The sequence below is a fragment of a genome, unplaced genomic scaffold (genome assembly GCF_019419815.1).
Source record: "Pyrus x bretschneideri cultivar Hongxiangsu unplaced genomic scaffold, Pyrus_bretschneideri_v1 Contig24, whole genome shotgun sequence".
Classification (NCBI taxonomy): domain Eukaryota; kingdom Viridiplantae; phylum Streptophyta; class Magnoliopsida; order Rosales; family Rosaceae; genus Pyrus; species Pyrus x bretschneideri.
Window position 1 is genome coordinate 3,906,897 of NW_025999546.1, and position 141,832 is coordinate 4,048,728.

General features: G+C 37.6%; 13 protein-coding genes, 3 long non-coding RNA genes and 4 pseudogenes across 23 annotated transcripts; 5 read left to right on the forward strand and 15 right to left on the reverse strand.

The window, feature by feature from the left end:
• Positions 1 to 1,733: 1,733 nt before the first annotated feature.
• On the forward strand, positions 1,734 to 10,676 carry LOC103952124 (annotated as a pseudogene).
• A 2,084-nt stretch (positions 10,677 to 12,760) lies between these two features.
• On the forward strand, positions 12,761 to 14,957 carry LOC103952125 (protein PATRONUS 1). Of its 2 annotated transcripts, none has more exons than XM_009363650.3 (5): positions 12,761 to 12,900; positions 13,614 to 13,713; positions 13,806 to 14,231; positions 14,324 to 14,379; positions 14,476 to 14,957. In XM_009363650.3, the coding sequence occupies exons 2-5, from the start codon at positions 13,656 to 13,658 to the stop codon at positions 14,650 to 14,652; spliced, it is 717 nt and encodes a 238-aa protein (XP_009361925.2). In that variant the 5' UTR covers positions 12,761 to 12,900; positions 13,614 to 13,655; the 3' UTR covers positions 14,653 to 14,957. The 2 variants fall into 2 exon arrangements, with proteins under 2 accessions (XP_009361925.2, XP_048442319.1); XM_048586362.1 differs by having other exon boundaries at positions 12,838 to 12,900; positions 13,806 to 14,198.
• A 5,489-nt stretch (positions 14,958 to 20,446) lies between these two features.
• LOC103952126 lies at positions 20,447 to 23,376 on the forward strand. Of its 2 annotated transcripts, none has more exons than XM_048586509.1 (3): positions 20,447 to 20,740; positions 21,996 to 22,369; positions 22,456 to 23,376. In XM_048586509.1, the coding sequence occupies exons 2-3, from the start codon at positions 22,004 to 22,006 to the stop codon at positions 23,023 to 23,025; spliced, it is 936 nt and encodes a 311-aa protein (XP_048442466.1). In that variant the 5' UTR covers positions 20,447 to 20,740; positions 21,996 to 22,003; the 3' UTR covers positions 23,026 to 23,376. The 2 variants fall into 2 exon arrangements, with proteins under 2 accessions (XP_048442466.1, XP_009361927.2); XM_009363652.3 differs by having other exon boundaries at positions 20,449 to 20,710.
• Positions 23,377 to 24,141: 765 nt separating this feature from the next.
• LOC103952127 (cytochrome c oxidase assembly protein COX11, mitochondrial) lies at positions 24,142 to 27,216 on the reverse strand. 2 transcript variants are annotated; one of them, XM_009363653.3, is made up of 7 exons: positions 27,074 to 27,216; positions 26,468 to 26,804; positions 26,320 to 26,372; positions 25,903 to 25,975; positions 25,667 to 25,771; positions 24,556 to 24,636; positions 24,142 to 24,479 (listed from the first exon to the last, which is right to left on the reverse strand). In XM_009363653.3, the coding sequence occupies exons 1-7, from the start codon at positions 27,154 to 27,156 to the stop codon at positions 24,378 to 24,380; spliced, it is 834 nt and encodes a 277-aa protein (XP_009361928.2). In that variant the 5' UTR covers positions 27,157 to 27,216; the 3' UTR covers positions 24,142 to 24,377. The 2 variants fall into 2 exon arrangements, with proteins under 2 accessions (XP_009361928.2, XP_048441959.1); XM_048586002.1 differs by having other exon boundaries at positions 25,667 to 25,766; positions 25,886 to 25,975.
• LOC103952129 lies at positions 27,155 to 31,357 on the forward strand (annotated as a pseudogene).
• LOC103952128 (pentatricopeptide repeat-containing protein At1g11290, chloroplastic) lies at positions 31,320 to 34,163 on the reverse strand. The gene has a single exon (XM_009363654.3). The coding sequence runs from the start codon at positions 34,024 to 34,026 to the stop codon at positions 31,528 to 31,530; it is 2,499 nt and encodes an 832-aa protein (XP_009361929.2). The 5' UTR covers positions 34,027 to 34,163; the 3' UTR covers positions 31,320 to 31,527.
• A 2,498-nt stretch (positions 34,164 to 36,661) lies between these two features.
• LOC103952130 (elongation factor 1-beta 2) lies at positions 36,662 to 37,730 on the reverse strand. Its single transcript, XM_048586453.1, has 2 exons — positions 37,568 to 37,730; positions 36,662 to 37,468 (listed from the first exon to the last, which is right to left on the reverse strand). The coding sequence occupies exons 1-2, from the start codon at positions 37,651 to 37,653 to the stop codon at positions 36,883 to 36,885; spliced, it is 672 nt and encodes a 223-aa protein (XP_048442410.1). The 5' UTR covers positions 37,654 to 37,730; the 3' UTR covers positions 36,662 to 36,882.
• A 3,633-nt stretch (positions 37,731 to 41,363) lies between these two features.
• On the forward strand, positions 41,364 to 45,177 carry LOC103952131 (probable anion transporter 5). The gene is made up of 2 exons (XM_009363656.3): positions 41,364 to 41,619; positions 43,213 to 45,177. Exon 2 carries the CDS (start codon positions 43,454 to 43,456, stop codon positions 44,780 to 44,782), a length of 1,329 nt encoding a protein of 442 aa, XP_009361931.1. The 5' UTR covers positions 41,364 to 41,619; positions 43,213 to 43,453; the 3' UTR covers positions 44,783 to 45,177.
• Positions 45,178 to 46,093: 916 nt separating this feature from the next.
• On the reverse strand, positions 46,094 to 53,710 carry LOC108867585 (annotated as a pseudogene).
• Positions 53,711 to 53,772: 62 nt separating this feature from the next.
• LOC125478250 (putative disease resistance RPP13-like protein 1) lies at positions 53,773 to 54,616 on the reverse strand. Its single transcript, XM_048586283.1, has one exon. The coding sequence runs from the start codon at positions 54,238 to 54,240 to the stop codon at positions 53,773 to 53,775; it is 468 nt and encodes a 155-aa protein (XP_048442240.1). The 5' UTR covers positions 54,241 to 54,616.
• Positions 54,617 to 56,559: 1,943 nt separating this feature from the next.
• Positions 56,560 to 62,333, reverse strand: LOC103952132 (protein LONG AFTER FAR-RED 3). Its single transcript, XM_048586278.1, is given in 16 exon segments — positions 56,560 to 56,848; positions 56,851 to 56,909; positions 57,128 to 57,243; positions 57,369 to 57,500; positions 57,780 to 57,854; positions 57,969 to 58,067; positions 58,157 to 58,252; positions 58,552 to 58,659; positions 59,130 to 59,215; positions 59,545 to 59,739; positions 60,054 to 60,177; positions 60,256 to 60,362; positions 60,485 to 60,557; positions 61,342 to 61,449; positions 61,867 to 62,018; positions 62,101 to 62,333. Coding segments are annotated over 16 exon segments (1,716 nt in total). The 5' UTR covers positions 62,174 to 62,333; the 3' UTR covers positions 56,560 to 56,735.
• Positions 62,334 to 62,940: 607 nt separating this feature from the next.
• LOC108867587 lies at positions 62,941 to 63,931 on the reverse strand. Of its 2 annotated transcripts, none has more exons than XR_007259095.1 (3): positions 63,500 to 63,931; positions 63,257 to 63,429; positions 62,941 to 63,140 (listed from the first exon to the last, which is right to left on the reverse strand). It is a non-coding gene; the product is annotated as an uncharacterized LOC108867587 (long non-coding RNA). The 2 variants fall into 2 exon arrangements; XR_001953550.2 differs by having other exon boundaries at positions 63,676 to 63,924.
• A 29-nt stretch (positions 63,932 to 63,960) lies between these two features.
• LOC125478251 lies at positions 63,961 to 65,212 on the reverse strand. Its single transcript, XR_007259094.1, has 4 exons — positions 65,091 to 65,212; positions 64,727 to 64,805; positions 64,396 to 64,545; positions 63,961 to 64,028 (listed from the first exon to the last, which is right to left on the reverse strand). It is a non-coding gene; the product is annotated as an uncharacterized LOC125478251 (long non-coding RNA).
• A 7,912-nt stretch (positions 65,213 to 73,124) lies between these two features.
• LOC108867586 (putative disease resistance protein At3g14460) lies at positions 73,125 to 80,696 on the reverse strand. The gene is made up of 15 exons (XM_048586515.1): positions 77,794 to 80,696; positions 77,399 to 77,751; positions 77,083 to 77,208; positions 76,832 to 76,975; positions 76,301 to 76,437; positions 76,027 to 76,164; positions 75,698 to 75,861; positions 75,304 to 75,596; positions 75,015 to 75,130; positions 74,704 to 74,910; positions 74,557 to 74,622; positions 74,274 to 74,443; positions 73,973 to 74,080; positions 73,788 to 73,884; positions 73,125 to 73,663 (listed from the first exon to the last, which is right to left on the reverse strand). The coding sequence occupies exons 1-2, from the start codon at positions 80,694 to 80,696 to the stop codon at positions 77,418 to 77,420; spliced, it is 3,237 nt and encodes a 1,078-aa protein (XP_048442472.1). The 3' UTR covers positions 73,125 to 73,663; positions 73,788 to 73,884; positions 73,973 to 74,080; positions 74,274 to 74,443; positions 74,557 to 74,622; positions 74,704 to 74,910; positions 75,015 to 75,130; positions 75,304 to 75,596; positions 75,698 to 75,861; positions 76,027 to 76,164; positions 76,301 to 76,437; positions 76,832 to 76,975; positions 77,083 to 77,208; positions 77,399 to 77,417.
• A 62-nt stretch (positions 80,697 to 80,758) lies between these two features.
• On the reverse strand, positions 80,759 to 81,317 carry LOC125478364 (putative disease resistance RPP13-like protein 1). Its single transcript, XM_048586516.1, has 2 exons — positions 80,948 to 81,317; positions 80,759 to 80,781 (listed from the first exon to the last, which is right to left on the reverse strand). Exons 1-2 carry the CDS (start codon positions 81,315 to 81,317, stop codon positions 80,759 to 80,761), a joined length of 393 nt encoding a protein of 130 aa, XP_048442473.1.
• Positions 81,318 to 82,542: 1,225 nt separating this feature from the next.
• On the reverse strand, positions 82,543 to 85,692 carry LOC125478249 (protein LONG AFTER FAR-RED 3-like). Of its 4 annotated transcripts, none has more exons than XM_048586279.1 (9): positions 85,595 to 85,692; positions 85,175 to 85,348; positions 84,515 to 85,058; positions 84,120 to 84,215; positions 83,896 to 84,030; positions 83,743 to 83,817; positions 83,331 to 83,462; positions 83,090 to 83,205; positions 82,543 to 82,893 (listed from the first exon to the last, which is right to left on the reverse strand). In XM_048586279.1, exons 5-9 carry the CDS (start codon positions 83,980 to 83,982, stop codon positions 82,719 to 82,721), a joined length of 585 nt encoding a protein of 194 aa, XP_048442236.1. In that variant the 5' UTR covers positions 83,983 to 84,030; positions 84,120 to 84,215; positions 84,515 to 85,058; positions 85,175 to 85,348; positions 85,595 to 85,692; the 3' UTR covers positions 82,543 to 82,718. The 4 variants fall into 4 exon arrangements, with proteins under 4 accessions (XP_048442236.1, XP_048442239.1, XP_048442238.1 ...); XM_048586282.1 differs by having other exon boundaries at positions 83,932 to 84,030; positions 85,595 to 85,686; XM_048586281.1 differs by lacking the exon at positions 84,515 to 85,058 and having other exon boundaries at positions 85,595 to 85,686.
• Positions 85,693 to 86,043: 351 nt separating this feature from the next.
• LOC103952137 lies at positions 86,044 to 89,785 on the reverse strand. Its single transcript, XR_007259093.1, has 7 exons — positions 89,436 to 89,785; positions 88,418 to 88,659; positions 88,098 to 88,337; positions 87,170 to 87,296; positions 86,806 to 86,884; positions 86,475 to 86,624; positions 86,044 to 86,114 (listed from the first exon to the last, which is right to left on the reverse strand). It is a non-coding gene; the product is annotated as an uncharacterized LOC103952137 (long non-coding RNA).
• Positions 89,786 to 90,546: 761 nt separating this feature from the next.
• LOC103952138 (DNA-directed RNA polymerase V subunit 1) lies at positions 90,547 to 107,262 on the reverse strand. The gene is given in 20 exon segments (XM_009363683.3): positions 90,547 to 91,143; positions 91,908 to 92,022; positions 92,974 to 94,709; positions 94,821 to 94,961; positions 95,072 to 95,245; positions 96,327 to 96,601; positions 97,443 to 97,594; positions 98,260 to 98,402; positions 98,501 to 98,576; positions 99,440 to 99,615; positions 99,769 to 101,658; positions 101,746 to 101,904; positions 102,793 to 102,960; positions 104,477 to 104,530; positions 105,203 to 105,318; positions 105,464 to 105,590; positions 106,138 to 106,241; positions 106,602 to 106,657; positions 106,906 to 106,980; positions 107,108 to 107,262. Coding segments are annotated over 17 exon segments (5,883 nt in total). The 5' UTR covers positions 106,219 to 106,241; positions 106,602 to 106,657; positions 106,906 to 106,980; positions 107,108 to 107,262; the 3' UTR covers positions 90,547 to 90,843.
• Positions 107,263 to 109,041: 1,779 nt separating this feature from the next.
• Positions 109,042 to 113,743, reverse strand: LOC103952140 (protein NRT1/ PTR FAMILY 5.4). The gene is given in 6 exon segments (XM_009363685.3): positions 109,042 to 110,060; positions 111,324 to 111,604; positions 111,878 to 112,129; positions 113,202 to 113,353; positions 113,356 to 113,418; positions 113,553 to 113,743. Coding segments are annotated over 6 exon segments (1,728 nt in total). The 5' UTR covers positions 113,659 to 113,743; the 3' UTR covers positions 109,042 to 109,186.
• Positions 113,744 to 129,664: 15,921 nt separating this feature from the next.
• LOC103952183 lies at positions 129,665 to 133,278 on the reverse strand (annotated as a pseudogene).
• Between the last annotated feature and the right edge of the window lie 8,554 nt (positions 133,279 to 141,832).

Sequence of the window (141,832 nt, forward strand, 5' to 3'; positions counted from 1 at the left end):
GTGGGTCTCTTGGGCCACCTTTGTATATTCTAAGTCATTTTATAACTTAAATCAAGCCCAATGAGTGCCCTTTGTATTAGGCTAAGCTGAAAACTATTTAAGGACCCAATATAAACGTATAAACGTCAATTTAATTAACTGATTCTTTTCAATTAATTTCTACCTCCATTCAAATTTAAACCACAATATTACCAGATCATTATGAGATTTAGCTCACTTTCTTACATCTTAATGTAAATAATATTGTTTGTCAAAAAAAAAATTTAATCTAATTAATTAATTACTCCATCATTTGGTGTTCATCCCAATCTATGGGTGTGCGGTCTATTAGAGCATGTCTAATGGTAAGGGCAAGAGTCATGGACTAAAGACGAAATCTAGCCCCCAAAGTGACGCTATTTAAGCAATCTTGCATTTAAATTTTTTGTTGTTCTAATGGTAAAAGTGGATAGAGGTTAAGAAGTGTTAGGTAACAGTTTTTATTGAGTACCAGTTCTATCATAAATTGGTCCCTTGAGGAGTCCTGGGTGCAAGCGGAGGCTAAACTGGCCTCTTGAAATGCCTTAAGCTATATTAACTTAGGCAAGATATGTCTTTGTCATTTAAATCACTCAATTCCTTGTCGATTAGAATAAAACATCAGAATGTCTCTTTAAGTTGGTAGTGCAATACCGATATCATTTGATAGCCTCACAATTATTATGTAACATTGGATAAAAAAAAAAAAAAAACTTCAATAATTATGATATAACATTATTAAAATAAAAGGTACTATACAAATTTTTTTTAAAAGAATAATGTAGAATCTCTCTACTTGTTGAATATCATGTACACAAAGGGAAGAGAGAAGATTTGAATAGGAGACGCAGTGGGTTGAAGATGAGTACTCTAATCACCAGGGTTGTAAAATTTCTCCACTTGGTGAATATCAAAGTCTATTTTTAAATATGAGTATTAGTTGAAAGAAACATTTGAGTATTGATAAGTAATACGAAGGATAACAAAAATGAGCCCCTAAAATTTAAAAATCAGAAATATTTAAAATGATAATGACTTATATATTGGTTAGGTCATTTGGCTAAGACAATGTGTTGGATTCTGCTCGAGTTTGAAACCTCTTTTCTTTAATAAGAATAGTTTAGAATATTGCGTTAAACAAATTTGACCAAGTGGTTGTAACGCTCCTAGTAGATGCCTAATAAAATCTAACATTACAATTGCGTAACATTCTTAAGAGATGCGCAATGTACCCAATTTCAAAAATATGTATATCTACACCATAGATGTTCTTACCATTACGACCCATTTAAAAATCATCTATATGAACACATGACAGATTAGGTTAACGTTCTTTGGATATGTGCAATGAAAATCGATAAAACAGACACATAACGTTTGTACAAAATGTAAAATATGTGATAAAAACCACGTGTAACGTTCTTAGAAAACACAAAACAACATCTCACAAAAAAAGATGTGAAACGTTGTTTGAACATGTGCAATGTACTAAAAAAATAACAAAATAGTAACAAAATCCAATGTGCGACCCAACTTGCCAACTTGAACGGTATCCACGCTTTGGCGGGGATTTTATATCTAATGACTTTGACCTGTGGCAAGTCCACACGAATACAAATTCCTTGCTTGTCAAGCATACCTACCTACGCACGGTTACACTGTATAATATATACACACTCTCATGCACTAAACTACACGCGGCGGGAAAGGAAAGAGTCTTTTGAGCACGCAGTCGATCAGTCGCCCTTTCCTCAGCCGCGAGTCCTCCGCAAAACCCTTTTTCTGATTGTGTCAATCTCCGATTTCTCAACCGATACTCTCGCCGGCGCTTTTTGTGAAGACACAAAATAGGTATAAAATCCTTCTGTAGATTTTTAATTCTGGTTTTTATTTTTTGATCTTTTTATTTGGGTGCCTGCGTTTTCTGGGGTTTACTGGGTGATGATTTTGTGAATTGGTTATGTGTATGTTAAATTTATGTATTGGATTGGTTAAATTTGGTGTTTTTTTTTTTTTTTTTTGGGATTTTTACTGCACTTGTTTTTGAGATTTTATTGGAGATGCTCTGTTTCTGTTCGAGTTAATGCCGCTACTGGTTTAGTTAAATTCATTTGTTTTGGGGTGGAGGCTGTTTTTGTTGAAGGTTTTTCTTGCAATGTCGTCCCGGAATTGGGAGAAATCTCTGAAGTTAATATACTTTTAGGCAAAATGCTTAGATGACAAAGAAGGGAAAAAAAAATAGTGAAACTCAAAACAGGGTGAAATGCATTTTGGAATTGTAAGCTACCTTTTTGGAGGTTTAGTGGTGGTTCTCCATCTATGCTTTGCAAAAAGGTTGTTTCCACAAACTTTTCCATTGCGCCAAGGCTCGCTCTTAGAAAGTTACCCGCTAACCATAAAATAATCTAATGCAATCCTAAAACGATGTAGTCTTGAACAAAAGTAACATCACATAAAACATAAACATAGGATAGGATCATGTAAGCCATATCTCAATATTTTTTATAAATGATTTTAAGTTTTGGTCTCCCATTGTACAGGGAGATCGACTTGGCACTTGTCTTTAATAAGCATGGTTTTTTTATAGTATCATTTAATTAAGTGCGGTGCAAGTGATTTTATATAAATCTAGTCATTGGAGATGCCTTGTATGGATATGCTTTGTATGTGGCTTTATTTACCTGAAACTGATAGAAGTGTTTAACAGAGAAAAATGCATGTATATATTGTACGATAAATAACAAGTAGGTTGTCATTTGGGAGGGTGTTTTATGAAAGCTTATATAGCTCTCCTCAATGTTTGCATTTCTGTACATGCCATTTTTTCTTTTGAATGTAATTGCTTGTGAAGTACTTTACATAGCTTTAAACCTTCCAAAATCTCTGTTGTTTATGGATTCTCAATATTAAAGGCGCGCTCAAGCTGACCACAATATGGATCCGGTCAATTGGAGAACTAAATTTCCTGCAGAGTCTCGAGAAAAAGTTGTGAACAAGATGTAAGTTGAATTGCATTATTCATATCAAAGCATCATTTGAATTCCCCTGTAAGGGTTTTTCAATTTAGAGGTGATAAGCTTTATGATGGCTGAACTTGGGTGAGCTTCAGGATGACCAATTGACAAGCCTGGAAGGGAAATATTTAATATATCTTCTGAACTAGATATGAAATTTTTAAGCCAAGTTATGAGAATCTGATAGACTAAATATGTATTATGATACTGTTATTTTACTAAGCAGGTTCTGATTAGTTTACGAATAAAATTAATTTTGTAATTTTATTGGTTGGCATGGCCAATACATTCTGACTCCAGAACAATTTCTCATGCAGTATAAGTAGCTTAATGAAGCGTTTTCCATTTTCTGAGCATGAGAAACATATGTCTGATTACAAGAGGATAGCTGTAAATTTCGAGGAAAAGGTTTATATGGTTGCCAGAGACCAGGTAACTTAAGTTATGATATGCCTTTCTTCTCAAGCTTACATTTTCTGTTATTTTCAGAATTTCCCCTCTCGAACCTAACAACCTATGTTTAATTTGGAAATAAACCTAGAAGATAAATCTTTGTGGTTCACTGACGCTTTTTTTTATATATGCTGATTAGAAAGAATAGTTGAGTAAATATTTTTTTATCAGCCTAAAATAAACATTTCTTGTTTAATTTAGCAAGACTATATAATGCGGATCAAATCGAGGTTGGAGTCAAAAAACTTGAATCCAGGTATGCCATTATTTTGAAAACTAAATTATTGAGTTTAGCAATATCAGATTGTTTGATGTTTTGCTTCTAAAATAGACTGTTTATGTGCATTATGTATGCTTGCCTTCATTTTAAAGAAGAAAACAAAAGTGGGTTATATTTTTTTTTTCCCTTAAATCTGGAACGGTGTTAACATGTAATGTAATGTTAGCTATATCTTTGTTGGGTGCACATGATATCATCTTCCCTGGCTACATAATCAATATTTTTTTAAATCATAAAACGGAAGATCATTTGTGGTTTTTATAGGGAAAATCTGAGAACTGTTTTTTATATCTTTGGTGGCTACAAGAAGCTAAGCTTGAGATATCAAATCTCTCTCTCTCTCTCTCTCTCTCTCTCTCTCTCTCTGGTGTGTGTGTGTGTCTTCACGTCATTTGCTTTCCCAAGTGATACTATTTTTTCAGTAGTGACGGAAGAATATTTACATTTTGAATAGTGATGAATTTGTTGGTCACTATATTCTCAGAAGCTTTTGCTCCGACAAGGGACAAGGATTATTTTATATTCTAATACTTGTGTCGCATGTGTACTTCAACCAACCATTATAATGTCTAACATCAGGAGTTGAACTTACAATGGGAAGTTGTAATTACTAGGATTCCAGTACAGGATCTCCTACATATATTTCTTGTATTCTTCAAAATTTGAATTAATTAATCTTTTGTTTTATCATTATTTTATAATTACATCGTATGATATTCATCTCCAAGGTGGTAAGCAAGGCCAATCGATTTCTGTTCAAGCCACAACTCTGTCCCAAGCACATGAACAACATTCATTGCCTAATGTTCAAGATAACACTGCATCTGGTGGAGTCGTTACTAATTTAGCATCTGCACGGTCCACTGTCAGTATTTCGCCTCACGTTGCTTTGCCAAACAATGCTAGTGAAAATTCCAATTCGCAGAGTGTGTTTGTTAATTCACAAAGGTCTGTAGGAAATTTATCAGGGAGTGGCCAACCTTTTAATATTTCTGTCAATAATTTGAGACAGAAGCAAGGGAGACAAAATTCACCCCAGATCGTTTCCCAGCAGAACCATGAGCAGCTAAATCCTCATCTTTGTAAGCAGGAAAATATCTCACCATCGTGTATAACCCAGAAGCAACTACAGCCTCAGCACCACTACCAACCGAAACTCTTAAACCCTACTCAGCAACAGACCTCTCAACAATCTATGTTGCAAACTCCTGTCATGTGCCCTTCGGAGACGCGTGTTGCTCCACTTTCTGGTATTTGGCAGGATCAGATGTCTTATTTCGATAAGACAACACAGTCAGGGAATAAGACTCAGTCACAGATAGCCTTTAGGCAAACAAACCAATCACAAGTGGCTCTGGATATCATCAAAATGTGTCATCAAGTTCACAGAACCCATTAATGCAATCACAAAAGCAAGCACATTTGTTAGGGAGAAAGTTGACTGCTACTAATATGCAACAGAGCCACTTAGATGGGCAACCAAATGGCTGCCCTAACTTGCACCAGCAACAGCCCAGGTTACCATGCCAACAGAATACTGTACAACAGCAGTTTCAGGTACAGAAAATAAATCATTCAAGTGCACATCATGAGCAATTGAGTGAAAGAAACAATATGTATGTACTGCCACAAAGCTCACAGCTGCTTGAAACACAGTGTGCCAGCTCAGGCATGCGCCTATTCGAGGTAAATATGCAGGGGCAAACCCAACAGAAAGCTTCAGTTCTGCTGCCAAATCAAGATCAAGAATCACAGGCAGATTCTCTTGAGAGACGACTGAACTCACAAACACAGCCACAGAAGATGGAACAACTGCCAAATCCATCAGCAGAAGATCAGCAGCAAACATATCAAACATCAGGTAAAACTGTGAAACCGAATTATGTATCAGCAGAAAAAGTTGATTTATTAAATAAGAAAATAAGTAGAAATACCTTCCTAGATTCATTGTTGATAAATTATTGAGTTGCTAATTTCTATGATCTTATTCCAGAAGTGTGGAAAACTTCTAACTGGGCAGGCTAGTTCTGATCAACCTAATAATCAAAATTAGCTCATGAAGTTATGTAGTTTGTTGTTAAAATTAGTTCTCACTTCGTAGTAACATTTGGGTATCTGTCCTGAAAATATATGTTCTGACTACCTATTTTCTTATCATTTTGTTGGTTTTGTTATCTACTGATTGACATGGCCTTCTGTTCAGTATGAGCCCTGGTTGCTTAATTTCTCTTGCAGTTTTTCTGGATTCTCACATCTTTTAGTGGTGCAATAATATATTTTCATGTGATTATGTATTTGTATGTGCAATATTATTACGAAACTTTTGAATGCTCTATTAACAAACTACAGAATCTGCCCAACTACATTAGCTGGCTTCTAGGAAATGTAAATATCTGCAGTAACGATGTTATAAGCTCGCTCTTTTAATTTAAACTCATTGTCATTTTCTGCAATCCTGTGGATTTGGAAATTTTCCCTCAATTGTTAATTTTGTACAAAGAAAGGCTCACTTCTTGGGGTATCTTTTTATTTTGATTCTGTACGGATGTTCCTCTGAAAACCCTTTGCAGAATTACATGCAATCATCATCTTATTTCCGCTTTCAACCTGTCAGATCGACTCTCAATTGACTTGCACTCTATCATTTTATACTCGTTTGACAGGCACACTAACTTCTACATCTGCAAGAAGGGTTTCACGCACAGAGAACTGGCAAGAGGATGCCTACCAGATGGTAATCTCTCTCTCTCTCTCTCTCTCTCTCTCTCTCTCTCTTTCTCTCTTCCTGCTTTTGTCAGTAAAACTAAAATTACTATGAGCCCATTGTTGTGTAGGGCGGTTAATTAAAGAATAAAGCTGTGACCGAATAATTTTTTAAAATGTTACTTCGCAGCTTCAAAGTCTAAAAATCAAGTATTTAACACCTCTGACTGATATGTATAGTACAATAACGTGTAGGCTCCAGCAGGTAAGTTATCCTTCACTTCAAATTTTCTGCCTTAGGTATCCAACATCAGATCAATGGCTCTCTTGCATTAAAATTTTAGGACGAAAAGTTTCTATGATTATTTGTTGAAGTTCTCTTAATTTTCTCCAGCTCAACTCTATCTCTCAACAGACAGAAACAGGCAGCATTGAGAAACTTAATTCATTGAGGAATAGGGTGAATACAATCATTTCTAATCTAAGTTTTCCCAAAAGCAATATTCCACCTTCTTACAAGGAGAGTCTGGGTGTATTTGAGAAGTACATTATTTCTATTCTTAGTGTACGTGGAAGGGGAAATTCTGGTCCCTCACAGCATCATGGACAACGATCTTCTGATGTGCACTCTACGCGTCAATTCGTACAACTTTGTTCTCAAACTTCTCCAGTTCAGACACAGCAAGACGAAAAGAAGCCAACATTTCAGCCAGTGAACTCACAGGATTCTGCAACAACAATGCAGCGGAGCAATGCAACGAACTTGGAAAACAATTCTATGTCTGTATATGAGCATCCAACCCTGCAGTCGACTGAGAAGTATTCAGGAAAGATAGGCTCATTTAACATAGTGCAGCAGGTTTCCTCAGGAAACTTAAATATTCCTAGAAGCAATCTCCAACAACCAAACGTTAAGACCTTGTTGTCACATAGCCCCGTGCATAGACCACAGTCAAACGTGACTGCTTTTGAGTCAAGCTGTAATACACTTCAAGAGATGTGCCTGAAACAACCTAAAGAAGAGCGGGATGTGCAGACTCAGACACAGAAGCAAGAACTTCAAGATAGGCATGAGATGCTGCACCAATCAGTACAACAAAAACAAATTGTGCAACAGCATAGCAGGCTGGTAAGGTTGCAATCTGGAGCTTCACTTCCTACTGCTTTGCCCAAAACTTATGGTTCTTCCTGCTCACAAGTTCCTCAGTGTTCTACTATTGACAAGAAAAATCTTCCGATGCCTCTAACAGAAGCTAGAACCACTTTCCATCCCATAAACTCACGCTCTATTAAAACTTCTTGTTTGGTTCCCTTGCCTTCATCATCTGTCCGGGGAGATTTTGAGAGACCTATTTCTGATACTTCATCCCTATCAAATGCTGGAAGTATTGGAGATGAACAAGTAAATATTGCAGCAAAATCCCCATCACCCATTGCCATCAGTACTCCTGGGATATCTGTTTCACCCTTACTTGAAGAGTCCAGTAACGTCATTCATTGTGATACATCTACAACAATGTCTGATGAGTTGAGTGCTTCTGAGCAGCCTATTCAGCGCTTAATTAAAGTGGTCAGTCTGAACTGTTGCAAGTTTCTCTTTGATTGTTTCAGAAAGTGTTGGATTTATTGCATAACATCAAAATTAAGATATATAAGATGCAATGTAATTTTCTTTTTCTATTTCAGGTGAACTTGATGTCATCTAAGGCACTAAGCGCTTCTGTTTTGGACATTGGCTCTGTTGTTTGTACAACTGATAGGATATCAGGATCAGCAACACTTACAGGATCTGGAGGTTCAATAGGTGAGGATTTAGCGGGCATGACCAATTCTCGTTTGCAGAAGAGTTATTTAACATGGCAAGGTATGACCTTTGGAACAAAAAATACGAAACGCTGCAAAAGTACAGTGCCAATTGATGTCATTGCATCAGCAACTGGAAGTATCCGTGATAGTTCAAAGTTAAGTGATATGGAGATATTTGACTTGGAGTCAACTGCAGTATCTTATATCAAAAGGCCAAGGATTGAGGTATGATGCTGCTCTGAGAGGTTCTTTTTAATTGTTTAAAGCTTATATATGATTTATCCAAATAATAGTACCATGTCATGGAGATACTGTTTACGACAGAAAATCAATTTAGCTGAAAAATTATAATCAGTGTGATCCTTCTGGTTGTTATGGTTCGGTCATTTTATTTCCTTCACCATCTGATTCAAAAACAAGGTCATCTCCCGGTCTCTTCTACTCGAGGACCCAAATACTCTTGACTTCTATTTTCTTTCTTTCACTTTCTACAACTGTCTGACTTCTGTGACAGGAAATCTGTTGTCATATCTCTCATTTCTTTTAGGGTTGTTTTATTATAGTACTAACCTAGACAATGCCGTGAAAAAGATTAAAATTCATGTATTACGTGTTCTGTAATAGTTCTTGAACTCTAAATTCTACCAAGCGTTTTCTCATCATTATTGGCATGATATATTATCTCCATATTTAAGCCAGGAAAGTTGAATTCCGTGATGGATTTTTCAGCATATTAATTGGTATAACTTTTTAGAAATTGATTCATAATTTTTAGGCAGAGAAAGTCAATTGTTTTTCACTATTCCAGTTGGGAATTGTTATTAACACTTCAAAAATCTCATTCTACACTCTTCACAAGTATATTTTTTTTTTTTCTAATAATAGAAAGTTTGGAGTACCAAATGAGATTTTTGGAGTAATAATAACAATTCCCTTCTAGTTATTTGATATTGTCGTTGAGTTGTTTTGTGGTATCCTATTCTGGTAATATTTTGAACATCTCTTAAAGTAAGACTCCTGGTAGGGTTCTCCGGGTAAGTCTTAGCTTTGAATTTGTTTAGTCGGTACATAAATCAGAAGAGAAGCAGCATGGAAAAGAATATGAATCTTACCTCCCATCTCAAAACTTTGGGTTTGAGTATGTCTCCTTAGAGCATCTCCAAATGTCCACATAAGCTATAACAGTAAAAACAAAGACCACACTAATGTTCTTCAACCGAAATGTCAAATCCTATGTGGCGATGACATGGATTGGCAGCAAGAGAGCTGTTGTCAGATTTGACAGCAGCTTCAAAATTAATTATGAATGCTTTTTATTAATTTTTTATTGGTTTAATCATCATTGCAATTAATGTTGTTATTGACCCGTTTTCCTTTTGTTCAATAGAGGTAAGTGAACGGTTCCCTCTTGTTAAAAAGAAATGGTGAACGGTTCGGATTTCATAATTATTAAGTGCCTTTTATTCAGTTTTTATTAATTTAATCATTTATTTTATAATATAATAAAATAATAATTTAATTTGACATATCGGATAGACAATAAAACTTTAAAAAAAAATGTTAAAATGCCACATTGGCTGTCAAATTTAAATTTTATGTTCAAAATTTGATATCTCCTTTGAAGATGCTCTTCTGGTTATAATTATATACTACATGTTGCAGGTGAATCAAACCCTGTTAGAAGAAATTACAGCGATCAACCACCAACTAATAGACACTGTACTAGATATCAGTGATGAAGATACCCCTCCGACAGTAGTCTCAGCTCAATTTAGAGGTGGTCAAGGAACCATTGTCACGGTGTGTCTTACACAGTAGTCTAAATGTGATTCATAAACTATTCATGTGACGATTCTATCCCAGTATGACTGCTTTTTCATGTCTGTGCAGTTTCCCATCCAGCCTTTACGATTGCTTGTTCCTGCAAATTATCCATTGTGCTCTCCCATATTTCTACACAAGCTGAGAGTGGAAGTCAGGTGAGACATTGCTCTCGCATACATTTTGTGTGCGCCTAGGCATTTCTTAAGTTGTATTCCGGATGTTGAAAATGTACTAGAAGCTTTTGGTCGAATTGTTTTGTGTATCCTGGATGAATGAATTTAGCACGCCTAGTTTCCGTTTATCCTTTTGGTCTAATCCGTTGTTGGTCTGGCAGTGATGAGCTAGAAGATCTTTCAGCAAAGGTAAAATCAAAGCTGAATATGTCTCTCCGGAGGCTGACGGAACCCTTGTCACTTGGGGAGATAGCAAGGACGTGGGACGTTTGTGCGCGAGCCGTTATCTCCGAGTACGCACAGCAGAATGGGGGAGGAAACTTGAGTTCCAAGTATGGAGAGTGGGAAGACTGTCTCAGTGCTTCTTGATTAATCAATTTGTATGTCCAAAACACAGTGCTTGTTCAGATTATGGGCTATAGGGGTGGGCACGGTGCGGTTTGGTGCGGTTCCACCCCTAAACTGGAACCGGAACCGAAATATATTAACGGTTCGATTCGGTGCGGTTCCACTTAAATTTATTACTAGAACCTTACGGTTCGGTCTACACCGGTTCCGATTCGGTTCTCGCCGGTTTACGGTTCCTAATAATAAATTATTTGAACACCAAATCCTCTGTGCTAATTTCATCAGATGCTTGCGCTGTAATGGGCTCCTAGCGGCATTCTTAGACTTGATCAACAATAAGGTGTCAACCCAAACAATAGTAACCACATCAAGCAAGAGTTTCCGCCCACCAACCTGTCTATTGAAGATAGTATATAAGATACTGAAATATCATAAACTAAGCAAAATAAATGACAACCTTTCTAGAAAAATAGATTTCTACATAGATTTGTAGCATCCATAGAAGTTTAAAACAATCTCCATAACTTAACAATATACAGTTTTGTTTTTATATTAAAAAACATGAAAATTGAAGTATGTGTATAAGAAGTTAAAAGGATATTTTACGCCTCAAAGTGGAAATGAATGAACATATTTAATCTTAAAACCAAGTAGGTCGAACAGTTTTTAATATATAATATCCTTACTAGTTACTACTTTATCATTATATCAAGCATAGTTTTAGATTGTGAGCTTGAATGAAATTCATCACCCAGGTTATCTCCTAGATAGTTTCTAAACCTGACAACTGGACTGAATGAAATTAATAAAACGGTTCGGTTCGGTTCGATCGGTTCTTGATCATTCGAAACCGAAACCGGAACCGGTTTGAACGGTTCGGTTCGGTTTTTCACTCAAAGTTGACTTTTCCGGTCAACACGGTTTTTTTCGGTTTTTTTTCTTACGGTTCGATGCGGTTTTGCGGTTTTTATGCCCACCCCTAATGGGCTAGTTGTACAGATTCTGGATATTTGTAATTTTATTTATTTGTGTTCCGGATGTTGTAAATTAAGTGTTGCGGATTATATCACCTTTGTCACATCCCGGCCCGGGGGGGGACCACTCCCCCGGCCCGCTCCACCACCATAGCACGATATTGTCCGTTTTGAGCTTACCATTCCCTCACGGTTTTGTTTTTGGAAACTCACGAGCAACTTCCCAGTGGGTCACCCATCCTGGGATTGCTCTAGCCCCCTTCTCGCTTAACTTCGGAGTTCCTACGGAACCCGAAGCCAGTGAGCTCCCAAAAGGCCTCGTGCTAGGTAGGATGGGATATACATTTAAGGATCAGTCCCCTGGGCGATGTGGGATGTTACAACCTTATAAATCTTTGACCATCTAATAGTGTTTACAAATTGTAGAAACTTGTTTTTGAATATTTTATATTGAAATTTACAGGTTCATTTGGAAGTATTTTTAAAATTACTGATAACGTTTTTGGTGAAAATATTTTTAGAACAAATTCTTAGTAAAACGCAAGTAAACCCTAAAAAATCACTTCAAGTGCTTCACTAACTATACTTAGGGCTGGTTTGGTATTGATGTGCTTTGAAAAAAAACTGTTTCTGCTGTGCTGTGACAATAAGCAGTTATGAAATAAAGAAGCAGAGTGTTTGGTAAACATTTTTGTAAAAGTGCTTTTGAAAAAAAAAACAGTATTATAGTGTTTGGTAAACTTTTATGTAAAACAGATGTGAAAAAAAACCAGTTTTTTAAAGCTAGGTTTTGCAGCTTCTTGTTTTTGGCTTTTCTTCACCCAAAATTGTGAAAAAAAGTTGAAACTGAATTTTTACCAAACACAAAAACAGTTTCCAGCTTTTTTTTATACCAACTTTTTTCAGAATCATCTCATAATCAAACCAGACCTTATTGTCGTGGTACGTAATTCTCTTAGAATTGTGAAAATATGAATTTACTTGCTATCAAAGGTAAATCTAGATCGAACGGATAATATGAGAAGAAAATTTTGAGAAAGGGACGGCGGTGATTCAAATTGTCTAAATCGAACGGATAAGCACGGGTGTCAGTCTCGTAATTACATTTCCCATGAGGGTTATAAGTGTAATGATAACATAAAGTTACCGTTGCAACTCACTCTCACCCGTCTATAATCAAACGGCTACCCACACTCCGTTCTCAAATTTCAAAAACTTCTTGTCATCTCCTCTGTCGTGAATCGTGATATTTCTCAATAATCTGCGTTCTTCGTCGTTTATTTCGTATAAGCCGTTTTCCCTCAAAGGTATTATTTCTCGTTTTTAATCTCTAATTTCTTCGTTTTTAATTGTATTTCAATCAATTTTTAATTTGGGATTATAATCGATTTAGGGTTCATATGAAGGGTAGGGTTTTTGTGATCATGCTTAATCTTGCAAATTATTTGGCTTCGGCTTTGAAACCCACTATCAACATTTCTGTTGGGGTAAACAGTTTGTAGAAAGAAAGGCCCTTTAATGCCTAATTAATTTCATTTCAGTGTTTGTTAAATAAGAAATTGATATTATTAATTATAATTACAATGTAATCTATCTTTATCTATCAGTGTTTAATTTTTAAAGACGCCGAATTTCGGAGATGAACGTCTAATCTTGAGTATTTATTGAGCGTAAGGATCAAGACTACCCAAGAAAGTATTATTTCTTGTGAGGTGTGAATTCCTAGTTCTTTGGTGTCTAATTTCTTTAGTGTTTTAAAAGAATCTTGTCAACTATTTGTGTGCGGATAATGTTTAATATCAACACATGCAAAAAATGAGCATAGCGGTGATGAGAATGCTTTGTTGGATGTACGGCCACATGAGATTACAATCAGTGATCTGGCATCTTCAGGCTCAATTATCTGTGCGAAGGAATATGCTGAAAGAGTTTTTTTGCATTGTATCTTGTTTTCGGCAGTGTGTTTGGAACTATATCACATGCTTAGTTTCCGTTGTTTCCGTATGGATTGTTTCTACAGTTAGTAGAGGATCAAAATTGAATTGGCTATAGAAGGGAACCAATGGCATCACAACTTGGTAGTTTCTTTCGAGATCAGGATCTCAGCGTTCACTCTAATGGTACTTGAAAGTCTAGTTATGCTCTTATTTCAGTATCTAAAACTCCTGTATGGCTACAGTTAGATGGTTAACCCTTATATTATCTGCAACAGGAGCATCTCTTGTGGGGAAGGGCGGTGGCTTGAAAACACAAAGGAAAGTGGGGCTTGGTGGCAGGAAACCGCTTGGTGATCTATCGAATTCAGGGAAGCCTGCTGCTCTGATCCAGGCATTACAAAAGCAGCCTTCCAAGGAAATCATTCGTGATGATTCAAGCAATAAGAAAGGCTTGTCTAAAGTCTCGGATACAGTTCAAACTCGTAGCAGGACGGCGCTAATTGACATTTCAAACAGACAGAATGAACAGGGGCAGAAGAAGAAGCACAACACAAAGCAGGTGAGTGATGTGGCAGAGGGGCATCTTTGTCTTAATGATGTTTCAGGGGAAGGATTTCTGCACAATCATGAAGAGTGCATTAAAGAACAGACCAAGAGTATGGACATGGGTCAGTTTCTGATGACACTTGGACTAGATATTGGTATGATTATATGTTTAGAATAGTTTGCGTTTCTTGAAATTCATGATTTTCTGGGGACACTTAAATTTATTATTTGATCCTTTTTTGTTCAGGTTCTTCCAAGAAGCTTTCATTTCAAAGTGCACCTCCACTGCCAAGGAAACAGGATGTAAGTTTCGGATTTCATTCTTCTTTTGCTCCAGGAGTATTTTGTATTTTGGATGTTGGGTAACCAATTGCTTTTGTTTGTTTTTTCGGTTTTCAGCCCGAGAGTCCCCTGAGGGAGTGGGATTTGGAAGAGATGCCTGAGCATGATTTCCCCTGGCTGTCTGACAAGCTTGACTCTCCACCTCCTTGCAAGTCTCCAAAGTCACTAAATTGCAATGCTGATTCCCTTCTGATTTGGGACGACTGTGACTTCAAGCTGATGGAAACACCATAGTTTTCAATTTTTATTCTCTGAAGTGTGTACATCATGGGACGGAGCATCAGTTCTCAACTGCAAATTGATGTAGTCACAGTACTTCCGGATGGTTTGCTTTTCGTTGATTGAGCAGAATTCGGTTTATGTTTTCATTGTTTGCTGTGTTAGCTGAGCATCATGTAGTTATGGTGATGAATGCTTGATTGTTTTGTTTTGACTGCACATTGTGTAGATATGGTGATCTGATGAGATATTGATGTATCTGGTTCTTTGAGGTATCTGAACGTTCGTAGTTTCAATTCAAACCCTCTCTACTTCTTGTATGTCCTGACTTCATCACGCCTTGTTTCTTCAGTATTGATCTACATGTGCTCAACTATTATTATTTTCTTTTCATTACGAGATGTTGGATAATTAACAAAACAGTAAACTGTAGCATCGTCATATCAACATACGCAAGTGCTAATCTTAGCTAGACTGAATCGATTAGACCCAGAAATTAAAGTCTGGTCGTACGGTTTTGTATCAGCAAAATGCAGAACAAGCCCTATATAAACAGGAAGCTAGTGTGGCCTTTTCTTTCTGCAAGTCAAGTTTCCGGCTAGGATTATGATTTTGATTGGTATAGGCAAGTGTTGAATCCCTTCAAACTACACATCTCAATCTTTGACATGTTTGTAAATTGTACTGGATTCGTGAAACATCTTGCGCTCTTTGTTATTTACTTTCTGCAAACTGCAAGGACCACTATAATGTTAAAGATGATCAGTAGAATCTGGAAAATCCTATAGTCTTGTTTGAACAGGGCCATCACTGCTTCCACAAGTTGATATGGCTTTTCTTGTTTAGCCTTGGAGTGTACATCAAAGAAAAACTCCGAGGTGGAAGATATGTCGGGGTTGCTTCCAACTCTATCCCCATGGAACCGTCGAACCATGGAAAACACCGAGAAAGATGACTTAGAAAAATAAGTGTTAGATCATGTTTAGTGAACTAAATTGATGAAAATAAAATAAAACTCAAACAAGCTAATTAAGGACAGTTAATGATAGATTAATGAATTGTCGCTTAGAACTACGGTCTAATAGTATTCATTTTCACTTATAAGTGAGAAGTCTTAAGTTCAAATCAAGCCAAAGGCGAATTTGAATCACATTATGCTAGCCCATTGTAAGGCTAAGCCCACCTCCTTCCCCTTTAGTGTAGATGTAACGACCCGTCCCCAAATATTACGGTTTTATAATTTAGAACGTGAAGTTATGAAAACGTTCCTTCGAAGCAAAAACATTGATTTTTGTTGACCGCCTTGTCATGTCACATAAGATTTGTTTCCTTGACGCATTGTGATAGTACTCGTTGTTACGAATACGTGGGCGCAAACGGAATGTAATTTAGAGTTATAACGAAGAAGTTATAAATGAACAAAGACAAGGCAAAATGGTCATTTGATTATTAATTTGGAAGGCTCCAAATTTGCTGGAGCATTGATCTGGTTGCTAGAGCATTGATCTAGAGCCACGTGTGTGGCTAGGATGGAGAGATAAGGAGAGAAATGAGGGAAATGAGAGAGATGGACGGAGGAGAGAAAGGGGAAATGAGAGAAAGGAGGGGAGGCGGACCAATCAGAAAAGAAAGCAAGGAGGGGAAAGGAGGGAGAGAAAAACCACCCAATCCAGATCATCCCTTCGACCCATGGACCCGACCCGGTTTAGCCGGACTCCTGTGAGTTTTTTGATAGTTTTCCATCAATTTTTCAACGAGTTTCTTCAAGCTACAACCTGGAAAAGGGCTTGTCACCTCTCTTCTCTAATTTCTATAAAAAAAAAATACTCGAGCCAATTTGGCCCTAATTCAAAAAGATCGAAGCCGACAGCTTTGAGGACACCACGGCGGCGATCCACCACTCCTGCAACATTCACCATCGATGACCACCACCAAATGACTCAACTTGAGGTCAGGAACAAAGCCCAAACAAGTTTGAAGGCAGCGGAATTGCGAATTTGACGAATCGAAGAACACCCATTTTTAGAGTTTTCGACGGATCGAGGTGGTTTTTAGGTGTGTTCCGGCCGAATTGGACTTCGACTCAGGTATGAAAGTTCTTGCCCTTGATAAGTTCTACATTCCTGTAAAATTTGGTAATTTTTGGGGTGGGTCGAAAAATTGGGTTTCCATTCTCCAGAAACCGCCACGTGCGGCGGCATGTGGGGGGAACCCAAGGTCCCTCTTTAGGTTTTTCAACGTACCGAATCCGAATCCAATGTCTGTTTTCCCAAATTCTATCGTTTAGTTAGAGTTTTACTAAATGGTCACAAATTGTGGTTAGGTGCATCCGTGGGAAGTGACTTCATCCTCGATCACTCGAGTTGCTCCTGGGCAACAAAATATCTGCGAGTGGACCCTTGCTTAAATTGCATGTTTTTATAAAATATTAGGCTTGCATGCATGTCATATTTCATGACTTGATTATGTTTTATGATATGATTTACAAATTTTTGGATTTATGCTTTATGAATGATTTATGATTTATTAAAATTGCTTTTATGCATATTTATGATTTATTGAATTTACGTTTTTACTAAAGGTTATGAATTATGGGGTTTTCATATATGGAATTCTATGGATTTACGAATGTGAATTATCATGGATTTATGTGATGAGACTTTGAGCTTTTGAGCTCCAAATTGATATGAGATTTTGAGATATGTTTCGGTGCTTATCTAGTAGGTTATCATACATCACATACACACAACCGGATATGTAGAAACCTATGGCCATAGGACACAATTGATGATATTTATGACATACCCCCCTAACTTCACTAGCCCGGGGCTAGTGTCGGTGTGATATGTTATATGTATATGTTTCTTCTCTGGCATAACTCAGAGTCGTACAACTTCACCTTCGGGTGATGGACCCCCCCTTTCTTCTCTGGTGTAACCCAAAGTCATACAACTTCACCTTCAGGCATATACATATATATAGATATATCTCTTCTCTGGCGTAACCCGAAGTCGTACAGCTTCACCTTCTGGTGATGGACCATGATTTCTTCATTGGCGTAACCCAGTGTCGTACAGGTTCACCTTTGGTGATGGTTATGCCTTCAGGCCACTATGATACCCCTAGTGAGTACATCATGGATGAGATTTACGGATTTGCCTTCGGGCGGCGATATTTCCATTACTAAGCAATGTTTTATACGTACTAGTTTTACGAACATTTTTCATGGCATGCTAGAATTTTCAAAAAAAACCTATTATGTAGTACTATATATATATATATATGTGTGTGTGTGTGTGTGTGTGCGCGCGCGCGCACGTGTGTGTGTTTTCAAAATAAAGGGTTAGTATGTTCATAAGAAATGGTTTTCTTATTATTAGTATTATTATTATAAACTTTGGTCCACTCACTCTTTTAGGTTTGCACTCCTTTCAAGAGTTAGAATCGAGACATATAATCCCGGCATCAGAACACTTCTGCATAGGTATCTTCGAGTTTCCTCAGTGTATGACTCATTCTTTTGTTTGTACCATTTATTATAATTCCTTCACAAGATTCTTGAGTAGTTGTATGCTCTGAACACGGTTCTGCATTGGTGTATCTATTTCTAATTACATATTTTATTTATATGCATGTTTAAAATGGCTTCGTCACCCTCGAGTGTCAGCTAACACGTGTCTACCCTAATATTTGGGGATATCGGGGTTGGGTGTCAGTAGATAATATCGTTTGTTAAAAAAAATGATACATTAATGAATTGAAATCAAACTTGATATCAAAATTCGGACTAACTCAACAGAACTGAGTAAAAAAAGGGTTTAAGGACCAACTCAACAGAAACCAAATAGAGCACAGCGTCGGACCAACTCAACGAAACTGAGTAGGAAGAGAGATTCTGTACCAACTTAACTAAATCAAAGTAGAGGAGAGTTTTGAACCAATTCAACAGAACCGGATAAGGAGAGGGATTCCAAACCAATTCAACGGAATCAAAGTAGAAAAGGGTTTTAGACCAACTCGCCGAAATCGAATAGGAAATGGGATTTCGAACCAACTCAGTGGAATCCAGATGAAAGAACGCTCCAGATCAACTCAATAGAACCCAAATGAAACACAGTTTTGGACCAACTCAATGGAAGCAAATAAAATTCTAGGAACCTAGTTTAGAATAACTTAATGAAACCAGACATGATACAAGTTTGATATCACAACTCCCCATAATAATGGCTTAACGGTTCTCATCTAGCCCTCTCGTTTCACAAAGATTTCAAATATGCAAGGCAACACACATTTCATGACTCTCACCTATAAGCTCAAGCAGCATATGAATCCTGGTAAGGTACCACTTGCATGCAAACTGAAGTGCACATCCCCAAGATGTCATAGTGACCAAGGTAGGCCTACTAGACTTTATCAGAGTCTTTAGTAACGTTAATTTCCATATTTACAAACGATTCGGAACATGTTGACCAAAAGTCAATCATCGATAAGTTCCTAAGATACTCATATAATATATGCAAAAAAAATACAAAATTTCATTACGAACCAGCGATCGAATCTTCACCTACCATAAAGACTAATTGGTGGCTCTTTACTAAATTAAATGCAAACAATAAAATCACATCAAATAGATATCAAATACAGATTTAGAGAATCGTACTTGGCTTAGAAAGTTCACGTCGGGTCAGTGGTTAAGCTCCACTGAAGGCGGCGGCTGTAGACCTCGCTTGATGAAAATTTCAATAATCGCCAAAATGGCTCAAAATTTACCAAGAGCTACATTACAAATAAGGGAGAAATTTTCATACCTTCAGCGGAGTCTAGAATTGGCCTGAGGACGGCGAAAACCACTGTCAAATTCATGGACCACCGAAGAAATGGTTGCCTCACCGTGCTGTCATCACTACACCAACGAGCAATCAAGACCCAAGGAGATCCTCCTGGGTTCCTGGGCTGTTGTCGATTGGTGGTCGTGGATGGCATCAAGATGGTTGGAAACAACAAGTTTGCCGTCGAGGAGCTCAGAAGCTTAGGACGTTGACTCATCGAAAATGGCAATCAATTGGAGTGAATTTTGGGTGGAAAAGAAAGCTAAGGTGATGCTGAGTTGATCGGGGGTGGTGGATAAGCTCATCGTTGTCGAAAACTGCTACAAACGACGCCTGAAAACTCACCTGGAAGCAGAGTTATAGTCGCAGATGAATTAGGTCAAATAGGTTGACCACAGTTTTTATAACGGAAGGGGTTGACTCCAACTTTGTTGGAGATTTCCATATATAGAATTCTAATTGAGGAAAATGCTCATGCCTTTGCGTGTTTATTTCTCTTTCCTTATAATTTCGATTCTCGAACAGTTTTTTCCCATGTATTCATGCGATTGAGTTTTATCCAAAATTACCAAGAGTGATCCCGAGAGGTCTACAAATTTTTAATGAATACTTATAAAAAATCCAACCTTAACTGAGAAACCAAAAATTTAAAATTAACTAAATTAAAATAAACCCAGGAGAATTGTATAATGAAATCCAAAGGCAGAATTTCACAATTGAAGCAGTCCATGATTAGTAATATAACTCAAAATCAACCAACCATATAGAAGTTTTTTTTGTACTTAATCCAATAATATTCTTTTTTAACTTAAAATTTAAGTTTAGATCTCGTAATTACTAATTCGATACCAATTACGAAGTCACAGCAGCATTCCTCTCTTGGTACATCTGTCTTCAAGTATACGTGGCACTTCATGATAAGTCCGTCCTGCAAATCCACAGACTATTGCGTACGGGAGCGGAAGACCAAATGCGCTTTTCTTTGGCGTTTGGCTTTCGAGAAAGTGTCACCACTCGAGAAAAATTTTCCAACTTTTCTCGAGAAAAAAAAAGAAAAGAAAAGAAAAATTACAAAAACGAAAAACCCTAATTTCCCAAATGAAGTGTGGCAGCGGTCCTCATTCCTCATCCTAACGCCGTCTCTGCATCTCCCGGCGATCAGATGCAGTGGGAATAGGCAATTTGACCGGCGAGAGAGCTCCACCACTTGAAAAGATCGCTACTTCCTCTCTCCATTGACCAGGGTATCTCTCCCTCTCTCGCGCTGTATAAATGTATGTTTGCATGTATGCATACACTATATCACTGTGCGAGTGTATATATAGAATGTTATTCTAATTGCTTGAGCTTGTTAGGTGGTATGGAATTCTTTATATAAACATATGTAATGAAGTTTTGCCTGTGAAAAGATTGAAGTCATCCCCAATCCATATGAATGTGCACTTACTTTTGTTTTCGAGGAATGGAATGAAATTACACTCTTACTTGCTTTAACAATGTAGTTTCTGTAGTTTGAACAATTGTTAGTTTACACTGCACGTAGACGAAACACTGGGGACTTCGTAAAGCAAGAGTGTTTATTTTTTGGGAGGCTTGAAAAATCTGTACTTTACAATTCTTTTGTCTCCTGACCTCCGTTTTCTCTGCGATCTTGAGAAGCATAATACATATGGGATTGGGATTGCTTTTTGACAAAATAGAAAGAATAGAAATCTCTATAAGGGTTGTTTATCCTCGTTTTTCATTTACTTTGTCTATGAATGTATATACTCGTTTTCGGTGCTATGAGATGTTAGCTGAAGTTTACTGTTGCGTATGAGTCCCTGTGACGCTTCCACATTTTTTAATTGGCCCTATCCTTTTTTTCCTGTGACGTCGAGTGAAAGTATCATTACCTCTGAGATAAATCTAATACGAGTATGGATAGGACCTGTAAGTAGTAGTTATCATCATTATATGCTGAGCGTAATTTTATTGTTAGTGTATGATTTCATGTGTCATTAATAAACACACTTTCAGCAGTGGGAGATCATTGGATTAGGAAGCATAGATTTTAAGTAGTTAGAGTTATCCATTCATGGAATTGGTAATCCATACATGGATTTTAAGTAGTTAGAGTTATCAAAGTGTAGAGTCGATTTGTTGAACCTATAACCCTTTGAGTGACCATCATGACCTCTGGCAGATGTATGATTGAATATTGTACATGTTTTGATCTTTTTCTTGTGCATTAAATACATATTAATAGGTTTATATCTTACACTACATTGAAATTCCATTTTCATGTATGCACGTCACGATGGCCAGCTCAGGAGATTATAAAAAGCTGGGTGAAAAACTGCAAGTAGTAGTTGATCTTGAAAACCATTATGCATTGTTTTTCTTTCTTTTCCTATGTTGATACTTGAGTTCCTCAGGATTTCCATCATAATTACTCCCCACCTGCAAGTTTATGTGCACCATATTCTTTCATATAGCACCAAACTAGTTATTGGGTTATTTATTTATTTGTTATCATTTGATTTTCAGAGTTCGAGATGGATCACTATGACCTGCATAGACAGAGAAGGGATTTGAAGCAAAAAGGAAGAAATGCTGGAAGAAATGTTGTATGGTCACATGCAATGGATAAGTGTTTAATTGATTCCCTTGCTATTCAAGCTAGGCATGGAAACAAAATTGACAAGAGCTTTAATGAACATGCTTACACTGCTGCTTGTATTGCTGTGAACTCTCGTTTCAACTTGAATTTAAACAATCAAAAGGTCATTAATCGTCTTAAGACCATAAAGAAGAGGTATAAGGCAATGAAGGATATCCTGAGTCAAGATGGTTTCAGGTGGAATCCCACTACAAAGATGATCGAGTGTGACAATCAAGAACTTTGGAAGAGATACATTGCAGTGAGTCAATTTCTTCTTTATTCTTCCAATTTTCATGCTTCTATTTATAGTTTGCATATTGGTGATATTGTTAATTCCATAAATAGGCACATCCTGATGCAAAAGGGTTTCGAGGCAAGCCAATAGAGATGTATGATGAACTCAAAATTGTTTGTGGAAACTATCAAGTCCCTAGTCGCTGGGCTAAGATGAAGGATGGAGGCCATCCAAGTGAGATGAAGAATTGTGAAGATGATTCTGCCTCATTTCTTTCTCCAAGCTCAGATGACCTAAGTGAGACAGATGGAACTGAGTCATATAGTGAACCAGAAGAAGGGTATAACAAGGTGCCAGATGGTATTCAAGACCCCCCTCTGATCCAGCCACTTAGACAACTTCCGAAACGCCCTCGTGGCTCAGAAGCCCTTCAGGATGCAATGATGGCTGTGGCGTCAAGCATTCGTCGCTTGGCTGATGCAATGGAGCAAAGCAAATACTCAATTGACGCCTCTCAACTACTAGAGGCTGTGATGGAGATTGATGGTTTGGAAGAGGCTAAACAGATGTATGCATTTGAGTATTTGAATGCTGACCCTGTCAAAGCGCGAGCCTTCATGGCATACGATGCTCGGATGAGGAAAATATACTTGTTTAGACAGTTCTGGTGGTGGAAGTAACTCCCAGTTTTAGGGTCCTCTGGGTGTATAGTTCTCAAGCTTACAAGAAGACTTGTGTTTGTCGGGTTACAAATACTAAATCGCCTTTGGTCTGTGTTTCCGGAGGTGTATGTACAGATACTAGATATCCGCAGGTTCAATATCGTATTTGGTTAGCAAGCCAGGATGTAGTCATTTTCACCTTGTTTGCTGCATCTTTTGAAAGTTAAAGATTGCAGTCGCCGTTTATCCGGTGTTTCTTGTAAACCTGAAATCGCCGGTGTTGTTCTTTCAAGTCTTTTTTCCTCATTCAGCTCTGCCGTGAATTTAATGTGTCCTTTGCCCCGATCAAATATGTTTATTTTAATTGCATTTTGTTGATGATTTTATTTGTTTGTTGACGCTAATTTTAGCATTCACGGTGCAAAACATAATTAAGTTGCTGTGGGTGGTGAAGTGAGAGAGAGAAAGAGAGTTGTATCTGTTGTTTAATTTGGTCATTTCTGTGTTTACGTATGTAGCTTTGCTCACCCGTACTTTTTTTTTCATGAGTGAACCGTTGAGATTTCTAAATCTCAATTAGTTGAATCTCGAAGTTCAACTAGCAACTCGAACTAGCAAGTCATTACAGCAAGGAGATGCTTTTATGAGGAAGACGATTCATCTTATGAGGATATAAAAGTAAAAAACCTCCGTATTGTCAATTGGTTTTATGATGAAACCTTAATTTCTTCATATCTCTTCATCAACATTTAAACGATGACAACCCTATATAAGACTTTTTGCTACTTAGAGCTCGTTTGGATATGTTTTTAAAATGATTAAAAGCGCTTTTGGTGAAAATATTATTGGACCCGATTCTTAATAAAAATGCAAGTAAATTTTGAAAAAGCACTTAATGTGCTTCTAGGAATAAGTTCATAACTGGTGCTTCTTATAGAAAGCACTTTTTGGAACCAAAAAACATTTTCTTTAAAAGCGTTTTTAGTCATTTTGAAAACCCATCCAAACGAGCTCTTAATTTTTCACATACAAGCAGTACTTGGGGAGGCGGTAATCGGACTAGAGACCTTGATTGCAGGCGTATGCTGCTGGGCAGATGTATCGACAAACTCATAGGTATACTGAAGAAACAAATGAATGAACAAATAATTCAGTGTATAAACAGTATAACCGATGTAGTTTTATTGTCAAAACCAAGACCTCTTCCTTCACATTTCTTTCATCCATAAATTGAAACCTACTGCAGAAACATGATCTGCAATAAATATGGAAAAGAAAACACCAAATATTCTTCCTCGACGCTTCGAGTCTGGTCATTTCTATAGCTTTATGCAAATCACGTTCGGAATTATTGAAATGGCAGACCGTCTTTATTCCTCTGAGACCTTGAAAAATGTATAGGACAAAATTATGTTATTGATACCGTCCATTCTTGGATCTGTTTCAAACTCGGGGTCGATATAAAAGAACACCTGCAAAAAAGTAACATGTCTTTCAGTACAGCAATTTTGCTTCTAAGCAATTAGTAATTTAAAGCACACTACTTACAGGCATGTCAATCTGCTCCCCCGGCAGAAGCCGCTGCTCCTCGAAGCAAAAGCACTGTATTTTATTGAAGTAAACTGCAGCCTGGGAAAGAAACATTACGTTATCACTAACCAGAGCATAGTTAAGCAATACTTGACAGGAAAAATGAAATGAACAATTATCAGAACCCAAAAATTCTGATGTGAAGTGCATGAAACTCCTAGAAACATGCTTTTAAGCTGTTAGATTAGAAAGGTTGTTTAAAAATGTAGTACTGAAACAATAGGCATGATTTTGGAATCGAGATAAAGTGAACATATGTTTACACTAGACGACTCCTAAATCACATTGTACCAGCATCTTTGCCACAATCTTATACAAACTTATAACCAAGATGATGGGCTGCTAAGATGGGGTTTCTCGGGAATCAAACAAATATGGGTCATATTATTGCAAGCATTAACGACCCCGAAAAGAAATCCTGGAAAAGAGTCAAGAATCACCCTTGACCACATCCCACATTCTTGGAAAACTGTCATAGGAAAACCATCTGGACCAGGGATTTCTCACTAGCCCCTACCAGAATCAAGCGCAACCCAACTAATTTCTTCCTCATGATTTCATAAGCTGTGTCAACGATGGAAACTGGCACAAACCAATGATCCCTTGCCTCGTCATAAGTGCTCTTGATTTCACGAGATGTTTTTCATGACTAGAAATTCTCCACACACAAATATGCTTTCAATTCTATGGCCATATCGACGCATATTAGTTCAAGGCATCTTTCAAATGTTTCATTCGGCTGGCATTGATTTCATACAATGATTCTATTTGTTCCTTCACTGTCCTCATACCACTCCCTATGTCAAGAAATTACATCGATATAATAAACTGTATTTCAAAAGCCATGAAAATGGAAACTTTCACGGCACTGTATAGAGCTATCTCAGGCTCATCCTACAGTGCATTTTGTGTTATCACCTGTCTTGGGTTACAAATTGTTCCATGAGATCTAGATAATCAAGGTTTATTAAAACCCAACGAAATACATTGAGGCACTGTTCATACTAGAGTCAAGAAATGGAATTTAAAGACACGTGAATAAACACAAAGAAACATTATCGGGCAGTACCTTCATAGGGGTAACATTATATGTTGAGACACCAACTATTGGAGTTGAACTTCGGTTTTCAGCGGTATAGAAAGCAAGTGCACTTTCTCCAGGCTTTACCCTTACCTTCCAGAAATAAGGCAAGAATGTTACGGTAAAGCACCAAAATTGTAGAGAGACCCTTTGCTTTGAAAAATATGTGGTTACTAATAATAATGGATGTAGCAAACAAATAAATACATTGTGAAAGGAAAAACCTCTCTTTGTGTAGGAATAAACTTCCATTGCATTCCATCAGCCACATCAGCATTGAACTGCACCACTATCTCCCTACAAGAGGATGTCATATGAGAATATAAACGTTGGTGACTTCATTCAATATAAGTAAAAAATTACACATCTTGGAGAATAACATCATTCAGATTCCGCTGAATCTACTAATTAAACTCTGATTTACAACTCAAGAATAAGAGACAAAGGTTTCCATAATGTTTTCTGAAATCGTGTGAAACTCTTGTGTAATTGGGATAGGGGTAGGGGTAGGACATAGAAAGCATTCATTTATGAATACCATAGGCATGGAAAACATAAAAGTAAAATGAAAATTAAGGATTTGATAATTTCACAACCATAAGAAGAGACAAGCTCTGTCACTTTAGAAGCAGAATGCGGACCTATTTGTGACTGTGCCATCCTTAACATGCCGAGCAATCTTCTGTTCAACACTCTAAAGAAAGCAAAGGTGCAAATCATTGTTAAATCAAACAAATTCGGAATGAAAGAAACCAATATTGCAGCCCGAAAAATCGAACAGAATCAGACCTCACGGCGTTGGATAGTGCCTCCATACCCTGTAGCTTGGCAGAATCTTCTATAAAGAGGAACAGCTGCATAACTGGCTGCCACCATTGCAAAAACCAAACCCGTCAAGTAGTAAAGCATCTTGCGTGATTTTCGTTGCGTGGCAGCCAGAGAAGAATAGGGTCTCTGGATTCTTCTCAACAGAGATTGAGAAGCAAATGGTGAGAGCTGACTACCACGCTTGTTGAACGAGCTTAACTCAAATCGCCGCCACATATTCTTACTATCATGGCTGAAATGCCTCTGATATGCAATAATACTACTACCACCTCCATTGAAATTACAATTGGGTATGCATCTGGATCATCATATCATTTCAACACAAAAAATTAAAACATGATACAAAGCACACATGGCATTCACAAAGTTATATTCTGTAACAGCAATTTTAAGCCGGGAAGTGATTTCCGCACACTTTTTTTCCGGCTTCTGTAAACCCCTGTTTAATCCTTGTCATTTGATTGAATAAGCCAATCGAGGATCAAGAGATAGAAATAAACAGGGGCGTGTAGAAGGAGAAAAATGGCGTTCGGAAATCATGTCCTTTGAAGCAATGGAAATATTTACCTGGACTGGAGAGTGAAAAGGTGTGAGCTTTTGAGGTAAGTTGAGAGGGGAAGAGCTCTCTTACAAACCCCAGACCATGACATGGTTGAAGATAGCGGATTTTACTTGATCTTCAACACTGGGAGCATCTCTGCAACCAACACAGAGAGAGTAAGAAGATGCCTCTGCAAAACCCTAAATGTTGAAATTGGGGTTTTGCTTCAGCTCGCAGCAAAAATGGGAACCACAGGTGAAAAGTTAATTAAAAAGGAAATATTATTTACACGTGTCGGTAAACAAGTGGCTGTTAGAAAGAAAGACAATGGACCATTTAACATCTGATCACTATTACATTCACTTCCGACGCCGCACAACTCTTCCTTGTCCAACTTTCTCTCTGTTTCTCTGTGTCTCTTGTTGCGCCGCCGCCGCCGCCGCCATCCCAGAGCACAGGTCGGCGCAAACTCCACCAACCTCCTCCTCCTCCTCCTCCGTGATATATTTCGTAAGAACTCAAGCCTAATTTAACTTCTCTGTGTCTGTGTGTTAGAGACGAATATGAGCAATCCAGCTCATGATTTTCATGAAGAAGAAGATGACCAGGGGGAGATATTTCTTGATGAAGATGACATAATCCGAGAATCCACTGTTGATGACGAAGGTCCTCACCCTCTCTCTCTCTCTCTCTCTCTCTCTCTCTCTCTCTATATATATATATATATATATTTGTGTAAAGAGTAATATTTGAAATTTTTGTTAATTTCTTGTGGATTGCAGATCTTCCTGATGCAGATGATCAAAGTGTTGGTATGCTTACTTCACTAGAACTGATATCATCTCGGACATTAATAATTCAATGTGTATGAAATGGGTTTTGTTTTGTTTCTCCTCTTTAGTTAATTACATTGATTTGGTATGGTATGTATGTTTTATGGTGGTTTCAGATGAGCCTGATGACGATGATTCCATGCACACGTTCACTGGCCATAACGGTAAGTGTTTCAGTTGCAGTGTTTCTTTTTGCATTTCACCTGCTACAGACATTATGTGTTATTAACAATCAATTAAGTTGAAATAATCAATGGTGACTTGACTACCAAGTACTTGCAAGAGTTATACATTTTTCCAATGATGAAGTGAGTGAAACTCAACCGCGAAAGGTGCAAATAGTTAGCATTAGGCAGAAATGTTTTATGTTTTTGCGTCATTATTAACTTACTATGCTGGAGGAATTTCAGAATCTTATACTGAAGGGGTTTTCTTAAGGTTGTTATAGGCATCACTGAGATAAGATGCAAGGGTTAATGTTTATTTCACTCTCTAGCTGCATTGATTTTGAAACTGTCGATTATTCTGCCCCTCGACGGAGTTCTTGACTGTTGCTTTGTGTGTTAGGGTTAGGAAATGAAATCTATATGACCTGTTATTGTTTATTTTATCTGCACATGGGTTGGTTAGGAAATAAAATCTGTATTAGCTTTGGCTTTAGCTTGATGCTTTGCTGCTTAGTTCGCGCAATTCTATTTCTTGGATTACTTGAAAGTTTAGGGTATCAACTATTTACCTTTCCTTTCTGGGACAGGTGAGCTTTACACAGTTGTCTGCAGCCCAACAGATCCTACTTTGGTTGCAACCGGTGGTGGAGATGACAGAGGGTTTCTTTGGAGAATTGGAGTAGGAGATTATGCTTTTGAGCTCCAAGGTAGGTGTACGAGAGAATATCAGTATATTTTACATGCTCGTGTGCATTTGTCTGAACCCAATTTTATATTAGAAACCTAGCTTAAAAGTACCAAACTATGTACTCACTGGATTTTATTTCCGCTTTGCTAGTTTAACTTCACCTACACTACTCTGCAGGTCATAAGGATTCTGTTTCTAATTTATCATTTAGTACTGATGGGCTGTTGCTTGCATCCGGAAGCTTGGATGGAATTATTCAAATTTGGGATGTAGCAAACGGAGTTCTGAAAAGAACTCTTGAAGGTCCTGGAGGGGGCATTGAGGTAAAACTTTTAGGCTCTATTTCTTACTGTGATTGTACTTACTTTATTAGAAATTTAATATGGACTATGTGATTTCTCAGTGGGTCAGGTGGCATCCTAGGGGGCATCTGGTCCTGGCTGGTTCAGAGGACTGCACAGTCTGGATGTGGAATGCTGACAATGGTTCCTATCTTAATATGTTTTCAGGCCATGGTAGTAACGTGAGTTGTGGTGATTTTACCCCTGATGGTAACTATTCTTCATCTTTGTGCTTCAATCTGTCTGCTTCTCTCACTCCGTAAACTGTTATATCATGAATTTCATCTATTTAAACTGATTCAAAAAGCATTTTGATGTTTTTTTAACTGTCACCATTGGTATATGTTTTCATGTCTTTTGCTGCTTGCTTAAGGTAAAACAATATGCACTGGTTCTGCTGATGCAACTTTGAGAATATGGAATCCAAAAAGTGGTGAAAACATTCATGTCATACAAGGTATCTTTTCAAGTTATTATATAACTTTCCTATGTTGTTCCTCTTACGAGTTAGTTGAAGTTTTGGAGCAAAAATCAGTATAGAAATAGGTAGTATGAAACCTTGAATCCAAATGATCGTGATTATTTAGTTTTCCCCACAATTTTTTGGAGCTACCGGTTGATGTTGCAATGTTCGAAGTTCAATAAGAAGCTACCGGTTTGAAACCGTAATATGACAGAGCAGAGAATCCCCTAAACCAAACAATGATAAGGATGACACTGATGTTTTGTTGCAATACATCCGAGAAGACTGACATTCGATACAAGGTCCAAAATTTTGGCCAATATACACAATATATGGGCAGAAATTTGAGATTTTATGAGGTGTCAATACAGAAACTTGGGCTGAAGCTCTATCTTTTCATCCTTTCACCAAATTTGATTACCCATGATGAATTTCTTTTAATTCTATATTTCCATTTTCATTTAGTTCGTTCAGTTAACTTACCTAAAGTACCTTTTCTATCATGGTGCTGGCATCTATCATTCCTTATGTATCACAAGTTAATTCCTTGCATTTGGGCATGCTAATCCTGAGTTTTGAGCTTCAATGCATACACTGTGCAGACCAAATCTGTCATGCTATATTAATGAGTTGTGCCATTTTATATTGCTAAAAGTTGGTGACATTAACAGGAAGTGAAAGACTGAACTGATGTTGTTTCTGATATCCAGCAGTTTTGTCTATTTGAATTTATCACAGAAACGGTATTTGCTTGCCCTCATATTGGAAATTTTGACTTTTTCTGTCTTTTAGGTCACCCGTACCATACTGCTGGATTAACGTGTTTGGCAATAAGCTCTGATTCAACTCTAGCTTATACTGGTTCTGAAGATGGCTCTATCCATATCGTCAACATAACTACCGGAAAGGTGTGATGTAGTTTTGTTACATTGCGATTGCTTATTGGTTAGTTCCTTGGTTTCGCTCTACTAGTTATCAGGCTTTTAATAGAATTCCTTTTTCACAACAACAGGTTGTTAGTTCCCTATCTTCACATTCCGATTCTGTTGAATGCGTCGGGCTTGCACCAAGGTACATTCAAGCCTTTCAGACATTCAAATTGAACTGTTTTCATTATGAATTTATGAAATCCTGTACAAGGAAACTATATGTATCGTATATATCTTTGCAATTGCAATCAATGTGTTTCTAAATCATGTAGTATACTTTCACTATACTCAAATTTAATTGGGTATGGCAGCTCTCCATGGGCTGCAACTGGAAGTATGGATAAGAAGCTTGTTATCTGGGATTTGCCTTCTTCGTCGGCCCGTGCTACATGTGAACATGAGGTCTGTTGGAGTTTCTTCTTGTACAATATATATACCTACCTATCCAGTTCCAATATTCCGAGTTGTTACCAGTGTGTTTACTTCCAGCCAGTGTTAGTGTCAATTTCAAATTGCTGTCTAATGAAAAAAATCTTACTTGTGGGCAGGATGGAGTGACATGCTTGACATGGCTTGGTCAATCAAATTACCTAGCAACAGGTTGCGGGGATGGAAAGGTTCGAGTCTGGGATAGTCGATCTGGTGATTGTGTTAGAACCTTCAGTGGCCATACCGAAACCATTCAGTCTCTTTCCGTTTCTGCCAACCAAGAGTTTATTGTTTCAGTATCTACCGACGGAACTGCCCGAGTTTTTGAGATTGCAGAATATAAGTGAGCAATATAGCCTACATAGTTTTGTAACAAGTATGGCCTTACAGTTACGCAGTACTTCGTGTTCAAAGAATCTGAGTTGAGATGAATGCCGATACATAGTGTTTTGTGATAACATTTTTAACATTACTGTTTTCCTTATCTATTAATTTTGTTCCCTGAAAGTTCCCCAGGGCTGCAACAGGAGAACTCTTCGGTCCAGACAGGGATGGCAATTTAGCCCGTTAAAACAACAGGACAGTGGCGAGTGCACGACTGCCAAAAATATAAATCGAACAAAGATATAATCACCAATAATCGCCACACGAACATGTTCCATTCTTGAAGTGATGGAAACGGTGCATATCACGCACGATGATCTCCCGTCTAGTTACAAGCGAAATGTACTTGGTTGCGTTATGGCAATCACCGCAAACTCGTAAATTCTTCCGAATGTGTATGGTTGCACCAGGAGTAGTGTTCAAGAGCCCAAACGCAATAGCCAGCTTCTCACTGTGGCTATTGAGCAACTGCTCCTTAACATCAGCTTCCACATCGTGAATTGAATTGGTGTCCGGCACATAACCAGCCGCCTTGATCTCATCTCCCAGAGTGTCCAGAAAAGTATAGATTCTTTTGGATTGAGGATGGCTCGTGCTCCCGGAATAGAAAGTGTGAACCTCGTTCTTCAAATCCACTAAACTGCAGCCTGGGGTTTTCTGGAGCCGCTTCTTCTCCATCATCGTTCGCACTTTGGCCACTTTGTCCCACAACGAAGCTGTTTGATATATGTTAGCAAGCAAAACATGATACCCGCCATCCGCAGGATTTAACTCAAATATCTTATCTGCTGCCTTTTCCCCCAACTCTATATTTTTATGAATTCTGCAAGCCCCCAACATGGCTCCGAAGACAGTAATACCAGGCTCCATAGGCATATTTTGAATAAAATCCCAAGCCTCATTTAGCCGGCCAGCTCGACCAAGGAGATCAACCATGGCCCCGTAGTGATCCATTGCAGGCTCCAAGCCATAATCTTCTTTCATGCTTGCAAAGTATTGTAGACCCTCTTCCACTAAACCCGAATGACTGCAAGCAGAGATCACACATAGGAACGTTATATCATTCGGCTTTATTGTTCCTTTTTTCATTTCATTGAACAGATCCACAGCAGATTTTCCGAGTCCATTTGTTCCATATCCATCAATCATAGCGTTCCATGTTGTCACATGCCGCTCATCCATCATGTCAAAAAGTTTTCTAGCAGTGTGCACAGCTCCACATTTTGCATACATGTCAACAAGAGCAGTCATCACAAAAACGTTTTTGTCAAAACATTTTCTTATTACAAGTCCATGAATCCACTTAGCCTGTCGTGTAACTGATAGCTCTGCGAGAGCAGGGATGACGCTCACCATTGTAAATGAATCTGGTTTTATATTTTGAGAATGCATCTCACAAAAGTGACTTAAAGCCTCGCTGACGCGCCCATTCTGTGCATAACCTAATATCATGGCATTCCATGAGACTGGGGTCTTACCCTGCAACTTGTTAAATATTTTTGCAGCGATGTCAACTCTCTTACACTTCGAATACATGGATATCAAAGAGTTCATGACCGAAACATCAGATCCGAGTTTCATCTGATCCAATAGTTTATGTACGAACATTCCTCGCTCAAGATCTCCCAAATCAGCACAAGCATGCAAAGCTTCCATTATAGTAACATTTGTTGGCTCAAAGCCTTGATCCAACATCTTCTGGAAAACCTCCATTGCCTCCTTGGGGTCCTCATTTTGTACGTACCCGTCTATCATGGAATTCCAAGAAATAACAGTCTTGTGCTTCATCCTATTGAAAATCAACCGAGCAGTCCCCACCGATCCACATTTTGAATACATGTCTACAAGAGCGGTAGAAAGGTTTACATGCCATTCGAAACCAGCTCTTACAACATACGCATGTATTGATTTTCCAATTATCAAAGACCCAAAATCTGCAACAGCAGGCAAAAGGGTGACCAACGTGATCGGATCAGGCTTCTGACCTTCCTCCTGCATCCGTATAACCAACTCCATAGCTATCTTTGCCAACCCATTTTGCGCATAACCAGCAACAATGGTATTCCAAGAAACCAAGTCTCTCTCAGGCATTTTATCAAACATCTTATATGCCTCATCAACCTGCCTACATTTCGCATACAGATTCACAACCGCGGTCATCGCAAACAAATTTGAGGCAAACCCACTACTAATTAGATCACCATGAATCTCTTTTCCCCTCCTAAGATCAGCATTGTCACCACAAACTTTCAACAAATATGTAAAATTATACACAACAGGTTTAACACCATCATACTTCATTCGACAAAAGAACAAAAAGGCGTCACCTAAAGACGAGTTCTTGGCATAGCCTTTGAGCAAAGTGTGGTAAAAGACCTCGAGTTTGTCCTCAACGGTGTTGAAAACCCGAGCGGCCTCATTGGGGCAGCCATAGTTGCAGAACAAGCTGACAAGCTTGGTCTGGAACAAGTGCTCGTTGTAGAGACCGTTCTTGATGATGAGGGGGATGATTTGGTTGAGTTCTTGCACGGAAGTGCAGAGCTCGAGGAGGATGGCTGCAGGGTGCTTGTAGACATGAGAAGGAATGTGGGTTCGTTGGGAAAGGGTGTGAAAGGTTTGTGATTTTGGGGTTGAGACTGGAGGGCGGAGACGAGATGGAGTTGGTGGCGGTGGTGGTGGAAGTGGCGGCGTTATGGTGCTGGTTATGGGGTGTAGAGGTGTGAAAGATAAGAGCTGTGAGCTCATCGTTTTCTGCCTCTCTACGTTTCATGAGACTGTAACGAGTTTATATGTTTTGGATAAGATTAGTGGAAGGTGATAGAGGAAGGCTTGACTCTTATGATTGTTCATCTTCAAAATTCTTTGTGACAAATTGACGAATCTCCGTGTTTACGATCATCGTATTATAAATGGATAAAATAATTAAATTAAAACTAAGATTGTTTGTTTTTAAAGTATTATTAAAATGGGAGAGGGTTCTAAAGTATTACAATAGGAAGAAGAAGTTTCCTGAAACATATGGGTGCAATCAAAGACCTTATAAACTAAAATATTGGACCACAAACTTAAGATAAGGTCATTTAGAAAAACAACTGTAGCAAATAAATAGATGATTGATAATATTTTCATGGGGTTTTTTGAAATGGGTCCAAAGTAATTAAAAATTGGATCTATTTCAAAAGTCAAAAGTAACTAAAAATTGGACCTATTTCAAAAGGTAATCTATAAAATTGGACCTATTTCAAATTTTCCCTATTCTTTTCATTGTATCTGACGATTTTTTTAGGAAACGGATCCATCATGGGATCCTTTGATCATGACTGTTAATCGTACATCGTGCAGTCAGTTTTCATTAAATACTATTTATATTTAATTTTAAATTTTAAATTTTAAATTTAATATTATTTTTGATTGCACGATGTACGATGAACGGTCATGATCACAGGATCCTATGAAAATGATCCGACGAGTATCCTTTTCTTTTTTTTTTTTGTTTATATAATTCGATAACTAAGCATCCCTTATTTTATTGATTTTTTTAAAAGATAATCTTTAAAGTGATTTATAATATAAAAATTCAAATTAGCATGAAATTTCATAAATCGATAAAAAGCATATGAAAGAGTTGAGTTAATTTCTAATTAATATTACAAAGGAAGTTTATGTTTACACCCAAATAATCTCTCTTCGCACCCAGCAGATTAATGAAATTGTCTTCAAATTATACCCTTACATGGGACGACAATGTGCACTAATCTCTTTAAACCCTTAAACACAACTTCGTCATCTTTCCTTGCACACATTTGGGAAGGTTCGGTAGTACGCATCCGAACAGAAGTTCTGAAACTGTTTTTGGAAGATGTTCGGTATCTCCCTAACCGAACCATAACAGCTATGGTTTTAATTCGAAATTTTTCAATCTTTTCATCCCAAAAAAGCATGGATTTAAGGGCGTGTTTACGTATCCGTAATCGGAATGAGAATGTAGAATTAAATTCCGATTACGGAATACTTCGGTATTTACTAAACATGAAAGAATCAAAAAAGCAGTGAGGCCCATACAAATTTTGGAATTCAATTCCTTATATTGGTGGAATTGGATTCCCTAGATATAAGTGGTAATACAATTCCTGATTGTTTGGGCAATCAGAATGACACTTTTGTTCTTTTTATGCCCTCAATTACTTTTTTTATTTCCAAGACTATCCTTTATAAACCCATTAAAGTATATAAAATATTTGATTTGGGACACGAACATTTTAGTAATCATACTAGTTTATATTCCTATTTTGTTGAATTAGTAAACAACTTTATGAAATTCTATTCCGATTCCAGAACATTTAAGTAAACAACTTCAACAGGAATCCGATTCCAACTTCTCCTCATTCCAACTCCTCCTCAATTCAATTCCTCCTATTTTCATTACCATTACGTAAACGCGCCATGAATACTTTATTTCATGAATACTTTTGCATTACGAATGATTGTTGTTTCTGTTCGAAGCACTTCAACTGAAATACAACGTGCATTAATCATTAGTTTACAAGCGTCGTTCGTTTCATTTCTTCAACATCCCTCTTTCACACATAGATCATGTTGAGGACTCAACTTCTCGTACAGGACTTGGATTCAAACTGAAGTAAAAAAAAACATTACACACAATTGGACAATTCACAAAAGAAAACAGTACTTCTAAGATGCAAATGTTCGATAAATGATAAACTCGCTACGACAGAAAATGCAAGTTCATTGCATTCTGACACCATAACAACAACACCAACAAAGCCTTTTCCCACTAAGTACGGTCGGCTTTTCCCACTAAGTAGGATCGGCTATATGAATCCTAGAATGCTATTGCGCTCGGTTCTGTGTCACATCTTCCGTTAGATTCAAATACTCTACATCATCCTAATATTACATGAACGAAAACTAAAGTACGGCAGCAGCACGATGTTAAGAAAAAGCACGTGAGAGAGAGAGGATAGAAAGAATGATACTTAGTTTTGAGTCTTTTGACTACGCAGAGAAGAGATATCCGTTGCTAACCAACTTACATGATGACCGAATATTGCATAGGAACTAAAAACATAATCCACAAAACCTAGTTAATCTTTACTTATGACCCAATTTAACAAACACCAAAGAGTAACAGCAAGTACTTCCACCACTAACAATCATGACTTGCAAAGCGATTGAAGATACATTTTCCGCAACGATCAAACTTGATGCATATATCATCCCATAACTTTCCAAGGCAATTCACAAATACGATTTAATTAGACCACGGATTCTCTCATCCCAACTTCCTCTTGATTGGATAAACAATTCAATTGAAAAGTAAAAACAACTAGAGCAATTATTCGCCGAAGAAAAAAAAATCTAGATAGCAATTAAGCATCATGTTATAATCACCACATTAACTGTATAACTTAAGGATTACAAAACTCAAAATAGCACAAGCCAACAACTAGAAGCACAAATTAAAACCATATATCATCATGTAAAGATCAAAAGTAGATTGACTCGCGAAAATTGCTACCACAAATCCAAATCGAACAAGTAAATATGATAACGAAGAGCAGTGCAACGCAGGTAGTAGGATTAAATTTTGTTGAAGGCAACAATGTCACAGCTCTGGATGTACTCATTGCGGGGCTCAACAGTAAGCTGCTCTTCGATGAGGTCATCGACGGAAACAAGGTCATCGACAATGGTGAGCATGATCTGCAACTTCTTGATCCCGTAACCAACAGAAACCAATTTCGATGCGCCCCAGAAGAGACCCTCCATCTCGACACTCCGAACAGCCTCCTCGAGCTTCTTCATGTCAGTCTCATCGTCCCAAGGCTTGACATCCAAAAGAACAGAGGATTTTCCACTCTCCTTCTTCTTGGTAGACGCCTTTTTGGCTGCCGCCAACTCCGCCTCGGCCTTCTTGTCCTCCTCAGTCTCGTCGCCAAAGAGGTCCAAATCGTCATCGTCATCGCCTCCAGCGGCGGCAGCGGGAGCGGGTGCAGCAGCCTCAGCCTTGCCGCTGCTGACTCTCACTCCGGCAGCCTTGCCGGGGAAGGTGGAAGCGAGTTGGGACGAAACGGCGTTGTACCACTTGCTGACATTGGCAAAAGAACCGGCGGGCTTCTCCAACACGGCGGCGTAGACCTTGATATCATCCAAAGTCAGCTTGTCTCTGAGATTGGGATGAGCAGTGAATTATTAACCAAAAATAAAGTGCAATCCATTGAAATATACAGAAAAATAAAGAAGAAGAAGAATAAGAAATTGTTACCCAGAGATGTAAGATTTGCTGGCGAGGAACTCATCGAGGGCTTTGAGACCGGCATCGGTGTAGAGATCTGAGAAGGTGATGGCCATGGCGATTTGAGAGAGAGAGAGTTAAGAGAGGCGGCCGAGGAGTGAGAGTAGTAGGGCGAGAGAGAGATTTGTTAGGCTGCATCACAGCTGCCTATTTATATTATATTTGGGCTGGGAAAAACCCTAGCTGAGTTAGGAGTATCTGTTGGATAATATTCCTTTTTCTTTTGTATCTCTACATCCAACCCATGGCCCGCTCCTTTTTCCCGAGCATCTCTAATCGGATCATACTTTTCTTTTTCTTTTCAAAAGAGTTAATCGTAGGTATAGTCGTTGAACTTTAAGTTAATTGTAATTTTGATCCCTTAATTAAAATTTTATTAAATATAATCCTTTAACTTAATAAAATATAGAGCATAAGTCCTCTGTTCTAAACACTGTCAAATTCTCCGTTTGAGGTGCTTACATGGTTGACATATAGGGTCCACAAGTACAGTAACAAACGATAGCATTTGAAAACCCTTAGACTAAAAAAAAAATATTTGAATTTAAACTTTCATTATTTCAATTTAAAATTTTATTTTTAAATTGAAATAGAAATAAAAAATATCTTAATTTCGAAATTTACTTGGATTTTAGTTGAGTAATGTATTCTATGAATAATAAATATGCATGAAGAATACTCTTTCAATTCTTAAAAACATAGTTATATGTACAACAGCAAGACTGGTCCAATTACCACCAATTGATTCCATCTCTCTCAATTTTGTTTTGCCCAGCTCCTCCAAAACCCTTTGAAAATAAACCCCATTAGTTTGCCCCACCGCATATGTTTCTCAAAACCCAGAACAAACCCAAATTGGCGGTGAATGGAGCAGGGGCGGCCCTGAGGGGGTGCAAAGTGTGCGACCGCACATGGCCCCCCAAATTCTAAAAACCTTTATGTATATAAATAAAAAGCGTGAACATTATCACAATGCTTTCTTGGCAAAGTTGTCAACCGACGGTACTATCATTTACCTGTTAACAGGTTCGACTACACACTTGCTCATGTTTACTAATTTTGATTTTTTTTTTCCAGCTATACTAGGTTTTCTTTCCTATTGGGCATTGTCCGGGTAACCATTTTGGACCTTTTTTTTTACGCTAGACTATTTGTTTCTTTTTTTTTAATATTTGTATTTTAATTTCTTTCATTGTTTGTTAAAAAAAAACATTTCTTTCATTATATAACATAACTTTTGCGAATAATCTGTAATTAGTAATATCATAATAAATTAAATTCTTAAAATTTTTAAAATATAATCTTTAAAAGCCCCTTCCTTATATGACATCATTTAATAGAATACATGTAATAATAAGAATCGTTTATTCTTTAATTTGATCACTATTTAAAATTATCAAATTAAAAGTTTTATCCATTTGAAGACTTTAGTCATCTATATATCAAAAGAAAATTATACTACAACTTTGCTCATACCTACAATTAGAGACACGAATCTCGAATTTTCAACTAATCTAACGGCAACCAACCGAGAGGGGAAGGGGGGGGGGTGGGGGTGGTGAGAATAATCCTTGCTTTAGGGCGTGAGTAAAAATGCAATAAAAATAACATTTCATTGTAAGATGCTATCAATATCATAACTAGTGATTTATTTAACACAAAAAAATTCATGAGATGAACTCTAGATGCTAATAAAGAGCATTAATGGTTATGATTATGGTATTTGTACGGCGATATGATAACTACATAGCCATCACTCCATACTTTTTGTATTTAAAAATTAAGGAGTTTCGAACAAAAAAAAACATAGGATTTCAGACAGGTGCATTCCACCACATTATGCTTCATGTTGTTTTTTTTATTTATATCAATTTAATCCATAATAAAAAAAAATACAAAATATAAAAGAAAATGTAGCAATCAAAATTTTAAACCATATAAGACCCATGTTGAAGTCTCGCACAGAACCTCCAAAATCTCAAGACCAGCCCTGAAATGGAGTAGCAGTATCCGTAATCCCGAGGTCCCCATCTACCCGAATAATGAAGATCGAAGGTGGTTTAGTGGGGGTAGGTCTGCAGTGTGTGATGGCAATCATGTTTTATTTCTGTGGAGATATGGAGATGAAAGATGGGAGGGGGCAATCATGTTTTATTTTTATTTTTTGTTTCTTTTGTAGAATATTTATAATAAAAATCTAACTTATATACCTAATTTGTTATTCCTTTCGGCCCCCATTTAACATAATGTGGGTCTCATTGTGCTGCCACACAAGCACATTTACAGTGAACATAACGGAAGGATCACTGCTCTATAGTTTGACAAGTTGAAGGACTATATCTAATTAGTGCAGGGGCATGCCTATAATACTTTTCCAAATATGGGGGGGATACATGGATTCCAGAGGATGTTTTTGAAATGAAGCCACAGTGGTACCTTCTCTGGCCAAAGAATATAATGGTTCTTCTGTTTGTAGTTGGAAATAATACTCAGTATAAGTGAGTGATCCGTCGTCGTTTTGTAGTAGCATAGACGCCTTTGGGCAACACAGTGGTTTCTCCACAGGAACTGTAATCTTGCTTTTCTTGGTTTGCAGTATACCTTAATTCCATGCAATTATGCAAATGCAGTTTGGTTCAAATATACTTAGATGTAGTTTCAAGAAAAATTCTTGGAATTAACTGATGATGTGGTGCGACTTTGGCCGGCTAAACTTATTCCATTTGGTTCCTCATGCTATAAGTTAACAGAGACCTTAAAAAGCAAACAAATGGATGTATGTAATTGGTAGAAAAAATCAATGTTTGAGATTGAAATTGATACGAAAAAAACTTCGGATATTAAAAAATTGCAAATTGGAATACTTCATGCCAATGAAAAAAGTAAAATGAATCGGTTTGAAAATAACTGAATTGCTAGTTGTAGAATATTACTCTCATCAACCCATGCCACTTGTCGCGTTTATGTTGCATCAGATCCCTAAGCTTCCACAACCACAAGCTACAATCAATTCAAGAAAGCCAATGGCAATGCAAATGTGATGCAACATAAACTACTATAAAATTACTATTTTAACTCTATAATTAAAATTAAATAAAAAATTACGGGCAATTCAATGATTACATGAATACGAATTTTACTGTTTTTTACGTGAACCTCAACAATAAAAGCCCTTTTTTTTTTTTTTTTTTTTAAATCGAATTTAAATTAAAAAAATTGGCAACTGAAGTGATTGGGCTGGGGATTTGGTGGGTATTTGGGGGCGATGAGAAGTGGGGATGAACGAATGGGGAAGGGAGCGTAGGGTGGAGGGGGTGTATAGGGGAGGGGAGGGAAAGGTGGGGGAGGTGGCTTGGGCTTCCATGTTGTTTTTCTTTGAAGTTTACAGTTAAAATTATTTTTAAATTCAGACATCCGTTGGAACCATGGCGCCACCGGTGGCGGTTCGGTGGCTCGCGACTGTTTGGTACAATGTGAACGTGGAAAGATGCAGAAGAGAGAGAAGCAATGGTCATTGTGCACCTGCTCTCCTTTTCTTTTCTCATTTTTCATTTTTTTATTGTCATCCCTACTCATGAGTTAAAATTTTCTCCGACACATATTTTTTAAGTATCGACGTACATTGTCTATAAGTTCTATAAAAAACAACAGATATTGGGATTAATATTCGACATATTGGTTGATATTTCTACAAATTTTATATCGATTTCACTAGTATCAATATTTTAAATCTTAATAATACTTCATGGTTTTATAACCATTAGATGCAAATTTTTGTTTTTCAAACAAATATTTAACGGTAATAATACAACTATGAAGAATAATCCAAATTATAAAAAAATTACGCCATCACACATAATCTTCATACCCAAAAACAAAACCAAAGAATAAAAAAATACTCATAAGAGTCCAAATTTCCAATTTATCTGCCCAGCAGCGACAGTGCAGTGCTTCCGCCGCTCCACGGATCCAGGCGCCGCGTTTCCACCCTCCTCTCCTCTCCTTTCCTGTGCTCTCTAACTGTAAGTCCTCCTCCTCCTCCTCCTTCTTCTACTTCTTCAGATTTCAATACTCCACCGAACCGCTGACCTCACCACCCCCTACTTCTCTTCTTCTCGCCATCTAATTTCAATTTTATTTTTTTGAATCTTAATTTTGGGATTTAAGAATTAGGGATTCAGTTAATTTTCTAAATTAATCGGATTAATGGATTCAATTATTGTCTTATTTCTGTGCTGTGGCTTTGTGATTATCATCAAGTGGACCTTTTGTTTTCAATTGATCTTTGTATGATTTATTATTTTGAATGGACATTGTGTTGTTGTACTTGATTGTATAGCTGAAGATGTAGAAATACACAGAGAGGTTTTGAATCTGGGTTGGGGCACTGTGAAATGCTTGGAAAATGCTGGATTTCTTCTGGATTTATGCGTTTCAGTTGACCTGGTTTCGTTTTAACCTGCACAGCTCGGTTCAATCTAATGGATCCTATTAGCCCCTTATCTCTTCCCCTTATTAAAACCCGCTCGTCATAGAATTTTTGTTCTTTTTAGTGGCCAATGGGTTTTCTCACCAGTAGAAAATGTAGACCCAAATGGGAGAACGAAAGAACCCGGAAGAAAATTCTTTGGATTTTCAATTTAGAGCTTTTTGGGAGTTTTTAGGCCAAACTAGGATTTGTCTTCAACTTCAGATTCGGGAAAGTTTCGCTTTGGAATATGATCTGTCCTTCCAAATTCTTTTTTGTCAACGTCCTTCTGATCTTCTTCGGGTTCTTAAGATTCTGCATATCTGTTTTTTATTTTTTTGTTTTTGTTTTTTAGGGGTTTGAGGATTTTGATTTTGGAACCTAAAGTTGGTTTTCTTGACATTTTTCTTGTTTTTTTTCATTGATTAAGCACATTAAGTTTGTGTAGATATCTGACTCTGTATTTTTTCACTCTTAACAATTTTTTAGATATGTTTTAGAATCTGCAACTAAATTGTATTGGGTCCAGAGTTGCTTCAACTGTGAGGCAGTTTAGCCTTCAGTTTCCACGTTTGATTACCCTATCTCTTATTTAAGGAAATTCACGTTTTTATAGTAGAACTTGCTTGTAGATAAGAAAACAAAGAGTCTTAACCAAATAAATAAAAAAACAAAGAGTCCAATCACTAATTAAACATAGCATTACAATATGTTAGAGTTGGGAATTAACATAGAATAAATGGCGGCAATACATAAGTAAACCAAAGCACTAAAGTATATGTATTGCCCATTTTGCTGGGGTTTGTTTCCTTGGCTGTAAACAAATACATTTCTCAGTGCAAAGGCTGTTGATTCATTGATGTTTTCTTTTTATACAAAAATCGGTCACTGAATAATAAAAGAATCCCTTGGGTGTGAATCCGTGCATATATTATGGAACTAGTAGAAGTGGCAGTTTCTATAAATTTGGAAAATGCCATAAAAAATGAAGTTGAAATTTCGACTAACAAGTAGTCGATCGCCTAGCTTCACTTTCTTGGAACATGGAAGCCCTTGTACAGTAAACGCTTTTGGTTTTTTATGTATGCTATGTTGTTTGTTTCTGAGCTGCTGCTTTCTTCTTATAACCCACTTTTTCCTCCTGCAGATTACATCAACATATCTAAGCATTGATTTGTGATACTATTGAAGTTGCTGCTTTCCTCTTCTGAACCACTTTTATAAGAAATGTGAGCTGTTAAAAGTCCAGCTCACTTAAAGATAGCAGCAGACATAATAGCTACAGTTGATAACATTGACAAAGTTGACTCTTTTAATGAAAATATGAAAAGCTTCTGAAGGCAATTTTGGCAATGTAAAGTACTTGTTAATGTCACAAAAGGTGAGGTATGGGGACGATGAAATTTCCAAAGCGTTATTTAGTCGTCATATTGACCTTCATCTGCACATCTGTTTGCTATATAGAACGTGTTGGGTTTTCAATTGCATACACTTTTGCTGCTGATGCTGTTGGGGTGAATCAAGCAAGTAAAGGCACAATTCTTTCTACATTCTATTATGGATATGCTTGTTCACAAGTGCCTGGAGGCTGGGCAGCCCAGAAAATTGGAGGAAGGAAGGTCCTTCTCCTTTCCTTTGTATTATGGTCAGCGACTTGTGCATTGGTTCCTTTGGACCCCAATCGAGTCTTTGTCATGGTGGTTGCTCGGTTGCTTGTTGGTGTTGCACAAGGTTTTATATTCCCCTCAATTCACACAGTTTTAGCACAGTGGGTTCCACCGCATGAAAGATCCAGATCGGTTTCTCTTACAACTTCTGGTATGTACCTAGGTGCAGCTGCAGGAATGCTTTTTCTTCCAAGCCTTGTAAAGTATAGAGGTCCGCAGGCTGTCTTTCTTGTCGAGGCAGCACTAGGTGCCATGTGGTCTTTGCTTTGGTTCAAGTATGCCAGTGACCCACCTCGCTCAGAACATCCAAAAGCCACAGCTGCTGGTTTTGGGGAATCAGCGTTGCCAATCAACGGAAGTGAAAAGCTGAAACTAGAGAATGGAGGAAGTTCCATCAGAAGTGCGAAAATCCCATGGAAGAAAATTTTACTCAGTTTGCCAGTTTGGGCAATCGTGGTTAATAATTTCACATTCCACTACGCCTTATATGTGTTAATGAACTGGCTGCCGACATACTTTGAATTGGGGCTCCAGCTTAGCCTTCAGGAAATGGGTTCTTCTAAGATGTTGCCGTATCTCAACATGTTTGTTTTCTCAAATATAGGTGGGGTGGTTGCTGATCACTTGGTCACAAAGAGAATCTTGTCTGTGACCAGAACGCGGAAGCTCTTGAACACCATAGGGTTCATAGTTGCTTCTCTTGCACTGATGGCAATTCCCATTTTCAGAACATCTGGTGGAGCTGTCCTCTGCTCTTCTGTGGCTCTGGGTTTCTTGGCGCTTGGGAGAGCTGGTTTCGCAGTGAATCACATGGATATTGCCCCGAGATATGCAGGCATTGTGATGGGAGTTTCTAACACTGCTGGTACGTTAGCTGGCATTATTGGAGTTGATCTGACCGGCAAACTTCTTGAAGCCGCTAGAAGTGTTGATTCGAGTCTTTCAAGTCCAGAGAGCTGGAGATTGGTGTTCTTCATCCCGGGTTTGCTCTGCATTTTTAGTTCTTTAGTATTTTTGCTGTTCTCAACTGGGGAGAGAATTTTTGACTGACGAGGTAGGGTTTTTTCCATGCAAACCTCCTGCTCGTAGCTCATCGATAGATGTACACGCGGATTCTAGATATATAATTGTTCGTAGTTCAGTGATCATTCCTGACAAGGTACTGTAGCATATGATTGTTGCCTTGGGACAGCGTATGAACTTAAGAAAAAAGATCGGTAGCAAAGCGATAGCTGATCATATGTGGAGATAGATTACAATGAGTTCAACTGTTAAGCTCACTGATTGCTTCCACCATATAATTTATTTCGTGTGTATGAAGGTTAGGTGAAATTAATAAGCCCATATACAATATGAAGTGGTCAGTCTACTCTAGGGTAGAGTGCATGTCTTCAAATTATTACATTCTCTCTGTTTTTTCAATGTATTTGCTGAATTTGATTTCATCTCCATACCACCACGACGTTTCATTCGGTCAATGGAAATGTTGCTTCTTTGTGGAATGTCCATGTTTCATTTTGGTGCTACTATTGGCACTTCAAATATGTCATCATGCACATTTTTTATAAATTTGAAGTGCAGGATGACTTTTTGAAGTGCTGGGTGGCGTTTTAATTCCAAAATTAATTAGCAATAAGGTGAGAGGCTCATCGTCATAAGTTCAAGTATATTATGTTCTCCAACTAAAGTGAAATGTTCTTTTGCATCTTATACCTAGACGCCCACCGTTAGGTACGTGAAATATAGTCTTTAGTTGCATCTTAATGAAATCTACGCAGCATTCAATGCTGCGTGTGTTTTAGTTGTTAGATTTGATTTTCACAACTGTTAGATCTTTCATATTAATCTCACATTCATTTTTGGTATTACTTAGTGCTACGTACCGTTGAAGATCAGTGGTATCAGAAATTGCTAAGGAAGCTACTATGTATGTTTATTGGTTTGAATAAATTTTGAGGATGATCGTATTCGCGGAATCAAAATTCAATGTACAACCACACCACAATACAAACAATATTTGACCCGAATCATAAACCAAAAATAAAGATATATAGTGCTCTAAAATTTGTAAGGTTTGGCAAAATCCTACCTATATATCTGTACCATCTCTCACAATTTCCCAACAACTCACTCTTTCCCAAGACCAAGAGACTTTTTTCATCCTCTTAAGAATGGAACCAACTTAAATATTTTGGTGCTTCAAGAAGCAACCGATGGTGTCACTCTAGTGCAAAATCTGAATATCGGACTTAACACAGTCAAAAAGTGCTTAGTTGTTAGAAAACACTTTTAGAATAAAAGCAGTTTTAAAAAAACACTTATGAACAAAAAAAACGACTCCTACAAAAGCAATCTCAAACGAACACAAAAAGACCAAACCCAAGGGCACTTAGCAATAGTTTGAAAGTTAAACTGGGAGCATATATCAACAGATGAAGATACATGAAAATTTCATAAGCTGTTAAGAATTAACTATGACAAAGCTCATCCCAATATATCAGGACCACTCTTCTCAATTCTTTCTGCTCGGAGGCAGCTGTGCCAGTTTCTCAAGACGGCCGCCCCTTCAGATTCGTAGAGAGCGAAATCTAAACTGGGAAACAGCTTTCCCATGTAGGAATGCATACAGAAACCTGGGCAGCCGACTCGTATAGTTGTATGTATACATATTTTCTCGCACATGTATACCCCTTCCTATGTATTTACGAAAAAGAACAGGAATTTAATGTCTTCTGGGCTAAAAAAGTTTAATTCACCTCAGGACCTGAGCTCCATGTTCTCTCGATTGCATTCAGGAGCTTGGGAAACCTGCCCCTTTTTGCCATTGCTATCAGGAGTCTGGGAAACCTGCGCATTTTCGCTATTGCTTTCCAAAGAAGTTTGGGAAAGCTGCAAGTTTTTGGAATGCCTACGCTCCCTCTTGGCCTGTTTTTCCCTGCAAGCCAAGCAAACAGTTGATGCATCAACAACCAGTTCATAAAAAATGGGATTGGCAGGGAGGGGAACTGTCGATATCAGAACATTATTATTAACAATGTAAAACAAGTATGTCTGCGTACTTTAGAGCCGGAGAAGAGCAGTATTTGTCTATTGGCTCTTTAGCACTGCAGATGGACCGTTGTTCACCAAATGGAGTTCCATCCCAGGTTCCCAAATCTGTAAAATACTCGGAAAAAAATTATTACATAGAAATAACTCAAAAACTGGAAATCAACTCATTGTGTTTAGAACAGTTGAAACTAACCTTGAAGCAATATATCTTCACCAAAATCACCTTTCAGTTTCCAAAAGCAATGTCCATCAGCATCGACAAGATAAGGCTGTATTCTAACAGCCTCACATATTCCATCGCCTATAAAATAAGTCAAAACAATTTTGGCACAAGCATGTTTAACCAAATTTTCATGAAGAACCAAAACATGGAAAGCATTTCAACCAAATGGAAAAACATCTCAAGTGTTAAGTATTAAAAATGGTTTTAACATCAATTACAGAAAGCGAAAAAGGTAATTGAAAGGGTAAAGATGTTAGAAATGGGAACTTACTTTCCGGTATCATGGCCATAGCATCGACCACCTCCGTCGGAGCTTGAGCAGCCTTACGTCAGAGTAATGAAACAATGGAGTCCAACTCTGAAATTGGGACAGCACTGCCATTATCTGCAGTGGTTTTCTTAGCCTTGGAAGATCTCTCTCCTGCACATATATGATCGATTTAGTTAAAAACAGAACTCCATGTTGGCTCCGAAAGATGCTTGCCTCAAAGATTTCCTTCTTGTCATATGACCTTATTCTTTGCTAGAGCAAACCTTTTACGTTGGACAACTCTTTTATTTTGCTCCTCAATCCATCCCCTCAGCGTCCTGGACAAGGGACTGAAAAGAACTCATCACTCGTAACAGAGCAAGCAGACAACTACAAAGTTATAATCTGCCTACTATGTATCTTCTACTTACTTTGCATTAAGAGCCCCATCACAGAGGAAATTCAAAAGCCTAAGATTTTGGGAGAAGCTTAAGGCATCATATCCATCCCCACCTCCACTAAAACACTCAGAAGGCAACTCCTTCATAACGGGGTCAACCACAGAGACCCTGGATGCGGAGATCAGGTTCTCCAAATCTTGGAACCATGAGCAGTTGGTGCTTGCTTGCTATAGAGATCTAAGAGAAAATAAAGTTGGCGTAAACCATATGAATTATTTTCACCATTACAGCTTACTAAAGTACTTTATGCATAACTATAATACACTAGGCAGATTTCTTACTCCTGTATGAAGAAGAGCATATATCTATGAAATCGAACAATGGAGTACTGTCCAGGCCATCCACTTGGTCCACTTCCTCGACGAGATAGTTCTCGAAGAACGGATTCAGCCTGGGACTTTTCAATTTAAAAACACTAGAGTTAAAAGAAACAAGAAAAGAAAAAGAGATTTCAAGTGAATTGGAAGTTCAGGAATCAGTAAAGTGGTGCACAAAATCAATTAAAACAAAATTAGAGAAACATTTAATCAAATATATAATAGAACAAAAGTAAGAATTACCTCACTAAATGTTTCACAGAACTTCAAAAACTGGAGAGCATTTTCCATATCCTCAGCAGCTAATGGTGCCCTGAGGTAGGGGAAGCTCAAGATCTATCTCTCTGCTCTCAACGTGGCATTCCTTGACCCTGTGACACCCTCTTACAGCCTTGCCCTTGGCATCATTCTCATTCACAGCAGCACCACCATCTCTGCTGCATTACAAGTTTCCATCAACTCGTCCTGCTTTGCTACATCCGAGTACTTCACATCTTCTGATCAAGCACGTTCTCCTTCTCTCATTTGCTACGTGAACCAACACACATTGCCTGCAAAAACTCAAGACCATAAGCCCTCTTAAACAGAACTAAAACCAACCAACAACAATATCAATATGAATTCACAAAGAAAAATCTATAATCAACAGCACCACCATCTCTGCTGCCAAAATCAACCTCTTTAGTCTCAATCCTCGACTTTAAGATGCTTTCTGACTTCCTTGGCATCGACATTCTTATTTCTCATAGCAGCAGCACCATCTCTGCTGCCATTACAAATTTCCATCAACTCTTCCTGCTTTGTTTTCTTAGTTTCCTGCTCATCAGATTATGGAGATGCATCAAGTTCATATCATTGCTTCCATCAAGTGATTTCTTCTTCCCTCGTTTTCTTGGTGAACCAACACTGGTTCACACTGGTTTCCTAAAAAAAATGGAGGGCATCTTAAATGTCACTAAAACCTTGTTTGAAGCCATACGTTTTTGTGGCGAACCATCCTTGCTTTCAACATCCATCTCCCTTGTTTCTTCGGCTCATAACATCCCCAATGGCAGAGAAAAATGCTGTAATCTCTCAGTTCCTTTGGATCACTTCCAGAGAATAAGATGCTCATAGGCTGTGACAATAGGCACAATTTCAGATAAAAATAAAAGTGCAGGATCTTTTTTCTTTAAGGAGAGTATGAGGACATTGCAACAAAAATCCATGGAAGGTTTGTGGACAATTAATGTAGTGAAAGAAGACAGAGCTTTACCTTCAGATCAATGTGTTCTCCCACTTCATTTCCACATTAAGTTGTGAAAATCCTGTTTCTTCTCATATCCGTTTTGATAGGACGCCAACACAAGTGCTTTCCTTTTTCATACCCCAGCTCAACATATCTGAATGCTCCTAAATTCAATTATGGTGAAATTATAAACGATTGATTGATCTTTAGTAACCAAGCAAATGGATCTTAAAATGAAACCTAATTCGTTCAGCTTCTTAAATAATTCCAACCAATAAATAGATTGAGTTAGCATCAACATATACATGAGCTATTCACTTTATTAGGCACACGGTTAACAAGTGGACATTTTCTTTATATTAATGAATATAATCAACATCTCTCTGCCTATCTCCGTCTCTCTTTATCACACTTAGAAAGGGAAAAAAGTATGTTTATGAACTTTTCAGAAACAATTTTGAAGAAACAAAAGTGAAATGGATCTCAATTTTTGTTATCTGCAGTGTTCATCATATGAAATATCGTTCCTGTGAAATGTGTAGTGTAGCAACTACCCACCTGCTCTAGTAACGTAATGTACTGACTTCCAACAAGCGCAAGCATGCAGGCAGTGCTCCAAAGAAACCTGGCCTTCATTTTTGTTTTGTGGTCATCGTCACCCGTTCTCACTGCAACAGCTCTGTATGTACAAAAAGAACATATCTGCACCCACTCGAAGATGGCAGCAACATGAAGAGAAGATGAGAAGGCATATGCTGGTTGTATTGAAAATAAAGCAGTATATGAGTAAAACATCATTCCAGGGGTTACCTATCCAATTGAAGGAGAATCATATTCATGCCACACTGCAGGAGAACCATTCATGGACAATTAATTGATGGACGTTAAAATCATTGGCCTTAGATAATCCAATCTTTACAATTCCAAGTTTTCTATCTGCATTAGCAAAGCCGACCAACACGGCAGTGACATAATTTTGCCCTGAAAGCATAGTTGAATATCACTCTTAACATTTGACTAATACATAAGCCTAAACGATTAAAGATAGATTCTACAGATAGATGTAACATATTTACAAAAGCCTTTGGAATAATGCCTTCACATTTTACTTGAGATGAAACTATTACAGAATCTGAATCTTGGCTATGGAATGAAAATGGTGCCATGTACGTACCTCACTTTGACTTGAGATCTCAAATGATGACACTGTTGTTCAGTCCTGTCCCGTCGTCTATCTCGATGCAAGGAATGTGAGCTATCTTGCTCCACTCTTGTCCCGTCTTCTGCTGACACCTCTTCGTCAGAGAAGGGCAATCCCGGATGCTCAGGAAAGAGAGCAATGCCGGAAGACCCTCTTTTGGCAGGAATTCGAGACTATCACACCAGCTCAAGTGGAGCTCTTGAAGACAAGTGAGGTGTTGAAGTCCCTCCAAAGATTTCAGACTTTTCATCCCACTGATATGGAGTTCGGGAAGAGTGGTAGGGAGCAGCTGTTCCTTGAGCAACGTCTCCAACACATCCTCGCTTCTCCAGATCTTAAATGTTCGAAGGGAGACAAGTCGTTGCAAACCCCAGTACTCCACTGAAGGCTTCAGTTTCTCACAACCACCGATTTGAATTGATTGTAGGTTGGGAGGCAAACCCCCTTCTGCAAATGACTCAACATTTGGAAGTTCGTCTATATGCAAAAATCGAAGGGCTGTGAGGGTCTGTATTCGGTCGGGCAATAACTTCAAATTCTCGCATCCATCGACTATAAAAAGAGTCAGTTTGGGAGTGGGCAATACCCCGTGGGGAAAAGAGACCAGATTTGGACAACTATAGATATGGAGATGGTTGAGATGCGTGAGATTTTCATCTTCAGCTCCTTCACCAATGGAAAGGGATTCTAGATTTTTAATTCCCCTGATAAAAAGAGTTGAAAGTTTGGGGAAAACGCCCAGCGGGAAGGACCTCAGTGAATCACAGCTATGGTATAATGTCAAATCTCGAAGGGATGTCAATTTGGCCATCATCTCATGAGATAGGAATTCTAATCTCCTGCAATTGTGTATTCTAACACGTGTCAACGAAGTGGGTAGACCATTTCTCGGGAACGACAAGAGTGATGCGCAGTTATACAGAGTCAAAACTTGAAGACAATTGCTCAAGTGCGGCCGCAAGCACTCTCTGCGACTAAAAAATTGAATCTTAAGTTTGGCAAGCGAGGAAAGCGACTCCGTCTCCAGTAACGACGAGAGACCAGGGCATCCAACTATCTTCACTTCTTCAAGAGATTGTCGCAAGGACTCCGTGTTAACGATGAGAGACCACGGTATCCATCTCGTTCTGGTAGCCCTTTCATGTAGAACCCCGCAGTCGGACACATAAAGTTTTCTCAAGCAAGGAAGATGATCGGGCAAGTTTCCCCTCAGCTTCGGACAATTCTCTAAAGTCAGCTCCTCGAGACGAGGAAAGTCTAGAGATTGACCTCTGCCTGGACAAGGTAGCCATTCCTCCCACTCCGGCATCTCTTTCAACTCTAGCTTCTTGAGAGATTGAAATGGCTGAATTAAAGAAGCTCCATTACCCCTGTAGAACTCAACACCAATACTCGTGACAGATTTCATCCCTTCTATATAGAGCTCTTTGAGAGCGGGTAACCGCCCAACTGGTGGCAACCACAAACAAGTACTACAATCAGTGAGACACATGACTTGTATGTTGGAGAAGGAAGAGTCTCCCAACCAATCCGGAAAGCTGGTTCCACCATAAAATCTGATGGTCAGCTTCACCAGATTTATAGAAGGTTGTAGGCTTTCAAGTACGTGTCTCTCTTTTATGGAATCATCTACTTCCTCACGACCCCCATGCCAACTCTACTTCGTTGAGATCTCTCTTATCCTTCAAATTGGCCCCCAAGGCATCCATAGGATTGACAACATTTTGCAGATTCCAGATAGATAGTTTTCCTCGAAGGTGCGACAATTGCCCCAGTTCTCCAATGCCACCTGACCCAGTAGAATTCCCCAACACAAAAGCAGTCAATGTTCTCAAACTTTTTAGTCTACCCATTTGCACCGGCATCTCTTTTACACAAGTTTCACCAATATCAAGATGACGCAAATTTATCAATTTTCTCATGTCTGCAGGCAATTCAACAAGTGAGGAACAACCGAACAACAATAGAGTTTGCAAATTGTAGAGAGTACACACCGTATCTGGTAACCTTTCAATTGCAGTGTAAGAGAAATCAATGTAGCGCAAGTGCAAGTGTTTACCAATGCTATCAGGTATTTGAGTGATATTTTTATATCCTGGCAGTGACAACACCCTTAAACATTTTAGTACTGGTAACAAGTCCTCTAGAACCTTAACGCTTACATAGTTCTTATGATCCCACTTATTGTATGGTCTTAAAGACATGGGAAATAGGGTGCGCAAACACTTAATTTCGTCCAATGGCTTAAACTTTGCAGCAGTATCAAATCTTCCTCTCATATATGACAAATGCCGAACTCGTTTAGGATCATGTGGCTCTCCCTCATCCAACCTAAAACAAAATTTTCCAGACACGGACATTGCCAAGTCGTTAATGAGATCATGCATTGTGAAACTTGATTTCTCAGTTAAAGATCTTTGAAGTAGTGATCGTGACAATAGTTCATCAAAGTATGTCTTGCTGACCTCTTCCAATCCTTCACCACTCTTAGCTTCTGGAATTAAACCCAGTGCCATCCAAAGTTGAATTATATTTTCCTTTTCAAATTCACAGTCCTTTGGGAAAATTGAGAAATAAGCAAAGCATTGTTTCAAATAAGTAGGGAGATAATGGTAACTCAATCTTAATGATGGAAGAACACCCTCATCATGCAGTTTCTCCCAAAGTTTGTTGTTCAATATGTGACTCCATTCCTCGTAATCCACATTACAACCTAAGAGACCCCCAAGCGCTTTTGCAGCTAAAGGAAGACCATTGCACTTGCGTGCAATTTGCTTACCAATTTCTTCCAAGTCTGATGCGCACCAGGATTTTCATTTCTAAATGCATGTTTTGCGAGTAACAACCAACAATCTTCATCCGACAAATGTTTCAAGTAGTGAATAGGCACGGTGCGCACCAGGGATGCAACACTTTCGTTTCTCGTTGTTACAATGACCTTACTTCCCCTCGCCCCATAAGTAAAAGGAACCCGTACAAGACCCCAATCACTCTTCTTGTCATTCCAAAGGTCGTCCAACACAAATAGGAACTTTTTCCCCCTCACTTGTTCCCTTAGTTCAACTTGAAGCAAGCTATCTGGAAGACTGCAAGGTTTTGAGCTAATTGATTCAATTAGGGTTTTAGTTACCCTCATAGCATCAAAATCTTCGGAAACACATGCCCAAGCGGTAACATCAAAATGCTCTTTTATTGTGTCGTCGTTGTAAAGGACCTGAGCAAGGGTTGTCTTACCAACCCCGCCCATTCCCACTATGGGGATTACTGATACGTGGCTGCTACTCGCATAATCAGATAGCAACGTTGTTTTCAACTTGTCTTTATCTCCATCCCTACCAAGAATGTTGTGGGAGCTCTTCGAGAAATTTTCCCCTTAACACCTCCTATAAGACCAAGGAGCTTAATTTGTTTTGCGAGGTGTTCTAACCTTTTGAATAACTCTTGTATCCTACCATTCATGCCTTGATAAAACGGATTAAGAGAGGTAGATAGGAAGTTCCACACCTGGGTTTTCTTAGTTTGATATTCAGCTTCCACCTTGGAGCGCAAAGCTTCAGCATCGATCTCATCAAGTAGATCCTCCGCATCAAAGACAGCATGTTTGAGCTCGTCGAGCCAGCTTCCCACATCAGGGTTGACAATCTGCTTCTCCTCTGCATCATTGAGCACTGCATGAAGGGTCAACAACGTCAGCTTCAGCTTCTCCACGAGCGAAAGATCAAGCTTTTTCCCCCGAAACAGATCCAAGAACTCGCCGGAACCAATCTTATCGCACATCTTCCTGGATGGAAGCAGAGAGAAAAGCCTCTCCAATCAAAGCTCCTGCCATTTTCTTCTTTTTTTTCTGGAAACTAGTAATCTGAGAGAAGAGTTTTGTGACGGAAACTGAAGCTTAAACTCTTATGAACTTCACTTTTGTGAGCGGGACGACTAGATATTGTCTTGGTCAATAACTCAGTGGACCAAACACGTTAAGGTAGTGGGTTAATAATTGTGGACCAAACACGTCAATAATTGTTTTGTGAGTGGAAAAGTAGAGGGTAAAAAATTGTGTCGGTGGGATGAGGAAACGTTTTCTCTTTCTACTTTGGATAAAGTAATTGTACCGCCGGTGCAATGGACGATTGTCCTGTTTTCAAGCAATACAGTATACGACTAATTGATATTTGTCACGTGGTATCATCGATTTATAAGTTATAAGGGAATTTCTCTCGTTCTGAAGTGAGTGCATTATATTGTTTAACTAAAAATTGAAATCCAAATAGTTACTAAGCGATCCTAAGTTTCTCTCCTTACCAACTAATTAGGATCTAACATAAAATCTATTATTACTGAACCACAAATAAAAACATTTTGTTACTCACTCAAAATAGAAATAGCATGTTATATACATGAATTTACATTCACAAAAGAGTACATGTTAAAGTATTACAAGCAGATAATAGATGCCTTACAAACTTCGTTGTCGTATATTTTGTCAGTTTGTCCTATTTTAGTCCCAAGATTAAGAAAATGAGTCTATTTTTTATCTATTTCTCTTTATTCTATTCTACTGCTGTCACCAATAACGTACATGAAGCACTATCATGGCTTAGAGTTGTTACCAAGAATATTTCTAACATATGACGTACTGCTCCAACCATCCTCCATCAAAATTAGGTTAAGGCGTATTATCAATTTTTCCACAACATCTTCCAACAACAAAAATAACTCTCTACTCAATATGCAACCTCTACTTAGCCTCTTTAACGAAAATATTCTCAAGTTAATATCTTGTCGACGCAATATTGATTGTCGCACATCACCTGGATGGAAGCAGAGAGAAAAGCCTCTCCAATCAAAGCTCCTGCCATTTTTTTCTTAACTTTCTGGAAACTAGTAATCTTAGAGAAGAGTTTTGTGATGGAAACTGAAGCTTAAACTCTTATGAACTTCACTTTTGTGAGCTGGACGACTAGATATTGTCTTGGTCAATAATTCAGTGGACCACACACGCTCAATCATTATGAGAAAATTGATGGTCGTGCTTTGTTTTGTGAGTGGAAAAGTAGAGGCTAAATTATTGTGTCGGTGGGAGGAGGAAACAATTTTTCTTTCTACTTTGGATAAAAGTGAATCGTACCGCCGGTGCAATAGACAATTGTCCTGTTTTCAAAGAATACAGTATACGTCTAATTGATATTTGTCACGTGATGTTACCGATTTATAAGTCATAAGAGAATATTTCTCATTTGGGAGTGAATGCATGATACCGTTTAACTAAAAACTGAAATCCAAATAGTTACTAATCGGCCCTAAGTTTCTCTCCTAACCGACTGGTGAGGATACATAAAATCTATTATTACAAAACCACAAATAAAGTAACATTTTGTTACTCAATCAAAATAGAAATAGCATGTTATATACATGAATTTACATCTACAAAAGAGTACATGTTAACGTATTACAAGCAGATAATAGATGCCTTACGAACTCCGTTGTCGTACATTTTGCCGATTTGTCATATTTTAGTCCCAAAATTAAGAAAATAGGTTATTTTTATCTATTTCTTTTTATTTTATTCTACTGTTGTCACCAATAATGTACATGAAGCATTACCATGGCTCATAGCTGTTGCCAAGAATATTTCTAACATATGACGGATTGCTCCGACCATCCTCCATCAAAATTAGGTTAAGGCGTATCATCAGTTTTTCCACAACATCTTCCAACAACAAAAATAACTCTCCACTCAATATGCAACCTCTACTTGGCCTCTTCGACGAAAATATTCTCAAGTTAATATCTTATCGACACAATATTGATTAAAGTATTGACACAATATTAAAGGCATTTTCGTTAAAGATGACTAATAGAAATTGCATTTTGAGAGCAGAGATAATTGGTGTATTTGTGAAAAGTCTAGTAAGCCCAATTTTCCTTTAATGAATTCAGGATGGCAATAGAATCACCTTTTTCCGCAATAGAGATGTGGTAGATGTGGGTTAGGCCAATTGGCCAAGTAATGTGTCTGCCTTTTTACAATCCAGTTCGCATCCCTCTCACCATAGACTACAGTAGTTTAAAACATCACATGTCGAAAATGGGAGTGGAGAGTGTTGAACTTGGTATCTTTCAATATATTAGAAAGATAAATGTCACTAAATTAATGACTACTTGGTAAACAAATGCATATCTTTAATCGCACCATACTTTATACAAAGTATACAAACACCTGTTGTCCTTCACAAACTATATCTTCTGCACACTTACGACCTAAAATGTTGGCGCTTTTAAGGATAGGCCTGTACGCCACCAACATATGTTGCTTCAACTGATGCAGATTCTTCAGCTACGACATCATCCCACGAATCCGTGGACAGTATGACAAAGTCTGCCAGTTTTCCGGCGATAGAGATCCCAAATCACTGTCAAGAAAGCATGCACGAGCTGCTGAAAGAGTGTACCTGTCATGATTGTTAATGTATCAGGTGGAACTATAATACAGCGGCAAGTATGAGAGATGGTACAAAACAACGTTGATCAGTTGGATGACACATTCTTAGTGACTCTGGTCTGGGACACCGATCAAGAAGAAACACGAATAACCTAAATAGCAGTCTTAAGGAAATTTGTGTCAACAAATAATGAAATCTAAAGGATCAAATGATTCAGTGTCGCATACCCCTTCAATGCCTCATTCAGAGAAAGTCTTTCAGTGGGAATCCATGCAGTATCCCAACCAGGGGGAATCCTTTTCATTGCTGTCTTAATACCACCTAAAGGATTAATATCCGAGACCTGCAAGAACAGCAACAATCTAAAACTACACAAAGTTTCACACACTAAACATAAAGTGCATCAGAGAGCCTCCCGTATAATTACGTACATGTGAAAAATATATCTGCAAGAGTCATTACACTTACCGGAAAATCAGAACCAAGTGCCAATTGTCCATTGCCAGCCAAGAGTGACTTGAATAAGTAGGATCCCTTGTGAGCCCTGTCTATCCCAAGTTTCTTTGTCGCAGATTCAGCGTCATCTAATAGGTGCTCTGGCTGTGGAGAATTGAAGTTTGAGTTTTAGAATGAAACTTATTCACAGCAACAACGGAGTAACGATAATCACTCAAAGGTTTGAAAACTATTAAGACCAAAGGGGCAAAAAATAGCAATAAAATGAAAGAAGAAAATGGAACTCATCCACTCAAGACCTTTTTTCAAAAAACTATTTTATTAAGTAGATTACTCTTTAAACCAGAAAGTGATGCAAATGTCAATGTGAAATTACAGTAACATGTGATCCCACAGCATACAAAGATAATAGTGTGATCAAACCTGTACTGAAGCAACAATCCCGAGTTCACCAAATCGGGCTGGTGTCTCAGGTGCTAGATGTTGGGCATGCTCAATCTGAAAGCAATTTTTTCTCCAGTCATGCAAGACATAATAAAATTTTGAAAAGGAAAAAGTTTGCGAAGCATATGCTACATTTGAACAATCAACGTTCAGAGAAAATATTTTTACCCTGAATCTTCGATCCCTTACTCCATTTGTTGAAAACACTGACTCATACATGTTAAGGATCAAATCATTTGCTTTATCACCTATAGCATGAATAGCAACCTGAACACAACTTAAAACAAATTTTAGAAGTACGATTTCATTTACATCTTGTAGAGAGTTGAGACATTTCGAAAGAGATGAGACCACACCTGAAGGCCAACTTTATCTGAAGCCAAGGTCAGGTTGAAGAGACTTTCATTGTCCGTCACTTGTAAGCCATAATTATGAGGCTCATCAGCATATGGCTACAGAATTTAAAACAAAACTATCAAGAAGATAATATATTGAATGTGGAAATAAAAAAAGTTGCTTGATATGATGATGCAAGGGTCTGAGGTGAATTAGATAAGCTCACTACAACGAATTCCTATCTTCCTAACAACATTTCCCCTGCCTTAACAGCAATAGCATGAGAAAGAAGAATAAATATGAGACGAAGAAAATATATAAAAAGTAAATGGAAGTGGCCAAAGTCAACGGATTTCAAATTTATATGCTAAATTTACTAAAAGAAGTGCAGATGCAAAAGTACCGAGGTCTTCACCTCATAAAACAGTGCACTATTTGAACCCAGTGAGCCATCAGCAAAAGCTTTAACACCGCCCAAGTAAATCCATTGGTTCAGAGTACGTCCAACTTTGTTAACAAGGTGCTGAAAAGGAAAACAAAACTCTAAGATAGCCAATAAACGACACAAAAATTAAAACATTCAGTGAAGTTAATAACTAGGTTGGTTGGATATAAAAAACAAATATTCTAGAAAGTAAGTTGTCCAATGCAAAATTCCCCATAGTGACATCTCCTAGTGGTCAAACAAATGTCAAGAGACTTCATTTCAAGAAAAAGAATAAAAAGAGTAGACATTATTAACTCATATACATTTCGGATAAGAAACAATATGCAGAAACATAAATCTAACCAACAGTGCAATTGCAAAAAATGTTCAAAATAATTACACTATAAATTTGAAAAGGAGCATCGTTCTATAAGGAAAAGGCAGAATATTCATATGACAACATAAAGGAAAAACAGATGAACAATCATTCTTTAACCCCTGTCAGGTTGAGAATAAATTATTACGTAAGATTAGACCCCAAAGAAGTAACCGATAAGAAGTCATACATGTAACCGTGACCAAGTCTCCAAGGGAAAAAATAAGCAGACCCTGATCACCATCTTCCCTGAAGAATCAGCCCATTGGTAAACATCTGCAAAAAGTAACCAAATGAGAAAACAAGTAAACAAGCATCTGAAGCAGCATGACTAATTAAAATCTTAATATATATGGCCAAAAAAAAAAAAAAATAGCATGTTGATGTTCCATGGATGTAATAGAGTTGTAAACAGTCGTTTGACTGAACACTAATCATTTTTACAATATCACTTTAAGAACTGCATTAAACTTTTGTTGTCAGTATGTTAATGTTGATAGTGATTCCTTTACATGACCAAAAAGTCATGTGAACCGACTTACTAGAATAATAATGTTTCGACTCAAAGGACATCCAAATAAACCCTTAAGAAACTTAACAGAAACCTGAAAAATCTTCCCAGGATTGCTTTACTGATGCCCCAGGAAAGTATCTACCAAAATCAACAACTGTTGTTACACCCCTCATCAAGGCATGATTGCTGGCTCTAAGCATAGCTTCCCTCCGCTCCTCTACTGATACCTCTGGAATGGACGGAAGGAGAAGCTTCATTGCTGAATCAATCAGCAGTCCAGTAGGTTCTGCAGAACAATGAGCTGGAACATAAGTAACTTATCACTCTAGATGTTACTTATCTAAAGATCTAAGGATACTGAAAATAGATGAAAATGATTTGATTGTGTTAAAAATTTTGAACTTTTGTCGAATAAGTCAAGGATACTATTGGTACAGCAGTATCACAAGTGTCATGTCAACAAATACCCAACGCCCTAAACATTGAAAGAATTGTATGCCGTTTCCCTTGCCTATTGGTATATCCAAGGAATTGCAAAGATTCAGGATGACCCAACTGAAAGCATCTAAAACATAAAAAAAAAATGAAGTTAAATAATACCTCCGCCGGTTGTTTTCATAATAGTTCCACCAACTGGATCTTCTGATGAATTTGTAATGCCAGCCAACTTAAGTGCCACTGAATTAGCCAAGCCCATATGGCCATCCATCCTTGATAACCAAACCTGTCAACGAGGTATGCAAATGACATTAAAACTCCTACTGTGATATCAAAGCACCAAACTTTCATTTATAAGACTTACAGGATTGGAAGGTGTAGTATCGTCAATCCAAGAAGCCGCTGGCAATTCCCCTCCCCAAAAATCATTGTTCCATCCACCACCCAAAATCCAAGAACCTTGTTTTGCGTCTGATTTTTTCATTTTTTATTCTATCAACGATGAGGTTTTGCAAGATTCTAGGCAATTTGAAAAACATAATAATATTTTAAAAAGACAAAAAACAACACAGCATAAAAGGCAGGGAACTGACTTCTCACTGCTTCTTTGACCCTCTTCAGAAATTCCTCCTTTTGACTTATGCCTCGTAGTTCCACGCGCCCCATCTGTTGTCCATTGGCAACATTTCAAATGAAAATACAGAAACTTGAATAAGAAGGAAAATAGACAAATAAGAAATCATTTGGTTATTGTACAAAGTTTATATTACAAAAATTATGGGAAAAGCATAGTTGGAAAACACAGTTTGAAGACTCGTGAAGGATAGAAGTTGTTGAAAGAAAGTTCCAGACAATATAGTTTATAGATATGTTTAAACTTTCACATAAATGAACGCACACGCACGCTAACACAGTGGAATATCCAATAAATCAATTCACAAACCTGAGAGAAGTAAAAAGTTCCAATAACAAACACTACAACATGTTTTGAATGGAAGATGCATAATGAAAGGAATTCTAGCCTCCTGAACGCTCAGTTTTGCATATTTAGATTGCGTAAGTAGCAACTAAAAACACAAACAATATACGCATTGGACCCAAGCACACAAAACTTTACATTTCCCATTAGGAAGGGAAAATACAAGCGTAAGACAAGTAGAGTCACAAAATCACTTGTTTCTTTAGCTAGATGTACTTTTTTTAATTAATGTCCTTTTCTCTACTATTTATGGCGGATTACTTGTCCACTTTACTGTATAGTTTCTTATTTTAAGTTGTATGTGGATGTCACATCCACATCTTTGTACATAACTTTTGGTTGTAATAAAGCATGTTTCTTCTCAAAAACAAAAAACACAAAGGTTTCCTTACAGAGAGTATTTCTCAAGGAAAAAAGGAGCACATAACACTCAGACCAAACTCAATTTTAAATTTGACACTTCTGCCGTACCTGGAGTCCACCAAATATGAGATGGACGTGAGAATCAATAAATCCAGGGACGACAATCTTTCCCATAAGATCGAGCTCCTTAGTCCGATATCCAACCATATCCTGCATCTGAGAAGGTTATATTCAAAACTCACTGAACTTGGTACTTTTCTTTACCAACTAAGCTCATACAATGTAAAGAAAAGGTTATGGCATTTGCAATATAAGTAGATAATAAAAGGCCAGAAAAAATACAATACCTAAATGCTACTTAGACATACAAAAACGACCACATTGCCGTAGAGTAGTGGTCCCCTCCTGTACTAAATTTAGACCGGTGCTCAACAATGTGGTCGGTTTTATGTCTAAGTAGCATTGTTGTTATGAAATGGAACAAAAAGAATGAAGTGGTAAAAAATAACAACAATAATATCAATCAAGCTGTTCGCCCTATTGCACCAAAGTTCGAATCCTCTCACTATAAATTAGACTATTTTATATTATTTGTTTTGCAAAATTTGTAAAAAATTGTGAAACATGGTGAACCTGGACGGAGGAGTAGTTGCCAACACGAAGAACCCTTCCATTGCGAACAGCCATGGAATCGGCGAAAGGGAGAGACTCGTCGCTCGTGTATATCTTGGCATTTCTCACCACCAGGTCCGCCACCGGAGACCTCCACAAACTCCACCGCCACTCTGCAATAAAATTCAAGTATTAAAACTGAAAATTAAAGAAAAAAAATGGTGAAAATTGAAAGAGTGGGAGCAGGAGTGTTACGGTGGTCGGGATTGAGAACGAGAACGGCGACGACGAGAGCGACGGAAGCAGAGACGAGTACGAGGAATTTCATTTTCTGTTCTGAACTTGGCAGAGCTGGAGGAAGAGACAAAACTGAGTCTCTTCAGTCTTCACTTCAGAGTCTAGTCCAGTTCGGTTTAAAGAGGCAAAGTTGCCAACAAACGGCGGAAAAAAAAACACAAAAACGACATAGCCACAGCCACACTTGACGCCGAATTGGGGAAATGAGGAAACCAAGCAATTTTTACTTAGAGAGCTGTTTTGTTACCATAAAGAGTAACTAGCATTTTCTTACATATTTTGTGTGTATGAACATATTTTTTTAGAAAATAAGAAGAGAGGGAGAGAGAGAATGTGGGCGAGAGTGGGAGGTTTTTGTTTTTGGTTTATTTTTTTAATATTGGAGATATTTTAACATCACATGTAGATGAGGTTTCAATAAAAAACAATAAAATTTGAACCTGTGAAATTACATTATTGCCCATCAATTCTTTTTTTTTGTGATAGAAGACTAAATTGTCTTTTCACCCTCTTTTGGTTGACAAAGAAGATTTCATTAATTAATAGAGATTATTTATGTGCAACTTTATAAGTTTTGCATTGTTATGTCAATTATTATTCGCAAATATATATTTTTATTTTTTTATTTTATTTTATTCTTCACGCCGTATTATTGCTTTAGATTTCTGTAAAAAATTTCAATCACTCACGTTGCGCCACCAATGGCAAAGCAGGAATTTTATGTGTGTAAGGCCTCTCACATACATTATACATAGGCAATTTGAACTCAAAACATAAGAGATTGGAGTAATTTGCATAAAAATTGAAGGACCGTAAATTCAATAGAGAAAACCAAAAACATTGTACAAATCCAGAAACTTGAATATGAGGTAAAAGGTAAGTATGATTTTTTTTTTTTTCTGAAATATAAGATAACCCAAGGAAAAGTTGATAGAATAAGGAGGGGAAGTGAAAACTGCACTGCAAAAAGATGGATGGAGAAAAAAATGAGGCTTGGCCTGCAAAGTAAAAGAGTTTAAATTAAGAACACACTTGAATTTTAAGGATACTATATTGATATGCAACAACATCTGTAATAGTAACAAGAAAGAAAAAGGCAAGATGGGACACGTACTGGTCCTTTAGTGGCTTCGCCATTGTGTGCCACGTATAACTAGAATCCGTGCAGGTTTACAAAAAGATTTTCACCCCTTCATATTACGTCATGTGTCCTTATCCGATCTCTTTTTTTTTTTTTTTTTTTTTTTTTGATTCCTCCTCATCCGATCTTTTAATTTCCATCTCTCCCTATAAAAATAAGAAATCAAAATAAGTTATCCAGCAAAAAAGTGCAGCACACAAAAATACTACACATTACATTAAAATATTCCCAGTGCCCAGGTACGTCCAGCATCTGACAGATACTTTTGGAAATCATCGACGACCCAATGAATACTAATAAGAAAAAAAGTGCATATAACTTAAAATGGTTGCTTTTACCTTAAGAACAAGACAGGAAGAAACAAAAAGAAATAACAAATCAAGAGCCCTTACTTGCTCAGCAGACCAAGGCCTCAGCTTCTATTGTGTAGTTGGAAAGAATACTATCTTTAGAAGTTTCTCTGGAGTTATGTATTTTCACATCAACCTGGTAAAAAAATGAAAAAACAAAAAAAATTAAATAATAATTTTTTTTTTCTTTTCGATGTAGTGAAATAGCATGAAGAAGAGAACATAATCACGTCATATTGTACATTGATAAACGGGTATATTCCAAAAGCCTGACAGAAAGTTAATCATTTAAAACAAAGACATCCTTCCTCCATTAATAGATACTTGCCTGTATGTCTGCATAAGAAAAGTCCTCGGCCAGAGTTGATTTGAAAAAAATAGTCTGCAAGGAATACCTGCACATCAAGTTAAACTTAGGATTTAATGGCATGCAATGCCCAAGTAAAGTTAGGAGCAAATAGCAGTTTATGTTATTCAAAATGATGAGGAAATAGTTAAGATCATTTTATATGTCTAACCAACGTAAAATATGTATTAGCGAATTAATGAACTAGATCATGACTTCAATTTTTTACAAAAACACATCCGCACACTGACATGCTGACTTGCGAAGAGATGGAAAGATCTTATTGTATATTTAAATCATCAATGCATACATGATACATGTCCCCAGTCTCCCGCTATATAATAGCTCCAAGAAAAGACCATCGCACAGTCTAATGGTATTTAAAAGAAAAAACAAATGCAAGAAGATAATAAAACCTTCAAGGTAACCACCAATGATCTTGATCTTCAAGGTAAGAGCCATCACTCCATCTGAAAACTTGAACAGCTAATACATTTTTCTTGTCCGTACTGGATGGGTAAATGTAGTCGGTGATTTCAAATTCAGCAGGAAGTCTGCCGTCCTGACTAACCTAGCACGAAATGAAGCTTGTTAATGTATCTGACAGAAATTCCTATCAAACCATGCATCCTTTATAAACGCAAAATGATCTTCACTTTCACATTGCTGTATGAACTGAGTGCTACAATCTACAAGATCAACAAGTGCGGTTATTGCTAACTAATTAAAAAGCCATTAAATAATTACCCATATCCTATCGGAATGCCATTCACCCACGCGCAGAAAGCAGAATCAACAGCTTCGAAGTGCAAAAAAATCCTGCGACCTGTCAAATGCTAGTCACATGTCATATAAAACAGAAAGCACAAGGGATGTCGTGCAGGTGAATCCTCAGTGTGTGTAATGATGCATGCATACATTCCGGAATATAATTACATTTCAAAATGGTTACTTTAAAGTTGAAAATAAGATTATTTCGAAGCATACAAATTATAAGGAGGTACAGGTTTAGAGATCAGGAAACGAAAAACAGAAGGAAAAAAGGACAAAACTAAAAGAATTCAAAAGCGTCACTAAATAGGAAGCATTCAAATTGTGAAACATGGTGAACCTGGACGGAGGAGTAGTTGCCAAGACGAAGAACCCTTCCGTTGCGAACAGCCATGGAATCGGCGAAAGGGAGAGACTCGTCGCTCGTGTATATCTTGGCATTTCTCACCACCAGGTCCGCCACCGGAGACCTCCACAAACTCCACCGCCACTCTGCAATAAAATTCAAGTATTAAAACTGAAAATTAAAGAAAAAAACTGGTGAAAATTGAAAGAGTGGGAGCAGGAGTTTTACGGTGGTCGGGATTGAGAACGAGAACGGCGACGACGAGAGCGACGGAAGCAGAGACGAGTACGAGGAATTTCATTTTCTTTTCTGAACTTGGCAGAACTGGAGGAAGAGACAAAACTGAGTCTCCTCAGTCTTCACTTCAGAGTCGAGTTCAGTCCCGTTAAGGAGGACAAGTTGCCAACAAACGACGGAAAAAAACAAAAACGACATAGCCACGGCCACACGTGACGCCGCATTGGTTATGTCAATTATTATTACTAGAGCGCTGTTTTGTTACTATGAAAAGTAATTAGTTATGTGCAACTTTATAAGTTTTGCATTGTTATGTTAATTATTATTCGTAAATATATATTTTTATTTGTTTTTTTGGTCTTATTCTTCATGCTATATTATTACTTTACATTTCTGTATAAATTTTCAATCACTCACATTGTACCACCAATAACAAAGCTGAAATTTTATGTGTGCGGAGTCTCTCACAAACATAGGTAATTTAAACTCAAAATATGAGAGATTGGAGTAATTTGCATAAAAATTGAAAGGACTGTAAATTTAATAGAGAAAACTAAAAACATGTACAAACCCAAAAACTTGAATATGAGGTAAAAAGTAAGCATGAATTTCTTTTTTATTGTTTTTTTTGAAATATAAGATAACCCAAAGAAAAGTTGATAGGATAAGGAGGGGAAGGGAAGACTGCACTCCAAAAAGATAGATGGAGAAAGAAAAGTTGATAGGATAAGGAGGGGAAGGGAAGACTGCACTCCAAAAAGATAGATGGAGAAAGAAAAAAATTGAGGCTTGGATGGGCCACGGACTGGTCCCTTAATGGTTTCTCCACTGTGTGCCACGTATAATTAGAATCTTTGCAGGTTTACAAAAAGATTTTCGACCATTCATGTTGCTGATCACTTGGTCACAAAGAGAATCTTGTCTGTGACCAGAACGCGGAAGCTCTTGAACACTATAGGGTTCATAGTTGCTTCTCTTGCACTATTGGAAGAAAGCATGGGTGTATGGTGACAGTTGTTGATTGTACCTTTACTTTTCCATGTTTTCTGCTTGTCCTCACCTTTACTTTTCCTTTACTTTTCCATGTTTTCTGCTTGTCCTCCCTTTCTTTCGGCTTCTGTTTCTTTTCCTTTCTTCCGCTCATTTATATGAGCTTTCCTTGTACTTGGTTTTACACAATACAAGAATATAGACATTCAAAATTCAATATGGTATCAGAGCAGTGACCCTAACCGGCCTGTCTCTGTGGTGTTCTCTTGAGAGATTTGTGAGCTTCTTGTCCTTCAATCATGGCTGAAGAAAGCTTAGTAAATTTGGAAGGAGACGGCTTTCATGCTACTCCACCATCACCACACTCAGATATTGATATCAACCCAAATCAACGTCTTAGTTCTGTCTTGCTAAATGAGTTTAACTATCTTCCATGGGAGAGAGCAGTTTCTCTTGCTCTGGGAGGACGATCAAAGCTTGGTTATGTTAATGGTGCTATTCCAATGCCTGAGACTACCTCACCGGAGTATGATGCTTGGCTATGCAAAGACCAGTTGGTCATGTCGTGGCTACTCAATTCCATGGATCGTAAGATTGCAGAAATTTTTAGCTATGCTGAATCCTCCATGACTCTTTGGAAAAATCTCAAGGAAATGTATGGAAATCAGAACAATGCGGCTAGAGTGTTTCAGTTAAAGAAGGACATTGCTGGTTTGCAACAGGAAGGGAAGCCATTTGTGCAACATCTTGGAAAGCTGACCACTATGTGGAACGAGCTGAATGTGTATCAACCACACACCATCGACGCTGCTGTGCTAACTAAAAGAGCCGAGGAAGACAAAATATTCCAACTCCTAGCAAGCCTGAGTCCTGAATTCGAAGACCTTCGAAGTCATATCCTCATGAATCCTGACCTGCCTTCTTTTTCAAGTGTGTGTGCCACAATTCAAAGAGAAGAGGTTCGAAGGAAAGTCATGACCTTGGACATGAAGGCAAATATACCAGAAGCTAGGGCTTACTTCTCTAACCAAAAACTTGGTGAGGAGAGAGGCTACAAAGGAAAGAAAACTGGCTTAAAATGTAGCCATTGTGATGCTGGTAGGCACTCAAGAGACAGATGCTGGATTCTTCATCCAGAGTTAAAACCAAAGTTTCCTAGGGATAACAAAGGTGTCTCAAAAGGCTTGTACAATCCTTCTTACAAGGCAAATCATGTTGCCACAACTTCTTCTGATGAAGCACTGAAGTTCACCACTAATCCAGCTGCACTGATCAACGAGTTTGCTATGTTTCTTCACAAGAAACAAGGTCTTGGAGATAGTGAAGGACCACTAAATCAGTGTGACAACAATCAAACTGCACTACTAGGACAGTTTGCTGGCTTCCTGGCTGGAAATGAAGGCGTGGTACAAAGGGACATCCTAGGTATCTTACACTCCTTCTCAACTGCTCTCAACATTGGTAATGTGCATAATTATTGGATTATAGATTCTGGAGCCACTGATCATATGACTAACAAGTCTACAAACTTGCATAAATTTGAAAAATTTTCTATTCCATCCCAAGTGTCAGTTGCCAATGGAAAAAATGTTATGGTTGTGGGAAAAGGAAAAATACATTTGATCTCAAGTGATGTCGAGTCTGAGGCTCTTTATGTTCCCTCATTCCCTTTTCAACTTTTATCTGTTAGCAAGATCACAAACTCATTAAATTGTCTTGCCATTTTCTCTCCCAAAAATGTGATCTTTCAGGATGTAGTCACCAAGAAGACGATTGGTGAAGGATTTTTCTTAAATGGTCTCTACTATCTTTCCAAGCATATTCAAGTTCCCAAGGTTTTTCAAGTCACTTCAAGCTTAGCTCAAGAACAACAACTTTGGCACCAACGTCTAGCACATCCTTCTGAAAAAGTTCTATCCACCTTGTTCCCAAATATGTGCAAAGTTACAAGTCCTTGTGATGTTTGTCATTTTTCTAAGTTTACTAGATTACCATTTACTTTCTCTTTGTCTAGGGCTAGTAACCCTTTTGAAATTGTGCATTCCGATGTTTGGGGACCAACTATAAAGTCTTTTGATGGATACAAATATTTTGTAACTTTTGTGGATGATTTCACAAGGATTACTTGGTTGTATCTTTTGAAATTTAAAAGTGAAGTGATGGAAGTTTTTCAAGATTTTCATAGACTTGTGGCCACCCAATTTGCTTCAAAAATTCATATTTTACGATCAGATAACGGCACAGAATATATGTCTCATAACATGTCACACTACTTGAGCACGCATGGTATATTACACCAAACAAGCTGTGTTGGAACACCTCAACAAAATGGGGTGGCCGAGAGGAAGAATAGAGATCTACTTGAGAAGACTAGGGCTCTTATGTTTCACATGAATGTGCCTAAGAAGTTTTGGTCTCAAGGAGTCCTTACTGCAGCATATCTCATCAATAGATTGCCTAGTAAAGTGTTGAATTTTAAATCACCTTATGAGGTCTTGAAAAATAGAAAGATCAATTTTTCCCATTTGAGAGTCTTTGGGTGTACATGCTTTGTTCACATTCAAACTCAAAATCGTGACAAGCTAGACCCAAGGGCTGCCAAATGTGTCTTTCTAGGTTATTCATCTACTCAAAAAGGTTACAAGTGCTATAATTCAACAACTAGAAAAATGGTTGTTTCAAGGGATGTTAAATTTGAAGAACATGTTCCTTACTTCTCACAATCACTGGATTACTCTAGACAGGGGGAGCATTTGATGGACTTATTTCCTTTTCCATATCCAAACGGAGAAGATGCAACATGCACTCCTAGTGATTATGTGCCGGATGATGTTAACCTTCACTCGGTGGAACATCTTGAAGATGAAAACCCTTCCTCATCAGAGATTCACACTGCACCCTCCAGTGATCCTTCCAACCATGATGTTGTTCAAATACCTGTAGTTCAATCTCCTACAGTTCGTCGCAATCCTGCACGAGAGAGGAAACTTCCATCCAAGTTGCATGATTATGTGACCTACACTGCCAGGTATCCCGTGACTGATGTTATTGATTATAGCAAAGTCTCATCTTCTTTTGCTACATTCCTAAGTGCCATTAATGAAGCTCGAGAACCTCAAAGTTTTCAAGAAGCCAATCTTCACAGTGAGTGGAGAAATGCTATGGCAGAGGAGCTTCAAGCCCTCCATGAAAATAACACATGGACTATAGTGAAACTTCCAAAAGGAAAGAAGGCAGTGGGGAGTCGTTGGGTGTACAAAACAAAGTTTCATTCAGATGGCACAATCGAAAGGAATAAGGCTCGCTTGGTTGCTCGAGGTTTTACACAAACCTATGGCGTCGATTATAAAGTGACATTTGCTCCGGTGGCAAAAATGAACACTGTTAGAGTATTGTTGTCGGTTGCAATTAACAATGCATGGCCTCTCTTTCAAATGGATGTTAAAAATGCTTTCCTGCATGGTGAACTTGAAGAAGAGGTTTACATGAAGCTACCCCCAGGTCATCCTCAATCAAACAATCCAGAAATGGTGTGCAAACTCCATAAATCCATTTATGGTCTCAAGCAAAGTCCACGTGCATGGTATGCCAAGCTCAGTCATGTTCTGGAAAGGGTTGGTTTTTGTCGAAGTATTGCGGATTCTTCCCTATTTGTTCGTTCCAGCTTAGTGGGTAAACTAGTTGTGCTCATTTATGTTGATGATCTAATTGTGACAGGTGATAATATGTCAGAGATTAATGCTCTTAAACAGTATCTCAACAACAAGTTTGCTATCAAGGATCTTGGCACTCTCAAATACTTTCTGGGCATCGAGATGGCACACTCTCACAAGGGTTTCTTCCTCAACCAACGCAAGTATGTCATGGATCTTCTTCACGAAGCAAAAATGACAGATTGCAAGCCTGCTCGTACCCCCTTGGATAGCAACTTGAAGCTAAAAACTCACGGTGATCCAGTTCCCAATTTAAGTTACTATCAAAGAATGGTTGGCAAACTCATTTATCTGACTATCACACGTCCTGATATATCATATGCTGTCAGCATTGTTAGCCAGTTTATGCACTCTCCAAGCATGGATCATTTGAAGATTGTTCATCGTGTGCTACGTTATCTTAAGGGTTCCATTGGTAAAGGAATTCTTATGCGCAACAATAGTCACACTCAGATCTCAGGCTATACTGATGCTGACTGGGCAGGCAATTCTCTCGATCGCAAGTCTACCACTGGGTTTTGTACGTTTGTGGGAGGCAATCTAGTTACCTGGAAAAGCAAGAAACAAAGTGTTGTTGCACGCTCTAGTGCAGAGGCAGAGTATCGTGCTATGGCGTCCACTGCTTGTGAACTTATTTGGCTCAAAAGCCTTCTGTTGACTTTAGGTTTTCCTCATCAACAACCCATGTCCCTACACTGTGATAATTAGGCCGCGATGCACATTGCATTGAATCCTGTATTCCATGAGCGAACTAAACATATTGAAGTTGATTGTCACTACGTCAGAAATCAAGTTCAGTCCAAGGTGATAGACACTCACTACACGCGCAGTCATGATCAACTTGCGGATATTTTCACAAAAGGATTACCCTCTGCTGATTTTCAACGTCTTTTGTTCAAGCTTGGATCAATTAATCCCTTTGATCCAGCTTGAGGGGGAGTATTGGAAGAAAGCATGGGTGTATGGTGACAGTTGTTGATTGTACCTTTACTTTTCCATGTTTTCTGCTTGTCCTCACCTTTACTTTTCCTTTACTTTTCCATGTTTTCTGCTTGTCCTCCCTTTCTTTCGGCTTCTGTTTCTTTTCCTTTCTTCCGCTCATTTATATGAGCTTTCCTTGTACTTGGTTTTACACAATACAAAAATATAGACATTCAAAATTCAATATGCACTGATGGCAATTCCCATTTTCAGAACATCTGGTGGAGCTGTCCTCGGCTCTTCTGTGGCCCTGGGTTTCTTGGCGCTTGGGAGAGCTGGTTTCGCAGTGAATCACATGGATGTTGCCCCGAGATATGCAGGCATTGTGATGGGAGTTTCTAACACTGCTGGTACGTTAGCTGGCATTATTGGAGTTGATCTGACCGGCAAACTTCTTGAAGCCGCTAGAAGTGTTGATTCGAGTCTTTCAAGTCCAGAGAGCTGGAGATTGGTGTTCTTCATCCCGGGTTTGCTCTGCATTTTTAGTTCTTTAGTATTTTTGCTGTTCTCAACTGGGGAGAGAATTTTTGACTGACGAGGTAGGGTTTTTTCCATGCAAACCTCCTGCTCGTAGCTCATCGATAGATATACACGCGGATTCTAGATATATAATTGTTCGTAGTTCAATGATCATTCCTGACAAGGTACTGTAGCATATGATTGTTGCCTTGGGACAGCGTATGAATTTAAGAAAAAAGATCGGTAGCAAAGCAATAGCTGGTCATATGTGGAGATAGATTACAATGAGTTCAACTGTTAAGCTCACTGATTGCTTCCACCATATAATTTATTTCGTGTGTATGAAGGTTAGGTGAAATTAATAAGCCCATATACAATATGAAGTGGTCAGTCTACTCTAGGGTAGAGTACATGTCTTCAAAATATTACATTCTCTCTGTTTTTTCAATGTATTTGCTGAATTTGATTTCATCTCCATACCACCACGACGTTTCATTCGGTTTAATGGAAATGTTGCTTCTTTGTGGAATGTCCACGTTTCATTTTGGTGTTGTTATTGGCACTTCAAATATGTCATCATGCACATTTTTTATAAATTTGGAGTGCAGGATGACTTTTTGAAGTGCCGGGTGACGTTTTAATTCCAAAATCAATTAGCAATAAGGTGAGAGGCTCATCGTCATAAGTTCGAGTATTTTACATTCTCCAACTAAAGTGAGATGTTCTTTTGCATCTTTTACCTAGACCCCCACCGTTAGGTACGTGAAATATAGTCTTTAGTTGCATCTTAATAAAATCTACGCAACATTCAATGCTACGTGTGTTTTAGCTGTTAGATTTGATTTTCACAACTGTTAGATCTTTCATATTAATCTCACATTCATTTTTGGTATTACTTAGTGCTACGTACCGTTGAAGATCAGTGGTATCAGAAATTGCTAAGGAAGCTACTATGTATATTTATTGGTTTGAATAAATTTTGGGGATGATCGTATTCGCGGAATCAAAATTCAATGTACAACCACACCACAATACAAACCATATTTGACCCCAATAATAAACCGAAAATAAAGATACATAGTGCTCTAAAATTTATAAGGTTTGGCAAAATCTACCTATATATCTGTACCATCTCTCACAATTTCCCAACAACTCACTCTTTCCCAAGACAAAGAGACTTTTTTCAACCTCTTAAGAACGGAGCCAATAACTTAAATATTTTGGTGCTTCAAGAAGCAACCTCTCGACAGTCATCGTGGCCACCAGGGTGGGGGGAGGGGGAGGGGGAGGGGTAGGGGGAGGGGTTTGATTTAGAATAAACGTATTTTGACTAATAGTGCTTTCATTAGAAGCACGTTGGAAAGTTTAAGAAGCATGAAATTTTTATTAAAAATTCCAATGCTGCTTTCTAAAAAAGCATCTAACATGTGATTCTCCGTAAAACACTTTTTAACTATTTCTACTCAACGTAGTCAAAAAGTGTTTAGTTGTTAGAAAACACTTTTATAGCTCTTCTTAAATCACTCCCCACCAAGTCCAAAGCTCTAATAAAATCAGTTTTTAAAAAACGCTTATGAACGAAAAAAATGACTCCTGCAAAAGCAATCTCAAACGAACACAAAAAGACCAAACCCAGGGCACTTTGCAATAGTTGGAAAGTTAAACTGGGAGCATATATCAAGAGATGAAGATACATGAAAATTTCATAAGCCGTTAAGAAATAACTATGACAAAGCTCATCCCAACATATCAGGACCACTCTTCTCAATTCTTTCTGCTCGCAGGCAGCTGTGCCAGTTTCTCAAGACCGCCACCCCTTCAGATTCGTAGAGAGCGAAATCTGAACTGGGAAACAGCTTTCCCATGTAGGAATGCATACAGAAACCTGGGCAGCCGACTCGTATAGTTGTATGTATACATATTTTCTCGCACATGTATACCCCTTCCTATGTATTTACGAAAAAGAAAAGGAATTTAATGTCTTTTGGGCTAAAAAAAGTTTAATTCACCTCAGGACCGAGCTCCATGTTCTCTCGATTGCATTCAGGAGCTTGGGAAACCTGCCCCTTTTTGCCATTGCTATCAGGAGTCTAGGAAACCTGCCCATTTTCGCTATTGCTTTCCAAAGAAGTTTGGGAAAGCTGCAAGTTTTTGGAATGCCTACGCTCCCTCTTGGCCTGTTTTTCCCTGCAAGCCAAGCAAACAGTTGATGCATCAACAACCAGTTCATAAAAAATGGGATTGGCAGGGAGGGGAACTGTCCTTATCAGAACATTATTATTAACAATGTAAAACATGTATGTCTGCGTACTTTAGAGCCGGAGAAGAGCGGTATTTGTCTATTGGCTCTTTAGCACTGCAGACGGACTGTCGTTCACCAGATGGAGTCCCATCCCAGGTTCCCAAATCTGTAAAATACTTGGAAAAAAATTATTACATCGAAATAACTCAAAAACTGGAAATCAACTCATTGTGTTTAGAACAGTTGAAACTAACCTTGAAGCAATATATCTTCACCAAAATCACCCTTCAGTTTCCAAAAGCAATGTCCATCAGCATCGACAAGATAAGGCTGTATTCTAACAGCCTCACATATTCCATCGCCTATAAAATAAGTCAAAACAATTTTGGCACAAGCATGTTTAACCAGATTTTAATGAAGAACCAAAACATGGAAACCATTTCAACCAAATGGAAAAACATCTCAAGTGTTAAGTATTAACAATGGTTTTAACATCAATTACAGAAAGCGAAAAGGGTAATTGAAAGGATAAAGATGTTAGAAATGGGAACTTACTTTCCGGTATCATGGCCATAGCATCGACCACCTCCGTCTGAGCTTGAGCAGCCTTACGTCAGAGTAATGAAACAATGGAGTCCGACTCTGAAATTGGGACAGCACTGCCATTATCTGCAGTGGTTTTCTTAGCCATCTCCTCCAGCAACTTTGCTTGGAAGATCTCTCTCCTGCACATATATGATCGATTTAGTTAAAAACAGAACTCCATGTTGGCTCCGAAAGATGCTTGCCTCAAAGATTTCCTTCTTGTCATATGACCTTATTCTTTGCTAGAGCAAACCTTTTACGTTGGACAACTCTTTTATTTTGCTCCTTAATCCATCCCCTCAGCGTCCTGGACAAGGGACTGAAAAGAACTCATCACTCGGAACGGAGCAAGCAGACAACTACAAAGTTATAATCTGCATACTATGTATCTTCTACTTACTTTGCATTAAGAGCCCCATCACAGAGGAAATTCAAAAGCCTAAGATTTTGGGAGAAGCTTAAGGCATCATATCCATCCCCGCCTCCACTAAAATACTCAGAAGGCAACTCCTTCATAATGGGGTCAACCACAGAGACCCTGGATGCGGAGATCAGGTTCTCCAAATCTTGGAACCATGAGCAGTTGGTGCTTGCTTGCTATAGAGATCTAAGAGAAAATAAAGTTGGCGTAAACCATATGAATTATTTTCACCATTACAGCTTACTAAAGTACTTTATGCATAACTATAATACACTAGGCAGATTTCTTACTCCTGTATGAAGAAGAGCATATAGCTATGAAATCGAACAATGGAGTACTGTCCAGGCCATCCACTTCGTCCACTTCCTCAACGAGATAGTTCTCGAAGAACGGATACAGCTTGGGACTTTTCAATTTAAAAACACTAGAGTTAAAAGAAACAAGAAAAGAAAAAGAGATTTCAAGTGAATTGGAAGTTCAGGAATGTTTTTAGCACAGTAAAGTGGTGCACAAAATCAATTAAAACAAGATTAGAGAAACTTTTAATCAAATATATAATAGAACAAAAGTAAGAATTACCTCGCTAAATGTTTCACAGAACTTCAAAAACTGGAGAGCATTTTCCAATGGTGCCCTGAGGTAGGGGAAGCTCAAGATCTATCTCTCTGCTCTCAACGTGGCATTCCTTGACCCTGCGACACCCTCTTACAGCCTTGCCCTTGGCATCATTCTCATTCACAGCAGCACCACCATCTCTGCTGCATTACAAGTTTCCATCAACTTGTCCTGCTTTGCTACATCCGAGTACTTTACATCTTCTGATCAAGGACGTTCTCCTTCTCTCATTTGCTATGTGAACCAACACACATTGCCTGCAAAAACTCAAGACCATAAGCCCTCTTAAACAGAACTAAAACCAACCAACAACAATATCAATATGAATTCACAAAGAAAAATCTATAATCAACAGCACCACCATCTCTGCTGCCAAAATCAACCTCTTGAGTCTCAATCCTCGACTTTAAGATGCTTTCTGACTTCCTTGGCATCGACATTCTTATTTCTCATAGCAGCAGCACCATCTCTGCTGCCATTACAAATTTCCATCAACTCTTCCTGCTTTGTTTTCTTAGTTTCCTGCTCATCAGATTTTGGAGATGCATCCAAGTTCATATCATTGCTTCCATCAAGTGATTTCTTCTTCCCTCGTTTTCTTGGTGAACCAACACTGGTTCACACTGGTTTCCTAAAAAAAAATGGAGGGCATCTTAAATGTCACTAAAACCTTGTTTGAAGCCATACGTTTTTGTGGCGAACCATCCTTGCTTTCAACATCCATCTCCCTTGTTTCTTCGGCTCATAACATCCCCAATGGCAGAGAAAAATGCTGTAATCTCTCAGTTCCTTTGGATCACTTCCAGAGAATAAGATGCTCATAGGCTGTGACAATAGGCAAAATTTCAGATAAAAATAAAAGTGCAGGATCTTTTTCTTTAAGGAGAGTATGAGGACATGCAACAAAAATTCATGGAAGGTTTGTGGACAATTAATGTAGTGAAAGAAGACAGAGCTTTACCTTCAGATCGATGTGTTCTCCCACTTCATTTCCACATTAAGTTGTGAAAATCCTGTTTCTTCTCATATCCGTTTTGATAGGATGCCAACACAAGTGCTTTCCTTTTTCATACCCCAGCTCAACATATCTGAATGCTCCTAAATTCAATTATGGTGAAATTATAAACGATTGATTGATCTTTAGTAACCAAGCAAATGGATCTTAAAATGAAACCTAATTCGTTCAGCTTCTTAAATAATTCCAACCAATAAATAGATTGAGTTAGCATCAACATATACATGAGCTATTCACTTTATTATGCACACGGTTAACAAGTGGACTTTTTCTTTATATTAATGAATATAATCAACGTCTATCTGACTATCTCCGTCTCTCTTTATCACACTTAGAAAGGGAAAAAAGTATGTTTATGAACTTTTCAGAAACAATTTTGAAGAAACAAAAGTGAAATGGATCTCAATTTTTGTTATCTGCAGTTTTCAACATATGAAATATCGTTCCTGTGAAATGTGTAGTGTAGCAACTACCCACCTGCTCTAGTAACGTAATGTACTGACTTCCAACAAGCGCAAGCATGCAGGCAGTGCTCCAAAGAAACCTGGCCTTCATTTTTGTTTTGTGGTCATCGTCACCCGTTCTCACTGCAACAGCTGTGTATGTACAAAAAGAACATATCTGCACCCACTCGAAGATGGCAGCAACATGAAGAGAAGATGAGAAGGCATATGCTGGTTGTATTGAAAATAAAGCAGTAATGAGTAAAACAACATTCCAAGGGTTACCTATCCAATTGAAGGAGAATCATATTCATGCCACACTGCAGGAGAACCATTCATGGACAATTAATTGATGGACGTTAAAATCATTGGCTTTAGATAATCCAATCTTTACAATTCCAGGTTTGCTATCAGTGACATAATTCTGCCCTGAAAGCATAGTTGAATTTCACGGTTAACATTTGACTAATACATAAACCTAAAGATAGATGTAACATATTTACAAAAGCCTTTGGAATAATGCCTTCACATTTTACTTGAGATGAAACTACTACAGAATCTGAATCTTGGCTATGGAATGAAAATGGTGCCATGTACGTACCTCACTTTGACCTGAGATCTCAAATGATGACACTGTTGTTCCATCCTGTCCCGTCGCCTATCTTGATGCAAGGAATGTGAGCTATCTTGCTCCACTCTTCTCCCGTCTTCTGCTGACACCTCTTCGTCAGAGAAGGGCAATTCTCGATGCTCAGGAAAGAGAGCGATGCCGGAAGACCCTCTTTTGGCAGGAATTCGAGACTATCACACGAGCTCAAGTGGAGCTCTTGAAGACAAGTGAGGTGTTGAAGTCCCTCCAAAGATTTCAGACTTTTCATCCCACCGATTTGGAGTTCGGGAAGAGTGGTAGGGAGCAGCTGTTCCTTGAGCAACGTCTCCAACACATCCTCGCTTTCCCAGATCAGAAATGTTCGAAGGGAGACAAGTCGTTGCAAACCCCAGTACTCCACTGAAGGCTTCAGTTTCTCACAACCACTGATTGCAAATGATTGTAGGTTGGGAGGCAAACCCCCTTCTGCAAATGACTCAACATTTGGAAATCCGTGTATACACAAATCTCGAAGGGCTGTGAGGGTGTGTAATCGGTCGGGCAATAACTTCAAATTCTCGCATCCATCGACTGTAAAATAAGTCAGTTTGGGAGTGGGCAATACCCCGTGGGGAAAAGAGACCAGATTTGGACAACTATAGATACCGAGATATTTTAGCATTATGTTGGAAGCAAACACTTGATCATAATTATGAGTATAAAGCAAACACTTGTCACCAATGGAAAGGGATTCTAGATTTTTAATTCTGCCGATAGTAAGAAATGAAAGTTTGGGGAAAACGCCCAGCGGGAAGGACCTCAGTGAATCACAGCTGTCCCACAAATCCAATTCTTGAAGGGATGTCAATTTGGCCATCATCTCATGAGATAGGAATTCTAATCTCCTGCAATCGTTTATACTAACACGTGTCAACGAAGTGGGTAGACCATTTCTAGGGAACGACAAGAGTGATGCGCAGTTATACAGAGTCAAAACTTGAAGACAATTGCTCAAGTGCGGCCGCAAGCACTCTCTGCGACTAAAAAATTGAATCTCAAGTTTGGCAAGCGAGGAAAGCGACTCCGTCTCTAGTAACGACGAGAGACCAGGGCATCCAAATATCTTCACTTCTTCAAGAGATTGTCGCAAGGACTCCGTGTTAACGATGAGAGACCACGGTATCCATCTCGTTCTGGTAGCCCTTTCATGTAGAACCCCGCAGTGGGACACATAAAGTTTTCTCAAGCAAGGAAGATGATCGGGCAAGTTTCCCCTCAGCTTCGGACAATTCTCTAAAGTCAGCTCCTCGAGACGAGGAAAGTCTAGAGATTGACCTCTGCCTGGACAAGGTAGCCATTCCTCCCACTCCGGCATCTCTTTCAACTCTAGCTTCTTGAGAGATTGAAATGGCTGAATTAAAGAAGCTCCATTACCCCTGTAGAACTCAACACCAATACTCGTGACAGATTTCATCCCTTCTATATAGAGCTCTTTGAGAGCGGGTAACCGCCCAACTGGTGGCAACCACAAACAAGTCCTACAACCAGTGAGACGCATGACTTGTATGTTGGAGAAGGAAGGGTCTCCCAACCAATCCGGAAACCTGGTTCCACCGTAAAATCTGATGGTCAGCTTCGCCAGATTTACGGAAGGTTGTAGGCTTCCAAGTACATGTCTCTCTTTGATGGTATCATATTCATCCTTAAGACCCCATGCCAACACTACTTCGCTGAGATGTTTCTTATCCTTCAAATTGGCCCCCGAGGCATCCATAGAATTGACTACATTTTGCACATTCCTGATAGATAATTTTCCTCGAAGGTGGGACAATTGCCCCAATTCTCCAATGCCACTTGACCCAGTAGATTTCCCCAACACAAAAACAGTCAATGTTCTCAAACTTTTTAAACTACCCATTTGTACCGGCATCTCTTCTACACGAGTTCGACCAATATCAAGGTGACGCAAATTTATCAATTTTCTCATGTCTGCAGGCAATTCAACAAGTGAGGAACAACCGAACAACAATAGAGTTTGCAAATTGTAGAGAGTACACACCGTATCTGGTAACCTTTCAATTGCAGTGTAAGAGAAATCAATGTAGCGCAAGTGCAAGTGTTTACCAATGCTATTAGGTATTCGAGTGATATTTTTATATCTTGACAGTGACAACACCCTTAAACATTTTAGTACTGGTAACAAGTCCTCTAGAACCTTAACGCTTACATAGTTCTCCTCCCACCCCTTGTATGGTCTTAAAGACATAGGAAGTAAGGTTCGCAAACACTTAATTTCGTCCAATGGCTTAAATTTTGCAGCAGTATCAAATCTTCCTCTCATATATGACAAATGCCGAACTCGTTTAGGATCACGTGGCTCTCCCTCATCCAACCTAAAACAAAATTTTCCAGACACGGACATAGCCAAGTCGTTAATGAGATCATGCATTGTGAAACTTGATTTCCCAGTTAATGATATTTGAAGTAGTGATCGTGACAATAGTTCATCAAAGCATCCCTTGCCGACCTCTTCCAATCCTTCACCACTCTTAGCTTCTGGAATTAAACCCAGTGCCATCCAAAGTTGAATTATATTTTCCTTTTCAAATTCACAGTCCTTTGGGAAAATTGAGAAATAAGCAAAGCATTGTTTCAAATAAGTAGGGAGATAATGGTAACTCAATCTTAATGATGGAAGAACACCCTCATCATGCAGTTTCTCCCAAAGTTTGTTGTTCAATATGTGACTCCATTCCTCGTAATCCACATTACAACCTAAGAGACCCCCAAGCGCTTTTGCAGCTAAAGGAAGACCATTGCACTTGCGTGCAATTTGCTTACCAATTTCTTCCAAGTCTGAATGCGCACCAGGATTTTCATTTCTAAATGCATGTTTTGCGAGTAACAACCAACAATCTTCATCCGACAAATGTTTCAAGTAGTGAATAGGCACGGTGCGCACCAGGGATGCAACACTTTCGTTTCTCGTTGTTACAATGACCTTACTTCCCCTCGCCCCATAAGTAAAAGGAACCCGTACAAGACCCCAATCACTCTTCTTGTCATTCCAAAGGTCGTCCAACACAAATAGGAACTTTTTCCCCCTCACTTGTTCCCTTAGTTCAACTTGAAGCAAGCTATCTGGAAGACTGCAAGGTTTTGAGCTAATTGATTCAATAAGGGTTTTAGTTACCCTCATAGCATCAAAATCTTCGGAAACACATGCCCAAGCGGTAACATCAAAATGCTCTTTTATTGTGTCGTCGTTGTAAAGGACCTGAGCAAGGGTTGTCTTACCAACCCCGCCCATTCCCACTATGGGGATTACTGATACGTCGCTGCTACTCGCATAATCAGATAGCAACGTTGTTTTCAACTTGTCTTTATCTCCATCCCTACCATAAGGACAAAATTCATGCTCAACCAAGAATGTTGTGGGAGCTCTTCGAGAAATTTTCCCCTTAACACCTCCTATAAGACCAAGGAGCTTAATTTGTTTTGCGAGGTGTTCTAACCTTTTGAATAACTCTTGTATCCTACCATTCATGCCTTTTGAATAACCTTTTGAATAAAACGGATTAAGAGAGGTAGATAGGAAGTTCTTCACCTGGGTTTTCTTAGTTTGATATTCAGCTTCCACCTTGGAGCGCAAAGCTTTAGCATCGATCTCATCAAGTAGATCCTCCGCATCAAAGACAGCATGTTTGAGCTCGTCGAGCCAGCTTCCCACAGCAGGGTCGACAATCTGCTTCTCCTCTGCATCATTGAGCACTGCACGAAGGGTCATCAACGTCAGCTTCAGCTTCTCCACGAGCGAAAGATCAAGCTTTTTCCCCCGAAACAGATCCAAGAACTCGCGGGAACCAATCTTATCGCACATCTTCCGGATGGAAGCAGAGAGAAAAGCCTCTCCAATCAAAGCTCCTGCCATTTTCTTCTTTCTTTCTGGAAACTAGTAATCTGAGAGAAGAGTTTTGTGACGGAAACTGAAGCTTAAACTCTTATGAACTTCACTTTTGTGAGCGGGACGACTAGATATTGTCTTGGTCAATAACTCAGTGGACGAAACACGTCAATAATTGTTTTCTGAGTGGAAAAGTAGAGGGTACAAAATTGGGTCGGTGGGATGAGGAATCGTTTTCTCTTTCTACTTTGGATAAAGTAATTGTACCGCTGGTGCAATGGAAGATTGTCCTGTTTTCAAGCAATACAATGTACGTCTAATTGATATTTGTCCCGTGGTATCATCAATTTATAAGTTATAAGAGAATTTCTTTCGTTCTGAAGTGAGTGCATTGTATCGTTTAACTAACAATTGAAATCCAAATAGTTATCAAGCGACCTTAAGTTTGTCTTCTTACCAACTAGTTAGGATCTAACATAAAATCTATTATTACTGAACCACAAATAAAAACATTTTGTTACTCACTCAAAGTAGAAATAGCATGTTATATACATGAATTTACATTTACAAAAGAGTACATGTTAAAGTATTACAAGCAGATAATAGATGCCTTACAAACTCCGTTGTCGTATATTTTTTCAGTTTGTCCTATTTTAGTCTCAAGATTAGGAAAATAGGTTATATTTATTTTTTTTTATCTATTTTTTTTTATTTTATTCTATTGTTGTCACCAATAACGTACATGAAGCACTACCATGGCTCATAGTTGTTACCAAGAATATTTCTAACATATGACGGATTGCTCCGACCATCCTCCATCAAAATTAGGTTAAGGCGTATCATCAATTTTTCCACAACATCTTCCAACAACAAAAATAACTCTCCACTCAATATGCAACCTCTACTTGGCCTCTTCGACGAAAATGTTCTCAAGTTAATATCTTATCGACACAATATTGATTAAAGTATTGACACAATATTAAAGGCATTTTCGTTAAAGATGACTAATAGAAATTGCATTTTGAGAGCAGAGATAATTGGTGTATTCGTGAAAAGTCTAGTAAGCCCAATTTTCCTTTAATGAATTCAGGATGGCAATAGAATCACCTTTTTCCGCAATAGAGATGTGGTAGATGTGGGTTAAGCCAATTGGCCAAGTAATGTGTCTGCCTTTTTACAATCCAATTCGCATCCCTCTCACCATAGACTACAGTAGTTTAAAACATCACATGTCGAAAATGGGAGTGGAGAGTGTTGAACTTGGTATCTTTCAATATATTAGAAAGATAAATGTCACTAAATTAATGACTACTTGGTAAACAAATGCATATCTTTAATCGCACCATACTTTATACAAAGTATACAAACACCTGTTGTCCTTCACAAACTATATCTTCTGCACACTTACGACCTAAAATGTTGGCGCTTTTAAGGATAGGCCTGTACGCCACCAACATATGTTGCTTCAACTGATGCAGATTCTTCAGCTACGACATCATCCCACGAATCCGTGGACAGTATGACAAAGTCTGCCAGTTTTCCGGGTGATAGAGATCCCAAATCACTGTCAAGAAAGCATGCACGAGCTGCTGAAAGAGTGTACCTGTCATGATTGTTAATGTATCAGGTGGAACTATAATACAGCGGCAAGTATGAGAGATGGTACAAAACAACGTTGATCGGTTGGATGACACATTCTTAGTGACTCTGGTCTGGGACACCGATCAAGAAGAAACACGAATAACCTAAATAGCAGTCTTAAGGAAATTTGTGTCAACAAATAATTCAGTGTCGCCTACCCCTTCAATGCCTCATTCAGAGAAAGTCTTTCAGTGGGAATCCATGCAGTATCCCAAACAGGGGGAATCCTTTTCATTGCTGTCTTAATACCACCTAAAGGATTAATATCCGAGACCTGCAAGAACAGCAACAATCTAAAACTACACAAAGTTTCACACACTAAACATAAAGTGCATCAGAGAGCCTCGCGTATAATTACGTACATGTGAAAAATATATCTGCAAGATTCATTACACTTACCGGAAAATCAGAACCAAGTGCCAATTGTCCATTGCCAGCCAAGAGTGACTTGAATAAGTAGGATCCCTTGTGAGCCCTGTCTATCCCAAGTTTCTTTGTCGCAGATTCAGCGTCATCTAATAGGTGCTCTGGCTGTGGTGAATTGAAGTTTGAGTTTTAGAATGAAGCTTATTCACAGCAACAACGGAGTAACGATAATCATTCAAAGGTTTGAAAACTATTAAGACCAAAGGGGCAAAAAATAGCAATAAAATGAAAGAAGAAAATGGAACTCATCCACTCAAGACCTTTTTTCAAAAAACTATTTTATTAAGTAGATTACTCTTTAAACCAGAAAGTGATGCAAATGTCAATGTGAAATTACAGTAACATGTGATCCCACAGCATACAAAAGATAATAGTGTGATCAAACCTGTACTGAAGCAACAATCCCGAGTTCACCAAATCGGGCTGGTGTCTCAGGTGGTAGATGTTGGGCATGCTCAATCTGAAAGCAATTTTTTCTCCAGTCATGCAAGACATAATAAAATTTTGAAAAGGAAAAAGTTTGCGAAGGATATGCTACATTTGAACAATCAACGTTCAGAGAAAATATTTTCACCCTGAATCTTCGATCCCTTACTCCATTTGTTGAAAACACTGACTCATACATGTTAAGGATCAAATCATTTGCTTTATCACCTATAGCATGAATAGCAACCTGAACACAACGTAAAACAAATTTTAGAAGTACGATTTCTTTTACATCTTGTAGAGAGTTGAGACATTTCGAAAGAGATGAGACCACACCCGAAGGCCAACTTTATCTGAAGCCAAGGTCAGGTTGAAGAGACTTTCATTATCCGTCACTTGCAAGCCGTAATTATGAGGCTCATCAGCATATGGCTACAGAATTTAAAACAAAACTATCAAGAAGATAATATATTGAATGTGGAAATAAAAAAAGTTGCTTGATATGATGATGCAAGGGTATGAGGTGAATTAGATAAGCTCACTACAACGAATTCCTATCTTCCTAACAACATTTCCCCTGCCTTAACAACAATAGCATGAGAAAGAAGAATAAATATGAGACAAAGAAAATATATAAAAAATAAATGGAAGTCGCCAAAGTCAACGGATTTCAAATTTATATGCTAAATTTACTAAAAGAAGTGCAGATGCAAAAGTACCGAGGTCTTCACCTCATAAAACAGTGCACTATTTGAACCCAGTGAACCATCAGCAAAAGCTTTAACACCGCCCAAGTAAATCCATTGGCTCAGAAAATTTTATTAATTAATAGAGATTATTTATGTGCAACTTTATGAGTTTTGCATTGTTATGTCAATTATTATTCGCAAATATATATTTTTATTTTTTTATTTTATTCTTCACACCGTATTATTGCTTTAGATTTCTGTAAAAAATTTTAATCACTCACGTTGCGCAACCAATGGCAAAGCCGGAATTTTATGTGTGTGAGGCCTCTCACATACATAGGCAATTTGAACTCAAAACATAAGAGATTGGAGTAATTTGCATAAAAATTGAAGGACCGTAAATTCAATAGAGAAAACTAAAAACATTGTACAAATCCAGAAACTTGAATATGAGGTAAAAGGTAAGTATGAATTTTTTTTTTTTTTTTGAAATATAAGATAACCCAAGGAAAAGTTGATAGAATAACGAGGGGAAGTGAAAACTGCACTGCAAAAAGATGGATGGAGAAAAAAAATGAGGCTTGGCCTGCAAAGTAAAAGAGTTTAAATTAAGAACACACTTGAATTTTAAGGATACTAGATTGATATGCAACAACATCTGTAATAGTAACAAGAAAGAAAAAGGCAAGATGGGACACGTACTGGTCCCTTAGTGGCTTCGCCATTGTGTGCCACGTATAACTAGAATCCGTGCAGGTTTACAAAAAGATTTTCACCCCTTCATATTGCGTCATGTGTCATTTTCCGATCTTTTTTTTTTTTTTTTTTTTTTTTTTTTGATTCCTCCTCATCCGATCTTTTAATTTCCATCTCTCCCTGTAAAAATAAGAAATCAAAATAAGTTATCCAGCAAAAAAGTGCAGCACACAAAAATACTACACATTACATTAAAATATTCCCAGTGCCCAGGTACGTCCAGCATCTGCCAGATACTTTTGGAAATCATCGACGACCCAATGAATACTAATAAGAAAAAAAGTGCATATAACTTAAAATGGTTGCTTTTACCTTAAGAACAAGACAGGAAGAAACAAAAAGAAATAACAAATCAAGAGCCCTTACTTGCTCAGCAGACCAAGTCCTCGGCTTCTATTGTGTAGTTGGAAAGAATACTATCTTTACATGTTTCTCTGGAGTTATCTATTTTCGCATCAACCTGGTAAAAAAATGAAAAAACAAAAAAAATAAATAATAATTTTTTTTTTTTCTTTTCGAAGTAGTGAAATAGCATGAAGAAGAGAACACAATCACGTCATATTGTACATTGATAAACGGGTATATTCCAAAAGCCTGACAGATAGATCAATTACAGTGTAAACTTAACAGACATTGTGATAATCAAAGGAAGAGTGAGCATAAATAAACAATCAGATAATATGAACAAGAAATGTTAATGGGTCACAAACTATTGTCCAGCAATGTGCAAGAAGTCCATCCAGACAAAACTACAAAACGTTGTTTGTTTTTATTAACCATTTAAAACAAAGACATCCTTCCTCGATTAATAGATACTTGCCTGTATGTCTGCATAAGAGAAGTCCTCGGCCAGAGTTGATTTGAAAAAATAGTCTGCAAGGAATACCTGCACATCAAGTTAAACTTAGGATTTAATGGCATGCAATGCCCAAGTAGAGTTAGGAGCAAATAGCAGTTTATGTTATTCAAAATAATGAGGAAATAGTTAAGATCATTTTATATGTCTAACCAACGTAAAATATGTATTAGCGAATTAATGAACTAGATCATGACTTCAATTTTTTACAAAAACACATCCGCACACTGACATGCTGACATGCGAAGAGATGGAAAGATCTTATTGTAGATTTAAATCATCAATGCATACATGTCCCCAGTCTCCCGCTATATAATAGCTCCAAGAAAAGACCATCGCACGGTCTAATGGTATTTAAAAGAAAAAAAAAATGCAAGAAGATAATAAAACCTTCAAGGTAACCACCAATGATCTTGATCTTCAAGGTAAGAGCCATCACTCCATCTGAAAACTTGAACAGCTAATACATTTTTCTTGTCCGTACTGGATGGGTAAATGTAGTCGGTGATTTCAAATTCAGCAGGAAGTCTGCCGTCCTGACTAACCTAGCACGAAATGAAGCTTGTTAATGTATCTGACAGAAATTCCTATCAAACCATGCATCCTTTATAAACGCAAAATGATCTTCACTTTCACATTGCAGTATGAACTGAGTGCTACAATCTACAAGATTAACAAGTGCGGTTATTGCTAACTAATTAAAAAGCCATTAAATAATTACCCATATCCTATCGGAATGCCATTCACCCACGCGCAGAAAGCAGAATCAACAGCTTCGAAGTGCAAAAAAATCCGGCGACCTGTCAAATGCTAGTCACATGTCATATAAAACAGAAAGCACAAGGGATGTCGTGCAAGTGAATCCTCAGTGTGTGTAATGATGCATGCATACATTCCGGAATATAATTACATTTCAAAATGGTTACTTTAAAGTTGAAAATAAGATTATTTCGAAGCATACAAATTATAAGGAGGTACAGGTTTAGAGATCAGGAAACAAAAAACAGAAGGAAAAAAGGACAAAAATAAAAGAATTCAAAAGCGTCACTAAATAGGAAGCAGCAATGCATTCAAATTGATCATACCATTCCATTCTTTAGGAATGTCAAAGTATGTCCTATAACAGCCGGTAGGATTGTCCACAGGGAAATGGATAAACAACATTTGTATAAATAGGCCGATCAAATCCAAGCATCTGCCAATTTGAAGGAACTGTTCCATTAGAGAAAAAAATAATGAGTTGGATGAAAATTGCATGTCCTAGATATGGAAAAATCATGATCGATGAATAACATAAACAGTTCACAAACTTGTAACATAAAGGTATTGTTCATGCTCAAATCACTACAAGGAATAAGGACATAAACAACTAAGAATATAAAAATATTATTAAATTTCCTAATTTTTTTAAATAAAGATGAAAAGATAAATATGGCATGAAGTCACAATACAAGCAAAGAATTTTCAAAATTCCACAAGCTTCAGTTAGCAACTATAGTTCACAGCACAAATTCGTATCTGGAAGGAACTGACTCATTTGTAAGCAGCACATATTGAGCAGTTTCACTATCTGACATGCCTATGTCTCTTGAAAGAAAAAGGGTGGTGAAATAAAGGGCCGATTCATGAAAGCAAAAATCTTCTACCAGAATAACAATTAGTCAACGTGCATGTGAACATAAGTTAACTGAACAATTAAAAATGCGTACACCTAAACGTGCCTTCAAACGTCTCTCACTTATCCATAACATTGAATGCAAACTACACCGTTGCAAAAAAGGAATATACAAAGAAGCAGTGTGGAGAAAACTCATGTTGAAAGTAAAATGATCCAGTAGATCGCTGGCATGCATGATAATTAGGTGGTATACTATAGGTTATATGCATAACAGAACTTCTTCTAACAACCTATGCATTCGGTTGAGAAAGACATTTTTAAGAAGAAACAAAATTCATAAATCATTTCATGAAATGGAACAGTAGCAGTGAAGGAGTCCTGAATTGAAACTTGACCTATCTATCCACAAAAGAAACATAACTGGAAGAACTTCACAAAGAAACTCCCCCAGACCTGCCTTCCAATTTAGCAGAAAAGTTGAATGTGGTGGATCCTTGGATCTACTGAGACTGACTCCCAAAGAGATAGGTCCTTAAAGGTAGTTGCAGATATAAATATATCTTGATAAATTTTATTGGTTTCCCATCAGTTCCTAGAACTTGATTGGATGCGAGCCAACTATCAATTCTACACTCCTACTCAACACACAATATAAATATAAGGAAGGAAAAGTGAAATATAAGGAAGAAAAGGTGAAAGATACAGATATGCTTACCAGGCAAAGTTTCCCACTGAATATCAGGAAACACAGAGTCATAAAAATTTACGGGAACATTTTTAGGACAGGAAGCCAAGAAAAATTTCCCCAATAGCCTGACAAGGACTTGACAAAAGGCAAGCCCTTGACCCAAAGAGCCGCGCTGTCAAGAGCTCCAAGAACAGCATCATCATTCCAAGCAGCAGAGTTGGATACCAGAAAATTCACTTTGTTGCGTTCATACCAATATTTCAGAGACCCTGCACAACATAAGGAATGTCAGATATCTTCTAAAAGTAAGGCATTCAATCAGAACTTAGATGATGGTGCTCCTGAATCGTACACCCAAACATCTGAGTCCGACGTGGAACCATTTGGTTCAACGGTTTTAAGGCTTGGGAAGGGTACAAAATTCCTCTCCCATGTTCCTAATCCTACCCAGTTATGTGTACTATCATGTGTAACTGGCTAATGCCCCCAACCTTGAACAAGACGCCCATACTATTGGCAATATGCAACACCATGCTCACATACCAAACCATGGCACAGTTCATGAGCAATGTGCGATAATACAAATCGGCATCACAACCATGCCACACCTTTCCCTATTCACTCTAGATATTTAAAAAAAACATTTCTACCAAAAACCTAATATATCACAACTCCAACAACAACTTTAGACCAAAAACCTTATACTCAAACGCAGTCGAGTATAATCTGCAAAGTCAAAACTTTACATGAAATTACTAAACCATCATCATTTACAATATGTATCGCATGTAGAACCTCAAATTCATAGTAAACAACTCAGCCAAACGCATTCGAATATTAAATTTACATCCAAAATACAATGTGAATCTGAATCAAAGAGTTCTACTTCAACAATTCATCAATAAACCCCAGCAAAAAACAATTCAACTACTCAACCTAAAGCTTAAAAATACAAAAACCAAATTCAAGAAATCAAATTTTAGAAAATCAAAAATCAAAGCAACAAGAAACTGAAATTGAAAATGGAATGCCATGAGTGTCTGACCTTCAACTGATTCATGGCAGCGTAAAGGGACATGGGCGTCTCTCTTCCGCCATTTGATGATTGACTGGTCCTCCCACACGTGCTGCTGCCTGTTCTCTAAGAGGGAAACGAGTTGACCCGGCAAAGAAGCAGCCATGGCCGAAACTCAGATGTTGTGGATCACTCAGACTGGAGTGGGAGTGGGAGAGTGGAGCTCATAAAGCAGTAATGACATCAAGAAAATGGTGACTTTGTATAGATTGTTGTATTTGGCATATTCCTTCACAAAAAATTTAAATAAAATAATGGTTGATTGGATAACCTTGCACGTTTCTTTTTCAATCGTAGCGAGAGAGGATCCTCATCGGATCTTTTTGGAGGACTCTACCGGTCCTCTAATCACTTTACCGGTACTTAAGTTTTGTTAAGTACTGTTTATATTTAATTTTAAATAAAAAATTTACAATAATTTATGATCACATAATATACTATAACGAATATGAAGATTCTCATAAAAAGAATCCGACAAGGATCCGCCTGGTTATGCCAGGTAGGGGTGGTGGCCCAATTAGCCGGCTTTGTTTGATTTGGTTCGATTATATCACCTCAGATATACATACATATATATATATATATACACATACATACATACATACATACATACATACATACATACATATATATATATATATAAAAGGAATTTCATAATCTAAATTTAAAATAGTAATAGACTGAGAATCTGTTTGGTACTAAGGTTTCACTAAAATTGTGATAACATATAGGGGAAAATGCCGAAGTGTCAAAACATGTAGGTGATTTTCGTTTGGTTTGGTTTAAGCGATTTTCAAATAAGGCAAAACGAATCAAATACAATGTACTTCGAGTTTGGTTTGGCTTGGTTCAATTTACACATTATTGGTGAAAAACCAAACCAAATAGCTCAAACAGGTTTGCTCGAAACAGCTCGAGCTTGTATCGGATTGGGCTCCTGTTTGGCGCATCGAAGCTCGAGCAAAGTGATTTGGTTTGTTTACATCCATAACCAGAAAAATGGAAAAAAGAGGAGCATTAAATAAAAAAAACACCAAATCAGATGCATAATAACCTGAGCAATAGAAGCCACTGAAGGCCATTGACAAGACTTCTGCATTTCATATATAATAACTTGATTTTTTTCAACTGCAACATAAGTAAGCAGCTCACTTTTCTCCCAATTCAGGGTTCAGGTTAACTGCATCCAGTAGCTACCAACTAGTTAAACTAATCAACGCTCTCGAATTAAACATAAAGCAACGAACGAAATGCTGAATTTGTCGGGAGCTGCTAACGACTGCCTAATATATACAAATCAAAAGGCAGAGTTGCAGAAGGTTCGGAACCTAATTACATCAGAATCTCAAAATGACCGATGCCCAGGAATAGCCATGCCCTACTGCGTCTCCTCGTTCCCAGTTTGCTCCGAAATGGGGGTTTGACTTACAGTTTCCTCTGCAATGGGAGTTTGGCTTGGAGTCTGTTGTGGAATGGGGTATTGACTTGGAGTGGGGTTTCGCTCCCGATTCCCTCCTCTCCTGGTAAAATACTTGCCTATGAATGTTTCGGCAACATCAGCATACTTTTCCTTAATGTAATTCTCCAGGCATTTTCTATACGAAAAATCTTCCTTGTGACCATCTGTTGTCACAACAAAAAAGCATCTGCTGTCCTGGAAACTGCCGTGCCTATCAACCTGTCATCAATGGAGGGTGTAAATTAGGACAATATGAGACCAAATAAATCCATTAATACATAAGCCAAATTCATCCAAAAAAAAAAAAAACACAACTTCGAAAATTTGTGTTTCTTTTGGTTTTCGATAAGAACACAACATATGCAATATGAGGGGGATATCATTACAAGGCAAATAATTCCTGAGAAATGGTAAATAAGACGAGGTATTCTGGTCTGGCTATGTTTTCCCAGTACAATGAAAGAAACCTCTTCCCTGTCATTACTTGTCCGGACTTAAAAACCCTCGACACAGACCGGAATCATAATTCGTATTTAAAGACAAGTATATACTCGTCTAATGTCTTCTTATCTGAAAGATTAGATCTCCTCAACCATGGCAGGCTGGAGCCACGAGTGAATAGCTAGACCAAATGAGAAGAAAAATGGTTTTCCGACTAAACCCCGTCTAGATCATCTTCCTATCTGTAGCAACCCTTTGCTAAAAATTAAATATTGACTAAAAAAGGGTTTTGAATTCCATTGAGAAGCAGAACAAATTTAGGCATGCGACAAAAGTCACAAAACACATGGAAGTTTACCTTAATGGACAATGTACAAAATTCAGTATAAATGTTATACTTCAGTAAAAAATAAAATGAACATTAGACTAACCAATATAACAATGAAATCATCAGTCATAGATTCCAAGCATAATGTATCAAATATGCACAGAAACATAATTCTAAATAAATAGTTAAGCAAGAACAGGGCAGATAAACATACTGTGAGATGGCCAATTCCAGAACCCATTTTAACAGCTTTATCCGGGTGGTAATTGAGAACATTATCAATTATAAATGACTGGTCATCAGCTGACAGTGGATCCCCATCATTGTACCTGGATAAAATAATTTAAAAGCCGATATTAGGTTAGCACATTGTCAAGCACCAAGCAATGATGTTGCCACAACTAAAACATTCAAAAAAGGAAAGAAAAGAAAAAAAAAAAATCAAACAGTTACAGAATAACGCACCAATAATTATAATGCCCCAAAATGAAATCAATTATTTAATATCAAGATGAGTGAAGATATGATGTCCCTAAGACATCTCAAAAGGAAAGTCAAATGCAACATGTAAAATTCATTAAGCTATTAGATGCCTTTCCTTTATGGTTGTTATGCTTAATATTTGTGTAAAGATAGGCTTCATATGAATGGGAAGTACAATCAAAGTGGACAAGCAGTCCACAAATATGCTGTTGACAACCTGCAAACCAAGATATTAAAAGTATGACAGAGTGCACCATCCAACAACGTAGAAAACAGAACAAAAACCACCCATACTACAGTCAGGACAACTACAATATAGCAGTTTTCTAGTAGAAATTGACAAGAATGGGCAAGGGCAACCATGGTATACAAACGTGACCGAAGCCCAGAGAGGTGCAGAAACCTAAGCCGTCTCTCATAAATAGTCCACAACCTCCCCAACTTTGTCTTTAAACTTGGAGTCCCAAGAGTTGTAAAGCCAACTACCTTCTATGATTACATTTTGGGAGGGACTTCGGTCTTAGACTCAGGCTCAACTAGAGTTTTGGCATATGAATATGAAACAACATCATTGCACTATATGTGATTTATGATAATTCAAATGTTAAAAAGCAGTCGACTGTGAGGGAGGATTTTGTCAGCAAATTCCCCAGATTTAAATGCATTCTTACTTCAGACAAGACATCTAAGCGTCAAAAACTCAGTTCTCCTTCAGAAAATTGAATAGCATCATACACTTTGATAATTTGATTAGTCTCGTCCTAATTGATAAGAAAGAATATAAATAGAAAACTAACCCAGATTGATGCATTATTCTTCGGATAGAGCGCATAATAGGTTCAATATTAGAAAGAACATCTTGCTCCTCGCTAGGGAACATATCCAATCTTTGTCTTGTTGCAGTATAGAGTCCAACCACACTGGAATTATCATTCATCATACCAGGTGGTTTAGCAGGACGGTTCTTATTCTTCCACTCCCCGGGACTAGAAACCCAACTCTTTGAACCTTCAAAACGACTTTTCTTGTTTTGTCCCCATTGGTGATGTCTTTCACCAGTATTACCATCTCCAGTCGGTGAATCCCACCCAGACAAGCTTGCAGGTTGAGTTTCTGTCTCGGGAGGATTTTTCTGCCCCCAAGAACCAGTTGAAATTTCGGAAGACTTATTCTGTTCCCAAGCATTTTCATTCCCTGTTTCTGTTTCCCCACAAGAAACAGCACCCCATCCATTGTCCTTTTCATCTACGTCTTTTGTTGTCGGTGGGAGGTCTATTGGTGCGACTTTCTCTGCCCCTCTACCACTCCAATCATTTTCACTTGCCTTATCTGTCCCCCAGGTAGAAGTGGTATGTTCTCTAGTTTTCCCCCAGGTAGATGTGGCATCTTCTCTGGCAGTATTTGTCCCCGATGTCGGAGTGGTATCTTCTGCTGCCTTCTCTGTCCCCCAAGTAGAGTTGGTAGGTTTTCTAGCTGGAGTTTTCCCCCAAGATGATCTATCATTTTCACTTTCCTTATCTGTTCCCCAGGCAGAAGCAGTATTTTCTCTAGATTTCCCCCAAGCTGGTGTGGCATCTTCTCTGGCAGTACTTGTTCCCCACGCAGGAGTGGTATCTTCTGCTGCCTTATCTATACCCCAAGTAGAGGTGGTAGATTTTCTAGCTGGATTTTTCCCCCAAGATGATGTATCATTATCACTTTCCTTATCTGTTCCCCAGGCAGAAGCAGTCTTTTCTCTAGATTTCCCCCAGGCAGGTGTGGCATCTTCTCTGGCAGTACTTGTCCCCCATACAGGAGTGGTATCTTCTGCTGCCTTATCTATCCCCCAAGTGGATGTCGAAGTTTCTTTAGCTGGAGTTTTCCCCCAAGATGGTGTATCATTTTCACTTACCTTACTTGCCCCTCAGGCAGAAGTGGGAGGTTCTCCGGTTTTCGCGGCATCTTCTCTGGCAGTATTTGTCCCCCATGCTGGAGTGGTATCTTCTGCTGCCTTGGCTATCCCCCAAGAAGATGCGGCAGGTTCTTTAGCTAGAGTTTTACCCCACGATGATGTATCATTTTCACTTGTCTTATCTGCGCCCCCTGCAGAAGTGATATGCTCTCTAGTTTTCCCCCAGGCAGATGTCGCATCTTCCCTGGCAGTATTTGTCCCCCATGCAGGAGTGGTATCTTCTGCTGCCTTATCTATCCCCCAAGTAGTTGTGGTAGCTTCTCTAGCTGGAGTTTTCCCCCAAGATGATGTGGCATCTTCTCTTGTACTATTTGTCCCCCATACAGAGGAATCATTTTCCCAACTTGACTTTCCAGGAGGAGTTTCTGATTTGTCCTCAAATTCAATAATATCTTCAAAGACGGGCCTATCTAGACCAGAGTCAAGTTCTGGCGACAAGCACGAATCTGCTAATTCATCTACCACCATAAGATCGTCAACTTCTGCCCCCAGTGCTCCCGTAGTTGCTTCTTCTCCATTTGCTGTGCTCACCATATGCAGAAAGTTGAAAACATCTAACCCACCCTCTTGATTCAATCCTCCCTGGAAAAAAAAAATTAATATTTAAATTAAATGGCATGGAACATTCCAACAGTAGATTAAACTACTCCATACAACTGAGAAACACTACAAGTATGTTAAAAACATATTTACCTCTCGTGTGTCCCACAGGATATCAAACCTGGATCCAGTACCAACAGCAACATGTTTACCCCATGAACATGATGCAACTATGCTTGACAACGAATCCATGTGGCACTTTTCAGCTGCTCTCTCAAAGCACTTTCTTGGTGTCTACAATCACATGTAATGAAACTACAATTAGTTGTGATTGTAGTTCATCTAACCACGAGCTATAGGTACATGCCATTCACAAAATTAGGTAAAAGAGTTCAATTACTCACAAAAAGTGTTGCTTCTGTAAATGGTACTTGAATATTCAATGCGCGAGATAGTGCTTTATATCCACTAGAATTAAAGCCAACAAAATTTCCAGCACATGTCATGCTATTTGCCAGGAGGATAAGATGCTCTTTCAGGACACCTTTCGCCACCATTGTAACAGCTGTTGCGAGGCGCTGTGTAATCAATCCAAAAGTGTGTTCTTAATACAAAAGTAGGAGACATATCTCATATCACCCAGAGTGGGTCTAAATATGATCCAATTTTCCTTGACAATTAAAAAAGTTAAATTTCCTACGATGTACAGGCCTAAAAAGAAGGTGCCATGCCGAAGGGAACCACAAAGACAGCACATAATTACAAAAAAGATCTAAAATTCATAAGAAGGTCCGTACTTAATGAAGATCAGTCACATAAAAGGCTGATCCATAACTAGGGGTTAAATAATATAGAAAATATATCACTGTATAATAAAGTATACATACAAATATATACACAACTGATGTGGTAAAGCATGCCCGCTAGAAAATAAATACACAAGGAAGCAAAGAATTAATTGCTGTGAAGAACAACATAAGTCTAGCAAGTCAAAAATTCCAACGGGAGAAAAGCTTACTACACACATAGAAGCTACTGGACACAAAAGCTGATAATTTCCAAAGCAATACAGCAGCTAAATATGATCCACCAAACACAATATTATCGCAATTACTTAATGCATGTCTGAAATTTACCTACTTGTTAACGAACAATAAAAAGGTTCAGTTAGTATCAAACAGTAGATTTTGACACAAGAAACTATTTAATTGGTATTGTATGAGGAAAATTTCAGATTTTTTCCTGTGCACTTGATTGGTATTGGATGAAACTTTCTACAATGAGGACTTTTTCCCTAGATTTTCTTACACATGGATTGAGTGCAACTTTCACTTGACAGAAGATGTATTGACTATTCAGTAATGAACTTGGCTTGGAGTCAACTAAGTCCATGTCAGAAAATTTCAGTTTCAAGCTATCAAAACATAAAATGACTAAGAAAAATTTAAGTTAGTGTCAATACAAATACATACTGCTTGAAACAAATTATTTAGGTTATCTTGCCTACTACTAAATGACACCAACAAAACATACATGCAGCCCAATTACAACCCATAATATAGACAACTACCCACAAAAGCTGGCATGGCTTCTGATACAGGGTCATAAAGTTCAAGATTCGCACTAGAAAGATGGAAAACTGTGAACCTCTGATTTTACCTGAACTGCTTGATCAAAAGCACACGACACTCCCAACAGCTCTTGAATCTGTTTGATGGCATACGGGATGGAACGCCTGGTGTCAATTAGGTGAAGCACAGGGAGGCAAGAATCGAGAACGATTCTCCATGCATCACCGCTTTGCTTGACAACAGATTTCTCCAGAACAACATCCAAGGCCCATTCACCCTTTTGAGATTTATTTGGGCTTCTAATCCAAGTTGTTGTATCTGGATCAATCCATATTATATTTGCTGACGAAATTCGAGGGTCACCTGTCCATTTTAGAGACACGAAGACTTTAGTAACAGAAGAATTAGAAAAATAGTTTCCAGCAGTAAACATGCCCACCATTTAGTAAAATCTACAATAAGTGAAAAAATAAAACTGCTCCTATCACCAGCATCAAAACTCCAAAGATCGGCTGACTGAACCCAATCTGATCAAGTATCATGAAAGGACTATCTCTCAACTCAGGCATTACTAATGCTTAAAGCTAAAATGTCCAACGCTTCACTCTATATGTCAAGGCCACTGCTGCACCTCTCCAAACTTTTCCTCCAACTTTCAAGCAATAGTATCCAACCAAATCACCCAAAATGAAAACCATATCATACCGGCGCAGTTCCACAAAGCTTTATTTGCCTCCTCAAAGTACAATGTTTTCAACTAATAAATTAATTACTATAAAAGAGGACAAAAACACACAACTCAACCTAGAAATAAATGAGGAATATTTGGACTGCATTCTTGCACATTTAACACCAAACAATTGATAGGCACGGATTTGGCCTCTTACTTTGGACATGATCACAAGTAATGGTCATCTCATACGCAACTAACAAAACAAAAATTTCTACCTTGGGATGGGATGAAAAGAGTAAAGATGGGGGTTCATGAGACAGAAGAGAAGAAGGATATTTCTCAAACAACAAATAAAAGCAGAACTGCAATCAGACAGAGAAGCAGAACACATAAATTGCATAAAATCACTGACATTTCTGTTTCAGATGTGAATTGGCAAAACATACCAAAAGACCAATACTCACTGGAAAACAAGGAAACTCAAATAATAAATTTATTTTTCACTCTGTAGAATGTCATTCTAAAAGCTACCTTTTATTATTGTTTCTAAAAGCACAGGGCAAATCAAGTCAGCATAGTATTGCGAAGTGGTCTCCAACTCTTCAGTAGCTTGAAGGAAGAACATCAAGCATGGGGAGTCAGATCTTTTGTCTGCACAGGAATGATGAAAAGAACAATGCTCACTGCAAACAATGAAGCATTTATCATTAAGTAGTTTTAATGTGGTGACACAAGTAAACTTAGGAACACAATAGGGAATAGGGGAAGGGAAAGGGGATGTCACACAAATATAAACATTATATATGGTTTGAAAGTAAGCAACTGCCACATGGAAATGATTTTGAAATATGAATCTTCTTTTGACATGAAATTTCAGTATCTATAGGGCTCTTAAATCCAGTAAGCAGGTAGGGTTCGAACCACAAAAAGATATGTTATATATGTATATATTCATGTTTTGTTGTATCAACAAGAATGATCAGCCCAAATTACTACGGTGGACTTTGTACTGGTGATGTTTCTCTTATCAAGCTATTGAGTTTTCACCTCCCCTTTCCTTTCAGAATTTTTTCCTTCCTTTATCTTAGGGAAGCATAACTAGAAGGGCCATATAAATCCAAACCAAAAACATATAAAAAATAAATAAAAATAAAAGCATAGCTCATAATGTTCCACTTTCCTCAGTAAAATTATTAATATCATATTGACCAAAATCAATTGAAGCTGTGACTTCGCCTCATTTTCCTCTCACGTATCTTCCATCACACAAATAGGAAATAAAAATGATCAAGTCAATATGGTAATTGGTAAACATAAATATGATCGAATCAGAGAGGGGAAAAAAGACCTGGCAAACAAAACTGTATTTTTGAAAAGATAGCCAATGTTGAACTTTTTCTTCCCAACTCTCTTCCTCCGAAATGAATTAACAGTTTCTTGGCATTTTTGTTGAATCTCGTCTACACCAACATTTAACTCCCTTAACAGCTCCTGTTCAATAAAGCTTTTGTTATCGAAACTGAGAACTAAAAGAAACTTTGTAAATGAAAGTATAAAGAAAACATTCCAACACTTTGAACAATGCAAACCTCGTTCAGATGAATATGACCAACTAGGCCTGCTTCATTTACCATACTTCCCAAACTAGAAAGCTGATTGCTATATCTGCATGTAGGACACAATTTTTTAAAGTCCACTGTCACACATTAATTATACAACTGCAAATACGTAAAATGTGTAGTACATGCAAAACTCAATATCTTGTCAACTACATGGTGACTAAAAAAATATGTTGTTAGTAATAGAGCAACATATTCTCATAAAAGTGGTATAGAAGATTCCACTCTCTGCTTTTAATGACTTTGCTATAGCAACTTATCTGATGAAATACCAAATGTTATCTATCAGGTACACAACTATTACTAAACTGATCAGCTCTCAGGTATCTAACTATTATTAAGCTGGAACTTCGCATGGTTAACCCAAATTATGCAAAAAGGAGCTGCAGACTCTTAAATATATATTTCAGCAGAGGCAAAACCCTTTCTAGTTAGCAAATCACGGAAGGCATATACAGAAATAAAATGAATTCCATTCACTTATTCATGTAACAAATAATTCTTCCAGAATTATAAAAGCATATTCTCCTCAGAAACATGCAAGGTTTTCTAGAAACAGAACCACGTATTAGATCTGCAGGGCTATCTAACAAATTTAAGTAGATACCGAGAAAGCTGACAAATAAAATTAAAATCTAGTTGTGCTACAGTGTGGGAAGAGACAGAAAAAGCGTATCAGCATAGAAAATAAGTTAAAGCAGAGAAGAGGTAGTAACAGGTACTCATTTCCAGTTCAACTGTGGGTGGTGTTAGCTTGAAGAAAGGTGTTGATGCAGATAAAGCAGGGAATATGACTATTGACAATATCAACATGAACTAAGGGATTGAGAAATACATTTCTTGAAACATACTTGAACAAAACTATACGTGAAAAAGTTGCCAAAAAAAGTATGAAGAGGCAGAGCGTACTCAATCATGAATTCAACTGCAGTATCTTTAAGACTGACTTTCTTCAACTGATTCTTAACCAAACATGCTGCACGTTCTCGGCAGAATGTTCTACCACAACCACAGTTACTCAAGTACAAAATTACACGGCGATCAATGAGCTCGTTCTTAAAATTGACTTTGCAAAGCAAAATTTCCTGTAGAAAAGACACAGTGCAAATTCAAGTTATGATCAACAATTATGAATGTACCTTCCCCAGCTCAAAAACATTGTGTGAAAGAAGATATAAAATATAAAAACAAGTATTGAAAGGAAAAACACCATCATAATCAATAGCCAAACTAACTACCTTCATCAGCTCCCATGAAGAATTGCTGCTTGGGGTAGAATCAAGAACTGCCTTGTACGCAGGATTTGACATTGCAGTGGCAGCTAACACGCCAACAGGTTCACCAGCAGGGAACAGATTCGGGGGCCTAGATCCAGAGTTGACTCCATACTCAAATTGGATTACTGAATTGCTACATACATTTCTGACCGTGCCATCATAGCAAATAACCACATCCCGAAGAATGGCCATTAAATTTTTAAATAAGGTCCCAGGTTCGGTCAATCCTCTTGAGGACCGAACAATCACCTCTCGTGTAGCAATGGAGTGAACTATCTCCTCGTATGGATCTAACCCATGGAAGAAACAGCTTTGAACTAGTCCATATTCTGCAGAGGGATACTCCATGTTAAAAGAATACTTGTTGTGATAGAGAGAGGCCACATCCTCAACCAAAGTCTTCGAGTAGAATCTTCCCTTATCAGAGAGTTGTAGGCCTAGGAACCCAATTTGTTGTACAACTTTGTTGATTGCCGAATCACTCTTGGAGTCGATTAAATCACCAAATGCAGATGACTCCAAGATAAAACATGAAACTGGTACTTTCAAGTTTTTTATTCGACTCTCTAACTGAAACTCTACAAATTCATTGTAGGTTGACCTCAGATGATACAACAAATCTGAAGTATCCTGAATATTCTTCTGAATATCTTGTATTGATGTCTTTGACATGTAAAAATCTTCCAAGCCAACACTGAACCCTTCTGAAAATATGTTCTCCATCAGCAAGGGCTGTAGAGAATCGAAGAATTTGAGGACATCTTCGCCACCTTTCTCGAAGAAAACTGAGGTAGCAACATCATTCATCACTGCCGAAACTTCACTTGTACTGAAATCAATTTTCAGTATCTCACTTTTATTGACTAAGTACTTTTCCCCACAGTAATCAAAGTGAGCAGGCAATGCAGTCTGTAATATCTGCAAAGCAGTCCAATATGAGCGAGCAGCATTTGCTTTCAATAATGCAGGTCGTGGCAACGAAGATGAAGCAAACATGGCCAGTTGTTGAGCTGCTGATTTATCCAAAAAATAGTTTTTAAACATCATCTTCAATGACAACAGTGAATCAGTGGCCATTTGCAAATTTGGCTTTCCACTATGAGAGCTAAGCAGCTGCTTCTCCACTGAAAAAAGCTCCAAAACTTCTGCCTTTGCAGCAAGCGATTGCGGATAGAACAAATGGATGCAATCACCATCAAAGTCAGCACTTAGTGGCCCACATATCAAAGGATTTATTTTCACCACATGGTCATCATGCACATACACTTGTAGTGCTTGTAGCGAATGTTTGTGTGTAGTTGGGGGCCTGTTTACGAATACAAGGTCCCCGTCCAGAATCCTCCGATGCACCACTTGACCAGGCCTCAAAAATGTGTGCCCTTTGGAACCTTCCCTTAATGAGTAAGTTGATGAACCATCCCTATAGGTTAGGCATAACTTCTTATCTACTAGCTGTTGTAAATACCTAATGTTATGGTCATTAACCTTCTCCTCAAAGGTGATTCTTTGAGCAATTTCATAAGGGATGCCAACTTCATTCACCCTTTTATATGCATCCCCCGTAATCACTGAGCGGGAAGAGAAGCCTGAACCCTTTCTGATGAACAGTGTCCTCATTTTTTCAAGCCAAGCTTTCGTTGAAGAGGCATTAAGCTCCCTATTAACCCCTAATCTCGCATCAATGTCCCGTGATGCCTTCCCAGTACCCCTAACTTGAAGATACTGATCTACAATTGCTTGAAGTTCATTGGCTTCTACAATTTGGGATTCAAAATTAGGTATGCCCGACCTTGAACTTCTGATGACTTCAATTTGCTTTAGAACTTTTCTAAGCATTGAAATCGAAGGATCCTGGAAATGACAGAAAAACAAGTTATAAACAGTCAAACTAAAAATGTTTACAGTCCATTAGCATACTAAGAAACTAAAGAAACTTACCGCGGACATAACGCTAACACCATCTGAAATCTCAGGTACCGATAAACAGTTTGGAGGGACAGGTATATGACGCAAGATGTATCCATCTTGAGGAAAATAGCCTTTTGAAGCAAGTTTCTTCCTGGTGTCTTGAGGGATTCGCTTTAGCATCTCCAGCACCTGGTATTCATTACCAAAATAATATGTATCAGGAAAATATATCATATGTGTGATAAAAAGCATTAAAATAACAGTTACAAACAGCAGAAACAGGAAACGCCAACAGAATTCTATAAGACCAGTATGATTTTCATTATGAGTGATTTGTATTAAAGTCATTTTGTTAGAATCAACTTACACACATCTAGCGAACTAAGTTAACCATCAAACTATTTAGTGAATGAAATAAACTGTGCCAGTTGAAACCACATGGAGCTGTACATCTTGCTAACTAAGTTCACCATCTATTTAGTGAATTAAATAAGCTGTGCCAGTTGAAGCCACAGGGAGCTGATGAAAGCAACAGCACCCTCTGATCAATCCATTCAATGAAGAATCAGTTTGCCAGATTACTGTGATAGAGGGGATGATTGCATGTGTGTAAGTGCCTCATACTAGATTTAAGACGTAGTGATCGCAGTAAACCAGAAAACCTTTCCCACAGATGAATTATGTGCAAACAAGGACTTCAACTAATTTTGCCATCAAAACAATTAGTGGAGCTAAAATCAATCATGTGGATTGAATCCAAAGGAAGTTGGCAGAAGCAACAGCAACCCCTGATCAATGCATAAAGTAAGTCAAAGAGGAATCCAAAGTAAGGTGCTCACTTTGTCTATTTCTGTGACAAGTGCGGATTTCTTTGCATTAGTGTCAAATTAATAAATTAGAAATAAGTTCGTAATGGAAAACATCAAACTTTTCCACTAACAAAAACAGCATGGAAGTGAAAGTGAACTATGATCAAACAAATACTTCAATCCACATAACTGGGCAACAAAATTCAAATCAAGATCCAAGAATGTGAGATGAGCAAAGAGGAATTCAGTCAGGAAGTAAGATCCATACCTCACAAGGGAGCAAAGTCCGTATATGATCATCACCATAACGAAAACCATATCGTTCTAGGAAATTCCAAAAACCAGGTGGTGTTCTTGACTTAGAAGGTCGCTTCAATTGCAAGGAACAAGAGCTATCTGTTGGTTTAGTCTCTCCAATAGACACTTGTGCAGCATCCTACATAAGAAATGAGAGGCCATAAAACTAGTAGATGGAAAATGAAGAGAAAATTTTGCAGAGTCTTCCAAGTTATATCCAAAAAGTATCCAAACATGAAGAGAGCCACAATTTTAGCAAAAGAAGCAACTTAGATAAGAAAATTTCTAACTTAGTCACAGGAAAACCCACAAACTAAACAGTTGCTATAAAACAAAACGATTAATACTGCATTATCTCCAAAGTTATCCATGGAGAGGACAGTGTAAAGTTTATGACAATAATAAGCTGACAGAAGATTACGTGCTCAGTTTATAGAGAGAGATACCATCTTGAAACATATGCAACTCATTAGATAATTGCAACTGAAAAATACAACAACCAAGTTGTCTCATAGCAGCTTTCCAATTGAGCAAAAGAGAAGAACATGTTAAACCCCAAAACTCTGACGACACCGAACTGAAGCGCAAACAGATGACAAAAACATCACCCATTGTGAAAGATTTTCTAACCCCACCCCCTTTAGAATTGTCATAAAGTATCCTGTTCCTCTCCATCCATAACACCCACATAACAACCAGCAGCCCCTCAACAGTCTAGCCTTCTTACCTCTACCAAAAGCAAAAAGACTTTCACTAAGTAGTGACTGGAACCCTTCTGAAATTACCCAACTCACTCCAGCCTCTCCGGATAATGAGAATCACAAATTTAAAGCTCCTGGACAGTGGACAACAAATGATATGCATCATCTCCTTTCCCTTTACACATGATACCCCAAATAGGAGAAAGATGACAACTAGGTCTCCTTTTCTAAAGCAAATCAGAAACGTTCAACCTCCACATGCCAACTCAAATTAACAATGCTAAATTCTCCGTGCATGGACTACCCTAAAAAACAGACATTTTGCTTGTAAAATCAAATGTAATGACTAAAAAAGCACACAACTGACGGTCAACAAACAACTTTATCTAATTATATTACGTTTGATCTTTAAACATAGTACACCAACTGAAAGAATCAAAACTCTAAACCCCTAGTGAGTGCAGGGGCATCCCAACAAAGGAAGACATATGAGATAACACACTTAATGTTCTAGAACACATATCCTAATATCAATTGACCCTTTTTTACAAGAACTTAAGGGAAAAACAATCTAAACCAGGAATACTGACTCCATTAGGATTTCAAGTATTGATCTTTTCTGCAAGCTCATGGAATGTAGTGCCATTCCAAATAAAACTTTTAGGAAACTTGAATTACTAGAACAGAATTTCAATATACAAAAGACGCACCGGAAATTGAAACATAGCATAGTGAAACATTTCTAACTAGAAACTAGAACCATGTAATGATAGCTGTCCAACTACTGTTCAAAAAACATGTATTTCATTAAATTAGAATTAGTGGGTGGGTGAGTGGGTGTAAACGTGCGTGTACGCCCATGAGAAACTCAGAGAGCGATAGATCCACAAAATTACTAGATAAAGTAAGTACACTTGACATCATGAAAACAGAAAATGATCAATTTATACGTACCTCACAACATGAAGCTAACATTCTTTCTGCTAAGCCAGCGTTCTTGGTTGGAAACTGAATAGTAAGAAAAATGGATACAGAATATAAGCACAGAGGTTTTTATGATAACAAAAAGCATCCAGTCAGCTATATTCTTTTTAAATATAAAAATAAAAAAACTGCTACTCAAATACAAAGCGCGCACAACCAGTTTACATAATTACAGATGCTGAAGATCAACCCACATCACTGAAAATTTGTCCTCCAATTACATAACAAAAACAAAAATATTGTGAGACTTGTGGTTGACAAAGAACTATTCACATAATACAATCGTGGATTCTCTAGTATTAAGTTCAAGCTTCAGACTTTCGTTGAGAAAATTGGGAAATTAAAGCAACTTATGAAATTTAAATGAAAAGAAACAAGAGTAATCCACAGATTACAAATACGGTGCAATGAAGGGCATTTGTACAAAATGATAAAATAAAAAACCAAAAGCAATCCTAGTGATGGTTGGAATGGATGACACAGCAAAAATAGCTTCAAAATTCAACTGCTTCTTCATGTAAATCATTTTGTTCCTCAGCTGAAAAATATAACAAACAAACCAGAATCTGCATCTCTTCCCTTAACAGACAACCAAAGTCCAAATAACAAGCTAACCAAGGGGATATATTGTATCTGCTCTGCAAGTAATGATCATAGCAACAATTTTAAACAATGAAGAACTCAATCAGGTGGTACCTTGTTCTTTTTCATTTTCAAGCATTTCAAGCACAATAAGCTCAGCATCCGCTTCAATTCACTAACATGATTAGGATGAAATATTGGTACTGGTAACTCAATATACCCAAAATGACCTGAAAAGGGGTAAAGGATACACTTACATTTCCAACCATATTCTTTCAAATATCAATTTATAAAATGTTTCTTACATCTGACTGGTTTCACAACATGTATAATATAACTCACTGTACCAAAGGTTGAGAAATGAAATTTATGCACCTTCACACTTCCCAGGTTCAGAAGTGCCACAAGATTCACACTTTCCGAACTCAAGGGGCAGGCCAAGGAAGGGGTTGGAAAGTTGACTTGCATGGCTGATAGAGCAATCACTAATAGATGCTGTACACTGCCAAAAACGTAAACATAAAAATATAAAAAAAATTATTCCAATGGTTGAGTTTCGTAGTAATAAAACAAATTGTAAAAAACACTTGGAGGTGATTTTCTAATTTACTCTCCCATAGAAACTAGTCACACATTAGCTGTGAAGGCATCTTTTACTTTATTTTGTTTATTAAGAACAATAGATTTTCTAATTTACTCTCCCATAGAAACTAGTCACACATTAGCTGTGAAGGCATCTTTTACTTTATTTTGTTTATTAAGAACAATACGGGGAACAAATTGCTGAAGGCATATTACATTTGACCAATAGAAAGCCATAATTGTCTTTTGGTATAATCCCTAAATGAAGCCTTATATGAGCACAGAATATAAATATTCAAAATAGAGTCTAATCCCTCCAAGAAACGAAACAGAATTCTCCCTTGAACTACTATCAAAGGAATGCAATTTTATTTTCTCTGAAACAAACTAATGCAGTTAAGCCCTCTCTCAGCTGCAAATGGCATAAACTCAATAACTTCCCAAGTAAATGTCAAATTTCAACTTACAATTTCTTGATGAGTTGCTAAACCAAATTTGATTCCAACGATTTCCCCATCTAAAATATTTGAGGTCGAGGCCTCCTCCATTTCCTTTGCAAAACCTTAAGAAACTGCCATGAAAGAGAGAGGGAAATATATATAAATGTAGGAGGACTGTAGCTATTACAGCAAAATCAACATGCAAGTATACCACACACAGCATTACTAAGCTAAAATTTAAGAACAAATAGTTTGAGGGAGGAAGCAACCTCTAAAACAATTAAAATAATAATCAAATAAGTTAAAGGCAAACTAAATAACGAAATACAACAAATCTGACCCAATGTAGTATGTTTAGTTTCTGAGAAAGTGGGAAGAGTTAAAAACCCAGCACAACTAGGCAAAAAGCAGAAACAAGGTCTAAATTTCATCCAATTTCTAAGCTACCAAACACAAAAGAAATATGCAGAAATAGGAAAGCGCAAAATTACCGGAGTCTTAGCGCTTGTTCGTACTCACAGCTACTTCGCAGGCAAGAAAACCCTAACTGGAACCCAGAAAACAAAACGCAAACAAATGCATTTAGCGTCACCGTTAGAGAGAGAGAGAGAATGGTCCATTTGGTCACTGAGTAGCAGAGAGAAAATTAACCAAATGTCCAACATCTCCCCCACCCCCCCCCCCCACAGTTAAATTTCCCAAGCAAAACAAAAAAGACCCATGTAAAAAGTCTCTCATTTTCTCAGCCACCAAACACCAAATAGCAAAATGCAAACAATTTAGAGCAAAAATTACCACAATTTTTCGCTTCCTCCGTACTCTGACACTGGGTTGTTGACTCCAAAACCCTAGATTAAGCCCTGAAAAAACCTAAAAACCAAAAACGGTTTTTCAACGGAGTGAGAGCTCTACTCGTCAAAGTTTTTGAAACCAAAAATAATTTCAGTATATTTTTTTCACAAACGGACACAAAAATTGGTCGGCAGAGGGAGCTTACTCTCTCAAACGGCGCCGTTTCCCTCTTCAGCTGTCGCTTTCACTCCATCTTTTCTGAGACTGTGATGACCAGAGAGAGAGAGATGGTGGGAGGGTGAAATGGTTTTTGCATGAAAGAAAGGGAATTTTGTTGGGGACCTGGGAATTTTGGACTTTTTGGTCATTTCACAGATCACCACCTGGTTTTTCTTTTTCTAAATAGGGACCCGCTAGTAACTTCATCAAGCCAGTCCATCATTTTACGAACCGAAAAATTCACATAGACATTTCTACATCTCATTTCTATCTCACATGACTAAGGCGAAAAATCGGAACATGTTTGGAATTTTTCCCAACAACCGCGTTTTTCTAGAGGAAAATAAAATAAAAATATGATGGATTTTTTTGAAATTTTGGAGCCGTACTGGTTTACGGGGTGTGTGTTTTGTGGGGGCTTAGGGGTGTGAAATGACTGGAACGGACTCGTTGACCGTTTTGGTTTGCGAAGAATTTGTTTGGTTTGGTCAAATGAAGGAGGGCAAAATGGAGAGTGCACCACTGTAAAGGGTGGTTTGCGATTCGTGAAGAGGGAGAGGAAAGTGAAAATTGAAAAACGTCATGCGAACATTTCGCTCCATTCTCCAAAGCCGCTTCTGCTTTTAACCTAATCGAAAGTATAAAATTATTTTTTTACGTGTTAATTTTTTTTGGGTTAAGCTTAATAAAACTTTTAAGTCATCTCTAATGGACAAGGATTGTCTGCCCTCCACTTCCGGTGTCTTTTCTGTGCTCTCCTATTTTGTGTGGTCAAGGTTAAGTTACTTCAACATTTTATATTATTTTTTTATAGAGATAATAAGACAAAAATAATAATAATATAAAATGTTAACGTGGCTTAACCATGACCACACAAACAAGAAGGCACAGGAAAGATATCGAAAGTGGAAGGTAGACAATCCTTGTCCATCTCTAATAGGGTGTCAAATAACCAATATTCTTTATTTTTCACCTAAAATTATCTCCAACGAAACGATAAAAATCATTAGGAAAATATTTGGCCAAAAGGGCTTACTATTTGAAGCCCATTTGGTAGTCCAGGTCATCACTGTTCACAAAGCCCATCACATGCAAAAAACGATTAAATTGTGCTTGGATTTCATTTCATGTAGCGTGATACACTATTTATGCACTTGTACATAATAAAAAGCCTAGATTTGAAATTCTTTAGATCAAACAGTTGGAGGCATTATGATTAGTTTTATAAATTATTGAAAAATTATTCTTCTTTTTTCCCAAAAACTATAAAAAGTAACAATTTTAACAGAAAAAATATTAAGTTCAACCACATTGATTAGACATGGCATTCCCAGCATCTAAACCTTATAAAGTACCAACCTAAGCTGTTCATCAATATATAAACTTTCAAAATTAAAAACATCCGAAGTTTAAATCTTTCCTCCTTGACTGAAACTCCAAAGGCTAATTTTTGTACAACAAATTGTTAATTTAGTATTTGATGTCAAAGCTATGTTGCATAACATTGTTACGTTATAGTGTTGTTTAAGTGTTTCTCAATGATAAATTAAAAATTATTATCGTCCCAAATTCAAAACCCCATTTTCGTTGAAAAAATTCATATTCAAAGTCTAGTACGATATTCGTCAAGTTGGGCGTTGGAGTTTCCCCTAGGGTTTAAGGCCCAACGCCATTTTGAAATAGCTAAACTTCAACTTGAAATTTTGAATTGTGTAATAGCCTATCATTAATGGAATGAGATCCACAACGGACTCTGTGTTCGGAGCTCGCGGACCGAGAGATCCATATCATTCAATTTCAATCTACGACCCCCATTAGTCCATCTCACTAGCCCATTTCACTAAAATTCAAAAACTTAAACTGCTTGGATCTCTTTCTTGAACGGTTCAGATCTCTCGATCTGCGGACTCCGGACACAAAGATTAGAAGTGGATCTTATTCCATCATTAATGCACATAATTTTTGCTAGAGAATGTATTATAGTTGCACACTCAGCTAGTAGATTTAGTACAAGTATCACTACTATAATTTTCTCTTTTCACTAAAGTAATTCAAACCAAGCCTTTCATGCCTCTCCAACCCTAGTGCTTGCCTCTGTCTCCCCGGCTGAGTCTTTCCCTTGAACAATTTTGTACACAAAACTCATTGCAAACAAGACGTAAACACACAAACTCAAAGCACTCAATCCTGCAAGTACCCAGTAGAAGTAATCGAGGTGTGCGCGGTTGAGATTGTCACCTAACCATTCTTCACCGGCCTTGGAGCTAATAGCCTGTACCACAGATATAACAGCACTGCTTATGAAGCTTCCAACTCCTATTATACTTAAATATGCAGCTGCTCCAAAACTTCTCATCGCCTCCGGCATTTGGTCGTAGAACAATTCCTGGAGTCCTACAATTGTGAATGTGTCTGATAAACCACAGAAGAAGTATTGTGGGAGCAGCCACCACATTCTCATTGGCACTACTGCTTTAGGGTTGTCAATGATCCCATGTTGTTTAGCAACACTAACCCTTTTGGCTTCCACTAGGGCTGACACAACCATGTTGAGTATGGACAGGAATAGGCCAAAGCCGATTCTTTGCAGCACGGTTATGCCTGAGTGATGTCCCGTGAACTTTCTGGCTATTGGGACGAAAATCCGGTCATACATTGGCACGGTGATTAAGATTACGAGGCCAACGAGGGCTCCGAGGGATGCTGGAGGAAGCTGAAAATGGGGTCCGATTGAGCGAATCATCGTTGAACCTTGCTTGGTATAGTAGGTGTGGAGCTGGGATTGAACTGCATTGAACATTAAGCAACTCAACCATATGGGAATAAGACGCAGGACCAGCTTCACATCTTCCACTTGTTTTAGAGAGCATAGTCTCCAAGGGTTCCTAACGTTGCTTGATGCATCAAGGTTGTCAATGATCATTGCCTTGTCCAAAAACCTGCATTTTGGAATATACTTTTAAGCATGTTTGGTTAGAAAATAAAAACCGAGTATATTATGTTCATGATCAAATGGAAATAATTATATATATATATATATATAAATGTATGTATGCATGTAAAACAAAACATGTAAATCCCTTTCTAAGTTGAATAATAACATTGGCACTCTTAATTTACACCCCATTCCCGATCAAATGATCTGGTCAGTATCATTAAATGACATTTCTCTCATGTTTGGCTATAGCAATAACTTTCGAATCTAACGCCACTTGATCCATAAACATGAAAAATACTAGGCTAAAAATAATAAGCTAACCATAAGTCGATATGCTTATATCATAAATAAAAACCAAACTCCATATTGAATACTAAATTTTTTAAACAATGATATTTTTTACACTACTGAAATGATGGAATACTTAATAATTCTCATAAACTCATGATGATATATAGTGCAAGAAACTAAAGTGGGAATTCCAAAATTGCAAGCCTATAATAAACTCAATTATTTATTCCCTCACTTATATATGTGGTAAGTGCTTATAGTATACATGCAGCGATATATGAAACTTTATAGCCACCAAATTATAATGCAATTCAAATTTGTTAACTCAACTCTGACATTATCTTCTTAGTTATTCTCCAAAACTATTTAGCAACATAATTTCAATAAAAACTCATATATAGTGACATATGAGCTAAACAATGCGCCTATAAAAATAGATACATCTAAATCAAAGATGTGATCTACAACATGATCCAGTGCGGTTTTTAACTTGACTCTCACATCATCTACTTTTATTTTATTTATTTTTCAATGTTACATCACCTTTTTAGTTTTTAGGTTCTTTCTCCACAACCATAAACGTTTCCAACACTTATCCCATGCACGTTGACCTTGTGATTTACTCATAAAGTCCAACAATTAGGAAAACTTGGCAAAGCCTCCCAGACTTGGGCATGCCTGCCAAGTGGACTGACTACTCGTACCTGACCCAATTAAACATTTTTTTGGTACGACTCAATTAATTAGAATTTGACAAAGTGTAATCTTAGGAGATTTTTTCAAAAAATGAGACTCTTCAAATATTCTTTATCACTTTTGTTTTTTTTACACAATGCTTTATAATATTAATACAAGAGTTAACGTTAAGTTGTGAGATGACAAAAAATTTATGAAAAGTCTCCTTTTGAAGGAGTCTCTTTCGTATTTCTCATTCAGAAAATCAATCCAAATATTGTTGAAAAGTGACGTATACCTGAATTGTTTTGTCCGAGCCAAAGTCCTACGCTTGAGTTTACGAACCTCCATATTACTCCCACCACTCCTCTCATCATCCCCACAATACACATCCCAATCAGGCGTCTCCTTCACGCGCCACTTCCGTGCCGCCGCCACAAACACTTGTGCCACCGCGGTAAAGGGGCTTCCGAGAGGAGCTTGCCTCCGGTACCTCTTGATTCCAAGTAAAAATAATAACAGGCCTGCTGCCACAACCACGGTTAAAATGCCAAAGCCTACAACCCAGCTCACGTTGTCCTGCAGTATGATAGAAAAATTTACAGATCTGAAGATTCCGATCCCTATCTTACAAAATGCATTAATTTTGAGGCTTGTTTTTGTCACGTAGCAGTAAACTAAGAAATGACGAAACGAAATTCAATTAAAAATGACATGCATTCAAAAATTTAACTAAACAATTCAGCTAAAATATAATATCTATAAAGTTTGACGATTAAAACATAATTAATAATGCAAAACATTTCAAGATTATGTGGGAACTGGGAAAATAGTTTGACAACTATCTGTCACCTGAATGTAGATCACCACAAGTGTGGCAACGGTGGCAGCAACGACTATCGCTAAATACCACCAGTTGAAGAATGAGCTCTTAGCCTTTTTCTCCTCGTCCGAGTCCTCATCGAACTGATCTGCGGCGAAGGTTTGGACACAAGGCTTGTGCCCGCCTTCGCCAACTGCTAAAATGTACAGAGCAACGAAGAACACTGCTTCGCGATAGTGCCGAGGAATAACGGAGACAGATAAGCATAGTAGAAGCATTCCCTTTACATGTGACAAAACAGCATTAGCTAGCTAGAGCACATTAATTAGTTTATATATAGAAGATATTAGATTCTCATCCTTATTTTTTTTACTCAATTGATTAAAATTTTATTCATTTTCAAATTTTGATCAAAGTTCTTTGGTTTTCATAAACACCATTAATTATTCAAAAAAAAAATTTACATGTCAAGATAATTAAGTTTTATTTTTTAATATATTTATTTAGTGTTAGAAACGTTACATTTGATATATTATATTTATGGTTAAACTTTTTATCATAATTTCTATTTCTAGTTTGTACTCATTTTTAATTTGCAACCATTTTTTAAATTGTACCAATTTTCTTTTACATTTTAATTTGTACCCATATATTAATTTCTTTTTGTCCCTTATTTTTTAAACTTTTATTTGTACTCATAATTTTTTTAACCTTTTATTTGTACCCATAATTTATTTATTATGTACCCATTTTTTTTACAAATGTATCACTTTGTTACATGTAAAATGTATCCCTATTTTTTTTGTAAGTACCATTTTTTATGTAAAATGTACTCATTTTTAATGTAAAATCTATTTATTTTTTAATCTAAAATATACCATTGTTTTTTTTAACATAAAATGTACCCATTGTTTTCTATATAAAATGTACCCACGTTTTTTTTATGTAAATGTACCAATTTTTATATATAAAATGTAGCCAAATTTTATTATATAAATGTACTCATTTCTAAAAAATAAAATAAAAATAATAAAATCCTATTTTTTTATAATCTAGAATGCACCCATAAGTAATTATTAATTTTTTTTTTAATCAAAACCCATAAGCAATTTTGAATAATTAAATTGGTAATGTAAATGAAAGCAAAAAAAATTTAAAATTAAAAATTAAAAACACGGTTAAGTCTTTATTGGTATTATTGTATCTCTTTTATTATTATATAATTTATGTAGTAGAAAGGAGACTTCAATCAAAAATCTAAAATACATAAGGTTTGAGTCTATAACCGTTAGGGATCATAACTAAACCATCCCTTATATATATATGATAAGGCTAACCCTGGAAAAAAATTACCATCAAATAAATGGAGGAGGAGAAAATGATGGTCACGAAGCGGCCGAGGTAGGAGTCGGCCACCACAGCGCCAACTAAAGGGAAGAGTGACGACACGCCGATCCACATGTTTACGTTCTTTGCCGCCGTGGCTGTGGCCTGGTGGAGATCCTTGTAAGATACATGATGAGGTTGCCAGACACGCCATAGAAAGCAAATCTCTCTGCTATCTCTACAACTGCACATTAATTAGATATAAATATTTCAGAAAATCAAATAACCGAAACAAAAAAAATATCAATTAAATCTGTAATTTAATTAGTTTGAACTTTTTTCAGGGAAAAAAAAAATTATAACAAATTAAAGGGTTACAGATGACGAAAATGGCGGCGTTCCAGCCACCCCTGGAGGGTTTGTGGCGGCGGGTGGCGGAGGGGTTGTTGCTGGATAACTGCATCTGGTGGCCATTTTCTGTCATGGCGTCTTTGGGGAAAGTGATGGTGTAGGGAGCTGGACTGATGGAGGTTGGTATAAAACGTTTGGGAAGTGTCTCGATGAAATGCTTCCGAGTGTTTTATGGGTCCTTTATATAGACAAGAAAAGTCCCAAAAGCAATGACAACTTGGGAACTTTGGCACTCATGTCACTGTATAGTCATGAGCAGTCTCTCATACATCACACATCTACCATCTTTTAAACGATAGCAATAGCATACAAATAGCTAGAAAATCCATTACGATTTAGTTGTATTTTTTTTTGCTTATAAGTGAGAGATCTTAAGTTTAAATCTCAAAAATAATTCGCAACCAATTTATTCCTCACAACCCTTAGTATAAATGTATCAGTGTGTGTGTGTGTGTGTATATATATACACTCCAACGCTTCGTCGTAAATACTTTAAAGGGGGCGGATCCGTGATACCACTTTTTTTACATAACTTTTTATACAGATTTTTTTGGAGCACACTCTATAATGTATTTTAATGATCTGAACGTCTATCTTTTTTAACGTCATTCATAGATTATCTTTGCAAAAAATTAGACAAATCCAAAATCATTAAGACATTCATTGTAGTAGACATAATCTAAACTCTTAATCCAACGGTCATATGACTTCAAAGTTTGGTGATTTTTAGTAGACATAATCTTTTAGAGAATACCTAAAAGATATACGGTTTAAATCATTGAAAAACATTACAAAATGGATCTTACAAAAACTTATGTGGAAATTTTTGTAGAAAAGTAGTGTTAAAAATCCATCCCCTATTTTAAATATTTAGATATTAATCCATCCCCTACTTTTAATATATTAATTTGGCAAAACGATAAATCAGGAATGTGATAACAAATGCCTCTATATATAGTTGTTTATACTCTTGATATTGCCTGTGTAAGGAAAAAAATCTCTCTTATTGGGTTGGTGATATTTAATTTGCTTATTATATTAACATTCTACATATTGTTGAATAAATCCTACATATTTAATACATTTTATATTTACTTTTTTAATTAAAAATTATCTTAATACACCACACATATTTCCCTATAATTCCCTCACACCCCACATTCCTAATATATATCTTACATTTTCTATATACACTCCATATTTTATATACACCCCACATTTTTCAAATCTTATAAAGCTTTTAATTTGGACAAAAAATACCGACTAAAATTTGACAAAAATGCCGCCTAGGATTTAAAGCATATGTGGGTTGTTTTCAATTCCACTGTTAAAACCCATGTCATCTGTTTTTAATATTTGATGGTAAGTTTAGGTATTTAATTATTCATGTAATCCATGTGATCCCTAAAAGATGAATACGAACATAGAAGCTTAAATAACGCATCAAAATTAAGATTAAATAATTATTGATATTGTTAAAATCACTAAAACAATAAATAATATTAAGTCTTACCTCATGTGAAGCTTATGAAACATCGATTTCGTGTTACATTCGTCAAAAATAATTTTTCTCAATCAACATGTTTGTAGTTTCATTGATTAGAGTTTTGTTCAACAATGGAGGGTCAGAAGGGTTTTGATAGTTGAATACGTTAAAAGTGATTTTGGTGTATATAGAATTTTTTATTTTTTTTAACCTAATAAAGTCAAAATTGTCATTGCATAGTAGGATAAATAAGTTATTTAATATTAAATTTTAATGTGGAGTGTATTCAACATTTTGTGGGGTGCTAATATAAAAAGTCTATTTAATTAAATGTCTAATTTAGGTTAACAATTAATAACATTGAATTAAATTCTCTTATTCTTGCTGGTTTTTTTTGTTTGGTATGTAAATTTGTGTTAGTCGACACCATGCATAAATTTCATTGAAAGTGGAAGACAAAAATAAAAGAATATAGTATTGGTAAATTTGGATGACCTCAAATGAACTAATTAAGTTATGTATTGTGAGGAATTGTCAAAGACAATAATTAGTCACAGTGTTAGGGTTACCATTTTCTTCCAACTTTATAAAACTCCACAGTGGAGTTTGGTAGTCGGTGTTCCCTGCAATTTCACAATGATCGAGTGCGTATCCACCAGTCTATAAAATATACAAATAATAATAATAATTAATGATGGGATTATGCATGAGAACCTCACTAATTAAGGTGATAATATGAGAAGGAGTTTGAATTGACGGGACCGCACACACAAGTGGTGTGTGGTGCTTATGTCTCACAATATGATTCCATGATTCGAATCTTTCAATATCTTAATTTTCCCTTCATTAGTCATTGATTTTATAAAGAAGATTAGGGGGTGTATTGTATACGACTTTGATGAACTTTTATACCCTCAAATATAGATGTATTCAATATAAACGTCTAAAGAGGCAATAAAAGACACCATGCATTAAATATAGACCTTTTTTTTTAGTACATTAATATTTTTAAACTATGGGAGAAAGAGTTTGATTAAGCCACATAATGGGTAGCCTAATTTAGTATCGAATTCGTCATTCACGAGATTTGAACCTAAGACCTCTCGTTTCTAAGCAAACAGGAATACCATCAGACCGTAGTACTGGGTATCAAATACAGACTTTTTATGTTTTCTAAAAAGTCTATGAAATTATTGTGGTATTCAACTTTGTTTTTTGTGAGTCTACAAATATCCATGTGTATTCAAAATTTCATTGATTTTAAAGGATTTTGAAACATCATGAATTTTGATGGATTTTGATTCTTTTATAGTAAGTTTTTTTGTCATAGAAAATTTAACCTCTTATGATGATATACTCCACCATCCACCATAATCCAATGACCATCACAACCACCACTCACCACCATCTTACCATGACCATCCCCACCCCTATGCCCACCTTTTTGTCGTCGTCACCACCACCATGATCGCTACCTCTATTACCAAAACCTTATATACCTTACCCATCCTCGCCACAACTGCCATTGCCACCTCCACCACTTCCACAACCTTTTACGGCGGCCACCCCCTACCATGACCACCACTAACACCATTTTCACCATGACTGCCAAACTCTACCATCACCATCACCATTGTCCCTACCCCTAACTCCACCACCCCAACACCATGGAGCCACCACAATCACCATCCCTACTATTACTACCGTCACCAAAGACAACACCTCTACTACCATCATTTAGCCAACAATCACCATGTGGTATCTCCGCCACCATCTCATATATATGATCAAGTTCATGAACTTGATCATAATCACCGTTTCAAATAATGAAAATTTAAAAACATAATTAGTATATTGATCATTAAAATGTTAATGACAAATCGCATAATTCTATTAAAATTCATGATAAAAGTCTCTCAACAATCCATTAACCGAAAAAAAAAAAAAACAAAAAGAAAAAAAAACCCCTCCGAAAATCCATGTAGAATTCAATAAATCCACTGAATTCTATGGAAGCCAAGTAAACTCTCTCAAAACCTTGTGTTTAACTCTATGAAACTCCATCAAACTCTATATATAATACACCTCCCACAGTAGGCCTGGAAAAGTGAGTAGGGTACCAATATATTGAACTCATATAGAAATTCCACTACTACAATGGGCCAGAAAAGTTAAGTGTGATACTAATCTACTGAGCTCATGAGTTCAATATATCAATCTATTTTTGTGAAAAATAGTATAACTCACATGTACTTACTGACTCACACTAGTGTAGCTTAGTGTTATAGGTTTCAAACTCAGTCTATCTAATTTATAGATATAGGTATCACACTCATTCAAACTACTGTGAAAGACCTTAGTTATACACTGAGTGTGGACTTAACCATGTTTGCTTAACAATAATGGGAAAAGGAAGAAATTGGAGAATTTAAAAAAAATAAGGAAAGTAAGGAGGGAATCAGACGATCAGACCTAGTCCTTGCAATATATTTGATTACAGATTTCAAAGAAAAACTTACACTTTTTAGATGTAAGTAAATACAGAGATTTCAAGAATCAAAACGAATTCAATTCCTATTCCTTATAGGTAAATATGGTGTTATTTTCAAAAAGGAGCCACAACTATACGATTCTCAAGTTAATTCCTCATTAGATTTACCTCACCAAAGTTTGTTTTTTGTTTTGCCTCTATCATTCAAGGTGTTACTCTAGTACATTTATATGCATTGTTGAATAATTCGAATGATGAGAAGTTCAAAAATTTCATGTTTATCAAGGGCATGACAAGGACATAAATGGCATCAAGTTTTCTTGCAACCATCCACACGAAACCAATATGTGGCACAGTCACGCTAGATACTCAAAATGATGTCATATGAACTCAAAACTTGTTTATGCTTTAAGTTGGAAAGAGTCCATGGACCTAGAGGTTAATTGGTCCAAGACTCCAAGTAGTGAAAGTGAGTGGGAAAATGACATAGAATTATATATGTTGAGCAAGAGTTCAATTCTCTTCTTCTTTTAACACATTGCGTGCTGAGTTCAATTCTTTCTTTCTCCTCTTAGTCTAAAATAGAATGATAATATTTGTTTTTAACAAGAAAAAAAAAATTAGTTTTTAGGAAAATAACAAAAAATAGTTCAACTTTAATTGAAAATAAAATTGAGATGTTACTTGCTTTATTACGAAATATATAAGCTATTGATATTTTTATGTTGAAAGGATGATAATGGATTAGCGAGTAAAACGACGTATAAATAAGGCTTGGTCATCGGACTACAATAGTTGTAACTTTACTCTCTAAACCTGCACAAGGTGGAAAGAAAGAAATAATACCCCTAGATTAGCTATCAACTACAAATAGGCTACTTCCTTTCCATCCAAAACGATTAAAAAGGCTAACTCCCTGATAGAACGACCTCGGTCTTCTATCTCTGAGATTTATTAAATAAAAAAAAACGAAAATAAAAGAATACAAATGCATTATGCTAGCATACTAATGCAGCGAGACATGGACACTGAAAAATTTCTTTATACAAATATATTCTCTTTAATCATCAGAATAGATGAACGTTCGAACTTAAAATCTCATCTAATCCTAGAACGAGAAATATCACCACCACGAAGAGCTAGTTGATTTCTGAAGGAAAGACATAAAATAGTGCATCTGTACTTGCACAACTTTGAATCCGGACCATATTATGTAGCTAAGTGCGTCTTTTGTCAAATCGATTTGACCCGGTTCCACTACCCTCCCTGCCATTCCCATGTTATCGAGTAATGAGGAGGAGGTGTTCCCTTTTATTAATTTAGCCAAGTGTACTAAGTTTATATCGCCATAGAATATTTAAGGTTATATTGCACCACAAATTGTAATTTAAGATTGTCTTGTTTTTATTTATTAAAGATTTTTTTAGTCAAAATAGTAATTGAGATTTGTTTAACTCATTACCTTGATTTTTGATATCTGAAATCAATAGAAGTGGTTATGAGTTTGTCCACCGTCAATCATTTTGGTCAATCCTTGAAAAATTATGTTAAATAAGGACCAAATGACAAAAATAGCCTCAATATAATAAACAATAGGTCAAAATGATTTGACAAAAATTGAAGGTATTTTTGACATTTTATATTTATTTAACGGAAATTTTTATAGGAATGACCAAAATGATTAATGATAGACAAACTCAGGGACCACTTCTATTGATTTCAAATCTCAAGAACTAAAGTAAGAGAGTTATGCAAATCTCAAAGATCATTTTGACTGAAAAGCCTTTATTAAAAATTTACAATAGCATGTGAGATCTCTATCTTTTGGTGTCTCTCTTCTTCGAATTCTCTTCTACACACATGGGTCGTGCGCATGGATTGCGCATGACTCAAATAGCGGCGCTGACAATGATGGTAAACTGAATATAAGTATCAATGTTTTGGTAACGACACTGATATTCAATAAATATTTCATTGATATCTAATAAATATTGTAGGTATGACAGTAAATATTTGGTACAAATACGTCAATATAACTTTGTCAAGATGACTTTGATTATTATATATATCGTCAGCTGCTTCATTCACGTTACTTAGTCCATTTTTTTTTTCTGGAAAATCTCAAGGCACCACATTCACTGGGTGGAGAAGGGGCCATGCAATCCACTCGACCACTCTAGCTATTAGGGTTCTGTGTATCTGTTCCTCTTTTCTAGAGAATTATGACCAACTCCTTCCGCTACTGGACCCTCAAGAACCAAAAATAATAATAACAGAAAAGAAAGTAAACGAACTCATGTGTCACCCTACCTATAATTTTCTTTTGTCAATTTCACCCTACCTATAATTAAAAGAACAAAAATGGTTCCACTTTGGTTTTTGTAATTAATAAACTTTATAAAGAACACACAAGTGATTACATGTACAGAAGGTTGTGGAACCAAACTATGCATTTGGTCTGGTAGTCGTTGCCTTTATTTGGTTGGATTGGGTTTAGTTCACATGAGGACGAGGAGGGTACATATTTTTAGTGAATTTGATATTTGTGCTCATCAATTATAATGTATGATATAATTTAGGATAATATTTGAGTATTGACCGCTTATGTAGCCCATAAGATTAATATTGCACATGTCAAAACTTTCACCATCTTTATTACAAAAAACACAATCAATCCCTTTCTTCTCCGTCGACTCCACCTCCACTCCCTCTCTTATCTGAACAGAAAGGCTACAGTCACGCATCTGGCACCATAAATCCAATTGGAATTATGGGACTGAATGACCCTCATTCTCCATCTTCATTTCTCATTTCTATGGTCCGACAAATCCACCTAGGGATTATCTGTTTATAAAAAAATTTCACAATTTCTTTGATTAGAAGTATATCTTCGTGCCCAAGTTTTCAACTTCATATCATTTTGTTGATTGATTTATCTGGGTCTATTCCTTGGCTTGGAAATTTGCGGTGAACATCGTTTGGCGCCCACAGTGAGACCACCAGTGCATGGTTTGGGAAGACACAAATAAATTCAACAACTTTGAGCAAGATCACATGATGAAGAAATTATTCTAACAATGGTTGGAAACTGTTGATGCATCGGTGAGTTGGTGAGTTTTGCAATGCATCAATCAATAGCCGAGAACGTGTATGCAGGGCCTGATCAATTGTGAAATCCAACTAACTTTTCTGACCAGCATCATGAACATTCCAGTATTTCATTATTTCATGAGTTCTACATGTAAATAGCAACAAAATTCAAGCAATTAATAAAGCTTCATGAAAAAGGGTTTGTTTATATTCTCCACTTTATGAGCCCCAAATGAAGTCTCCAAGAGTAATGTGCGAAGAATATTTTTACTCACCACCTTTAAATAATGATAATACTTATCATCTCATTAATTATTTTTAGATAAGTTTAAATTTTAAGATTTGTGTAATGGATAGATACAAATTTCAAATTTAAAGTCGTACAACATTGATAAATAGGGTGGTGAAGCATTATCACCTTGAGTGAGGTGAGCAAAAATGCACCTGTAATATGTGTGCATTGATCGCTTTCTTTGTCTGCCATCGCTAACCGTTCATCCTCCACAAATTCCAGAATTCAGCATCCAAAACGATCGAATTCGATGTAACAGGGCGGCTTCTTCTTCTTCTTCTTCTTCTGGTCATATACAGAAAATGAAGGTCGCGTGTTGACGATTCATTGGAAAAGGAAGGCTAGTACTCAAGTGACAAAGACGTACGTAGGTGACGCTGCATTTATCTTGAATGTTGGATTTTTTATCAAACATGGTCATGATAAACTGGACAGGTGCTAGTATAATAGCCTAGGTAGCATGTTAAAGTGCTCTTTGAACTGACTGCAATAAATATATATATATATATATGTGTGTGTGTGTGTGTGTGTTGTTAAAGTGCTCTTTGAACTGACTGCAATATATATATATATATGTGTGTGTGTGTGTGTGTGTGTGTGTGTGTGACAACAACAGATTTTTCATACACCATTTATCACTAGTGTGCTCGGTATCTAGGCTCTTGGGTAGCTTTAGCTAGAAATAGTAAGCACTCAAACAAATTCTCCCACTGTCACACTAGCTTTAGCTAGAAATAGTAAGCACTCAACAAATTCTCCCACTTTCACACACTTCGGTTTTGTACATGTAATTTGGGTTTTCAGTTGCTTTTTAAAATGAAAAAAATTATAAAAGCATGCATTATTTCGAATAGTAATGTTATTCACATACCTATTTTTACTTTTCACTACATCCTTCTTAATTTTTTGTTGTCGAATCGAAGATCAATGGACACAATTTATAACAATGGTGTGTGGGAGGTAAATAAGGTTGTGTTGAATAGCACTACCCTATTTCGAATACTTGGCATTTTGTCGTGTATTATTTTTCTCATATATGTAGTATTATACATATTTTCAGTTAAATATTTCAAGAATATATTTATATATTCGCGTTGGCTGGAAAGTTGGGTATTTGTCCAACAGATGCTTCTCTTTGAGTGAAGCAGTGCAGCTATTAGTTTCAATAATATATATATATATATATATATATGTTTTTATTTTTTACTTGGTGCTGCATTGTGCAACATGTGTGAGCAAAAAATTATAGTACCGAAAGGTTGGATTTAATTCAACTTTGTACCTTTTGGTTGAATTGCAACTTTTGGTTAAAAGACATGATGCTTACTTATCTTGTATGAGTAGAGTTATAAGATGTAATTAGTCAATATTTATTTTTTGAAAATTCTAAATGGAAGACATGTCTTTTGAGTCAACGCTATTAAGAAGGGTTGTATATCTTCAACTAAAATAAAATGACTCGATAAACGGGTGCTTTAATGTCTATAAATACCTATTGTGGCATAATGTTTCACACACATTATTCAGAAATTTGTTGTCTACACAATTTCTTTGCTCTCTCTTCTCTCTCCATCACATTCATACAATTTCTTTCTAGTTATTTCTAAGGGAATACAATTCGGTTTTTCTAATCGAATGTTATATACTTTGTTGTATCCTAGAAGTGATTTGCCAAGAACCCTTTAGCAAATTCATTTGAGTGGGGGCAAATAACACTTAAGGAAACGATTCAAGTCGTACCTCAAAGTCAACCTTCAGTTTATTCTCTATATTTCTACTTCTACTCTAACAATCTTAAAGTGTTATTTTTGTCATGGAGAACAAATATAATAACATGTCTTTAAAGATTTTCAATCAAGATGTCTAAAAGCTAGACAAATGTGGTGGATCAAATTTCATCCGATGGAAGGTCAAGATGCGTTTCATGCTTACTATTTTAAATGTCATATATGTGTTGGACTCGAAATTAGAGCCTATTTGTGAACCAAGTGACAAAGACACGAATAAAATAGTTGCGGATCAAAAGAAGCGTGAAGAAGATGAATTTGTATGTAGAGGACACATCTTGGGCACATTATCAAATCGTTTATATGACCTGTACACAAAGTTCTAAAAAACACTAGGCGCTAGTCGGGTGGCGGACTGGGGCCTAGCGCCTAGGCGGCTAGGCGAGGCCTAGGTGGATTTAAGTAAATTTACTATATAATATGTAAATAAACATTGAATAATATGTTATTTCTTAAAAAGAAAATTATATATGTATGAAAATATGTAAAAATTTAGACTCTTTTTGTTAGTTTTGTATCATTTTGTAAGGCTATAAATAAAATGCAAGTTGGGCCATGTATTCCTTGTTTTACATTTGAGTAGAAATGTCGTCAATTTATAGATGGGCTTAATGGACCCTAACAAAAAACCCAAAGTCATCCAGTCCATTTATTAGCCTATTAGAATAAAAAAACCAAAGACACTAGTTTTTAGGCCCCCCGGTTCCAATCACCGAGTCACTTTCAAAAGAAAAAAACTTAAGCTACTCATCAAAAACCATTGCCGCCGTGTGCTTATCACCATATCTGCAATTGCAGATTCTCTCTCTCTCTCTCTCTTTCTCTTTCTCGTAGACCATTGTCACACCTAGAGGAGACGGCGAGACGCACATCGCCTAGATTTCCCAGTGTCCGCGTACTTCTGGGTAGGCTATCGTATTTTCCCATGCCGCCCAGATCTTCCAGCTTCCGTCTAGCCCGCCCAGTGATCGTTTAGCCTGCCTAGGTGTTCAACTTACGCCGCCTAATAGCTTTGCCGATTTAGTAAATGATTTCGGGATAATTGTGGTGGAGCACCGCCGTCTAGCGCCTTGGCTGCGTTTTAGAACACTGCCTTTACGTACACATTCAACTCCAAAGGAAATTTGGGAAGCACTTGAACACAAGTACACAACGGAGAAAAGAGGTACCGATAAATTTTTAATGTTCAAATATTATGAGTTCACTATGTTTGTTGGGAAGAGATATTCTTGTGATGGAATGTTCAAACTAAGTATTAATAATAAAGTGAATTCTTCTGCTTGTATTGTTAAATCTTCCTCTCATTTATGACATTTACGTTTAGCACATGTAAATTTTAGATCTTTAAAATACATGCACCCATTTGGTTTAATTGCTTGCAATGATGATTACAATGATAAATGTGAAACATGTATTCAAGCGAAAATGAATAAGAAACCTTTTCCAATTGCCGAAAGAAATACAAATTTATTAGATTTAATTCATTCTAACATATGTGAATTTAATGGTGTTTTAACAAGAGAAGGAAAAAGATATTTTATCACATTTATAGATAATTGTTCTAAGTTCACTTATGTTTATTTATTATCTTATAAAGATGAAGTTTTTGAGTGTTTTAAGCGTTGTAAGACTGAAGTTGAAAACCAAAAGGCAAGGAAAATTAAATGCCTTCGTAGTGGTAGAGGTGGTGAATATTTTTCACATGTATTTGATATCTTTTGTGAAGAGCATGATGTTGTAAATCAAAGAACTGCACCCTATACACCACAACAAAATGGTTTGGCAAAAAGAAAAAATAGGACATTCACTGAAATGACTAATTCCATGATGATTAATGCTAATACTCCTAAACATTTATGGGGAAAAACATTGTTTACCGCATGTCATATACGCAATAGAATTACATCTACGAAGACACATGTGTCACCATATGAAATTTGGAAAGGAAGAAAACCAAATTAGTCATATTTGAGAGTACGGGGTTGTGTAGCCTTTTACAAGGCGCATGACCGTAAGAGATCCAAGTTGGGTCCAAGAGGAATTAAAAGCATATTTGTAGGATATGTAGAAAATTCAAAGGCATATAGGTTGCTTAATTTAGACTCAAATACAATAGTTGAGTCTAGAGATGTCGAATTTATAGAAAATAAATTTTATAACGACTACTCAATGTCTGGAAAAGAGAATGATCAAACACCTTTCTCTAATTCGGCTACTAGTTATTCTCAAGGTGAGAAAAGAAAACAGTCTGAAACTGTTAATGAACCAAGGAAGAGCCAAAGAATAAGAAAAGAAAAGAAAAGATTCTAGACTCTGATTTCATTTCGTCTCAATCTATTGTATTTTTAGTCAAAGAAAATAGAAAAAAAGTTCTTTAAAAAAATACCCATATTGCTGAATGTTGAGGATGATCGTAAAAGTCTAAGCGAAGCAATGACTTCAAGAGGTGCAATCTTTTGGAAAGAGGCTATAGATGATGAATTTGACTCATTCATATCTAATCAAACATGAGTTTTAGTAGACTTGCCCCAAGGATCAAAAGCAATAGGTTGTAAGTGGGTGTTTATAAGAAAATACAATACAAACGAGTCTATTCAGACATTTAAAACCAATTTGGTCGACATTAAAACCAATGATGTTTTCACATTCATTTGATGCACATGCAAATCATATTAATTGAATTTAGAGGCTATATATATTACTTGTGCTGCATTGTGCAGCATGTGTGTGCAAAAAATGATAGTACCGAAATGTTGGATTTAATTCAACCTTGTACCTTTTGGTTGAACTGCAACTTTTTGTTAAAAATATGATGTTTACTCATCTTGTATGAGTAGAGTTAAAAGATGTAATTAGTCAATATTTATTTTCTGAAAATTCTAAATAGAAGACGTGTCTTTTGGGTCAACACTATTAAGAATGGTTACATATCTTCAACTAAAATGAAATGACTCGATGAACGGGTGCTTTAATATTTATAAATACCTATTGTGGCATAATGTTTCACATACATTATTCAGAAATTTGTGGTCTACACATTTTATTTGCTCTCTCTTCTCTCATCTCTCTCTATCATATTCATACAATTTATTTCTAGTTATTTCTAAGGGAATTCAATTCGGTTTTACTAATCGAATATTTCATATTTAGTTGTATCTTGAAAGTGATTTCCCAAGAACCCTGTAGCAAACTCATTTAAGTGGGGCAAATAACACTTTAAAGAAACAATTCAAATCAAACCTCAAAGTCATCCTTCAACTTGTTCTCTATATTTCTACTTCTACTCTAACATTTTCAAATCTATGTCCGGTTCGGTTGAATAGGTCTGGAGACCAGTCTACTAGAGTTGGTCCGGATTGAGCAAGCGGGCGCTAGAGTGGATCAGCCCGCGTGCGCGCCTTAGGCCTGCGCGTGCTGAGCTGGTGCTGGTGAGGTGAGTTGGGCATGGGCTTACTAAGCTGCTTGTGTTGGCAGTGCCTGCGCATGGGCTCGTGCAGCAATCTGAGCCTCAGCATGGTTCTGGGCTACTGCACCTGCTAAAGCTTGGGCAAGCGGTGCTGGCTGCGTGGACTGGGATGCTACTATAGTGGTAGGGAATCCTCGTGCTTACGTGCTCAGCCGTGAGGAGCGGCGGGGTGGGGCTAGGCCATTATCTACATTCTTCAGTCCATGTCTAGGTACATAGGGAGTGCTGTTTGTCGTGATTTAAGAATTTCCAGCCATGTTTTTCTTTTTCTAGGGCAAACAAATCACGAAATTAAAAATTCAGAAATTGGGAGTGCTATAAATTTAAAGAGGGAGAAATTTCGAAAGAAATTGCAAGAGCTTCTTCCATAATTGAATCAAGCTCTCAATAAAAGTGCCAATTTGTGATAGCAAAAATCCGCCTTCTTCAGTTTTGCCAATGGATCTCTAATGTCTACGTCAGTTTATCTGAAATGAGAGAATTTTTAGGGCTTAATTGCCTGGCAAAAACTTACCAAAATTTGGTGTAGAATGAGTATTTATAGGAAGATAGTCGGCCACATGTGTAGGGATTGCAATGCTATGTGTCTATGTCCAGTTGGCTAAGGTATGTCATCCGTTGGATTCTATTGGATAGAGAAAATAATTATCCCGAAAATATTGTGAATTAAATAATATCTTGGAATTATCTCGTAGTATCCTTGATTATGATTCCTTACTTGATAGAGTTTATTTTCAACAAGAAAAGCTTTAAAGATAGGATTTGGTTATTCATCCCATCTTTAATAACTTCAACTTTTCTCAACTTGGTATGAGTAGAAGATCTTGGAGAGATTGTAGCCAGCTTGTGTTCTCGAGGATTGATTTGCGGGTGGAATGAGGACATTCTCATCACTTATGGTTAAAAATTCACGTGTTAGCTTCAAGATTTTATGTATTATTTTTGGTGGCACAAATATTATTAATTATTACTGCAGCCATACTCCTGTGGAGAGCAAATATTATATATGTCAACAGAAGGCAAGGATATGTCAGAGTTGGTGCATGTAAATGCAGACCAGAGGATGGTCAAAGAAAACGATCACGAGGGAGTTAGCATAGCGGTTTTGAGGAGCCGGCGAACTAATTCACGGCAAGAAGATATATCTGAGAAGATGATTTCGATTTCGGGGCGTAAGAAAAGACTCGAGATTTAAAGCTTGCTCATAGGCAAAGAGCAAAGCACATATATGTTGCTGTTATTGATTCTTTTTCATGTTCAAACTGGGATTCAAGTTCAATAAAGAATCTACGTTTTGCATTATTACAGCAAGTTAACAACTTGCAGCAAAGGTTAACTGAACTACAGTTTCTCTTGTACCCTGTCCTTTATTTTACAGCAAAGGTTAGTGGAGATGGATTGTCTGCCCTCCCCTCCACATGCCTTTTCCATGCCCTCCTATTTTGTGCGGTCACGGTTAAGCCACGTCAATATTTTATATTAATTTTTTTTAAAAAAATAATAAGACAAAAATCAAATGTTGACGTGACTTAACCGTGACCGCACAAAACAGGAAGGCATGGAGAGAGGGCAAACAATCCATCACCAAGTTAGTTGCACTTTCTCTTGCCATATTGTTATCAGCTCAACTTGTTGTGTGAAAGCACACCAACGGGCCCATGTGGGCCCACACATGAGTTAGTATTGACGATATTTCCTCCACTTTAGTCACCTAGGAGACCAACGGGCCCACACAAGAGTTAGTGTTGATGATATTCCCTCCACTTTGTCACCTAGGAGGTTTGGGAACAGGGTTTTACCAAAAGGCCTCAAGAATATGTGTGGTACCATTGCTTATAAAACATTAGATCTCTCTCTCTCTCTCTCCCCGATGTGGGACACAAATGTGGGTATAATCTCAGCCACCAAACCGCCAACAATCTCCACCTTAGAGAGATTCGAGCCATCACCAAATTGACGTCTCATGATACAAGTGTAAATAGAGCTCCACCTTCACCACATGCAACCAAATTCCAAATGAACTCTTCAACTTCAATGATAGTCACCAATCCCAAGTGTTGTTTGGGCTCTGATACCAATTGTTGTGTGAAAGCACACCAACTTTAGCCATCCAAGAGAAATGGGTATGGCCACCATTGCTCATAAAGCACTAGATGACTCTCTCTCTCTCTCGCCAATGTGGGACACAAATGTGGCCCTAATCTCAGCCACCAAACTCTAACACAACTCGTGTGTTGTTTACTCTTTTAACTGTAAGTTCTGCATACTCGGCCCTTTGAAGCACCATATTACAGGGCTTGCTATTCATCACTCAAAGAAATTATTTCCCGCGTGCAACTGAAGATTCACATTTCCGGTCAGGGCTTCCTTCTTTTTCCAGAAAATGTTAGAACTACATTACTACTAATTTCGTATGGGGCGTAGTGTGTAAACGCTGATCCTGGGCAACTCTTAGACCATTACTATATTGTCACCTTTCTGAATTTTGAAGAACGAAGATTTAACTTTGTCCTAAACTTTTCCTGAATCAACCTAACTGTGTCTTAAAGATTTTAACCTGACGATGTAGTAGTGTTTCTGGCAATTCTATTTCTCTTTCACCTTAATTACAGAAGTAGTACAATTTATGGGGAAGAGTAGTGTTCATGCTGATGAAAGAAATACACTCAGCATCTTTCAGATTCGAGGATTGTACATTTTAAATTGAATTGGATAAAGCTGAATATATTATTTGAAGGACTCACTCTTCAGAAGTTCTAATCATATCCTATTCATTCCTAGTATGATTGTGAAAATCTCCAAATGCATAGTTTAAGGAGCTGTAGGAATCCGTTTTGTTCTGCGTGGAACTCTCGGGCAATGGTGTAATAACAGGCGAGATTGGATGTGCAAAGAAAAAGACTAATATGATCATCTACTGGAGTCTAAAGCTGAGAGAAGTGCAAGAAAACTACAGGTATGTGAGAAATTTTATTTTGCTGATCGGACCTCTGGTTTACAGATGCATGATGAAATAATTAAAAAGCTGGATGTTAGTTAACAGCTGCAAAATGTAGACTGCGATTGTTGTAATTACATTACGAAGCTGAAAATTGCATACAGGTGCAATAAGAAAGTAGTAGTTTACTTCACATTTTTCTTCCTCTTTTTTCTCGATAACTGTTTAATTGGCTAAGTATTTGGTTGCTCTGATTGCATAAGTCTATCATACATATCTTTCATCTTCGTTAGAAAACTGTTCGTCGTTGATTTAGAATAATGAAAACATATTGCTTTCGGTATAGCAATGGCGCATGCCTACTAATATCGTAGGGATCTTGAGACTTGAATTATTTAAACTAGATCTTGAGGGGAAGAAGAATAACAGAAAAAGGAGGAAGACACCTAGTGGAAACGAGTGAGGGATGCCCCTACAAAAGCTGCAAACAGTTCAAAAACTTATGCATCAGTCCTGAAAAGCTACCACCAAAGTTTTGTTGCTCAGAAAATGAATCTTATGTGCCAATGTCGCAGAATCGGCAAATAATTCAGTAAACTGTTGTAGTTTATGAGTAGTTGTCGTAAACTTGAACTCCTGCTGACTGCATCAAATTCACACACTTCCATAGAAAAGAAAGATTGCAAACATACAGAAGGCATAATTTCTAGTTACTGTTGCTAAAGAAATAAAAATAAAAAATTCTTACGGGTGACCAACAACAGATTTTCTAGTAACATTACAGTTCCAAGGTTGTCTGCATTTATTAAAAACTTAACTAGTTTAACAAAGGATCAGATACAACAAGAAAATTTGTTGCTTTGCAACAATGGAGTTTCCACTGATGAAATTATGGTTACATTACTGAGCTGCTTATGAGAATTGGACTTCTAATGCTATGAGTTTCCTCAGACCAGATCAGCTCTGCAGAGACATGAGATCCATCTGGCAAACCTGTTCTAACAATGGTCAAATTGAAATTCTTCTCCTCATTCAAGGACTTGAACGAAAGAACTTCAGGAACCACTTTGATGTCAACCTTAGGGCCTGGCAGGACTTTAGCCTTGTAAGTTGAGGTTGCAGGGCAAACATTTTTCTCTGTTCAACGAAAAGTAACCATAAATGATTTCATTGGTGTAACTTTTGCTGCCATTGAAGGGTAATTGTGATCCTTCGACGAACCTTTTTCAGGACCTGTGGGCAAGTGGTGTTGTCTCCTGCTATAATTCTAACTTTGGAATCATCCAAGAACGAGCAGAGCAACTTTATGTAATCTTCTCTAGAAGCCCCAGATCTACAGCTTTTACAGGATCAATATGCCCTGATCCATTAGCAAATTCACCGGGGGAAGTGTTGGTACCATTCATGGCCTTAGCAGTAGTCATAAGAGATGATTCGATGGCTGCTGGAGACTAATCCGGATGGATTGTTTTAATATATGCAGCTACACCAGAAGAGTGGGGGCAAGCCATGGATGTTCCGGAAGCTATGTTGTATTTTACTCGTCTCTTGTCTCCGCGGCTTTGTGTGATGGGAGCATCTGGCGAATATGCAGCCAAAATATCTACCCCTGGGGCACTTATATCCGGCTTAATAATTTCGGGCAAGATTGGATTAGGTCCACGTGAAGAGACAACAGGTGCAGTATCCTCTTTTATGACTTCACTTGGTAATATGTCGGCTTGAGCATCTTTCATGGATTTCAGGTAGGACTTGATGACACCGTATTCTTGGTTGCTTAAACCTATTGCAGGTAGCGGTACAATGAATGAAGCATCTGCATTGGAAGTGTTTAAAACTGAGCCTAGTGCACCAGCTTTATGAGCCTCAACATTTCCAACGTACTGATCACATAACACAATCTTTCCTTTAACTAAATTACCGTCTAGGCAATCTGGTTCGCAATTCCCAGCAGATAATTCAGGGCAAATACTGTGAAGCATCTTTCCCAGTATATCAGCGCAAAACTTGTTCCATTTAATGTGAAAGAGTTCACTGAACTCCCGATGAGTGTCCTTCCGTTTCCAAGAACAACCTTGTCAATGATCCGAGTCATCGACAATCTATGCTACTTGCTGCAACTGTAAGAATCCATGGTGCCACACTCGATACAGTACCCTCTTGAGGACCATTGTTGCCTGCAGCGTTTAAGGTTAGTATCCCTTTCTCCATTGCATGAAACGCACCAATTGCTGTAGGATCGTAATGAAAAGGAGCTGCAGAACTGGGACCAATTGAAATTGAAATGATGTCAACTCCATCGGCAATAGCATCATCAAAAGCACCCAATAAACCATTAGCACTGCACCCTTCAAGATTGCATACACTATATGCAGCAATTCTCGATGAGGGAACTCCTCCTCTTGCAGTACCTTGTGCTAGTCCATAACCACATCCTTTACCGTGTTCCTGCTGCTGTTGAGGCAGTGTGGGTTCCATGACCAATAATATCCCTTGCAGACTCCGTTGGATTGTAAAACTGAGCTCCAATGATCTTGTTATTGCAGGTAAAGTTTTGGCCACCTTTACAAACACCTTTCCACTTCCGGGGAGCAGGCCCAAAACCCTCGTCTTTAAAACAGTCGGATTCAGGCCAAATTCCAGTGTCAATAAGACCAACAATAACATAACTCTCAGCTGTGGCATTTCAAGTGATATTCTCACTGACACCCATGAAGTCCCAAGATCCTGTTGTTTGAAGTTGGAAAGTTTTGCTTGGAAAGACAGAGACTACTTCCTTCATGTTATCTAGTCTTTCACTTTCAGGGTCAGTGAGCTTGGCTGCAAATCCATTGAAACTCCTTTAATTTGTAACTCTGAACCAAGACATTTGCAGCCAAATTGCTGCCAACAACTCTCTCTAGCATACCGAGGTGTTGAGATGGTGGCGAGTATACCTTGATAGGTATTTTTACCACCTGCAAAAGTAGGGATAAAAACACTTAAAAAACACTTAAAAATACTTGCAAGAGTACAAGGTTGTTGTAGTATAGCGACTCAAACAAGGTCGTTTTCTGCAGGGATTGAATAAATAATTTGTGGTTAAAACCAACTCTTAATTAATTATTGAAAACAAAGTTTGGAAAATGTTGATTTTATAATTTAATATAATAAAAACGAATTTGAAAATAAAACAATTAAATAAATTAACTAGAGAACAATTTAAAGAAAGTCAATTTGTACAACCTAAGGTTCTGCCGTCCCCTTAACAATCCTATGCAATTTTATCATGTAGTTATGAATTTCTACATACATGCTTTGAAGGTGAGGTTTTTCTAATGCATATTTTCCTCGTGATGTTCAAGCGAAAACGTATACCTAACATGCAACCCGTTTGTGATGTTCAAATCAAATATAAACATGCAAGACTCATTAAGCTTTGTGAAAACCCTTTAAAAAACCATGCAACCCTTAAGAGTGTGATGTTCGCCTTAAGTGAACTTACAATTACCAATCACAGGAAGCCCTCCTCAATTTCAGGATGATGTTCCAATAGAAATTGCATCAAATTACTTGTCTAAAAACCTTAATGGTCGCGAATCACTAAGATAATTAGATAGTTTAATCGCGATGATTAATAATTCAAAGCAAGCATGCATCCATTCATAAGCAAATTAATAAAATCACATATTCATGTTAAGGCTCAAGGCTTCACCCTTGCAAAAACGCAAGTCAAGCCCAAAACGTTACTATTCCAGCGCCGCACATCACTCATTTATTTTATTGCCAAAAAATAACCGCTTGGTAGAAAATATGATATTTTGATACGATCAAACTAAGTGACTCACGATCGTACTCCAACTGGAATTACTCCAAAATTCGTCCATTTGACCATGTTTTGCTACAGAGGAAGTCGAAAGTCCTATATTGGAAATACAATTCAAAATATCAAAATTCTTCCAAAATATTAACCAAAATATACTAAGAATAGGGTAAAATATATAATATGAAATTGACACATCATGCCTCATCATTAGGAAGTGACTTGATGTTTACAATACAAACTTTTCTGTCGTCGCTATCAATGGCTTCACACGATAAGCTTGCAGTGTGTAGGAGAGCGGATAGAGCATAAGAAAAAAGGGAAGCTGCATGCTTAGCCATCGTTGAGTGCATAGTATGAGAAATGACTCTCTGTATTTCATTACTTAATGTGTAAGAATTACAACTCAATATATATACAGTTCTCTAATAAAGCTTAGTACCTAATTATACATAATTAGGTCTCTAATACAGAGATTAGTTGCAAAACTGTTACACCTGTAAATGACAGCTGTACAAGCTGTTAGCTATGACTACTTATCCCTTTACACCCCCTCAAGCTAATCGGAGGAGAACCCAGAGAAAGCTTGGATTGAAGGAAATGAAAACGTGCCTTGGATAAGGACTTAGTATGGATGTCTGCAACCTGGTGTTCAGTGGGAACATAGAGCACTTTGACTAAACCTGCAAGAACAAGCTCCCGAATGTAATGATAATCGATCTCCACATGCTTAGTGCGCGCATGAAATACAGGATTGGAAGCCAAAGATATTGCAGAAACATTGTCACACCACAGTATAGGGGGATGAGAAAAAGGGAAAGTAATGTCATTGAAAATTTTGCAGATCCATGTAAGTTCTGCAGCAGTAAGTGCAAGAGAGCGATATTCGGCCTCAGTGGAAGAGCGTGCAACAGTGGACTGCTTTTTAGCACTCCAACTGATAAGATTGGAACCGAAGTAGATACAATAACCAGATGTAGAGCGACGATCAAAAACACAGCCAGCCCAATCCGCATCAGAGAAAGCGGTGAGCTGCAGAGATCCCTTTTTGAACCAGATGCCTTGATCAATAGTACCTTTGAGAAACCGAAGAATGCGTTTCACAGCTTGAAAATGAGTATCACGAGGACAGTGAAGAAACTGACAGACTTGGTTCACAGCGAAAGATAGATCCGGCCGAGTCCAGGTGAGATATTGAAGAGCACCAACGATGGACCAATACTCCTTTGGATCAGACAACAGGGTTCCAATGTGATCTAATTTGGTAGTACCAAGAGGAGTGGCACAAGGCTTGCAGCCTTCCATTTTTGTCTTCATAAGAAGATCCATAGCGTATTTGGCCTGAGACATGAAAATACCAGAAGAGGATCGATGGACTTCAAGACCAAGAAAGTACTGGAGAGGTCCTAAGTCCTTAACAGGAAACAGGGCACTGAGCTGTTGAATAAAAGTTTGACACTGAGAGGCATCGGGACCAGTAACAAGTATGTCATCGACATACACCAAGACCATCACCAGAGAAGGAGAAGAACGCACAAACAAAGAGCAATCTGATTGAGAATTAACAAAGCCAAGAGAGAGCAAGGTGTGACCAAGTTTATCATACCAAGCTCGAGGGGCTTGTTTTAAGCCATAAAGGGATCTATTTAGCTTGCAGACAAAGGAAGGCTGAGAGACATCAACGAAACCAGGAGGTTGTTGCATAAACACCTCTTCTTTTAGGGAACCATGAAGAAACGCATTACTGATATCCAACTGATGGAGAAACCAATCATGTTGGACAGCAAGGGTTAATAAAATGCGAATGGTGACTGGTTTGGCAACAGGACTGAAGGTTTCTGTAAAATCAAGACCAGCTTGCTGGTGAAATCCCTTGGCTACAAGATGAGCCTTGTACCGATCAATCGTGCCATCAGGTTTCCGTTTAATCCGGAACACCCATTTGCAGCCAACAATGTTTTGGTGAAGAGAGGAGGGTACTAAAGTCCAAGTGCCTGTATTTCTGAGAGCAGCAAATTCATCAGACATGGCTTGAACCCAATGAGGATGCTTAGATGCCTGGTGGTAGGTGGTAGGCACAAAAGTATCAATGTTGAGAGGATGTTTAGTGGCAGAAAGAGCTCGGGGTTTGAAAACTCCTGCTTTAGACCGTGTGATCATAGGATGGGAATTCGTGGGATGAGAAGGCTGAAGGGGAGAAGGAGAGTGAGAAGAATGTTGAATGGGAGAGGAAGATGAGGACATATGGGAGGGTGCAGCAGCTACGGGCTGAGATGAAGAGATGGGAGAAGAGACTGAAGGCTGCTGAAGAGTAGAAGGAGAGACAGAACCATGGGGAATGGTAGGAAAAGGAAGTGTGAAGGAAGGAGATGAATCAGAGGCAGTGGGGAATGGCTGGGATGAGGGAGAAAGCGGCCTGGCATCATGAAATGGAAAATGGTCTTCATTGAACAAGACATGCTGTGAAATATAAACTCGCTGAGAGTGGAGATCTAAACAACGATAACCTTTATGTTGAAGACTGTAACCCAGAAATACACAGTGCTTGCTCTTGCCTTCCAGTTTCGAGGAAACATATGGTTTGAGCCAAGGATAGCAGCTACATCCAAAAATCTTTAACTTGGAATAATCTGGAGATTTTCGAAAGAGAAGTTCCCAAGGAGATGTATCCAACCGAGAAATAGGCAGCCGATTAATAAGATACAAAGCAGTGGAAAATGCTTCAACCCAAAACTTGTGTGGAACCCGAGAAGAAACCAAAAGAGTACGTGCAGTCTCAGTAAGATGACGATGCTTCCGTTCAACACATCCATTTTGTTCGGGAGTGTGAGGACAGCTATATTGATGAGAGATGCCATTGCTGGACAGAAATGAATTGAACACAGAACTGGTGAATTCACCCCCTGAATCAGATCTCAAGATTTTGATTTTATGACCAATCAAGTTCTCAACATAGGCTTTGAAGATAACAAAGAGAGAAAAAACCTCAGACTTAGCTTTCATAGGAAACAACCATGTGTATTTAGTAAAGTCATCCACAATCAACAAGTAGAATTTGTAACCAGTAACAGAAAGGACTGGAGACGGACCCCAAACATCACAATGGAGTAACTCTAAACTAGTTGAAGTAGAACTAGTGCTATAGGAGAAAGACATCTTATGATTTTTGCCTATGGCACAATCTGTGCAAAAGAAAGATACAGACTTGTCACCAATGGAGGGAAGACACTGCTTATTTATAACTTTCCGAAACATAGCAGAGGAAGGATGACCAAGTCTGTGATGCCATGTCTTCAACGAAACTTTAGTGCTAAGAAGAGCAGTATGTGAAGAAGAAGCCTGAGAGAGACCTTGAAGTGGGTAGAATCCGTCTGTAACTGGCCCTCTAAAAAGCGTCCTCCTCGAAGAGCGATCCTTGATTTCAGAACCATCAGAATCAAGGGTCAAAGAACAGTAGTTATCTTTCAAGAATTGAGAAGCAGAGAGTAAGTTGAATTTCATCATGGGAACATGAAAGACATTATTTAAGCGGAAAGAGGCATGTGGAGTGGTGACGATAGTGTTACCAGTATGATGAATAGCCATACCTTGACCATCACCAACATACACCTTGTCTTCGCCAGAATATGGATGCGGAGACCGAATTGCAGAAATATCATTAACAATATGAGACGTAGCACCCGAGTCCATCAACCAAGTGGGAGCAGATTGCTTAGAGGCAGTGTGAGCACACATAGCAGCAAGCTTGGCAGGAGGGATTTTGCCAGCAAAAGCATGATTCATCCGGTCATAGCAATCAAGAGCATCATGATCAAACGAATGACAGATCTGGCAGGAAATGCGACCACCAGAATTGGGACGATTTCCAGAATTGTTGCCACCAAAATCAGTACGACTGCCAGAATTGGTTCTGTAGTGACCACGATTCCCACCATAATTGTTGAATTGAGCACGATTGTTGAAGTTCTTAGAGAAATTACCACGATGATTGCGCTGAGAGAAATTTCCACGATTACCACGATTGTTGTTATGAAACCTGGATGGCACACTGGAAGATGACTGGTGAGCAGCAAAGGCTTGGGGAAAAGAATAGAGCTGGGATGGTGTAGGAAAGAGAGGAGGTTGAGACTGCGCAGCAAACGCCTGAAACGGCTCAGAGGCAGAGGAAGTCATATTTTTCTTCTTGCGATTCATGAAAACTTCCTTGTTAAGCAACAAGCCATGAAGTTCATCCAGAGTTGTGGTAGAAATCCTGAGCATGAGAGAGTCAATGAACGACTCATACTCATCAGGTAAGCCATTGAGAGTGACAGCAATTAAATCATGATCAGAAACCGGAGCTCCAGCAGCCATTAAGGAATCAGCAAGACCTTTGATGCTCTGCAGATAATCAGAAATAGACAGATCGCCTTTGTGAACGGAGTGAAGACGAGAGCGGAGCTGATGAATGTGAGCTGCAGAAACACCACCAAATCGATGCTCAAGATTTAACCAGAGATCGCGAGATGAGGTGACACCAACAGTGAACAGAACAATATCCTCAGAGAGAGTAGAATTCAACCAGATCAGGATATTCTGATCTTTCTCATACCACGTTTCGAAGGCAGGATTTGGAATGGCAGTGCTGCAACCAGATTCATCAAGAACAAACGGCGGCGGGCAAATTTCCGAGCCATCAATAATACCAGTGAGTCTGTATCGACGAAAAATTGGAGCGAATAAAGCTTTCCAGACAAGATAATTGTCACGCTTGAGCTTCGTAGGGACCATACAACTGATATTCTGAACAGTTATAGAAGAAATTGAAGAAGAGGAAGAATTAGGGTTCATCGCAGCAAAATTGGGGAAAGAAGCTGCAGGAGTAGCAACAACTTCAGGTTGCACATGAGAAGAAGTCGAAGACGCCATGGCCAAAGATCAAACAAATCAAAGATCGAGGAAGCAACGATCGAAGAACGAATCGATCGAAAAAAAATCGCAAGAAAAAGAGGATTGAGAGGCGGTTAGGCAGAGAGGCGGTGATACCATATGAGAAATGACTCTCTATATTTCATTACTTAATGTGTAAGAATTACAACTCAATATATATACAGTTCTCTAATAAAGCTTAATACCTAATTATACATAATTAGGTCTCTAATACAGAGATTAGTTGCAAAACTGTTACACATATAAATGACAGCTGTATAAGCTGTTAGCTATGACTACTTATCCCTTTACATAGAAACTAAAGTCTTGAAGACTACTTTATACTGTGAATTCATGACTCAAAATCTTATCTCCATTAAAATCCAGATTTTCTTTTCTGGAGTTGCAGATAATTCATGTCTGGAGTTCATTAACAAGAACAGATATGGACGTATCCAGACTTTCTTTCCTTCCATGGGATTTTTCATTAAATTCTTTAAATTTCTTTCCATGTAAGATGACGAGATAAATGGCAGTTTTAGGGGCAAAAGTGAGATAAACATATTGGAATGTGGCCTTACTTCTGGCCCTAGTGAGGGATTTCAAAAGCTTAGATTTTGGCAACTCTGGCTGGCCTACCTTCAAATTAAGGCAGGCGATGAAGCATGCATATTTTCTTTCTTTTTAATACAGAATTTGAATTCATAGATAATCGACAACTTAGATTCCTCTGTAACATTTTCAAGTGGACAACGAAACTTCCAAATTATAGCATCAATAATCTCTAAAGTTGCAAATTCCTTGAATTTGGCATGTTATTTTCAGGCCATACAGGATTGTGGGGGTACAAAGGAATGAATAAGGAGAAGGGAAGGCATCTACTACCTCTTATCAACAAAATATACAGGAGGGATTCCAATTTCCATATATGTTTATACCACTGGTGAATTTTAACGATGCCAAGTTGCAAACATTTTCATCACGCAATTTCCTCTTTTGTGATTGCCAAATGTCGTAAGATTTACTAATCCAAGTATTCAAATGCGAGCGTAGGAGAACCAATTAGCCACTTTTAGATGGACACTCACTTAGATTCCCCGTAATGCGTATCAGAAATGGCAGTAATGATCAAGATGAATTTTGGATATTATCAATAAAGATATCGAAAGAGCGCCCTTTAAGTCTGTAACTTAAAGTTCGTATCTTTTTGCATTAGCAATGGATGAGTTAACCGGACATATTCAAGATTATATCTATTGGTGTATGTTTTTTGTGGATGATATAGTGTTGATAGATGAAATGCATGAGGGAGTAAATGTAAAGCTTAACATTTTTGGGAATTGTTGGAATCTAAAGGTCTTCGCCTAAATAGGTCAAAGATAGAGTATATGGAGTGAAAATTCAATGAGAATGGGGATCCAAATGAGATATGGGAAGAATGGAGATCAAGAAGCATCAAAGAGTGAACGCTTTCGTGGTCTTGGATTTATCTTACAAAAGAACGGACAGTTGGATGAAGATCTCAACCATATAATACAAGCTAGATGGATGAAGTTGAAGAGTGTATCATGTGTGTTGTGCGACTGTCATATGCCTCTAAAGCTCAAGAGAAATTTTTATAAAACGGCAATAAGGCCAACAATGGTTTATGACATGGAATGTTGGGCAGTCAAGCATCAACACATGCAAAAAATAAGTGTAGCGGAGATGAGAATGTTTAGTTGGATGTGCGGGCACATGAGAATACACAAGATTAAGAACGAGGATATCTAAGGTAAAGTACGAGTGACCTCAATCGAAGATAAGATAGGACAAAATCGGTTAAGGTGGTTTGGACATGTGAAACGAAGACCTACAGATGCTCCGGTTAGGAATGTAACTATGAGACAGAGGCTCAAGGAAAAATACATAGGAAGACTTGGAAAGAGACTTTAATAAACGACATGAATTACTTGGATCTAACGGAAGACTTGGTGCAAAATTGAGCACAGAGGCATTCTAGGATTCATACAGCAGACTCAATTTAGTGAGATAAGGCTTTATTGTTGTTGTTGTAACCTGTATTTCTAACCACTTTCATAATTTGAAATATGTATTGTCAGTTTTAATTTTCAGTTTTGAAGAATTTAAGTTGTATTACAAAGCTTAAGAGGGCAGAAGTTTGAATACATTTAGTCTTTCAAACTCTTCTAATTATGTCCACAAGTTAGGTTTTAATCAAGAAGAACAATCAACCATAACAAATTGTTATAAAAGAAAACTAATGAATGGGTCTCACAAACTTATTTGTTATGTTGAAGCTCTTTTCATTAAAGTCTCTAAACAAAAAGCCATAATAATTTCCCAAGGAATCACACCCGCGTCCTCTTTCAAGTTGTACTGTCCTAGCAATACTAGTACACTCTCTAAACACATGATTGATAGATTGAGAAGGCCATTCACAAATGAACAATCGGAATCCAAAACCCTGTTCGTGGGAAAAAAAAAAATCCTTAAAATGTTTGTTTATTAGTTTCTACTGGATTTCATTTAAGGGGAAACTTAAATCCAAATCTACCAAATAAAATTGAACTCAAAAAATGACGATTTGGCTTTGAGCCTCCAAATTAATCTTACCAAATCTCCAATCCAAATCCAAATCCCCTCCTATTAAAAGAGAGGATCCAAGTAATTTAAACTAAATACATTGTTTAAGATTTCCATAAGTCACTATCAAAAGACTCTTGTTACCATGGTATAAGCACATATTTACAATCAACATTCTTCTAATTAGTACATTGCTATACCTCTTGTAAAATGGCTGGAGTTCTAAGATCTCTTTTGGTGCCCCATTTCTTCTCCTAATATTGATCTTTATCTTTCTTGAAACCGAAGGCCGATCGTTGGACTTAATGTCGTGTGGTAATAAGGACTCGGGGCCAAGAGATAATAGTTCTGGAAATGAAATTATAGGCATGTCACTAATTGGGATTAAGAAAGACGAGCCAAGTAATAATGGTTTGGGACATGAAATTCTAACACCAACCAAATACAAATCACTACTCGGGACAACGGAAGACTTGCCAAGCCATGAGAGTTCGGGACATGAAATTCTAGCACCAACCAAGTACAAGTCACTAATTGGGATTACGCAATCAGGGCCATCCAACGGTGGTCTAGGACATGGAGCTCCACCAGCCGAAGAAAAATCTGGTTCGAATACCCCTCGAGTGTGACACCAGTATCTTGGTGGCATATGGCACATGCTTAATTTGGCTACCTCTATGGAGTCTTACTTCAGATGAATAAGGGTACTAAAAGCCCACATGTAATACGTTATATATAAATATAATAACATATGGATGCGAGACTTGATGATCTTTTTGTATCTTTTTATTATACAAAGATAGTATACTCTCTCTAAGGTCGAACTTTGATATACAATAGGCCAACTATAATAATTAAGCATCAAAATCGTCGTTAATGTGTGTCAAACTTGAGACGTGTCACTTACAAATGGTAAGAACTTAACTAAACCATAATGCTAGTGGGGATGTTCCCATAGTTTAACTAATTGATTCCTAAAATACTGCATAGAAAAATATACATCATTTCCTTAATAATAATATTTAAAAAAGAAAAAAGATAAAAAAAAAAAGAAAAAAGAAGATTCTGAATATGTTGCTAGTTGCTACACTACTAATAAGAATTGGACTTCTAACCGTGTGGTATCTATCAGATCAGTTATTGAAGGAACTCCTCCTTGTATGCAGCAATTCTTGCTGAGTGTACTCCTCCTCTCGTGGTACGTCGCGCTAATGCATACAAAATCGTATCCTTACAGCTTTCCCTGCCGTTGAGGAGTGTCGGATCCATGCCTCGTTTCATCCATATACAGGATTTCAAGTATAAGTTGCGAGTCCTCACATGTCGTTCTTAATTACTAAATGACAATGGTATTCAAATGTGCTAAACTTAAGATTTTGCTTGATGATTCCTTATGCCGTA

What these genes read in the sequence shown, in the direction of transcription:
- LOC103952125 (XM_009363650.3), top strand. Translation starts at nt 13,656, where the DNA reads ATGGCATCACAACTTGGTAGTTTCTTTCGAGATCAGGATCTCAGCGTT. An exon ending in TCTCAGCGTTCACTCTAATG is followed by an intron (nt 13,714 to 13,805) that starts GTACTTGAAAGT and finishes TATCTGCAACAG; the next exon opens with GAGCATCTCTTGTGGGGAAG. An exon ending in GACACTTGGACTAGATATTG is followed by an intron (nt 14,232 to 14,323) that starts GTATGATTATAT and finishes TTTTTTGTTCAG; the next exon opens with GTTCTTCCAAGAAGCTTTCA.
- LOC103952126 (XM_048586509.1), top strand. Translation starts at nt 22,004, where the DNA reads ATGGATCACTATGACCTGCATAGACAGAGAAGGGATTTGAAGCAAAAA. An exon ending in TTTGGAAGAGATACATTGCA is followed by an intron (nt 22,370 to 22,455) that starts GTGAGTCAATTT and finishes TTCCATAAATAG; the next exon opens with GCACATCCTGATGCAAAAGG.
- LOC103952127 (XM_048586002.1), bottom strand. Translation starts at nt 27,156, where the DNA reads ATGTCATGGTCTGGGGTTTGTAAGAGAGCTCTTCCCCTCTCAACTTAC. An exon ending in CTTTTCACTCTCCAGTCCAG is followed by an intron (nt 26,805 to 27,073) that starts GTAAATATTTCC and finishes ATGATGATCCAG; the next exon opens with ATGCATACCCAATTGTAATT. An exon ending in GAGGTTTTTCCTTTCACAAT is followed by an intron (nt 25,767 to 25,885) that starts GTATTTATTTGT and finishes CTGGAAGGTAAG; the next exon opens with GGTAAAGCCTGGAGAAAGTG.
- LOC103952128 (XM_009363654.3), bottom strand. Translation starts at nt 34,026, where the DNA reads ATGAGCTCACAGCTCTTATCTTTCACACCTCTACACCCCATAACCAGC.
- LOC103952130 (XM_048586453.1), bottom strand. Translation starts at nt 37,653, where the DNA reads ATGGCCATCACCTTCTCAGATCTCTACACCGATGCCGGTCTCAAAGCC. An exon ending in AGCAAATCTTACATCTCTGG is followed by an intron (nt 37,469 to 37,567) that starts GTAACAATTTCT and finishes TCCCAATCTCAG; the next exon opens with AGACAAGCTGACTTTGGATG.
- LOC103952131 (XM_009363656.3), top strand. Translation starts at nt 43,454, where the DNA reads ATGGGGACGATGAAATTTCCAAAGCGTTATTTAGTCGTCATATTGACC.
- LOC125478250 (XM_048586283.1), bottom strand. Translation starts at nt 54,240, where the DNA reads ATGTGCGATAAGATTGGTTCCGGCGAGTTCTTGGATCTGTTTCGGGGG.
- LOC108867586 (XM_048586515.1), bottom strand. Translation starts at nt 80,696, where the DNA reads ATGGGCGGGGTTGGTAAGACAACCCTTGCTCAGGTCCTTTACAACGAC. An exon ending in CCTTCAGTGGAGTACTGGGG is followed by an intron (nt 77,752 to 77,793) that starts TTTGCAACGACT and finishes TCTGATCTGGGA; the next exon opens with AAGCGAGGATGTGTTGGAGA.
- LOC125478364 (XM_048586516.1), bottom strand. Translation starts at nt 81,317, where the DNA reads ATGGCAGGAGCTTTGATTGGAGAGGCTTTTCTCTCTGCTTCCATCCGG. An exon ending in TAATCCGTTTTATTCAAAAG is followed by an intron (nt 80,782 to 80,947) that starts GTTATTCAAAAG and finishes TCCTTATGGTAG; the next exon opens with GGATGGAGATAAAGACAAGT.
- LOC125478249 (XM_048586279.1), bottom strand. Translation starts at nt 83,982, where the DNA reads ATGTATGAGTCAGTGTTTTCAACAAATGGAGTAAGGGATCGAAGATTC. An exon ending in CACTTGGTTCTGATTTTCCG is followed by an intron (nt 83,206 to 83,330) that starts GTAAGTGTAATG and finishes CTGTTCTTGCAG; the next exon opens with GTCTCGGATATTAATCCTTT. An exon ending in CTGAATGAGGCATTGAAGGG is followed by an intron (nt 82,894 to 83,089) that starts GTAGGCGACACT and finishes CAATCATGACAG; the next exon opens with GTACACTCTTTCAGCAGCTC.